At 39.4% G+C, this 144179-nt stretch overlaps 2 protein-coding genes across 2 annotated transcripts; both read left to right on the plus strand.

The window, feature by feature from the left end:
- Window positions 1–6731: 6731 nt before the first annotated feature.
- On the plus strand, window positions 6732–78747 carry ACTN2 (actinin alpha 2). Its single transcript, XM_075748760.1, is given in 22 exon segments — window positions 6732–7173; window positions 31596–31710; window positions 32980–33099; window positions 39200–39286; window positions 40261–40348; window positions 42442–42520; window positions 45939–46020; window positions 49285–49370; window positions 50850–50942; window positions 51976–52034; window positions 52036–52204; window positions 53360–53507; window positions 57557–57707; window positions 63360–63468; window positions 64303–64443; window positions 64829–65011; window positions 66158–66292; window positions 66782–66961; window positions 67328–67474; window positions 74919–74984; window positions 75877–76035; window positions 77400–78747. Coding segments are annotated over 22 exon segments (2682 nt in total). The 5' UTR covers window positions 6732–7047; the 3' UTR covers window positions 77559–78747.
- Window positions 78748–91155: 12408 nt separating this feature from the next.
- On the plus strand, window positions 91156–142724 carry MTR (5-methyltetrahydrofolate-homocysteine methyltransferase). Its single transcript, XM_075748764.1, has 33 exons — window positions 91156–91322; window positions 97558–97772; window positions 100370–100459; window positions 101279–101348; window positions 102501–102593; window positions 102686–102792; window positions 104088–104147; window positions 105917–106011; window positions 109947–110047; window positions 110398–110459; window positions 111283–111350; window positions 112421–112497; window positions 113622–113734; window positions 115173–115313; window positions 115958–116143; window positions 116728–116907; window positions 117884–118000; window positions 118100–118240; window positions 120289–120378; window positions 120861–121013; window positions 121577–121684; window positions 125331–125431; window positions 127411–127478; window positions 128350–128470; window positions 131670–131751; window positions 132536–132634; window positions 133840–133915; window positions 135097–135252; window positions 135976–136172; window positions 138695–138895; window positions 140130–140322; window positions 141136–141248; window positions 141379–142724. The coding sequence occupies exons 1-33, from the start codon at window positions 91286–91288 to the stop codon at window positions 141463–141465; spliced, it is 3798 nt and encodes a 1265-aa protein (XP_075604879.1). The 5' UTR covers window positions 91156–91285; the 3' UTR covers window positions 141466–142724.
- The last annotated feature ends 1455 nt before the right edge of the window (window positions 142725–144179 follow it).

The raw sequence follows: 144179 nt of genomic DNA on the forward strand, positions 1-144179 counted from the left end.
CAGTGTCTGATATCCAGTGCCCATATCCTGTGCCCATAATCTCTACCTCATACCTCAGTGATTTAAAACCTGCCAGGTCTCATCTGTGCCCCTTAGATAATTATTGTCTGGAAACTCTGACTTAGTTGATGGTGTTTGTTTCTAGATAAATAAAGGCATGTTGTCTGTGCATTCCTTATCTCACACACACACATCTCTTTTGCTTTTTCTCAGTGTGACCAAAACTATCGCTAAATAATATTGTGCTTTTTTGGACAAATATTCTCTGGTAAATCAGTTATGGGTCACAGGCTGGCTCACTAAGGGATTTTTTTAACTGGTAGTATTCATGAAGTATAAGTTGTATAGTCACTTGCAGGCTTTCGCATTGCCCTAGTTGCACAGTTTCTTCCTTGCTTAGTATCTTTGTGTTTTAAGGCTAAGCCAACGTAAAACAGGAACACAGCCAGGATTTTGAGAACACGTGATGGTGTGAAGGTTTCTTCGGAAGGTTTGTAATAGGCCATGCCATACCCCTAGTCCTGCCTCTTGCACTCTCATCACTGAACCATTTTTAAAATCCTGAATCTGTCTCACCATTTTTTCCGATCTTATGCCAGCACTATTTGTAGTTTCCCCACCTGTTACCGTGTGTATTATGTTGTAACTGTCTGCATATTGCTCTACAGCTTCAGGCTGCTAACAGACTGACTGCAAGGTTGTGTATAAATTGCCATATAGATTTCCCAGTTTTTCCTTTGATGTCACGTTTCTAATCTCCAAAGCATCTATTGAAGCTTCTGATATTATTTAGTTCTTGATCTAATCTGTCTTTATGAGTTGCATCTACCCAGATAAGAACCATTAAATAAAAGAGGCACCCTCAGGAGGCTAGCTCAAGGGATAAGAGAGTTCAGGTATTGTGGTTTCTTCTGAAATATTTAATAGAAATATGTCAGAATGTGAGGTCTGAGAGCTTTTCTCATTCATGTAAGTTATGAGCTTGCGTAGTGCTGGCTGGCGGTTGCCATCACTCGCGGGTTTGCCCTCTGCTGCATTACATCTTTCAGCACTCACATTGCAGTTTGTGATTGTTATTATGTATTACAGTACTGCCTAGTGATACTGTGGCAGAGACCAGATGTTGAATGTTTCCTACTAATATCTGCCTTGAAGTGTCTCTGAGAACCAGGACCATCTGCTGTGCAGGCTGCAAGTGTGGCCCTGCAAACAGTAGGGACATCCTCTCCGGAGTATAAGGGACCCTGAATGCCTGAGCAAGACTGACATACTAGAATAATGCTAGGCATTTTTGGGTGCAGGCTATACACAAACCTGAGAGACAGGTTCACCTGGAGTTGAAGGGTGTACAGTAGGTAAAGCACACTGTAATCATAATTGTTCTGTAGGCTCATCAGGACTTTTAGGTGGACAAGGCCTTTACTTCAGAGAATTTGTGTTCTAGGTTGAAATTAAGGATCAAAGGAAGCATTGCTGACACTATTTTAGAGACAGGAGAGTGCAGCACAACAGGCTTGTTTCTTTCAGTGAGAATAGTCTAATGGGCCAACACTTAGCTTTTTTGGAAAATTTTATCTGAATTGACTAGGTCAAGGTCACACAGGGCATCTTAAGTTGGTGTTTCAGCCCCGTGATTTTCCTTCCACACAAAGGGTCGGCAAAAGCCAGTGATCTCAGTGCAGTCAGCATTTTCTCCATACTCCTGAAGCCCAAGCTATGCTTTGGTAGTATTTGCCTGTCCTATAAATGTTCCTTGCTACGCTTCATCCATGGCTGAATTTCAGGGACAGAGTAAGCTGCTTCTATATATAGCTGATGAAACACTTTAGGATCTTCTGACAATGTCAGTTGTTACTATGAAGCCAGCCATGCATTTTTTCAGCTCTTTCTCCATTTTGACTTCCAAACCTGTCATTTGAAATAGTATACCTTAAAAAAATAAATTATTACAATGTATACTTAGCTTCTGTGTAGTTAATATCACGATGCTTGAGTAGGATGGGGATTTTTCAGTGTCAAAGTTTGTGCCTCTTGGTGCTAGGTGTGGGAGGGCTAATATGCTCAGTGTCCATGGTGCTTTTCCTTAGCTCAGACAAAATCAGAATTTTGGTTCCCACATGTATCCTTCTCTGCTCTCTTTTTGCCTTCCTTCTGTATGTGTTCATTTTGGGAATATGAAGCAAGATTAAGGTTTATTCATATTATCTTTACATATTGAATTTAATCACTTGTTTTTCCTTAACTTAGAAAATAGTATGTTTCTTACATTGAAGAAGGTGGGTTGTGTTTATTGTATTGGGAAAAAAAGGGTTATTTCTCCCTAACTCTAATAAAAACCAAATAAATTTGATAACACACCCCACCTTTCTGCTTAGCTTTGTTCAGGAAATTTATGCATCATTTTTAACAGAATCCAACGTTTTGGTGCAATCTAAATTATCAATGTCTTCTTTAAATAATTCAAATTTTTGTTGGTTAAGCTTTAAACCAGTGGATATTTGCTACAAGCAAAAGTTCATTTTAAGCAACAGATGTGACATATTGTGAAAGTAAAAGGGCTTTGTGATCCCTCTTTTAAGATTCTGTTAACAGTTTACACAAGAGAACAATCATTTTGAATTTATTTTCTTTTATCTTTCATTGACTTCTTTCTTGAGAAACCGTCCTACTGTTCTTTTTCACAAAGAAACAGGCTATACCTATGGAAAGATAATTGCTTAAAGACTCACTGACTTATTGAGCTCCTGTAAGGTTCTTGATCTTCCTGTGGCCTTTCTGAGACCATTTTGGCAGATGTGAACTATTGTGTTCCTACAGAGAAATGTTACAGCTGAAAACTAATGGCAATCATTTTCACATCAGTTGATTGTTTCACATGCAGTTACTTAAGTAGAGAAATCTGGCTAATTTCTTATTCTAAATCTCACTAAGTTCAAATAGATGAATAATGTGGGGAAACATTGTTGCAGTGTTCAGCATTTTTGAAGTTGTATTAAAAAGTTGGGGGTTTATTCTCATTCTAAGATTTTGTGAGGGAAGAATAAGAAGCAGGTTGAAGGGAATGAAACTCTGATGAACAGTGAAAATATGGAGGAGTGAGTTCTTGAGAGAATGATATGATGGCTTTTGGGGAGCCAATGGATGTTAAATATAAACTGTGTGAAACAATTTCCATTTCATTAAAAAATGATAAAGGTTGACACGGGAGGTGAAAACTGTGCTTCCTTTAGTTAGAAAAGCCCTTTGATTCTCAAGGAGCTTAATGCAAATCGTGCCAGGAGGCTTTTGCATAGGTGGTACTAGATTCAAAGATCCTTCATAAGTTGGAACTGTGATAAGAAATACTGAGTGAGTTCACCCACAGACCTGCTGCTCCTCTTAGGAAAGTTCTGACCTTCTTGATGCTCCTCATACATAGGAACTTATATCTTGTTGCCACAGTGTTCCCCTGAGGTAAAGGTATTCTTCTAGCATTTATTCTTACTAGCATTTATGTTAGCATGTACTACAACTGCACACCTTTTGCCAAACAAAAGGTAAAAATAGTTGACAATTCAGCTCTGCCATCTCCATTTCTGATCTCCCTGTGCCACCTTATATCTTCTAATCTGTTTGGCAATCATGAGTATTCTTTTTGTCTCATCACATTATAAGCAATCTGTGTCATTTCTATCTCAGATATACCTGCTCGCTGTTAGGTATCTTGCCATTCCCTATCTATGTGGTTCACTGTGTTTCTTCCTGTTTCTCTACTTGGGACTTTTGTCCTTTCTTTCCTGCTCAGCTTGCTTATTTCTGTTTTGATTTGATTTTCTTTCTCCTTAGGCACGCATAGTTTGTAGCTGTGCAACTCTGCCAGCTTTAGTGGGGATCGTCCTAACTTACCTCTGATGTGGGAATAAGCTGATTGAAGCACACTGCTTTATTCATACTACTCTTCTGGGCACAGCTTTCTTTTTCTCTAGGTGAGCTGGAAGAGGCAGCTCCCTTTCCACTTCAAGTTTGGCATCAGAGTTCCATTTTGGCTCTCTTTCCACTATGGACCTCCATTCATATGCTTCTTGTTACCATCTGCACAGTTCGTTTATAAAATTAAATTAAAGTAGTAAACAAAATACCAGATACTCCTCCTAAAGCTCCATCTATAAATATCTCCCCTGCCTACTCATGCTGTCTGATTAAGGAGCAGTAAGCAGTTATTTAGAGAACCTAAAACAGGTCAGATTCCATCAAGATAGGCAGGGTTTTTTTAAAATTAGGACGGCACCTGTTTCATAGGTAAAAAGCCCAACTCTCAAAATGCACACTGACAAAGTTGAAGCCCCCTATTTTGACTTTTTCAGAATTAAAAAATTAGGTTTTTCATTCTGAAATATTTTTCTTATCCAAAATGAACTAACATAACCTACCCAAGGTAGATTTTGAAATACTTACCCCTTATAGAAAAATGTGGGTTTCATATTTGGAACTAACTTGTATTTTTTTTAATCTCTTAGTCTAGCTAAGAGATGCTATGGTTCTAGCTGTTGGTTCCTGGCAACAATAGTGACATTTTTATTTGTTTTGTTATGAAAGTACTAAGTTTACCTGTGTTCCAAGGAAACATGAAAAAATGAACAGTACCTTTGCAGCAGTGGCTAGCTATGTTTTGGGCAAATACAATTATTTCATGAAAAAAAATTAATAACCTTCTTGCAGACTTCTAGAAAATCTGGGTAGATTTCCTTTTGATTTCCAGAAGTCTAGGCATGGATCTGACTCCAGTCTTAATCCACAGTGTGATCGGATTCTCTTTGTCATCATAATGCCTCAGTTTTTATTTCATGACACAGGCACTCCGGCACATGTTGTGGGTTGAGGGCCAACAAATAAAATGTGGCTTTCAACTAGTCCCTCCCTTGATGAAGCCATCAGTACCTGTAAGGCTCGCCTATACTGTGCAGTGGGAGTGGTGCGGGACCATCTCACTTCATCCACGTAGATCCCCAGACAAGGTAGTGCCAAGGAAAGGCATGAAGCTGGTTGCAATGGCTCACCTCTAGTGAGGTAGCGCGTAAAAGGTCACAGGTCTCGTCAGTGTAGGAGAGCTCTTGGCACAGGAGACAGCTCTGTCTCAGAGCATTTACAGCTTTACGTGTATACTTCTGGGACTTTTCTGACTTCTTCCTGCTTTTCCTCTAGAATCTTCTCCTATGCTGTGTATAGTGAATGAGAAGAAATGGTTTACTGACTTCAAAGGCTTAAATAGTCATTTAGGTGATTGAAATTGAACATGTATCACAAACCACAGATGACTACCCAGCTATAAAAATAAACCACACAAATTACACCAGCATACACATAATGTGTACGTACATTAAATATTTTGGTTTGTAATTGCTATTTGATGTTGTCTGAGAGTATCCTAAGAGAATGCTCATCTGCACTTGAACAAAAATGTCTAGGAATAGCGTTCGTTAACATTTGCTTCATTATATAGCTGGAAATGTAGCAACCTTGAGAATATTTGCATTGAGCAATTGAAAAGCATGTGCTTATGACTCTGCTGCTTAGATTTGGAATTTGATTCTTAGACTTTATTTTGGAAGTTCAGCTTGCTTTGATTGCATGAAATGTGTTGTTATCCTCTTCTGAATTCCAGTTTACAACCTTAGTGCTGCATTTATGAAGTTTTTCTGAGCTGATGGGTAGGTATTAGCTGTGCATGTATGCATGTTCTTCTAAATTGTGTAGGCTTATGGGATAGAAGGCGACTTGACAGAAAGCGTAGCTTTAGTTAGCATTATGAAGTGGAGGACATATGCTGTCTAGCTGTTAATTATTCTGGTTATTCGATCACATTGGCTGAGACCTATGATTGCCTTTACTGAACATTGTTCTCCTTTATGTCTGACTGTTTTTTTGGTAAGTAAAGTGCAAATTGTATCTAGTGGGGACCCTGCTGGAGATGATGGGTGCTGGATGATGATAGGGTGCTGGATGATGCTTGGATGATGATAGGTGCTGGCATTAATGACAGGCTACATGAAGAACATAGTAAACTTGCTAATTCCCAGAAGAAACATTGTTGCCAGGGCAACAGAAATGATATGACACAGGAGATACAGGACATGCTTGCCAAGATGCTTGATCTCAGTGCTGATTTTACTGTGTGGAAAGCACGGGTAAATGGTTCCTGTCACACATTTATAAAGTTATTGGTGCCTGCTTTTGGGACGTACTGAGAATGTTTCCTGGACGAAAAAGATATATGTTGCTTTTCTAGGTTGTGCTTCCATGCTTTCTGATTTAACTCCAGACCTGATCTCCACTGCAAATTGTTTCATCTCTTGGCAGATTTCAGACTAATGATAAACAACATCAAACTCCATCAGCAAATCATAGATAGGTCTTGAGAAGTAGAAATACATGTTAGTAAAAAACCCAAACAAGACAGGTATTTTATCGAATTGGAAAGAGGAGCAGGCAGTGGTTTGGCCAGAGTGGTTACCGGAGGCGAGTTTGCCCGGTCAGCCTTCCCCTCAGCAGACAGTCTCGCTGCCCTGTACAGAAGCAGCGCAGCGGCGGGCGCGGTGCTCCTGTCCCGCTCTGCCCCGCCCGCGGGGGTGACAGCACCGGCCCGACTGAGAGCTCCTCGTCGCCTGCGGCCGCCGCCGGGAACGGGGCTGGAGCCGCCGCCGCGCCACGTGACAGACCGGCGGGGATAATAAGCCGCAGCAATGAGCCGCCCTGGGCTTCTTCGGAGGGTCAGCCGCAGGGACCTGCAGCAGCAGCAGCAGCAGCAGAGAGAGAAAGGGAAGGAGGGCAGGAGAGAGGGAGAGAGGAAAGGAAAGGAAGGTCACCACAGGTCAGCACCTACCTGACAGTTTCAGCCTCTGCCCTCGGCAAGAATCATCAATATTCACTCCCTGTCACCTTGCAAAAAAGAGAAAAAAGAAAGAAAAAATACACTGCTACCTACAACTCATCAGCAAGTAAACTAAGCTTAAAAAACCATATATTTAAAGTCACAGCAGCTGAAGCTGACCCTCAGGTAGCGTGAACAGCATGAACCAGATAGAAACAAACATGCAGTATACCTACAACTATGAAGAAGATGAGTACATGACCCAAGAAGAAGAATGGGACAGGGACCTGCTCCTGGACCCAGCATGGGAGAAACAGCAAAGGAAGGTCAGGAAATAAAGTAATGTGTGTCTGTATATGTGCTTCTGTGTGTAATGGTGTCCTGTCTTTGCAGTGCTGCATCTGGAATTCCCAGGGCTATGCAGTAAGGGGTTCTAATTTTGTAAGAGAATATATTTTGCATCATATGAAGCATATGTATATAAAATATATATTAACTGTGCCATATTTTGAAGATAAAGCATTCACTTTTTGACTCTTAAGTGAAACCTATATAATAGGAAACTAATTTATGATAGGAGTTTGTGGTTGGTTTTTTTTTAAATATTGCACTGGAAATACTCTGTCCGTACCTCTATATTTATATATTAGTAGTTGATAAAGATTGCAGTAATTTTTAGCTTCAATTCCTGGGTCTTCCTTTCGGAAAGCAGACTCTGAATTGATATTTGTGCCTGATTGCTTTTCAAAAACAATAAATTACAATTATGAACAGGGAGATGAATGAGATTGTTCAAATTGGTGTGCAAAAAAGTTTGCAATATTTCTGAGAACAGACTTTGCAATTGTGATTTTGCAAGTCAGCTCTTATTAGAATTTACTCTTAATTCTGACTGAATGATCTGACAAGGAAAATATTGCTTAGAAATATATCCAGGCTAGATTTGGAAAACTATATTTCATGATTAAGTTCCTACATGCCAACTCACTGTCTGGGGAAAAAAAAAAAAAAAAACAGGTCTGTAAACTCCTTGGAATATATCATTGTAGAGGAAATGCTTCTTGCCTTTTTAGGTGTAAGAAAGCTATTATGCTAGCAAGTACTGTCCATGCTCTTTTTCTGAACATAGGCAGAGATTATAATCCTATCAGCAGTCTTGTCAGTGGTTTGTTACTTTAGTAATATTTGCAATATCTAATTTCAGAACACTGAGTTTTAAGCAGCATATGGAAAAGAGAGAGATGAAATATTGTAAAGGATTTGTTACTTCCTAATGTAAAAGGTGATGTTGAAGTCATAGCTGACAGATCTGGCATTAAAAGGTTATCTGCTGGTTACAAGAATGAAAAAAAAAAAAAAAAAGAGGGCAGAGAGAGAGAGAGAAACAGCACTCTAGACAATAAGGTTGAATATGCTTTTTGCTATAGGTGAGCAGTTCACTTCAAGAACTTAAGCAGAAGTTGCCAACTTATATCTGGCCCACAGTTACTGTCACAGATTCTATAAAAGCTATACTATAAGAGTATAGCTATAAAAGTAAGAACTGTTAGAATTGTTGGGGCCAATGGGTTTGCTTTTCCATTAAAATTGGTAAAGCAAGTATTTTTCTCTCAGTTTTTACTTGTAGCCTTCCTCCTTCTGTGACATTTAGCTGGTTTTATTAATTCCTCTATATTCACACCTGTTCCGATCCTGCTGTACGAGTAAAGTGGGAGAAGTTCTGGGCTAGGTTGAAGTTCACTTTTCTTGATCTACCAGCTGCTGCAACTCCTAACCAATTATTAAGCTGTACTCATCAACACTGACATTTGTTTTAATTTGACGCTCTTTAGATGGTGAACTATTCTTTTATGTTTTATATTGAGAATGTAAATTATCTTAGTGCTTTAGTGGTTTGAAAATGCTCAGCCATAACAGGTTGTGGTTCCATCTGATTAGGATTCAATTGTCCGGCATTTCAGAGAATGCTGTGTTCAAAATATAGAAATAATAGATAGGTTACTGGTTAGTCAGCACTCTAATGCAATTTTCCTACAATGCAGATAAATCATAAAAAATAAAGAGAATTTGAATTCTGTAGGCATTCTTATGTTTGCATTAAATCTGTTGACCTCTACAGAAGAGCAGGGAGTAGTTAGTATAAGACCCAATAGAAATTTTTTTGTTTCTGTTCCTCCAAACAGACAGCATTTCAGCAGAAAGTCAGGTTTTCACATTGATAAATTAAAGCAGACTATGCTTTACTTCCATAGAGTAGAAAGATTGTGGCTTTGCTACTTTATGTTGCCAGTTCCCAGGGCTTATTTTTAATATTAGTGATACTACATTTAAACAAAATTTAGGAGAGGGGTCCTCATTCTTTGTCTTGGAAAGGGATCTGAATTTATTATTCATGTCATTTATTATGAAAAAGAAGTACTGTCATGATAATGGGCCTGATAAACTTCATAAAATTTCAAGGCTTCTATATTTTTCTGATTGGTGCTAAGTCAGTTGCAGAAAGTGCTTTCTTTATTTCTGTATTTATTAGGAGCAGATTGCAGATACTTGGGTGCAGATCTTTGTTCAAACTGGTAATATAATATTGAAAAGTGATCTCAGTGGAGCCCTGGCAGTTGGCAGCATATATTTTCTATTAGACAGTCTTGGAACAAACCAAAAATAAATGCCATTGTTTCTATTGTGGGCTGCCCTCTCCAGACTTGCCATTTCAGTGATATGCCTGGTATGAGATCTGTCAACAGATGCTGGTAACACATGATGACGTCCATAGGATTACAATGGATGTGACGCCTAATTATAACCATGGTTCATAGAGTATTATGGTCTGCTGTAATCCAGGTTCCTTGGTGGCTGCAGATGTCAGAATAAATATGAAGTACACTATAGGAAAAGAGGCTGAGTTGTAGCTTACCTCTTTCTCTCTGAATGTGAACACCAATTTAAATGCTTTGATTAGGGTAACATTTAGCCTGTGTCAAATCAAGAAAATACAGCAATTTGACCATTTGCTGTATTAGACACTATTGGTAAAAAACTTAAACAGGATCATATGACTAGAAATTTAAGGCAGCAACTTTAAAGAAAGACTAAATAACAGAAAAAATTGTATTTTGGATGGACATTCTGTCTTCAGTAGGAACTGATTATAGAGCTACCACCCTGGTGTCTTTTGAACATGTAGGTGGGAACCATGAGATTGGAATCTTCAGAAATCTGCTGTTTGACCCAATACGCTTCCACTGGCCACATGCATTTAAACAGTGGTTGAAAGATCTATGAAACTAGCCCCTTGTTTCTTCAGTACCACATGGAAATCAAAAAGTATTGGCAATCAAAAAGTCTAGCCAGAGGGGATAGGATTCTCTTCTTCACTCTGCTTTGTAACCTTAGGCAAGGTCAGCTCACCTCAGACCTCGGTTTTCCCACTCCTGAAGAGGACAGCAGTGATATTTGTAACAACTGATAGAGGTGGTTGGTTCTATGGTATGACAGACTAGTGATTAGCTGTTTTTCAGTCCTTACCCTGCTGGACTGGAGTGGAAGGAAAAATCACAAACAAACTCCACAAACGTTTTAGTTTTCACTAGCCTGTTTCTCAATATAACTAGAAGGAATGTAGGAAAATGTGGTGTCCCTTAGCTTAGGAAACCAAGCTCAACAATGCTACTCAAAATGCAAACATATTGTTTGCAACATGTTTGAACTGCCAATACTACTTACTAAGCTGTGTGTTAAACAGTGCTCTTCCTTATTTGTAACTTTTGCTATAAATACTTTATTATAGGAGGGTGCTTTTTTAAACTTTGACATGAAATGTGGTTTGTTAGTTTTTCAAGGAAGTCTTAAGCCCTCAAGATAAAGATCTGAAGGTTGTGAAACAGTTGTGATCCCTTCTTCAGGACAGTTGTATTGTAAAGCATTAAACTGGCTCCACATATTTCATATGTGTCTTCTCCAGTCATTCAGACATGTCTCTGACACTGTTGCACTAACACATGTAAGGAAAGAACTGGAAACATACTCCTTGCCTTACTGATATTATTATAGATGAATGATCTTATTCTAGCTTGCTCTATGGCCCAGATGCCACTGCTTTGGTAATGCAGAAGGGGTTTAATGTAGGTGTCAATGCAATTTCTGACCATTTTGATGGTTTTTTTACACTGGTATAGAATAAAGAAGAAGACTTGGAATACTTATTTACCTTGATATTGCACTCTTTGTGAATGCAAATCTTCTTGACACTGAATGCTGTGCATGAGTGAGGAGTTTGGGAAAGGTTCTTTAGGAGAGAAGCTGTGTCTTTCCAGTCTTCAGCAGAACATATCTGATTACATTTTCAGTGTGACCTGTAAGGATTTGTCTGCATTACCTCCTTTGGTTGGTAATACAACTCCTGTTGTCCTTGCAAACAAACAAACAAACAAAAAAAGCATTTGGAAGCCACATGTATGGCAAATTATTTGGAAGAAACTACCAGGACTATGAATTATGAACAACATCCCTCTTCTTCTAGTGTTGCTGCAACTTCAGTAAGTTCAGCAGATTTGAGAGGTTCATTGCAGCCTGAAAGAGAAATTGACCTTGGGTTCAGTCTGGCTTCAGTGTCTATAAATAGAGTTACAGTCAGTGTCCTGAATTCACTCTGAAGTTTGTGTGGTCTTCTATGGATGGAATCTAAACTGATTTCTTATCAGAAGCCTCTTCCTGGAATAAGTCTACTGGTGAGTGAGAAGACAGATGAAGTAGTGGAAGGAAACAGCTTCATTCTTCAGCCAGGAAGAGAAGGAGAGAAATAACCAAGCCTGAATGAATGAAAAAGAAAAGTAAAGCAAGAAAAGGTCAGGAGAGGCTGAGTGCCACCAGCAAAATTCAGTACTGTAGAACCACTCCTCATGGACTTACAGGCTCCAGATTGAAAACGTTGTCCTGGAGAATATAGCAATATCTACAGCGTGTACAGGGCATTCCAGCCTAGATCTTTCCCTTTTACTGAGATTATCTGGAGATAGTCAAAGTTGAGGTTTTGGGTGCGGTGCATTTCTTTTTGGAGGGGGGAAGGTTGGTTGATTTTTTTTTAATTTTTTTTTTAAGACCGTGCAAAATTCTTTCCTTGAATAATCAACCTTGGGGTTAAGCTCCCACAGAGAAACCACCCGTCTCTTGAGAGTTTTCAATGATATGACACTTTTTACCTATGTGGAATACCAGTGGGATTGTTGAGAAGACACAGAGATTCCCCTCTGCAAGTGAGCAACAAGAACAGGGTCTGGATGAGAACCAGCAATCAATGTAGGAGGGGTGAGAGAGGCAAAAGGTACAGTCCTTTCTAAGAGAGTATCAGCCTTCTCATTACTTATTCCTAGTACTTACCTGTTAATAGTTGGATATTTCTTATAAAGATGGGAGTCCTGGGTTGCGTAGCATTAGGACTAATTTCAGGAGGGGATTTAATTTGTTAGGAGGAAAATCCTCCAGGGTTGGAAGCAGAATGATAGTGAAAAAATCATGTGCTATACTGAGTCCTACACTGCAATTCTCTGCTTCCCTTACCTTTTATGTACAGAATTAGGATGATGTAGTTGTCTTGGGAATTCTGTAGGTTGAAATGCAGGAATTTCTATTACTACTAGTAACTAATAGTTAGAAAAGCAAACAATTTCACCTTTTTAGACTTTTTTTTTTTCCTAGTATTTAGCCAGTACTGTGGCTGTCTTCTATAGAAGATCAATGTCTTGCCAAATGATATATGCCACTAGAGATGCAGAGTGCACTTATGGTAACATGAAGTTTCAGAACTCCAAGGCCAAATGCTTCTCCTCCAGGTACATCAAGAATTTTCTTTTCAAACAGTGGATGTCAAAACCACTAGTACTAAGGACACACACACACAAAACATCTGTCATTTCCTTTTAAATCCTGAGTGCTTTTTAAGTGACCTTCTCAGTGGTAAATGGCCCCATATAGGGTCTGACTTAGAACTTGGTTGCCAGTGGACGGGCTTTTTTTTTTCTGCCACAGCATGTCTTGATTTTTCAGCATATACTATAACTGTCCTAAATATTGGACACTGATGCAACAAAAGGACACGGAGTTGCTGTTTCTCTAGTCCTGTGAAGAGTTGCCATGAGAGTAGAGGGACTCTGTAGAAATATGGGATGTGTTTATGGCTTGTTCTGTACGATTGGCCTCTTAGAGATTAGTGCTTGTTAAAATAGTAACATGTTAAATTCCTCTTGCTGATGTTACTTGCATGGAATGGTGCTTGAGAGGAGCCTGCTGAAAGGATAGTGGAACGATCATATTTTGTCAGTGTGCTTCATATTCTGTCTTGGAAACTGTCAGTAAGGTGTGCAACTAAAGAGGGCCCTGAATACTGTGGTGCTGGTATATGAAGAAAAATTCAAAGAAAGCTATTATGAAATTCACTTAACTAGAAATGTTTATGCAGGTAGTTTTTTCGAATGGGAAGGTTTTATTTATCAATACTAAGTGTGAGAAATCAATATATTACTCAATATTATATTTTCTATTTAAACTCAATGTTGATGCATTCCAGGCTCTGTATGCTTTTGTTAGTGTTGTCAAATTGATAATTCCTACAGTCCCAATTCAGCTGTTAATTGCCATTCACAAACATCTGCCAGCAACAGAACTGTATGGTTATGAAAAGAAATTGTAAGAACCATTTTTTAATGGGAAGCAAAGGCTACCTCCTTCCTGTACTCACAGATACACACCACAGCCTCCCTTGAAATTTGTATAGTAAAATGTCTGCAGATACACTGATCCAATTAGTAAGACAATAAGGACTAGAAGAAAGTATGGATCTAAGTGGGTTTCCATAAGCTGCAACCAAGGTGCTTAAGAGCTAGAGGAAAACTGTGTGTTAAGCAGTGGACTTTGCTATAATCTCTTGGGGGTGGGCAGTCTGCATCTTGCTGTGGATCTGTGTTTGGGTCACAGGAGAGGTGAAGAGAGGCATGGGAAGTGTTTGCTTGGAAGAGCATTGAGGGTCTTCAGCCCTGAGACTGCAGTAAATAGGGAATCCATGCTCATACAATTTGTAGTCTTGTGCAAGAAAAATCAGGACTCAGGTATATTCTATAAACTAATGAATCCCAGTATGAAAATATCATGATTACATCACCAATTTCCAAATCAGACTAAGACAGCTCTGCAAGCTGAATTTTGACTGCTTTTTGCTAATGAGGTAACACAGTTCAAAATCTTCCACCAAAACCCTTCCATCCTCTTACAAATAAGACAAAAGGCGTTTCATCGTTATGATGTAAAAATTGGATACCAAACGCCTAACATAAGTTTAATCATGGTTGCATAAATTCTGGTCCATTTAATGATGTTTAGTTTAGTAATTTCTGTATTGCACTGTACAGTTCTCCTGAATTAATTTCAGTGAGACTGAGCATTAGGATTTTCTTTCATTGTGAATGGTGATATTGGTAGTATTTTAGGCATTGTACCACAGAGCCTACTTACAGAAGAATGCATTGGATTTGTATCTGGAATGCAGGTGGACATGATGCAGGAAGAAGCATGTCAGTGAAATAGAATTACATGAGAATTTGTGCTGCTTAGCTTTGTCCCAAGTCAAAAGACATCCTTCCTGCATATTATTTTATATCCTTGCAAGCTAACAAATATAAAAGTGCTTACACAGTTGGCAAAGTTGAGTTGCTTTGGATGACTTTACTGCCAAGCATAATTTCTTCTCAGCCCTAATTGTTGGGATAAACAATGTGTAACTGATGTGGTATTCCTCTGCTGCAAGCAGTCAAAAGTTGCTGACTCTGATTGAATATGTCTTCTATGGCTATGCATTCTTTACTCTCAGTTGATACCAGAAGGAGAATGTATTCACATCAAGCACTCCATTTCCTCCTAAATTAAATTTCATTCCTAGTAGCTTGGGGTGATTTTCAAGTCTTCAATGTTTGAAGAACATCATTTCATGAAATGCTATGATAAGGGTGTGTGACATTTGTTCTTATAATAAAACTGGATTTGTTGGTTTTAATTACGCCACATGTTGAGAGACTTGATGCATGAAGCTGATCATAACTATACAGGTGCTATACAATGCTCTTTTTCTACATGATAAAAGTGGGCATGTATTTAAAGGTAGAAGTTACCTCCTTCCACATCATTTAACCAGAAAACACAATGTTATGATCACCTTCTGTGACTGTTTCTGTACATATTCTGTAGTAGCTCTTCCTTCTGGCAGTACAAGTAACTTCAATACAGATCAAGAAAGCATGGTCCTAGTAATCCTCAAACTACGGGTGTGAAAGGATACAGGACAGGTGTTAGTACTCTGCAGGAACAGAGCATCTGTAGATAAAGAGGTAGAAGACTTTGAAATGCAGTGTTCTCCTTTTAGGAACGTGTCCCACTTGAAATGGTAGCTTGTAGAAGTACATTTGCCTGTCCAGAGGGAAGCAGAAGCTGACAGTTGTCTGAGTAATGTTTAGTTAGTTTCTATATTTGGACCTTAAATTTGCATGTGTGCACACAGGTGAGAAAATTAGTCCTGATTTTATGTTCTAAGTGCAAGAATAGACACTGCTGCTCCTATGTCTGGTACCAGTTTTCCCTGCTTTTGCGTTATAAGGACACATCATTTTGTCCACGTCTTCATCTCCAAAATAGTGGAGATGTGGTGGCTTTACAGATGAAAGTACTGTTTACTGTACTTGGTATGAGTAAGGTTTCTCCATTTACTTGAAATGCTTCCTCCCTACTGCTCTTAACTGTAAGAATCTCTTCAACTTGAAATCTGATGCTTGTTCTTATTTTTCTTCAAAAACCTGTAAGCAAAATCAGTCCAGCCTTCCATTACTTTGATAACTAGCAGAACCTAATTTAGAGCACACGTCTTCTATTCTGAACTGCCCCCTAGAAAAGCTTTGCTCACCCCCACTACCATAGCAGGAATCTGCAGAAAGTGACTACCCTAGACTAAAATTAGCATCTGTGATTATTCCTTAAGCGTCCAAGGAAACACTCATATTTTTTATAGGTGTTGAACACCCAGGCATTTCCACTGACGTCAGCAGGAACTTCTGTCTATTTTGCACCTCTGAAAATCAGCATGCTATTTTGGCACTCTCAGAAAGGCTTGACCATCTAGCATTGAGTGATTTTTTTTTTTTTTTTTTAAACTCTGTTTTATGTTTAATCTTGGCACTAGTGTAGCTTTTCACTGCTGAAAGACTTAAGATGTTGCACTCTCTAATATGAAGAAAATTGGTACCCAGACACACTAAATACAAATTAAAAATATACATAAATGATTGTGTAGCTCTGGGGTATTATTTCACCTAGAGGAGTTTCTTTATCATCTATCTGGAATTAATAGTAAAAGACAAACAAAACAAAACACCATACATGAGGCTGAAGTTTGCTTGCTTTACTTTTGCTGTGGCTTTCATTTCCATGACTGAGTACAGGTGCCAACATGGCTCCTGTTAAGAATAGATATGCTATAAACAAAGAACTGTGTGTTTAATTGACAAAGAAGTGTGCTTATCATAAACACTGTACTGTCCAAAACACAAATGTTTATGCTTTCAGCAGTTACAGCCATGACTGTTTGTTATTTACCCATCTATTCTTAGCTAAGTGCTTGAGAACTGATTACTTAGTTAAATTTGATATTCATAGATAATCAAACCATCCAAAGATCCTGCATGATGTTTTGCTTTTTATTCTGTTTTTTAAGAAAAGCTCAATAACTTAGGAAATTGAGTCTCACTAAAAATTCTTTAGGAATTCTGAAATTTTTCTGAAAGTCTGCTGGCTTACAGGATATTTTAAATGTTTTAGAAAATGTTACTTTATAGCGAATGCCTTCTAAAAAACATTAGAGCTTAAAAAAAATCAGCCAAATATGTTTAACTTGTATATTTAACAGCAGAAGTTACTAAATTCTTTTAAAAACAGATTCTTAAATAAGTCTGAAAAAACAACTTGACATTTTTTTATTTAATCATCTGTTACGATAGTAAAGAAATTAACATGGACAGATTATATGCTTTGTGTACTGAGAAATACTGGATTGAGTAACCTGGCATGTGTGACAGAGGAGCTTTTTGTTGCATAATTGGGAATTAATGCATGAGGTTTTCCTTTCTCTATAAGAACCTCAACTGAAACCTTATTTTAGATTACAAGTAGATTTGGTAATCTTCAAACATACTACATAACAGAGGGCAAGGATGACATTTACTGTGTAATATCTTTGGGGTCTGACCATTGACATACTTTTCCCATCATTTATTAGTGTCAGGGGCTTAAAAATGTGTGTGTTTGGATTGAAAAAGCTTTCAAAATCTGTTTTAGCTTTGTCAGTCAGAAAACATGCTTTTCTGATTATGGAAGTGTTTTAAAGAATGTTGATAAATTGGATGGGAATATACTTTTATCCCACTCTGACTGTATTGATCAATTTACAATGGATTTCCTTACTCACCTGGCAATGTAGTATATAATTACTGGATAAAGATAACATGGTAAAGAAAATCAACAGAGAAAGCAAGGGAAAGACATTTGGAAATCCAGTCGACCAAATCCTGGATTAGCCTACTTTAATTAATCCTTCTATTTCCAGAGGGCATACCTTTAGTTCCTTCCATACTATAATGTGTGAATGTTACTTTCATCTCATCCTACATACTATTTGGTCATTTAAATATGTATCTGCTGAAACAAAAATGTTAGCTAGCGCTATCTGTGATAGTTCAGGAGCTCTTGGGAAACTAGGGGGAGCACTGTAGGGCACAGCTGGTGGAAGAAGGGCGTGAGACTGGAAAGCAGAAGAGGAGATATGATCTCATTATAAGAAGGTTCATTTGGCACTGATAGGGTAGTGGTAATGCATGTTTGTTGCTTAATATACTTGAGAGAAAACTTCAGGCAGTATAAAGGGCACAGACTTCATCTTTAAAGCACACCTGTAGATTTGTCCTTTGCAGATCCACCACAGTATTTGAGACCCTTTTTGGATTTCCTGTAGTTTGTTTTTAAGTCTCCACAGGGAGAGGCAAATATAGCAGAGATTATGCTTTTGTTCTGTAGTAGCAAAGAAGTCAGTTGGAAAAAAACATACAGGGAGAGAAAAAACAGAAAAATGGCTAATCTCAAACCTTTTATCATTGCTGTAACGGTACCTCCCAAACCTGTTGGCATTTTTACTGTGCGTCCTTTTCTGAAGATGCCTTCTAGTTTGTTGAGACTCCTGTGAAGTAGAAATGCCTAGCATGGAAGGTGGTGCTCCAGAATTAACTCCTTCTGAGCCATGTAGAAATGAGTGAATTTCTTTTAACCCTATAATAGTTCAACTTTTCATTGGATATGTTGGTCCTTGGCATACTAAATTACCTTTTTTCTATCCTTATGTTTCTTAGTTTTTTCAATAGTTAGATCCGAAAGTGCACCTACATATAGCTCTTTGTCTAACTAGTGCTTACAGTGAGACGTCCCAAATATCACTTTGCTCAAAGTTGATCAGAAAGCACCAGAATGCAAATATCTCACTGTTTTGTTATTTGAGTATGCCTTCAAAACTATCAGTAGTCTTGATTTTGGTCACTGTATCTAAAAACTTGTAGAGAGCAAGAGAGAGAAGGTGCATGATAGACATTTGGAAGCGTGCATCAGTACATTGGAGTTTCTAACAAAACCTACACACTTCATTATGCTCTGCAAGCTCTCTGCTTAGGTCCCTAGTGTCCTACCTGATTGATTGGGGAGAGGTATCACTTTATGAGATATGAATATGTATTTCTACATAAAGGCAAAGATGCAGTGCATCTTATTGCATGGGTGATAGAGTCCATTAAAGCTTTTATAAAAATGTGTACAGCATTTCTTTGCTGCACTCAACTTTGACCAGCGTAGTGGCAAATCTATTTTAATGCTTTGACAACTGGGCATGAGCTGATTTATTTGTATGTATGGGCTGTAAAGTTTTGTGGTGTAAAGTGGTGAGGAATGCTGTGTAAGATATTAGTTGCTATAGCCATACTACTTCAGGTTGCAATGTCAGAATTATTTGGTTTTGTAGTGTAAATTCAAGCTCTGAAAAGTGCAGTGTATTGGAACAGAGAATATTTGGTTAGCATGCTCTAAAGTTAGGTTACCCTATCAGAGGAAAATACTGTTGTGCCATGCAAATAGTTGGCAGTCCTCAGAGGTTCAGTCTGGATGCTGTACGCTCCCAGTCATGCTATGTAGGAGTACTGTGTCTCTATCAAAAAGGCACAGGTCCCTGTGGGGGACGCTTGTCTATTTCTGCAGATTTCAAAAGGAGACATTTTCAATGGCAAAATTTAGCAGTGTTCAATGTAAAAAAAATAAAAATCTCCTATGATCTGTTAATTGTTAAATTACTAAATGCTAGAAACAATATGGCCTATTGAAAGAGATCAGCATGTTCATAAACTTTTCCTTCAAGGGAAATACAAAATCAACATCTGAAAAAGAAAACACAAGCCATTGACCTAAAACAGATTATTCAAAACTTTGCATTTGTTTTGTTCTATTAGTCCCTTTGTTGTTTTTGTTTTGTTTTTAAAGCTTTACTCCCATTTAACTGTGTTCTAAATATCCTTGATTCACAGATACTTTTTTCACCAATGTTTGTTTCCTGAGGCTTGTGAAGTAAAAATTCTCTCACTTGCATCAGCATTTTAAATTTGCAAAAACGTATATGAAACTGTAAAATACTGCATAATCACTCAATTTTAGAGATGAACGGAGCCCTCCTAATTCTGCATTTAGAACTCTTAGTCTGTAGGGCATATTTACATTTCATCTCTACTGTGGGTTAAAGATTTTGGGAAGATATGTACAAAGATTTGACTACTGGAAAAAAGTGCAAAAAGCTGTGGAAGAGTAAGGACTCAAACGTTGAGTCTTTACTCACTGTCTGTCTTTTCACTCTCATTAGAGAAAGCAATTTAATATGGGGGCTATTATAATTCAGAAATTTGTTAGTAATTTGAGAACTTCATGTTTACTTCACAGATTATACCACTTACCATTCTGTAGTATAATACAGTGCTAATCTTGCACCTTGAGCATTTTAATATATCGAATAATGGTATGTAATCCAAAAAATTCAGAGGTATTCCTTCTGTTATGACAAGGTTTTAACATACATGTTGCTTTACATAAAAGGCAAAGAGAGTAGAATCATCAGAAAGGTAGTGTATAACTGTAAATGATGTCATGCATATTGTTGTTGAAGTAGGAGAGAAGATGGCAAGGTAAGATCATTGCAACCAGCAAGGGATTGCTCCCCATTACTCCCATCTAGCTAGAATGAATTATACAGGACTGCTGTAAGACAACCAGACATTGCCATTTGGACAAGGAGTTCTGAAAGAGTATTGCCTGGATGCTGTTTGTGACCATCTTTTTTCAAGAATTTGTGAAAATAATGTGAATGAACAAACTATACTGCAAAAACAGTCATTCACATCCAAGAGAAAGCTGACTTGCAAAATCCTGACCTTTGTCACCACTTAGCAAGGTGGTGACAATATTAATAAAAGTCTCAGTATTGCAAAGTCTTCTGAGTGGAATACTGTAATGGCTTCTCCACCCCAACTCATGATGAAAGATAACCTTGTGCTGAAGATGGACTTTTAATTTATTGGTTGGGAATGTGTGGCTGGGGGGGAAGCTTTCACTTTTAGGTCAGTGTTTTGAACCCAGGCCAGGTGAATAAGTGACAAGGTTGCTAACACATGCAGGCTGTTTGGTAATGTCTATGAGGTGAGTTGTACTCCCAGTTTAGCTCTTGGGGGGACAGGTGTCCCCATCATTTAAACCACCAGAAATGGCAGCTTCATTGGAGGTGCCCAAAACTGACCTTATCAGTGAGAGGCTGGGACAGTGACTTTTCATCCTAGAGGTGAAAGTTAAAACAATTTCTGTATGTGAAAATGTTTTCTCGGATTGCATCTGTGGGGTTATTCACAGTCATTGCTATTCTTAACAGTTCCCTGAGTGACTTCTTTCTCCATACCTAAGTGGCTGGCACATTTTGTAATTCACTAAGAGTTTAAGGAGGGAAGGATAACTAGCATGCAACTAGATTTACAGTAGTAGCTAACTGGTTTATGCTAAACAGCTAGCTTAGATTTTTTAAAATGTAGAATTAACTTTGGATGACTGAGAACAGATGCTGAAGATGTTGTTAATTGTTATGTGTTGCTTTCCATCTGTTGACAGTAGGTTCTGTTTCTGATTAATTTTACAGTTCTTTATTTACAAGATATTTATAATTTTGTTAGCTTGCTAATCTTTCTTGCTACTATTTCTTTATTGGGCTTTTTTTTCAGGGTAGTGTTTGAGGACCTCAAAAGCAACAATGGATTTCTCCCCATGATAGTGCTGTGGGATATGGAGGGTTTATTTTTCTCATTATCCTTGAATGCAGAAGTGGGACACTTAAAAGTAGTCAGCTATGGCTAACATCTGCTGCCATTGTTGTTAATGGGCTTATAATCCCATATGAGGAATCATGGATCATAAAATAATCAGCATTTAGGGCAATAAAAACCTTTTTAAAATTCCTATCTTAAATGACTTAAAGACTGTCACAAAGTTGGGGAGAAAACACAAGTGTCAGGATTTCTTCTCTAGGATTATAATATAGACCTTGGGAAATGTACGTACCCATAGAACAGATCATTGAATCCACTTTCATTTTAATTTGGTTTATGTTTAACTTTCTGTGAATGCTCTTCTGCCTATTGACTTTGAATCTTCTTTCCCTCTATCCTGTTACATTTCTTAAGCTTTGTTTCTTTGTTATTCTCTGTCTTCCCCTTCTACTTTCTTTTTCTCCAATATACCTGACAAATATCCTGCAATACTGTAGTTATTTTTGCTAAGGGAAATTAGGGGTTCATATGAAAGTAGGAGAGGGAAATGTTATTCCCAGATCCTCTTCAGTGCTGCAGCCCTGCCAGTAGTTCTCCGTCCTGTGTTTTTGCAGTTATTATTACTGGAGGAGGGCAGTACTTCAGACTTCTTGCTAATCTGCATCCAGCTTTCTTCAAGTCATTTCACTGATTTGTCAGGATTAGTTTGAATTGTAGATGTCATGAAACGTGCTCACAGACACATCATTTTGCTGTCATTTTCAAATGTTATAAGCATATACTCTTCTGTCATCCAAATAAGTAAAGTGTAGTGTAGGAAATGGTTCAGGGCAGATTCCTACAGAAGCATACTTAATAAAGCCCCTTCCACTTCATAGTGAGCCATTACTCACCATTAGTAGCAATAAACTCTCTGACTTGCTAAACGCTCTTTTTTTCTCATATGTTTTTGTGTTTAGTTTTCCTCTTAGATAAATAGCGCTCTGATGTTGCAACCAGCTTAGGTACATGACATAAAAGAAATCTGCTTCTGTAGAGTCCTGGTAGGGAACCTTTAAAATACTCTAACTTAGCTAGAGGAACTAGAATGAATGGCTAGAGTTTAGATAGGCAAAATCATGAGGGGAGGACATGCATGTACCTAAATGCAGGGTTAGAAACAAGTTTTTACTTGCTTGTCCTTAGAAATTTAATTTTTTAAATATAAGATTGGATTCTGCAGAAGTTGATGCTAACTGTCTAGAGAAGTTTCCCACTTCTGCATAGCTAAAATATGCCAAACCTTTTATCACCTATAAGACTGTGTTTCTCCCTTTATTATTAAATTTACCACATGTGGTTGCTCTGGTCTGCTTAGTGATAGGAATGTGTTAAAAGAAATTCAGAATTAAAAGAACACACCAGAAGTAGATAGCAGGTATTTTTTTTTCCTGACAGTTCCTTTGTCTTTCTAATTCCTTCACTTTAATAAATTGAGTAGGTTGCAGTTATATTGTAAAGATAAGAATAGGTAAAGATTTCTTGAAGTTTTTATAATACAAGGTAAAACCATACCCATGCTTTCATGAAGTATTTTCATTGGATTCTTGCCTCTTTTATTTCTGCATTTGTTTTCTGAGCAGGGTTCTCTTATGTGAGTGATTCTTGAAATTCCAAAAATGAAACGTAGATTTAGACAAGAATTGTCCTACAGATCCTGAACACTTTTTTAGTTTCAGATGGGATTTTAAACATTGCATGTGCTCCTACTTCTAAAATACCAATGTTTCTGATTGGCAATACACTCAAAATAGGCAGAATTATTTTAAACTGATAAAAATACGCAAGCGGACAACCTGATGGCACTGCATGTATTTTGAGAAGTCACACATTTGGATCATACAGATGCCTGCTGCTGTAAAACTTTCATACATGGGTAAGTGTCATCAACAGTAATGAAAAAGGAAGGAGCTTCCGTCAGGGAATAGAGCTGTTGTAGCATTTAGATGTTAGAAATAAATTCTTTACTGTGAGGGTGGTGAGGTACTGGAACAGGTTGCCCAGAGAGGGTGTGGATGCCCCATCCCTGGAAGTGTTTTAAGACCATGTTGGATGCGGCTTTGGGCATCATGGTCTAGTGGAGGGTGTCCCTGCCCATGGCAGGGGGGTTGGAACTAGAGGATCTTTGAGGTCCCTTCCAACCCAAACCATTCTGTGATTCTATGATTGTACAGATGGTCCATCAAAGTCCTGAGTTGTCTGAGGACTTACCTAAATTTTCATCCTTGAGACTGATGCTTCTCTCTCACATGTAAAGATGGGCTTATGTGCCTGAAAAACTTCTGTCTTTTCGAGCTGTCTCAGGCAATCCAATAAAGCTATTATCTGCCTGTTCCTAATAAACTTTGCAATATTTTAACTGTTTTAGCTGCTCCAAAGAACTTGTGAAACCTCTTATCTTCCTTCCTTTCCTTCCTGTTCTTCCCTTAAGAAAAAAAGGCTGATGTGAGGACAGCACATACAGTGATCCATACTGAATTTCCCATATATCTTTGCTGCCTCCTGAGTTTTCTTCCATTTTAGACCAATGGGACAACATAACCTTTCTTTGTTGTCTCCTCTGAAAGAAAGAACTAATGTCACTCACTTTGTAAAGAGTTTCACTAATCTTCTTGACATTTCTCAGGGTTCAGCCTTGCCAAATTATTCTTGAAGGGATATTTACATGCTCCATTTTTTTTTTTTTGTTAATAGTGAGCACTGTAAAGCAGACGTGCAATCATTCAGCGCTGGGAAGGGGCTGCATGTGTTACAGGAAACTCTAGACTCACATAGGATTAGGCCACCTGCTTTGTAAGGACTGAGGTCTCCCCAGGCTTTTCCATGCAAGCAAAATGCAGAATGCTAGCAAGACATGTGCAATGTCCTGTGTGATGAATGCATCCCTTTGATGATGTCTGCTGTGAATGATAAAATTAAGGAACTGGGGTGAAGTTCCCTCAGTTACTAGAGTGGGTCTGCTGACAGTGCAGAGTATGCTAGCATATCATCTCTGACACCATCTGTTCAGCCGTATGGATGGAGGTGCTGGAGCAGGGAGGGCTTTCCCCAACTTTGGATTTGGGGACCTTGTAATGGAGCTTCTGCTAAGCTCCTCAGTGAGACAGTTCTATGCTATCCTTTCTGTTGTTCCCAGGAATTTGGCTTTGACGTACTGCCTATGATTTGATGCTTTCCCTTTAATGGCCTTTTGGAACACACTAAATGTTTCACTTACCTTAGCCTTCATGGCATCCTTCACTATGCTTTCACTGTGCTTCATTTGAGTCGTTGCTGTGCTCTGGTGTGTTTAGTGTTAAAATCCCACTTTGCCTACCAAGTGTTATAGCGTGATCGAGTTGTACTGGTGAACTGTCTCTCCTGTTATAGTTACTCTATAGTAACTCTATATAGTTACTCTATTTTACTAACAGGTACCAATGCATTTAGGCTTCCAATGCAAGCAGAAATAAGAGCAAGGGGGCACTTTTAATTCAAACCAACAAGTAAGATGTAAGATTTTCTTTATTTCCAATTCATAAGAATATACTCATACACCTAATATACTAAAAGTACAACTGATCTAGATGTTCTAGGAACATCTAAAAGATCCCATGTGTAGTCATTGGTTCACATCAAGATAGTTTATAATGGCTGTGCAATTTTCTGCTGTTTTGCACCTTCATGCCCCTTCTTTTGGGAGCAGAATTAAACAGTTGAGAGAACAAGGGCCAACACAGACTGTATCCCAACCCCAGAGAAAAGCCCTGATCCTGCAGTCATTAGAACAGTCTGTGGACACAGGAGCTAGGAGATCACGTTGCAGGTTCACAACTTATATTTTAAAACATGGATAACAGACAGATGGGAAATTCTTTAAGGGGAAACCTCAGTCTGGCCTACTGGGAATGTTCTGGCAGAGCTCCTTCTGTAACACCCTTGCCATGCGCTCAGAGCCCAGTAATGTTCCATATAACTACAGAGTGAATCACTGCATCCCATTTAGCCTACAAGTAATGAAGAACCTCAGCTAGCACAAGCAGAGAGGAAAAATACTTTAGGAGAAGGGCTATAAAGCAGAGTTTTAAGAGTTTTAACCCTATTGGACTGAGATAATTAAGGATAACATGTATATAAACAAATATTATGAATGTTTATATTTGAAGTTAATTTTCTTCAGGTGTGTTCTGCTCTGGGTATTAGAATTTAAGATCCACTTAAATTGAGTTGTACTTCTGCTTTACTTAACAGACACAGAAAGTATTGAGTTTCCTATTAATGCAATATTTTTCATAATTTTCATAGGTTAAAATTGGATTTTGTCTATATTTTCTTCTGTAAATGTTATCGAAAGAAGGCTAGAAACACAGAAACCAAATGACTCGTGGGCCAGTAGCCTTTCTGGTGGGGGGATAGATAAGTAGACACATACTTTTTAAAATCAATATTAGTTTTTAAGGTTGTAAATATTACAGCAGACGGAAATTGATGTGAGTTGGAGAGAGCGACAGGCAGCATTAACTAAATAGAACACGGGTCTCCAATTCTTTATTGGGCTGGATACACTTCTCAATTTCAGTTCTGAATGCAAGTGAATAAATCTTCCTGAATTTGTGGAGTGTATCATAGAATCATAGAATGGTTTGGGTTGGGAGCGACCTTAAAGATCCTCTAGTTCCAACCCCCCTGCTGTGGGCAGGGACACCCTCCACTAGACCACGTTGCCCAAAGCCTCATCCAGCCTGTTCTTAAACACTTCCAGGGATGGGGCATCCACAACCTCTCTGGGCAACCTGTGCCAATGCCTCACCACCCTCACAGAGAAGAATTTCTTTCTAACATCTAATCTAAATTGACCCTCCTTCAGCTTAAACCCATTACCCCTTGTCCTGTCACTACACTCCCTGATAAACAGTCCCTCACCATCTTTCCTGTAGGCCCCTTCAGGTACTGGAAGGCTGCAATTAGATCTCCCCAGAGCCTTCTCTTCTCCAGGCTGAACAATCCCAACTCTCTCAGCCTGTCCTCACAGGAGAGGAGCTCCAGCCCTCTGATCAGCTTCGTGGCCCTCCTCTGGACTCTCTCCAACATTTCCATGTCTCTCTTGTACTGGGGCCCCCAGAGCTGAATGCAGTACTCCAGGTGGGGTCTCACAAGAGCGGAGTAGAGGGGCAGGATCACCTCCCTCAACCTGCTGGTCACACCTCTTTTGATGCAGCCCAGGACACGGTTGGCTTTCTGGGCTGCAAGCACACACTGCCGGCTCATGTTGAGCTTCTTATCAATCAATACCCCCAAGTCCTTCTCCTCGGGGCTGCTTTCAATCCATTCCTCGCCCAGCCTGTATCTGTTCTTGGGATTGTTCTGACCCATGTGCAGGACCTTGCACTTGGCCTTGTTGAACTTCATGCAGTTCGCACAGGCCCACCTCTCCGGCCTGTCAACCTCTCCCCGTACACGTCCCCATGCAAGTTATGCTGCCGTTTTGGCGATGTACATTTTGCACTCGCTGTCAGTGCCAAACTAGAAATTTACACTGTATCTTCAACAGGTGCAAGAAGTTGTCTTGTGACCCACCGAGAGTAACAGTATTGGAGAGGGTGGTAACTGGTGCTTTCTAAATTCTCTTTATCCCTATTATCACACTTACATATAAAACTTGTTATTATAGCATCTTTCTTGTTTTCTGGCTTTGAAGCACTATCAAAAGTAAGTTATCATTTCACCCACATAAAAAGCACATGTGGACTTTCTCAGGAGCATAGGACAATTCAGCTCTCAGAGATGTCACTTTTTCCATCAAAACATGTCCTTCATTGTGCATGTGTAAAAATATTTGCACTACAGAGCCGGCATACCCTATTATTTTTTGGCATTAGCTGCAGTTGATCGATAGTTAATTAGGGAGATCTTCTTTTTCTGCCCCTTGATTGCAATTCTACTTTTCAAGGGCTTGTAAAATTAAGTGGCCTGTATAAATTACCAGGTAAGGTGTTTTTTTTTTTTTTTCTCAGGTACAGACTTTGTTATCACAGATCTATGAATCCAAATTATGGAGAATATGCTATTGGCAGTCTTTACAGTGACGCTAAGTGGGCATAGAACATGAACTGCACTCCCTTTTCTAGAGTTAGCTTTTCCAAAATAGACCTGTGACAGCAGTCGACAATTAATAGTGCATTAAGAGACCATTTACCTGTGGGACTGCAAATTGTTTGGCTTCTTGCCCTGCATCCGCTCTTCTGTGGTGTCTCATCTAAGAATATCAGCAAAGTTTCTTTTGTAGTAATAATGTTGGAAAGGAGAATTTTTTTTTTTTTTTTTAATTTGTAGAGCCACCTATGGTAAATAAATTCTAAAAAGAAATGTCTAGCTTTCTAGGCACTTATTTGTTATCCCTCCTGGTATTCAGCTTGGTGCCTTCAGTCCTGCCTTGTTTCTCTGGGCAATCTGATACTCTGAAATGTGCTGTACGGCTCAGCAGAAAAAGGAATTTGCTTTGTCTAAGTCATTTAATAGCTTTTAAATCCCAGTGGATTACAAATTTGCAGGGTACTATATGCTGGCTGTATCTTGATCTCCAGGACTTAAAAGTGCTTTGAATTGTTTCTTAATAACTATGAATAGAACTGTTAGTTAAAGTCAAAGCAGTGAGAACAAGTGGTATTAAAATAAGAATAGAAGGACGGGGGTTAAATAAAATGTGGATTGTGGAAACTGTTAAAATTTGCAAATGAAGTTTTGCAGTAGCTTTAATACAGTCACTTATGAATTGCATCACTGAAACATAGTAAATACTTCCTTAAGTAGCATCCCTGTAACCATGTTTAGTCCTAGGAAAATAAACCAGTTTGGAAGGCGCCAAGCTACGAAGTCATGTGCCAAAAGTCTGCTGTAATGTACAGCAGCGACACTTTCCATGAGGCGCAAGACAACTGTCATAAGGGGATAGCACCATTTCATGACCTGATGCACTGGTAAAACAGAAAGCTATGAGAAACTAGTTTGGACAGAAGAACTAAATCTTTTATTCTAGATGCAGAGAATAATCTAAACTATCTACAGACAGTCTAAATAAAGAATCCATGCACAGTAGAGTGCTTCTGCATAACTTAATTCATCTCATGAATGGAGGCTCTGTAGGTAATTGCAAGTTTATCCTTCAGAATGTTGGATGACAAATGTCAATGGCAAACCCTAATACTGCTGGAAACATTCTTATAACCTACAGATATAAAAAGGCAGCCCATAAAACAAGTGACTGTCATCAATTTATTTACTGAAAACAGCCTGACTGAGCAGTAGTTGCATTTTTTCCTTGTTTATATCATAGCAACATTGTCTGCTTAGTGTCTTCATAAAATGAGCAAGATTGAGAGAAAACAAGGTGTGCAGATCAGGAGGAAAAAAATGTTATATGGTGATTAGAGGACAGCGCTGAGGGTTGGAACATCTAGTATATGTTTTCAATTTTTCTGCCAAGATTCAGTGATCTTCTGTGCCTCAGTTTGTCTCTCAGCAAATTCAGTGCCGTAAAAATGTCTATTTCCAAGAGAAACTATTTAAATTACTTGAAAACTTTGGGATCTTTGGATAAAACCTGTCTATGTTTTGTGTCTATCCGTGTGGCATCCAGTAAGTTGAATCAGCTGTTGTAGAGGTGAAGTAGAGGACCACAGTGAGATTAGAGAAGGACAAGATTCTAATTTGCTTTTTTATGTATATATGTATCTATATGCATATATGAGCTAAGAAGTGCCAGGTTCCATTTCTTCTTAAGCAACTAAGTGAGAAGTAGCTTTCTTCACAGTAGGAATCAGATTTGTGTTTTAAAACTGCTCGACTGGTGGGGTCATTGCCATTAAACTCTTAATTAAATGAAAAATGGGAAAAACTCATTTACTTGAGTGGTATAAGGTCAGAACATTCATGATAAATGTCTAAAAGAAGAGGTGGAAATGGCTGAGGTTTTTCTCCAAATTCCTCTTTGAGTTTAGAATGGTGTGCTTGGAACAGTTCTACAAACTGCAATTGCATCTGCAGATAAGCACATGTCCATCATTTAAGCTTAATTCCTGAAAAGCTCATTCATTTACTGATTCAGCTTTCTAATATTTATTGCCAAATTGGCATGCAAGGTTCATGTGCGTTTACCCTTGAGTGCTTTCAGCTGTTTTTTCTATATTACCGTAATTTTGTTCCTTCCAAGGATGCTTGCTATAATTTTTAGTATTTGCAAATGACTTAATGTGGTGCTAAGCCTTTTTAGATACGTATCACTAGAACAAGATACTGCTTGAGGCAGACAAATTAGTCTTATAAACTAGATCCTAGCCCTATAATGATCCAAACCAAATACCATCCTAAGACTCCATCATGTTGAGCCCTGAGGGTTAAGGTGCCTAATCTCTGTGCTGTGATGCTTGACACACTCCATGTCTCCCATGAGCTCAGTAAAGCTGGTTACCTTAAAATCAGGAAAGTTTTACCTCCTTGAATGACTGCTTTTCAAGCTAACATCCCTTTATTAAAATAGATGAATTTGCAGAGATGCTTCAGCTGCAGTCATGTTTATCTCCATCTGCACACAGAACAACTTTCTTATGCCTTTACCTGCAACTCGTCCTCTGCAGGTCGACAGGACCCCTGCCCAGAACCACTTCCAATACTGTCTTCTCTCTGCTCCTTTCTCTGGGCATCTAGAATGAGGGATTTCACTGCACAGCATCCCCATGTCCATAGCTCTTCTCTTTTTTCCCCTTTCAATTGGAAAGGAGAAGTTAGTAAAATTAAAGTTTTGCAAGCTGCTCCTTGTCACTGTGGGAGCTCTGAGAAAAGAGCCCAGCAAGCTGCACATAAATTCTTCACAAAAATTGAGTGAAACCCAACAACAATCAAAATGTTATTCTTTAACAGAAAGTTGCATTTTTAAGAATAGACTATTTTTGAAAATTCAATCCATATCTTCTTAAAGTACAAAAATCTATCCAGAATTTACAAGATTTAGTTGGAGGGAAAGTTTTTGCCTTCATCTACTGGCCTTTCTCATTCCGTTTCTGAGAGATCAGAAATTAAATAATCTAAAAAAACAGGCAAGAAAAAAAAAGGCCAAAGGAAATTTCATATTGACAATGGGGATTTAGGATATATTTGATTTTTTTAAACTATTTACATTAAATGTTTTTAAAACCGTGGTAATTTGAAATAGCAAAAGAAGAGGAATTTCAAATATCTGACAATTTTAAGTAGCTGAAGTCTAACTTACCAAAATGTTTGGCGTTGTTTTACATACCTAGAGATAAAATACCTGGTGAAATACCTAGTAAATACACTACTAAATTTTATAGTAGCTTTTGATTTCATTCATACAAAAGGTAATGTGTGTATGACCTCTGTAGATCAATGGAGTTTGTTCTGCTTTTCGTCTCTGCAAGTAAGAGCAGACTTGGTTATTTTCTATGGAGAGAGAAATGCGTATGGTTGCTTTTATGACTGTTTTTGCCCTGCAAACTTAAGTACCTGCATTTGTGTTTCACGAAGTTGTGGTACTTTCCTGAAAATTATATAATACAGTTTAAAAATAAAACCCTTGGCAAGGCAGACCATATATGCAGGGTCTGCATGTGAAACTTCAGCCCTTGAATTATTGTAAACTTTCAAAATCCATTCTAATTGTCCATGTTTTCAAAAGACATTCTGCTTCTTAGTGTAGTTACAAGGAGGAGCAGATGCAATTTTGCTGGTATCCTTGCTTTATGAAGTCTCTGTTCAGTTACTTGATCCTGAAGAGCGGTCTCACAACTTCCTGCCTGTGAGAAATACATGTTACTTGTCCCTGGCATGGATAATCTGTATAAGTACTGTTTATCGTGGCGTGAATTCAGGTAGTAGAAGTTTTTATGTCTGTGCTTGCTGTTGCCTACATTTTACACACAGCTTCCTTTATACTATAACAATCTTTTTTTTTCAGGAAGAATGTGTAACAGATAAGTCCCAACATAAAATTATGTGCTTATAAAATATTAAGTGTAGTAATAACTATTAGACAAATTTTGCCTTTACATGTAGATCTTCTTTGGATAGCATTTACAAGCAGAATCTAGCACAATATTGCTTCTAATCAAGCAATTCTTTCTGCCTTCATGAACATTTGAATTCGTCGATGTGGATAAAATGAATGGAGTTGGACATCCAAATTTCTAAGGCCTTAGTGAAAATCTCAGATGCAGTGTTTAGTCAGATGGCTTATCAGATGTTTTGGAAAATGCCTTGTTGATAAGTTGTTTGGGTTTTTTTAATTACTATTACAGACTTTTACAGCCTGGTGCAATTCCCACCTCAGGAAAGCAGGCACACAGATTGAGAATATTGAAGAGGACTTCAGAAATGGCCTCAAACTGATGCTCCTCTTGGAAGTTATCTCAGGTTGGTCAAAATAAAGTTTGTTTTGTATTTACAGCAAGCTAATGGAAACACTCTTAAAAGAAAAAAAATTGTTAACAATTCAAAACAGTGAACACAAACTCTAAGAAGCCTGAAAAGTTAGAGATGAAACACACTGTAAAACAAAAGAGGGGGAAAAAAGCTCTGGTTTTGCCTTATTTCCAAAGTCTTCTGGTTTGTGCTTCTGTTCCAGGACATCACAGTGTATTAGGGTATCACTGACATCACAGTGTTGTTGGACAAACCACAAACATTGAGGACCTGGTCTTAGCCCCTAACAATTAAAAAGCCTTTACAATTAGGTTACAAATTCATCTTATTCCACTTTTAGTATAGAAGTTTTGCTTTGCTATTAATGAGTTAATTGGATGGACCAATGCTTTCAAAAGTGAGTTCCTACAGTAAAATGAGATCAATATTTAGTCACAAGTAAAAGGTCTAATTTTTCGGAAGAGTGGAACATCCAAGAACTCCTTTTGACTAAGTGATGTAAACTCACTATGTCACCTATTTTATGTATTATTCAGAGGGGCAGTCCCCAAGGTACACTCAGAATGCCCCTGAATGGGAAGGGAATACCTCGAGTTACAGACACGTGATAAAGATGAAAAAGGGCAAGAAGTTTTTTAAGACATCCTTATGGAAAAGGCAGTTTACATTTTTGCTGGAGATTTCAGCGAAGAAAGAAGATCTTTGCATGATCACTCTTTGTGAAATGGTCATATTTTCAGAAATTCTTCTTCATGAACATTTGAAAAGATAAGTTCATTCAAACATATCAGCCTATGCTCTGAAATTAGCTGCTGTGCTGTACTGGATGAAGTTGTTAAAAGCCATTGTTCATGGTCAGATTTGGAAGGATGCTATGGCTGGATAGAGTCAGGCAGGAAAGGGTGATGAGCTCTGAGAACATCCTGCTGTCTTAATATTCAGCTACTCTAATGCAGACAGTAGCAATGAACCAGAAGTCGAGTAAGCAGGAAGCACTCACATATCTTCCAGATGTTTAGGGCAAACATAAAATTTTTACTCTCATTTTTGGATCAGAAAGATCTAAGTCACATGTTTCAACATTTGAATTTTTGGGGTTTTGTTCAAAGCCATTTGACGTTCTTTCAGATAAATGCCTGTTAAAATAACTGCTAACTTTTAGGCAGTGTTCAGGGCACATTCACTCTTGAGTTCTAATTGCTTGGGTGTCTGTAGCCAGGAGTATGTAACAATAAACACATAAAATTTTTTATTCTGCAGGGGAAAGACTACCGAAACCAGACAGAGGGAAGATGCGCTTCCATAAAATCGCTAATGTCAACAAAGCTCTGGATTATATTGCCAGCAAAGGAGTGAAACTTGTGTCAATTGGTGCAGAAGGTATGTGACAGAGCTTGACAAAGGACTTTACTTGGATCCTAGGCATTCACATTGCAAAGTCTCATAGAAACCCTTGGCCAAATTGCGCTGGCTGTTCTCTGTATATGGGTACCTCAAAAATGCCTTAATATTGATTGCTGACCTATATCTGTGCAAGGACAAGAGGTGGAAATTTGTGGACACCTGGAGAGGGATAGGATTATAAATGGGCTCTAAGATTAGTTAATCTTCAAGGTTAAATTAAATTGCCTGTGTTTCAGTGTGTGTTCAGATAATGATTTCTTCTTTTGGAGCATTACATTTTTCCTATACATTATTACAAATAAGGAACTCCTTTAGAGATCAGGTTGGATTCTAGGGTGTCCTTTATCAATCTGGGATCTTTTTTTTATCTTTAGGAGATATTATTCAGACAAGACAAAGGCTGACATCACTACCAGGTGGCTGGGACCTAGTCCCATTTTGTTATGAGACTGACTGTACATGGCAGCTGTGTTTCTAAAATTCAGATGTAGAGTTAAAGGAGTGATCAGAAGAAATTATGGTAGCTGGGGAGAGGCTGAACATAGGAAGAAAGTGGGGCAGGATGTTGTTTACTGAAGTTATTACTTTGTTATTGTTCTGTTCTTCAGGTATTTAAAAACATGCAGTTGGCTAGCTAAATGCTGGTAGATGTAAACTCTGAGCAACAGAAGGCACGCTCTCACTACAAGTGAACCTATGCCTCCTATGAGATTCAAATGATTGTTTAAAAAGGACAAAGGTCTGTCTAGAACTAGCTTCTCCATGGAGATACTTGCATAATGCTTTGCATAGCTATTACCATACAAAAGAGTGATGTGGCTAGCATGATACCCAACTACTTTTGATTCCATAGCCTCAATGACGTGCTTCCCATTCTTGGGGTAGCCTCTAACATGTCCTCAGAGCAAAACTCTGGCTGTAACCTCAGTATCATAGTGAGAAGCGCTAGCTATATTCTATTCACATTGCTAGGCCTTTTTAGATTGATTTATGAGCCTTCTCTTCCTGTCTTCTGATTTCTCAAGGCTTATATATGTACTTATTCTGCCTTCCAAACCTTGATCTCAGGGACCCCACTGTAATTGTGGCTGGAGCAGGAAGCTTCATTAGGTGAGACAGGGGCATCTGTAGAAGTAATGGAGAGATCTATCAGCATTCAGTGATTCCATAATGGTTTGAGCTAGCCTGCTTGGTTCCTCAAGTATTGTTCACCGAATATGTTCAGTTTCTAGATCTAGAACTCCAAAATCCCAAGAAATGGGTGTCCTCTGGGCAGAGCATTTTTTTGAACTCCCCTTCATTCATTTGAGACTGAACTGGGTGGGCCATCTGAGTCCAAATCTATAGCATCTATCTCTAGGCACATAACAGACTTTTTTTTGGGAATGTATCATCAGTGGGGAGAGATGGGCAATTCCCAAAGGCATGTCATATCTCAGAAGAGCAATACTGCATTTCAGAGGTGCCTGGCTCCCTCTGTCAGTTGTACAGGCAGTCAGGGGCAGCTGGGCCCTTTGCTCAATTAAGTGAAGTGGGATGGAAAAATGTGCCACTACCCTAAACCTCTGCAGTTAAGGTTATTCTGAGAGCGACATGGCATTGAATGGACAGCAGAGGGTACTGATGAGACAATTTATGTGTGGAAATGAAAATTAAGACTACAGAAGCCCGTTTGATAGCTGGTGCAGAAATATTGAGACTATGGAGTGTGGAGCAAATGCATGGTCGTTTCTGTCATGTCATGCTGGGACTCCAAGGCTTCCTGACAGAAAACAAGAGTGTAGCAAAAGGAGTATCTTGTGGGACAGAGTGGTTGTTATCTCTGATTACAGTTTGTGATCACAGTTTGTCCAATGTGCTAATGTTCTCACACCTAGGTTCTTCAAGCAAGGCTGGGGTATTTAAACTGAGATACATCAGCTCATATCTGCTCCAGGAGCAGGCCAGCCCTCTTCACTCCCATCTGCCTCATTTTGCCCTGGTTATTGCTGCTCATTACTGTCAGGGTACTCAGACTAGGGAGCAGTGCTTGAGTACTTTCTATACTAAGGCAAAGCATCTGGGATAGCTCAGAGCAGCCATTAAAACCATTTAAACTCACCTTGCTGTTCTCTTTGGCAGCCACTGGCATGAGCTTAGACGCTCTGTGATAATAGGTAATTCCCTCTGGGAGGGAGGCAGGAGCAAGAGGCAGTAACCTCTTCCAGCTTCTCAGCCAGTTGCTGCAAGATGATGTCTGTCCACGCACTCTATATTTCTTCTTGCATGTAACAGCAGGCAATAGTTAGTAAGCCAGGAGATTAAGGTGATGCTCTTTGCTGTGCTGTAGGCTTTTATTGCCTGTTTCTGGAATTCTCGAGCTGTAAAATGAGGAGATTAGAAGCAAAAAATAATTCATTAGCATTAAAGAAAACATTTTAAATTCTTGGATGGAAGCACAAGAGAAAAATCCACTGCTGCTGTCATAACTTACATGCAGAGAGGAACCTGTCATTGTAAGACATTGCACTATGTCAAGTATGGCTACTAACACACATTAGATTACATCCACGTGGGCAGGAGCAGATAGATTGTGTGCCTTCCACTCCTACTCTAAACAGGCTGAACACAAAGCCGGCTCTGGTCCAGACATGCTTAGTGCCCTGTTAAGTTTACTGCATCCCCTCTACTAAATTTGTTATCTAAGGCACAGTGCCGTGCTGATGCAGTAATGCAGTATCACTGAGTATAGTTTCACAGTGTGGGACCTCTGGCATCAGTATGTGTTTAAAGAGTCTCTGTGCCCCCTTGTCCTGCATACTTGCTCCCACACTTCACAGTCCTACCCTATCATTTGGACTGACAACTGTTTCTGTAGCTATGCTGGAGACTGGATCAGCAATCTGAGCTGGTTTTAAAACACACTTTGCCTCTTTTTTTTTTCTTTTGTTGCATTTTTCAGCATTGTTGACTGGGCAGTTATTTTAGTATGAAGATGGAGTGAATGCCAGCAAGGAGGCAGAGCACAGGCTCCTTAAGCTTGTATTGTTATCAAAGTCCTTAACCCCTTAACTCACTGCCCCTATGTGTGAGCATGAGGCATATGGGCTTGTCTGCAACCATCTGTTTTGGCATTCTCTGAGTTACATGGATGCTTAGAATACTTTTTAATTTCCAAAGCACAAAAGTTTTGTATCTAAATCTGCTGAGGATCATGTTTTATTATCTGATATGCTGAGTGGTAAAGAGCACGTAGGCCCAGGGGACCAACTGGCATTTGTAATGGGGCCTCAAAACAAAGATTAAACTGTGATTCCTGTGGGACATCAATACAAAGTTCAATTTAGTGTTTTTGAGGGGCCAGGGATATTCTTTAAAGCCATCATTACTGTTCTGAGGCTGACTTCCTTGGGCTGTCTGTGGAGTGTGTAGAGAGAGGTGATCACCTTTAATTGTGATGCTGAGCAGGAGCCCAGTTTAGCTACTCTGATCTGTCTTGTGGAAGACTCTTTCTGTCCATTGGTGATGAAATGAGACCAGTCAAGAAGCTTAAAGCAAGAGCTGTGAAAGTAGTCCTTATGAGCCATTCACAGTCCAAGAGTTAGAAGTTTTCCCTTAAGTTTTAAAAAAGTGCAATAACTCCACTTGCAAGGTAATTGCATCCTGAATGAAATGAACTGAGATGTGGAGAAGCACAAAAGATAACTATCCTGTTAATAGGAAACACTTCTGTATTGCTTTTCTGGAGAGCGGGAGAAATATTAAAGACCAAATGATCTGTGAATCTGCCACAAGAAGGTTAGAATAGAAAAAAATAAAATAAATAAAGCCAAAGGAGAATAAGCACCTTTGGGAACTTGCCACACTGCTTTGCTTAGCTTTTTCCCTAGGCCGATTTTGTTGTTTCCCCTTCCCTTTCCCTTCTTTCCTTTCCTGTCCTCATAGGTTAGCAAGACCTTTTTCCCCAGAAAGCTGTAGCGTATGTGAGATGTAGGGACTACATCCCTCCCAAAGCAAACATTGGCCTGTAGAGAAAAATCATAGGAATGAATCAGTATTTTTTTGTCACTGATACTTTTCAACTTTTAGCAACTTAATTTTCCTTTTGCTTAGATATTTTTCTTTGTCTTATATACATGTCTTTTTTGTAATTTATGTTAGCAGTAGATAATGAGAAACCAAAGCTGGAAAATTGCTTGAAAATTCTCCTGAGGGGCACAACATAGAAAATTCCCTCTCTTGCTCTTTCATTCTGTCTTTGTGTACATACGGATATGCAAATCAAAACAACGATGTAGTGATTATGCAAATCCATGAATTGATTGCTTCACAATCAGCAATGCCTCCTGAGTATTTAAATTCATTTATTTTACATTTGAAGAAATTCTTCCATACTGTATATGCATATCAGACATGTGATCAAAATACAGTGATATATGTGACTGAGTAGAGGGGGAGAAGGAAGAAGTAGCTACGTGCCCTAATTGCCATTTGGTCTTTTTTGGCTGAGTTTAGTTTTGAGATTTGAAGAGTTTTGAGGTCTTTCAGGGCCAATAAGATAGTAATAATGCATGGAAGGCAGGCAAAGTGAGATAATAATTTGGGAAAATTAGTGTAAAACTGAAAGGAGAAAGCAGAAAAGTAGTCATTCATATATAAACTTGGATTATCATACTAGAAAAGTAAGTATAGACTAGTGATGGGCGACATATCTCCTACCACATTTGTTAATTCCATAGGTTCAAATGACAGCTTGTGTCACATACTACTGCAATTTAACATGTATCTCAAGTCTCAGAGCTAGCAGCTGCTTTGTTCTGTAAAAGTTGCCCCTGGATTCAGGCAACTTCTAAGCAGCAGAGCGACTGCATTTTCTGCTGGCACCTCTGTTGGCGTTTGACATTAAATTGAGGAAATTCCTCCAGCTGCATATTCCTCCTGCTCCTTCCCCAGAACACCAGTGGGCCCCGAGGCAGCCATGGCTGCTCCACTTTTTGAAGAAGGCTGGAGGTGACTTTCAAGCAGGGGAGCAGCTGGTGCCTTCCCTGCTTCACTGCTCTGGTGGTGTGAGGTGACTGGAAAGGCAGTTCACATCCCCATCTCTCATTGTCTCACCTCCTCCCCTTCCAGTGCTAGACCCTCCTTGTAGTCTCACTATGTTCTTCTGAGTCTCTCACTATAGCTTTCAGATTGATTTAACATTATCACCACACTTAAGTGATCTGACAGTACATTTTTGGTCGTGAGAAATTCAAGCGGTATCACTGTTTGTATTATAATGTAGGAGCACTGGATTCTGACTTGGTTTGGGGAAGGGCCTGCCATGTATGTGTGAGAAGGGTTGGAGAAAGCATCTTTCTAGTGCCCTGTGTTATAGGTAGACTCAAGCAGTCTTGAAACAAATTGAAACCCCAGAGGTAAAAAAAATCCTGTTTTATATTAAAGATACACAAATGTGCATAGGCATCAGAACTGTAAGACATTACAGCTTTGTGGCCATGTTTCTGAACTGTTTGACAGGAAGCTATGTAGCTTAGTCTCAGGAGGTGCTGTGTCTCTTGAGCTGTTCTTCATATCTAGTCTGTCTTGGCAGTATAGGTAAAATTCTCAAAAAGGTCTAAATAGTATAGGGGGATTTCTGAGTACCACTTTATTAAAAAATAATACTGTTTATGTCCTGTAGTTTCTTAAAATTTGGAGTAAGACCATATTTTTTTCTGTTCCTTTGTATTTGAAAACAGTAGGGCTGATATTGTTCAAACTTTAAGTAAGTATTTCCCCTTTGGCTCTCTCTAAAAAAAAAGTCAGCCTAAAAGGTAAAGATTTGAGACAGTTACAACTACCTGGAGAGGAGTCTTTTAGAATGGAAGGGCTGAAGCGATCTTCAACGCAGTAATCCTCAGTCCTACTGCCAGGGTAGCACAAGCATGAGTTTGTTGAAAAATGAACCCAGATGAACTCTGTGTAGATAAAGAGTTATGGTAGAAATATAAAAAAAAATTAAATACAATATAGCATTTACAGAAATACATGATTAAAATAAGAGAAAAAGGAAAATACATTCTAAATACTACTACTATCTCTTTTTTCACCTTAGAAATTGTTGATGGCAATGTGAAAATGACGCTGGGTATGATCTGGACTATCATCCTTCGTTTTGCTATTCAGGATATTTCAGTGGAAGGTAATACTAATACAACTATATTAAATAACTAGGAAATTTTTATATGAATTGTGCACAAGTGAAATGAGTGTTTTAAAAATGAATTATTTTTTCACAGAAAATGATACTGCAAGTTTCCTACATGGTGAAAATTGATTTCTGGAGGGAAAAAGTAATTACTCTCCTTATCCTGAAAGGGACCTCAAGCCAGCTTTCTAAATGCAGAAGTTCTGGTTGTGTGTCTCAGTTATAGAGATAGAAACATGCCTGTGTTTCTGAGCTTCAGTGGCCTGAAACTGTGCTGTACCCTGTATGGTGGTCCTGTTTCCAACATACTTTTTCAGTCTTCACTGTTTCTCACATTTTTTTGCAAATATTATCTGGTTATATCCCTCTTCTTTCTGTCACTTTTTTCCCCACACTGCTTCAGGGTTTTTTTCCTTAACTTTCACTTGGTAACTGGCTCCAAAAAGTGTGTCGTAGTTACAATACTCTTTAAATCAAGTCTATGCTGTGAAAAGTCTAGAATTCTAGAAACTAATCTCAATTTCCAACAAAAGTAGTCAATTCAAGCTCCGTATGCTGTCCTGTCTATAATTTGTGGGCCATTAAATGTCGACCTAATGGTCTATTCAAGCATATTTTGTGTAGGCACCAACACAGTCTTTTATGTCTAGTTCTATTATATTTGTATTGGGTATTGTTCTCCAAACATACATTCTGCTGTCCAACCAATATAATTTCTTAAACTTCTAATATACCAGAATTATTGTGCAGACTGAGACTCTAGTCTGAGTTGTTTCAGTTGAGCTGACCTCTGTGTCCTAAAGGAACCCTATTAGTCCATTTGTATGGGTATCTTTTAGGATTAAATATTGGCTTATGTCAACCAGTTTCAGGTGGCTGACCACATTTAAGATGATAAGAAATGAGTTAGTTACTTTTAAGCACTTTTTACATTTTTCCGTTTTTTTACTCCCTGGTGTCTTTTACAGAGACCTCTGCCAAAGAAGGGCTGCTGCTGTGGTGTCAAAGAAAAACTGCTCCTTACAGAAATGTGAACATTCAGAACTTCCATCTTAGGTAAACTTCCATTATTTCAAGGGGTAGAAACAGTCTAAAATATTTTAGGTCAACTTTTTCCCACAGTTGTGTAGGTATGTATTTGACAGGAGAATTTCACTCTTCACTGTTAATTAGACTTTTTTCAAATTCTCATACTTTATCTTCAGAATCTTATTTTGGTTAGCATTTGGCATTATTTACCATGGCTTCCATCATTACTATTTAAAAGAAAAAAAATCCCTACTGTATACAAAATGATGTAGAATAATACTGCATATTACATTATTAGAGATCCTTGGTATATGGGAATCTGAGTACTGCAGCATAGTGACCTGGGAAATGACTGCTTTCATATGAGAGCCACTATAGGTATAGACTGTTCTGGCAAAAATACCAATGTGTTGAGCATGCAAATATCTCATTATGATGAATCAGTCTTTATTATTTTGTAACGTAACTATAAATAAGGAACTAAAAATGCACTCAGTACACAAAGCCAGCACTTTAAACATGTTTGTTTTCAGAATCAGGATTATTACCTAAGTTGGAAAATTTAGTGAAGCTCCGTCCTTGTGGTTCTGTGTTTTCATTAAGGGCTAGAAAGGGAGTTCCGGGCTGTATGCAGCTGCCTGGTTTTGGGATCTCACTGGGCTAGTTCCTGTAGCTCTGCTGGTGACCCACCTCATTAAACTACATGACTTGCCATTTGCACTGCTTAACTATGTGATCTTGCCTTCCATGAAACCCTTTATAGTACTTACAACAAGAGCTCTGTATTATAGTGTTTCGGTGTTTCAAATTCATTCTTAATGTGCAGTACTTAAAGCACAGGTGGTGCTGGAGAAGATACAGTTCACGCATGCATCCGCAGATAAAAAGAATTTGTTTAATTTACAGTCCCTGTATTGCCTTTAAGAGATCTGAAATTTATTATGAGTTATTTTCCTTGCAAATAGAGAGTTATATTTCAGGAGAGCTTTATATGGATGCAGGGTATACTCTAAATTACATTATCAGAATCTTAGTGTTTATAAATATATATGCTAGTCTGATTCATGGTATCGGGAAAACATCTCAAATGGAAGTACCTTGATTAGTGTTTGGGTTGAGCAGCTCTTACAAAACTACTTTTCCATGGGATATCCAGACCATATTAGTCTCTACCTTTTGGAAAAAAGCTTTTTGTTCTTTTGGTGCTCATTTTGGTTCAGTTTTACCTTCTTGTTGATTTTATATTATACAGTGTATGTATAGTCTGCTTAATTGTATGACATCTTTATTGGAGATGGTTCTGTTATTTGAAGGATCTACCCAGACATCTCAGTGACAGGGATTCTAACAGTCTTAACATATTTAGTATCACACAATTATTGCACAGGATAAGACCTCAAACCCACAGTCCCAGTGATTGCATAAAGTGTTTACATAAAGTACCTTTCAGAATAATTGCTTCTGGCTGAAAGGAACCTCTCATAATCTTTCCAAATAGATGTTATTTGTAGCTCCGTTCATTGTCTATTTTTCCCTTGAAAGGTAGTGGCCCTGATGTCACACTGAAGTGTCAGAGCTCAGATTGAAGCTGTCATATGTGTGAAGTGTTTAAAATTAAACTAAGCTGATTTATGACTTCATACTTCTATGAGCATAACATGGTTGTGCCATTAAAATTGTCTGAAATAACTGACACAGAAAAAGCCAATTGCTTCAGCACATTCAAGTAATTGCAGGTTTGGTCTCCTTTTATTTTTTTGCAAACCTGCTGTAAGCGTAGTAGGAGATTATGCACTTTCATTGATGACTGTGTACTCTGAGCTATCCTGGAACACTGCACAAATTAAGCAATTGAAATCAGGGACTGTTGCACATAATGATGTACACTGCCTAGAAAGTATTATAGAGTCCTTAAGTGTACAGACTGTAGAATAAGATACGTACTATAGGAAAAAGAGTGCAGTAGCAGAAAATCTCAGAGGGATGAGATTTGCCAGAACATAAGTGTCAGGATTTGACAGGAGAGTTCCTGCTTGATTTTAAGCCTTGAGCAAGGATCGAACTGTAAAATGCCATGACTTTATTAACCATTTTTTTCCATTCTATTTTTTGTTGTAAAGCTGGAAAGATGGCCTTGGATTATGTGCACTTATCCACAGACACCGACCTGATCTTATTGACTACTCCAAGCTAAATAAGGTCATCAGTCTGGGTGATACGGCATGCTGTCCTGCAGTGATTTGGCTCACTTCTGGTTTGCTTAGCATGTTTTCTAAAACACAAGCTGAGGAGTGCATACTAATTCTGACTGGCTTTCTAAGCTCCCTCCAAAAAAACCCAGTGACACAGAGGAGAGGACCCCATGACTGTCCTGTGTCCTTTCCTTCCCATTACAATGACCAGCATTTAATTGCAAATAATCTGGTCCTCAGCTGCTAGGCAGTTGATGAAGTCTTTTACGCTGCCCAATATGAACTCTCCATTCACCACTGATAGCATTGTACAGTCCATCCTGTCTTGTATCTGGTGTAAATTACTGTAGGTTGCAGAGCAGTAAACAGTGACATGATGATTAATCCTAAGATTCCTTAGAATAAGCACGACCCTTGGTAATCAGGAGTACACAATAAGTTACTAGTCTAACATAGAAAATATTCACCAATTCTTAGATTATACTTCCACCTACACTTCCAGACAAGTGGAAACCAAACTGGTATCATAAGTTCCTTAGGTAGTACGTCACGGAGATTACAAAACTATTTTATTACATTGTGCTACTTATGGCAAAATGCAGATTTTCTAAAAGATAGGATCCACTTTGATTTGAGAGGTAAGAATAAGGAGCAAGTAATAATGTCAGAATTTCTGGGTACCATTACCAAAGAAAAAAACTCTAGAAAGAAAGTGGGATGTTGTTGTTTCACATTAGCTCTCAATACATATATACCATCTTCTGCTCTCTGGAGTGAATGCATCTTGAGGTCTCACGTAAACACCAGTAAAACAGAAAACTTAGTCATGGTTTTAATTTGTTGAATGTGATTTTTCATTGATGAGAGAGACTGGTAACTCATAGACTATATTTTCCATTCCATGCCCTTCCATTACAAATTTATTTTACTAGTGGAATCAACTGTTATCAGAAAGTCTTTGATGAGGGAAAAGATGAATGAATGAAATGAAGTTACTTGAAAACTTAGTCTACGTTATATATATGCTAAAATTCATGCTGGGGTCCCAAAGGTGTGCAATGATGAAAATTAAATTAACTTATTCCTAAACACATAAGATTTTAATTTAGGCAGTTGTTAAGACAACTGCAGATCTGAACCAAAGGGCAAAATATTAGCCATCAACACCAGTTTGTTCTCTAATTCTATATACAATCTTTCCTATGGATAAACAGATTCATGGAATGACTAAGCTACCTGTCTCTGTGTACATGTGCTTAAGCATGGCACAAACAGAAGTGAGTTTGAGTTTGTGCTTTGAAAACTGGTACGCAGTACTAAAAAACTTCACAGTATAACCATCCTATATATGAGTGCTGAGAAAAGGGAATAGAAGATAAGCAGATCTGCTTCAGCATTACTATTTCCCTCTTAGAGGTTTCCAAAATAAGAACAGGTCGGGTTTCAAACTGAGGCTGAGCTGTGGCACGTAAAGCACATGCAGAAAAATCCTAAAATAGATCTTGCTTTTCTGACCTGGCTGCATTTGATTGACTGCTCATTTTGGTTACATTAACAGCTGTCTCGGTGTCTTGTTTCTTGGTTTCTTATCTCCTGCATGCTGTCCTTTCTTTTTCTCACCGATGTGTTTTGTGTGAACTTGTAGCTGGAAAGATGGCCTTGCTTTCAACGCTCTTATCCATAGACACAGGCCTGACCTTCTTGACTATGACAAGTTAGATGAGGTATTTCTTTAGCTATTGCAGAGATTTTTAGTTACTATGGCTTGTAGATTTGTTTAAAAGGATGGGTGATGGAGATCTCCAATTATTCAGAAGTTGCTGTGATTTCAAACTAATCTTTTACCAGTGGAGCACTTTTTACTCATGGACTTAGTACCAAGCACGTAAATAGGAGATGCTCATCACCCATCCATAAGTAAAGTGTTTTAACTTAATCAATAGGTCTCACTTAGATGTAGTGTATTTTTGTCCCATTTAATTTTGGTAAGCATTTTTGTATACACATCTAGCAAATGTTGTATTACACATGGTGTTTTGTGTAATAGCAAAAATAAGTTAATGTGTTTTAAATAGTGTCCACATTTTAAGGTCCTCTTAATGTCAGTGCTGCACAAAACTGCTAAATGATGATAGAGTGAGAACTTATGGTTAGAGACACTTGTATTGTGTTATACCCAAATTGTTAGGTTTCAAAATGTAAAGTCTTCTTCATAACACATTTTATTGAACATGTAGTTTTTAAAGGAAGGGCTATCTAGTATGAGTTGTTTATAGAAAGAAGTGTTGTGGCCGTTACTACTTATTATACTTGGCATATGTGTGTGCATGAGGAATGGACTTCTGTGAAACTTAAATAATTGCTGTGATTCCATAGTAAGCAATCTTACTAAGTTCATTTCTAAGTAACAGGAAGCATGCTTCAGACTAGATCCCTTTATAGGAAGTGTTTGTATTCAAATGGAAGCCCTGGAAATTCCCTACAGAAAACCTGTTAACATTTTTTAAGTGCCCTCCGGCATCTCTAACTTTCCTCTTTTGTATCCTATTTTTCCAACCTCTCTCTGTAGACAGTGGTATAGTTCACACTGGGTGTGATCATTTAGCAGTTTGTGAATATGTGAAAATAATAATAGCATTAATGACATGAACTGCCATTTCACGTAGGGTGTTTTCACTCCAAGCTGATACAGGAAGACTGCCTTAAGAGGAGCCCTAATCTGACACACTCTTCTGTTGTCAGCCATAGATGTCTGTACTGCAAGACGTGAAATGTGTGCTGTTTATCTGAACTGTGCTCACTGCTTCCTTTCTCTTTCCTTCAACAACCAAAATCAAAATATCAAAACCAGAGGAAGTTCTTGAATTTCTGCAGCTCTAAAATTCACTTTATAGAGGCGTTACAGATTTCTCTGTCCAAGCCAGAACTGGGAAGTTTTGCTCCTTCTAGAGGACTGTTCTTCTGTCTGTGCTTGCTTCTTCTCAAGCATGTACTGACCAACAGGGAACTCAGTAGAATTCTTATCACTGAAATATAATGTATAGTAGGAATGAAACATGCAGGACTAACTTTGTGATGAACTGTCTAGTATAGCCTACTGGACCAGTGGCCTTGACTGAATATATTACTGCTGTATTTCATTCAGGATTAGCTCAGAATTATGAGTTTATACTGCATACGTTATCTATGTTCCCCTCCAGAACATATTTGTAGTAGAGTCCTAGTGGTACCTAATAGCTTATTAATGTTTTCTTTTGAAAGTATAGCAGTAGATAGACCAAGAGTTCATATACCAATACTCTGCTTTTTGAAGAACAATAGTTTACAGTTTAGAAAAATAGAATAAGTTTTAGTGTACCTACTGTAGTCTTGCTTCAAGGAAAAACTTCTATCTTTGACTAGTTGTATTTTTTTCTTTAATGCAGGATGACCCCATAGGAAATATCAACCTTGCCATGGAAATTGCTGAAAAGCATTTGGATATCCCTAAGATGTTGGATGCAGAAGGTGAGAGTTATAGCTTACTGAAGTTTGTGTTGCAAGCAGGAGACAGTGAAACTTCTTTTGTTTTGTACCTACCAAATTTTCAATGTTCCTTCCACGTGAACCATAATGGAGCAACCTATTTTATTTTCAAACAATGTTTTCCTTCTTATTCTACATGTATTGGATAATTTCACTTACTTTTTTGCTTTATTCCTTATTGTTTTTTATTTTTTGTATTTATTATAGTACTTTGGACCCTAACCTCAGCACATGGCCCCACTGTGATAACTGAGGTAAAATGCAGGATCAAAAGATAATCCTTGCCTTTAAGAAACTGAAATCTAAGTCTAATAAAGGGAAATAAAACTGTGAGCAGCTTAAAGCATATTCAATTTTTTTAAACGTTGAAGTGAAAGGGCCAGAAATAGAAATACAGAACTTTAAAAATATACTAACAACATGCCTCCTGTAAAAGAGGGCTAGGTTGAGGGAAGCATTTTTTTGGTTTATTTTAGTTGTAAACCTTTTGCAGTGATAGTTTTAATGAATAGTTTCATGTATGGTTTCTCCAATAATCTTTAGAGTTTGTTGACAAATAACGAGGAACTATATACTAAAGTTTCCTGAGTTTCATCAAGATAATCAAACTTTTCTACTCCAGGCAAAAAATGGTGCCAAAATACTGGGATTTGCCTACACTAGTTCAAAGCATTCTTCTCCAGTATGCAGACTCTACTCCGGTGGCTTGTCAGTAGAGCAGTGATAACACGGGAATTAGCCAGAGGACTCAAACTCACTGTGTCTGCTCCCCTTGAAGTCTTTGGTAGAAAAGTTAGGCCAATACAAGATGATTTGGAAAATTCAGGTTGTAACCTCTTCATTGAACAGGTTTCTTGGTTTTACCTTCATGCTTCAAAACTAATTGTTTTCATTTTTGAATTGCAATTCCCCTTTCAAGTACCGTTTAATTATTTTACTCTGAAATACTGTGCAAGCAATAAACAGAAGTGCTACATCCTTACCATTGAACAGATCCTATTATCGTTCTCCTTTCCTCATTTTTTCTCTTCACATACAATGTAAGAAATCTTTTTTTTTTTTCCTCCCCAGATTTTCTGCACATTCTAGCCTTTATCATACTATTCCCCTTCTTGGCAGGGGAGGGGGAAATGAAATCATGCTGCTTCTATCACCCTCTAAGTATTCACCATCACTTTTTACTCTCTTCACTTCCACTGTGTTCTCAGTGGAAACTTAGCAAGTTTGGTTCACAACTATGTGATATAGATGCAAAATCAGTAAATACATTGGCCCTGAACTTAGAAATCTCACTGTTAATATTAGAAATTGTCACCTCATTCTTGGGTCTTTTCATACCAGTATCTTCCCACACCTTACATTGGCAGGAATCCTTGCAGCTTGCACTAGCATCATTCATCACTCAGCCATAATCGGTGTAAACCCACCTTTTTCTGCCATTCTCTGTTAAAAGGTCCATTTTTACCAATGTACCCATACCTTGATTGCACCCTTTCTATACTTTTACTCTTTCCTGCTGTAATAGGGACAAAGCTATCAGCCAGCCAAGCCAAACTCTTCTGTGATTTATGCTGTTAACTAAAAAGACAGACTGGCACAGGGATTGCAAAACTGTTACTATTCAAGCTTTTCTTAGCACAAAATGTATTTCTGGCCTGCAGGAGTTCTACTGGTTTCCAATGTGTGTCAATACTCTGTCAGTCATGGAGATCCTGTGCTAATATACACTGTATGCACTCCTATTTTGTGACTGTCGGTGGCCGTGTTTAGCTCTGTAGTACTTCTAGTGATTTATATGAAGTTGCTTTGGAGCGACAGTGAAGCTGAACCTGGTAGATCTGCCAGCCATGCCATCTGCTTGGAAGTTTCCACAAACCAGAAGGTAGCACTACCCTTCTGTACAGTCTCAGCCTTCAGATGTTTTGCCATTTCAGGGACAGTTGTATTTTTTCCATTTACTGATTCCTAAAGCTTAGGTAGCTTTGCACTGATATCAGTAAACAGATGCAATCTGAATAATGGTACATTTATTTTGAATCCTTACAACACTGAGGTGACATCATCAGCATAATCTGATGGAAATACCTTGTGAGAATTTCTGAGCAGTTAACCCTCTTCTCTCTACACAGATGTAGTAAACACTGCCAGACCTGATGAAAGAGCCATTATGACTTATGTTTCCTGTTACTACCATGCATTTGCTGGTGCTCAGAAGGTGAGATTGTAGAAGATGGATCAGATCTCATCCTTCACCTTCTGTCTTGTTTCTTTCAGCAGTTTTTCCTCTTCTGATCTTTTCCTCACTAGTTACTAGGACAGCGTCTTAGAGCTGAGCTCATTTCCTGTTGCCTGATATTCTCTGTGAACCACTGTCTTGGTAGAGCCAGTAGCAGTCTATCCATTTGTTCCATAGAAACAAACCTTCCTGTCTCATCTTTCTGTTCATTTACTAATAATATCCAGTAGGTTTTTGACAGCTGATTACTGAATGGGATAGAGGATGTTATTCTCTTTAATTGAACTTGTGTGCATTCATTTGAAGCACCTTTAAAAATGCAAGATGAAAATAAGCTTATAGTGAAAAAACAATTTCGATAGCAGAATGCCTTATTTTTTCTCCCTGCTGGATATTGTTCCTGCTGCAGATGTCAAAATCATCATAACAGATGCTCAGAAAATAAACCCTTCTCTTATGCTTTCAGGATTGTTTTTAAAATGTTAAATGCTTAATGGTAAGTACAAACAGCAACATAAGACGTTGCTACTTTGCAAAATATACACAGAAACATGCACAGACATCTCAGAAGAGCTCTGGAATCATGACCTAATGAAAAGGAAAATTTTAAAAAGCAAGGCAGTTCAGAGTTGGACGTACTTCAGGTATAAGTAATATAAAGAACACTGATATATAATGCTAAGGTTCTAATTAATCCACATGCAACTTCCAGAGAACATCTCCCCAAATCAAATGTAGTGTGTCTTTCCTGTGTCTTAGTCATATTCCCCCAAATTCCACCTCTTTGTAAGAGCTTATATTGAATTTCTAGTGTATGTTTTATTCTCTCAGCACCCATCAATCTAACACTAAATTTATTACAGCTTTGTAGAGATTCTAGAGTACAGAGCTATGGACAAGAAAACAATCAGAATGACACTATGTTGTGCTTTTATTTATTCATCCTGTTTTGTACTCCTCGATTCTTTTTTTTTTTGTTTTGTTTTCATTTCTTCCCCCCCCCCGCCTAGATATTGTGAACACTCCTAAACCCGATGAGAGAGCTATCATGACGTATGTGTCCTGCTTCTACCATGCTTTTGCTGGAGCAGAGCAGGTATTAATCAACTGTCCCTTCAGGTTGCTGTGTTTTTGATTGGTTGTTTCACATTTCCACTAGTTTATTAAAAAAACCAACTAATTTAGTACTTTGTGGTTTTAATTAACAATTGCAAGTATTACTTGAGCACTAATACTTTTTTTTAACCAACACTTGAATCTATTTTAGTTAAATGTTGTGTAGCAAGTTGAACTTCTTTAATTCCAATGGACATTCCTGTTTCTAATTTTGGGTCTTTATTTGGTGATTAAAAAGACTGTTTCAGAAAAACTGTATTTGAAGATACTGTGAAATGGAGTTGTTGTTTGTTGTTACATCAACATCTTCTGCATTTGCTACAGAAAAGAATGTTTGACTTTTAGAGATTGAGACTATTCTAGACTTGCTCATACTGACTAGTAATTTAGGGCTAGATTTTCAAAGATGCCTAAAGATGCAGAAAGGCACAGAAGACATCCAACACCGTATTTGTGCCTGGTTGCCACTGAAGCCAACGGAATTAGTTGTGGATCAAAGTTCTATTATGAGAGGCAAGAACATCAGCGGCAGATCTGTCATACAGGATGGGATTCTCACTTACAGTTGTGGCATTTCCCACTGTTCTGCTTCATACATTTCTAGCCTACAAATGGACATAACCCAACTTACATGAAAAAAATAATAAAGAACCCTTAAAGTAGTTGATAGTTGTCCTTCATCCTCAGGATTTAATTTCCCTTCCTGTCTGGCAGGCCTCCTACTCCTTATCAGAACACAGCTGTTGCACCCTCTTGCTTCTGGGTATGAAGAGTTTGCTATTCATGCAAAGGGAGCATTCCACATACTCTGTGTCTACACAGATATTTATGTGATTAGATATACTCCAGACTCACATTTGTATGAAAGTATAGCTCTGTTATGTCAAACTATTAATGTAAATTTTAAATATAGCAGAGCTACACAGTGCCTTCACAAATGAATTTGGCAGGAGGCATGAGAAGATTTGCTGTCAGTGGTTGAGCTGCATATATTGTCAAAGGTATATGTACATATGATGTGCAGATATAGAGTGGTCTGGGACTCCTGAATCATATGGGGTGTCTTTCCAGTGTGGCTAACAAATGTAATACTTGTTTGGTGTGATTTAAAAAAATTAACCTAATAGGATAACTTTAACAATGACCTGAGTTGTCTTTGAAAATAAAAGATTTATTAGACAACTATAATGGCAGTGTGAAATTCCCCCTTGTATAATAAGGCTTCATTGTACAACAAGGTGACTTCTGTACTGATCTGTGCCTTATTGAGGCCATTGCAATCTGTGACTGCAGAAGAAGGGTAAATATATATGGAAGTAACCTAGGACCACAAATCAACAACTATAAAACAATGTGATTTTTATTTGCAGCAGCCACATTCTCTCTCTTTGTCCAAGGCTTGTACCTTTTCTCAGAATGCATTTATGAATATGTCTTGTTTATTTGCTGTGTTTTACAGGCTGAGACTGCAGCTAACCGGATCTGTAAGGTGCTTGCTGTGAATCAGGAAAATGAGAGGTTGATGGAAGAGTATGAGAGACTAGCAAGTGAGGTAAAGACAGCTGTATTTGTAGCATGGTGACAATTATGTTCATGAAGTACTGAAAGCTGAAAGATTCATGCCCGGTCTGCAAGATAGCAAAGTGAAGACACTATGAGGGTAAATCTCGCTTGTGGTAGGGTACAAAGCTCAGTTTCCCAAGACAACAAGATTCATGTGACTCCTTTGCCACAGACTTCCTGTGTGACCTCCAGCAAGTCACTCAGTCTTATTAATATGCCAAAAAGGGTGTTCTGAGGACTGTCATCGGTCTGCCCCAAGGCCAGGCGTACTGTCTCTGTAATCTCCAAAGATCGCCATCCTTGACCACATGAGGAACTTGCAGGATCCTGTCACTCCAAGCAAGCCTGTTGGCTTTGTGTACCACACCTGGACAGGCTTTCTCAGGGTGTTCACAATACACCTGTGAACACAGGCAGCAAGCGAATGAAGAAGAGGGCACATTGTGCTCCTCCTGTGCTTTCTTGGTAAATGGCAAATTTGTTGAGTCAGGACTACAGATGTGTAGTGCACAAGTGAGAGCTCCCTTGTCTTTGGTGCATAACCTGCAAAAACATACTGAGATCATAGACACAAAACCAGTAGTGCTGCATTGGCACTGATGGACTTCTGAGTGAAGATTTTTATATTACCTGAGTTACTTGGCTGGTGTCTGTCTTCATCTCACAACTATACTTGAAACATCAAGACCAATACTTTTGAAAGTGTCAAGTGATTTTGGGTAACTCAGGTTTTGAGTAATTAGCTAGAGACACCTTATATGTATGTTCACCTTTCTGAACATCAGGGTATTTCTAGAAATACCTAGAATATCTGGGTAAATTAGTAAAAAAAGTATTGTTCAGCTTTGAAAATCTTGTGCTTACTTGCAATTAAGGCACTGATACCAACTGAAGTCAATAATAATAAAATGGAGCAAACTTGATTAGGATTTGTGCATTCAATATAATCTTTTTTTTTTTTTTTTTTTTTTTGGATTGCTTTCCCATTGCCCTCATTTCAATTGTTTGTGTTGGTTTGAAAGCTTTTAGAATGGATTCGCCGGACAATTCCTTGGCTGGAAAACAGGACCCCAGAAAAACAATGCAGCCATGCAGAAGAAATTAGAGGATTTCCGGGACTACCGCCGCAAACACAAACCTCCCAAAGTCCAAGAGAAATGTCAACTGGAGATCAATTTCAACACCCTGCAGACAAAACTCAGAATCAGCAATCGGCCAGCTTTCATGCCATCAGAGGGAAAAATGGTTTCAGTAAGTAAAGGAGGCATGAATAATCTGTTCTCCTTTTTATCAAGGTTCTCACAAAAATTTCAGTGATGTGAAGGATTAAAATGCCATTTTAAGTCATCCTCAGACACTTCAGTTTGTTGCACTTTACAAATATCAAACAACTCTTTGTACATGATCCCTTTCACACTGGAATCTTGCTTTCTCTTAATCATGCTCCTGCCTCTTTGAAGGCTTTTCCCAAAAGCAAATTGTCTTGAGACGCAAGACGATACAGAGCTTCCTTTGGGAGTGTTATCAATACTTCTCTATCAGTGAGGCCAAATATTATTTATTTAAGCAAAACTCACAGTTATTTCACTGACATTTTGGTCATCAGACTTACAGAAACAGACATCGCTCAATGTGTATTTCTGCTTTTTTCTACTTTTTAAAATTAAATTTTGTTTTTCCTTATGCCTGTGAAGATAAGAATATTCAGTACCAAGAATTCTTATCTGCTGATAAGTATTGTGAGTTGACTGTGTGTCAAAATGTTTCCTGTGGAATATAGCAAATCTGTTTCTGTACTCTGTTCTATCATTGTGTTTTGGTTGCTCAGATTTGATAAATAGACGATTGCATTATGTGAAAAGGGTCATTGTCCACTCCCCATACGCAGAAAATAAGGGGCCTGTCACTTCAGTTTCTGACTCATGCCTTTGAGTTTCCAAACTTTGTGCACCACAGAAAGTGAAATGAGTTTGTATTCCAGATAAAATAAGCACCAAATCCTCTTAACACTAATAATTTTGCTATTGTCAACTTCCGAGACAAAGCACTTTTATTTTGATAAAAGAGGTATGTTATAACAGAACATGCATGCACATTGTGAAATGGGAGGTAAAAACAATATATTGTGAAGACACTGAACATATAGCTATGCTTGGAAGCAATTTGTATAGAGGTTCCTTTCATGAACCCACCTGAACAGGGCACACTATTAGGAGCAGATGTCCGGACTACAAGACTTCTTGAGCTGCTTGACAACATTTTCTATGGTTCTGTGATTTTACAGAACCTGGACATAAAAAGTTCTCTTTTTTGGAGCAGAATTGTGAATGAATCAGAAATCTGCAAATTTGGATAAAAAGAGATTAGAGTTTCATCCCCTCTCTCTCCCATGTATTCTCTTCACAGGATATTGCCGGTGCTTGGCAGAGACTTGAACAAGCTGAGAAAGGCTATGAAGAATGGCTCCTGAATGAAATACGAAGACTGGAAAGACTTGAACACTTGGCTGAGAAATTCAGGCAGAAGGCTTCCACTCATGAACAGTGGGCATATGGTGAGCAGAAATGGTTTTTAACATTTTTAATATTTTAATGTTCAAGGTTGTTCTGTCAGTGCTGAATATTTGCCAGCCAGAAACTCACTTATAAGTAGTTTGGACAGTTTTAGAAACCTAAAATAACAACATAAAATTGCAGGTTTTGTTGACTATAGTAATGATCCTTACTTGTAGGCATGTGTCTAATGAAATGTAACTGTAAAAATCACACTCTTGAGGTAGTGAATCAAACATAATGAGAATATTCAGCATTTGAATAGAGGCCATTACTGCTGATGCATTCCTATGTGCACCAGCAATCCAACCAGGAATGAGTGACACCACTGGTTAAGTGTGAAATTATTAACAGACTTATCCTGAGTTGATTATCATTTGGTCATCATGATGTTTTGAATAGTCCACGTAAACTACATGATAACAGACTCATTTCAGCTTTGCTCCATACCCCAGATTACACCCCATTTGTAGTTCTGTTTTTGAATGGTAACCTAACCTTACATGTACTTGTAACAGCTATAGGACCATACACTGGCATACAGTTTTGTTGGGGACCATTAAACATAGATCTGCTCTATCACCCTATTGTTTGCCCTTACAGCAGTCTTCCTGCTTCTGCTATGCTTCTGGCTTTTTCCAGTTAGAATCTTTTCACACTGTGACAGTAAACCAGAGTCCACCCCATAACACAGTTGCTGGAAGCATACAAGGCTGTAAATGGCTGCCAGGCAGAAACTAGAAGGGAAACAGGGACAGGTGACACTACAGTTGGGGGTCTGCTACAGGCCACCAGACCAGGAAGACCGAGTGGGTGAGGCCCTCTATAGACAGATAGGCGTAGCCTCGTGTTCACAAGCCCTGGTCCTCATGGGGGACATCAGCCACCCCGATATCTGTTGGAGGGACAACACAGTAGGGCATAAGCAATCCAGGAGGTTCCTGGAATGTATTGATGATAACCTCCTTCTCCAAGTGATAGAGGAGCCAATGAGGAGAGGTGCCATGCTGGACCTTGTTCTTATCAACAAGGAAGGGCTGGTGGGGAATGCAAAGCTCAAGGGCAGCCTTGTCTGCAGTGACCACGAAATGGTGCAGTTCGGGATCCTTAGGGCAGCGAGGAGGGAGAACAGCAAGCTCACTACCGTGGACTTCAGCAGAGCAGACTTTGGCCTCTTCAAGGACCTGCTTGGTAGTGTACCATGGGACAAAGCCCTGGAGGGAAGAGGGGCCCAAGACAGCTGCTTAGTATTCAAGGATCACCTCCAAGCTCAGGAATGATGCATCCCAACAAAGAGGAAGTCAGGCAAAAACACCAGGAGGCCTGCATGGATGAACAAGGAGCTGCTGGGCAATCTCAAACACAAAAAGGAAGCCTACAGAGGGTGGAAGCAAAGGCAGGTAGCCTGGGAGGAATACAGAGAAACTGTCCGAGCAGCCAGGGATCAGGTTAGGAAAGCTAAAGTCCTGATAGAATAAAATCTGGCCAGGGACATCAAGGGCAACAAGAAAAGTTTCTATAGGTACATCAGCAATAAAAGGAAGACTAGGGAAAATGTGGGCCCTCTCCAGAATATGGAGAAGGCTGACAAACTTAATGACTCCTTTGCCTCGGTCTTGATTGGCAAGTGCTCTAGCCACACCACCCAGGTCACAGAAAGCAAAGGCAGGGACTGGGACAACGAAGAACTGCCCACTGTAGGAGAAGACCATGTAAGACCATGGGACCTGATGAGATGCATCCGCGGGTCCTGAGGGAACTGGTGGATGAAGTTGCTAAAACACTATCCATCCCACTTGAGAAGACCTGGCAGTCCAGTGAAGTTCCCACTGACTGGAAAAGGGGAAACATAACCCCCATTTTTAAAAAGGGAAAAAAGGAAGACCTGGGGAACTACAATCTCACCTCTCTGCCCAGCAAGATCATGGAGCAGATCCTCCTGGAAATTATGCTCAGGCACATAGAAAATAAGGAGGTGGTTGGTGACAGCCAGTATGGCTTCACTAAGGGCAAATTGTGCTGACAAATTTGGTGGCCTTCTACGACAGGGTTACAGCGTTGGTGGATAAGGGAAGTGCAACTGATGTCATCTACCAGGACTTGTCCAAAGCACTTGACACTGTCCCACATGACATCCTTGTCTCTAAATTGGAGAGGTATGGATTTGATGGATGGACCACTCAGTGGATAAGGAATTGGCTGGATGGTCACACTCAAAGAGTTGCAGTCAACGGCTCAATGTCCAAGTGGAGACCAGTGACGAGTGGTGTTCCTCAGGGGTCAATATTGAGACCGGCACTGTTCAACATCTTTGTCAGTGACATGGACATTGGGATCGAGTGCACCCTCAGCAAGTTTGCCAATGACACAAAGTGGGAGGGAAGGGATGCCATCCAGAAGGACCTTGATAGGCTGGAGAGGTGAGCCCATGCAAACCTCATGAAGTTCAACAAGGCCAAGTGCAAGGTCCTGCACATGGGTCAGAACAATCCCAAGAACAGATACAGGCTGAGTGGAGAATGGATTGAAAGCAGCCCCGAGGAGAAGGACTTGGGGGTGTTGATTGATGAGAAGCTCAACATGAGCCGGCAGTGTGCGCTTGCAGCCCAGAAAGCCAACTGTGTCCTGGGCTGCATCAAAAGAGGTGTGACCAGCAGGTTGAGGGAGGTGATCCTGCCCCTCTACTCCGCTCTTGTGAGACCCCACCTGGAGTACTGCATCCAGCTCTGGGGGCCCCAGTACAAGAGAGACATGGAAATGTTGGAGAGAGTCCAGAGGAGGGCCACGAAGCTGATCAGAGGGCTGGAGCTCCTCTCCTGTGAGGACAGGCTGAGAGAGTTGGGATTGTTCAGCCTGGAGAAGAGAAGGCTCTGGGGAGATCTAATTGCAGCCTTCCAGTACCTGAAGGGGCCTACAGGAAAGATGGTGAGGGACTGTTTATCAGGGAGTGTAGTGACAGGACAAGGGGTAATGGCTTTAAGCTGAAGGAGGGTCAATTTAGATTAGATGTTAGAAAGAAATTCTTCCCTGTGAGGGTGGTGAGGCACTGGCACAGGTTGCCCAGAGAGGTTGTGGATGCCCCATCCCTGGAAGTGTTTAAGACCAGGTTGGATGGGGCTTTGGGCAACGTGGTCTAGTGGAGGGTGTCCCTGCCCACAGCAGGGGGGTTGAAACTAGATGATTTTTGAGGTCCCTTCCAACCCAAACCATTCTGCAATTCTATTAAACTGCAGTGTTTATCAGCCCTGAGAGCCTATTTTCTGAGCATAAACTACTCATGGTGACATGTTATGGCTGTTATGCAGGGAAAACTTCATGTAAACTGGTACATAGCAAGTGAAACAATAGTCCCTTCTGGCTCTAGAATTCACAGAGCTTGTGTAATGCTATGTGGTGAGCTGCAGTTGTAGGGGCTGTCTGTATAGATTTAGTTGTCCAGCACAGAAACTACTGAGGAGTAATATTTCAGTTTCTGATTTCCTCCTTGTTTCTCTAGCCTTTTGTAAATAGGTTGGCATTTTCCACTTAAAATTCAGTGTTTGATACAAAAGGCAGCCACACGTCTCAATTATTTTTTGGGTGGTTGGTTGTTTTTTTTTTTTTTTTTTGGAAGTGGTGAAATGAACAATGAATTGAAGGCAGAACATGGAAGAGATTAAGAGATCATTAGTAAGACTGAAGCTGCATGCAGCAGTGTGATTTCTGGTTTCCTAAGTCTACTCTACAAAAGATTTATCACAATAGTTTAGAGCCCCATTTTTTGCCAATATACCATTTTTATGCCAGTTTCTCAAGCAATGTGATACTTGCTATTTTAGACCAGTATAGACAGCCTATGCAAAAATCAAGGAATTACTGAGAGATCTTTAAAAATTTGTATTTCTGGTTAGTATTGTTGGGCTGACAGTTTGCTACTGATTTCAGTGGGAGTGAGACTTCATCTCATACATGTGATTTTCACCATGCCTCTGTTTAAAAATTGACTAAATTTGCAATTGTTCTAACCAATGAATTAGTAAAAAATAACTAATATTTTTATTTCCTCTTTCAGGCAAAGAACAGATCTTACTTCAGAAGGATTATGAATCTGCTTCTCTGACAGAAGTCCGCGCCATGTTAAGGAAACATGAAGCTTTTGAGAGCGATTTGGCTGCTCACCAGGACAGGGTGGAACAGATCGCTGCCATTGCCCAGGAGCTGAAGTATGTTCCATTTAAAGGCTTGCAGCTGCTGACATTTAACTTTGCGATAAACTCTTTCCAATGAATTTGATAGTGTCATAGGTACCAACGTAAGAATTCCAGAGATAACTTCGTAAGTATATTATCTGAGCTGGTCACTGAGACCTTTCCCTCATCTCCCCCTTACCCAAATATAGATATTCAACTGACCAAAATTATTTGAAAACAAACATTTTAAAATCAACTTAACAGTAATCTTTTACCATTAGCTCTACTGATGAGTCCATTGTGTGTTGATGGGAATCCTGGAGGTTTTAATTTCTCAGTTCATATGGTCTGCTGAGAGGTACTGGCGATGAGTCGTTTAACTTAGAAGACAATTTCACTTACACAAATTACAGATCAAGCATCTTCACTTTAAAATCAAATATTTTCGCACAAGGATATTGGTCCTTTCAGAAGGCTTTACATCCCTGAATTGTCTCTATAGTAGTGGGTAATGCACTGACTTCTCTGAAGATTTAATTGTCTGTAGTATTCTTATTTTCACAATCTCTTCGTATTGTATTTGGAAGTGCCATTGTCTCCATTTTACAGAGAGGGCAGTGGAGCATACGGAAACTAAATAACTTGCTCAGGGTCACATGAGCCATCAAGCACACAAGCTGTCCTGTAGGGGAGAAGGAGTTTTTACCCACAGTTCCATCAACTTAGCCACAGGACCAACACTTGCTCATTCAGCATACTATGCTCAGAGGAAACACAACCAAGGCTGAGAACAATTCTACAACACATTTAGGCTACATCTGTATTGTTGACATCAGCTACATAGGTCAGGGATGTGAAAAGTCAAAGCCTCTGACTGACAGCCACCCTTACAGCAGCAGAAGTCCTGAGTGCTGATGCAGTTACTCTGGCTAAACTCTTTAGTGGTGCAGCTCACTCTTGTTTGTGGCAAGGTTGTTAATTCACCTATGTGAAGTACAGTTTTATCAGCAAAGCTCTGCCCACACTGACAGGACTGTAGTGTTACATACTGATGTCCTTATTCTGGTAAAGTCATCTTGGTGTGTACACCAAGCTAGGCACATTGAATTTTATAATCTTATGCAATTAATTGCAGTGGTTTTGTACTGTAAATCAGTGGCACTACTCCTGATCTTAGCATTTTGGCACATACTGAAATTCATTGCTCACCCGCAGTATAAATCTGTAAAGTCAACAGGAACAAATGTTCGGTAGTGGTCGGAACAGGAGCCAAGATCAAAATTTTCAGATTCCTGCCCTTGGCTTCAGCTCTCCAACTTTCAGTTTCTCACCTGCTTGAACAAGCAACACAGTTACTACTCAAAAATCAAGTATTAAAAACATGGCCTCTTTTTACTTTGTGAAGGACCATGACTCATAACCAGCTCCACATTCATTAACAAGTCAAAAATCAAGAGACTTTTTTAAAAATGTAGTTCATACCTGATAGCAGCAACACCTAGAGTAATTGTATAATTCAAATGGATTTAGAAGAAAAATCCTATTTTTCAAGATTATTTAAAGGAGGAAAAGTAAAGCACAGTGGTCTGAAAAACACAGAGAATGGAGATTTCATGGAGTACGTGAGGTTATGAAACATTCTGGCACACCTTGATCTCTGTTGTGGAGTTATTTATTCCTCTTTATACTAAAGAAAGTTTCTGAAACACCTAATCATTGTTAATTCAGCTTCAGCTTTACAAGTGATGAGAAACTTTGGGAATGCAGTATACATAGCACAGCATCTGCTTACCAGCATTTTGAACCCTGTGTCCTTTACCTCTGGTGAGGCCAGTGAACACCGTATCCTGTCTATTTTAGGATCGTCTCTTAGTTGTTTCAGTAATTTGCTGTGTGAAGTTAAACAAGTTATTTGTGGCTCGGGCTGCAAAGGTGCTGAAAACCCATTGCCTTTAGATATGCTCTGCTTTGACTTCTCTGCTTCTTTATACAATGGAGCTATCAGTGCCTGATTTTTCATGGAGACTCAGTAGCTTAGTTAGGCTTAATGCTCTTGGAGAACACTGAATGAAAGATCATAAAGGTCAAGTTTTATTATTAGCTACAAGCAAACGGGCAGCTTCTATTTAAATATTGATTTTAATTATTTATAAATAATTCCTAACACAATGAAATTATGTAGGAAAACACTAATTTCTTTCTCCATCCATATTTTTAAAGAAGGATTGACTAATGTCTGAATGCTAAGAAATGTGCAATTGTCATCTGATACAAAGCCTATTGAAGTCAATGTGTGTATTTTTTATTTTTTTTGGTCATTGGATCAGGCCCTTACAGAAATCGTCATCATCTGTGTCTAAATTACAAGTCAGTACACCTCCACATTTTGTTTTAGTCAATCTCTTGGCTGCCTAATACTGCTATTTCAAAGGAGAACAATTGCTGTGTGACCTTCAACTCTACCAGTTACAGTTTCCTGTCTATTTTCTGCTGCAGCAGCTCAGTCTACTGTTGCTTAAGGTTAAAGTTGCTACAAGGTTGTTGACTGGTGCTGTTTAGATAAAGGATTTGTGCGTGTGGGCAAGCAAGTGATTCCAGCCAGGATGCTGCAGTAAGACTGTTGTGTTCCAGTCTGTATAGACTTAGGTATTCCTTGGCAAGGAGGCCTGATGAAGCTTGGATAGAGCTATATACAAAGCTAGAAAAAGTCAGGCATTTCTAAAATGGGATTTGCCATTTATGACATAGCAAATGTTAAATAGAATTTGAGTGAGCTGTACTATGAAATTCCATATTCATTTATGATCTTGTGTGCTCATTTTAATGTTTTCAGTCATCAAGATAAATTTTTGGAATGTATTTTCTTGCATATCCATCACTTCTAGTATAGCAACTTATTTTCAGTCAAGACGACCACTGTCTGTAACACTGATTTGGAGACTCTTTTTGCTTCTGGAAACCTGGGCTCAAATTGTGCTTACTTGCATGACTAACATGAGCCTGGTTCTGAAGCAGGGCTAAACCATGTTGCTCAGCAGGTTATTTTTGTGACACTATCACTGTTCCTAAAGTGAGCTCATGCTCAGTGCTTCTCTGGAGCAGGACAAAATTTGACTAAATTTTTAATTCTTTACAGATAAGATTGAACTACTTGTAAGATCAATAGAAATAGCTTAATGATCTTTAAATTCCAAAGGCTGTATATTTCAAATAACCAAACGAATAGAAATGACTGTTCTCTTAGAAATCTGTAACACATGTGCAGCAGTATTATTTTGTGTGCATGACAGCAAAACTTCTTTTTACAAAACGTGAAATCTAAATCGACTCTCTTCACAGCTTCAATGTTGAGAGAGATACAAAAATTAATAGCACAACGAATGCAAACCTGTGTTCTATTTCCAACTAAATAATCTCCCATGAGTTGTTATTTCTTTCTCTGCTCCTGCTTTGAGCAGAAAAATGTTCTTTGACACATATAATACACTTATGTGAAGTAAACTACTGCAGGCCCAGGAAGGCAGTGGAGCTACACTGTTTAATGCCACTTGGTAATCTAACTTATGATTTTTGACCCATGGGTGCCCTTTTAAAAAGTTGTTTTGATAATATTATTCTCCTACCCATTTGTCCACAGCACATATACCTGGAAGAGATTAGGATAGCAGAGATCTTATGGGGAATGACGGCACCTCCCTGGCAGAGCTGGTGGAGGAATGTTGCACATTACCTTCCAGGACTTTGACCAGAGCTGGTACAATCAGTCCCCCACTTTCAGGAAAGGACACCTGCCCTTATCCTAATCAACAAAAGGAGATAAGTGATCCATTGAAGCAAAAAAAAAATAAATTTGCAGTACTCTCAGGGATGTGACCTGGAGTATCTGGAAAAATACCCTGTCCATATTCTAGTGTGTTAGATTTGGTATGTGAAAAGAGACTAGAACACAAATCTCTACATCCCACCACTTAGTGAGCTCACAGCTCACACAGGAACATCATTTAATAATCTCAATATGCTATAATGAAAAAAACCTTCCAGCCAAAAACTCGTAACAGCAAAATATATCTCAGCCTGTTTCATCCAAAACTCCATGCTTCTGACTTAAAATTTCTTAACAGATAGATGGCTTTTGTTGCATCCCTTGAAGGCTAACAAAAAGGCTTGCTCCAAAGGTTTTTTTGTTGCAAGTTTTCAAGTTAAGGAGCCCTTCTATAGTATGACTTTCTGGCAGCTTCCTCCTTACATGTAACAGTTCTACTTTCACAATTTTGGGTTGGTTTTATGATTTTAAAAATTGTTATGGCATTTTATTTTTACTTGTTTTACCATTCTTCACTTTCAACAGTCTATTGATTGCAGCACATCTGAAACCTCTTTTAAACAGAATGAGTCTCATACTTCTCAACTTTATGCCGAACCAGATGCTCTGACTGAGCTTAGAGGAGGAAGCACAAACACTGGCCTGCAGTGTAGCTTCCCAGAGGAAAGCTACCTCTGTTCTCATTCTGTCCTCTGTGATTCTCGAAGTTACTGGCAGAGTGATCCATACATTCCTCTTGCCAATTGCCTAGAGAAGAATGCTCAAAAGAAGGGAACAAATTCTATCTGCATTTAATGTCTTTTTTGAACTGTAAGGTAAATCTTAGCTTCATATTGCCATGCTGTCACATAATCACAGTCTCTGCAATGTTTAGTACTGGGCAAAGTGTCCTCAAGGAGCAGCCAAGAGCTAAATTCAGTGGATGATGATACACCAATAAAAGTGAGCTTCCAAACTGCCAAACACATGTATTTTATTATGGTCATGATGGCTGCAGCAGAACCAAGGAGATTATCTGCCACTGAGATCAAAAATTCAATTTGAGATAGGCTCAGTGCAGAATCTCAGGACAGAACCTTAAAAAGTTATTCCAGTCTTAGACAGAATAGTAAGTTGCTTTCTGTGAGGATAATATAAGCCTATTAAGCAGGTGAAAAAGCAATGCTAGCTGCTACATCCTTTGTGGGTGCACTGATTCATGTTGGTGGCATACATGGATCTGGAGATCCCTGTTCTTGGAACCTGCCAGTTCTAGGGTGTAGGCTGTGTGAGGAGTTCCTGGAGAAGAAGATGAAAATTGTTCTCTGTGCCCCAGATCTGGGCAGCCCCTATTAGTATTGCCAGGCCTGTGAGAGAGAAATTATGCTTTGAATGCAACCTGAGGTCTGTTTCTCAGTTAAAGAATTTCAGAGCATATGAGGCTGGAAAGGATCATTGGATAATGTAAAATTAAATGTATATTTCAGGGCAATTAATTTAAAAACTGTTCCAATCTTCAGAAACGTGATAAAGCTCTAGGGTGAAGAATTCTGGTCTTCAGGAGATCAAATTGCTTGTGCCACAGGAATAGCTGAGACAAAGATGGTTAGACACCTTAATTGTCTTTAATACCTGGATGTCACAGATGGATACTTGATTTTTCTCACAACAGAGGAGGTTGATCCTGTTCCTGTGCTGTGCTTCTTGAAATGCTAAATGTCTAGATCACACACGTCTATACTGCAACACTTGCTTACCTGGAGGAGAAATATTGCGAAAAAGAGGGGAAGAATTAGTGAGAGCCAGTCAAAGAGTGTGGACGATGCAACTGCTCCCGTCTTTCAGAAAGTCACATAGATTTTTTTGTCTTTACTCTTTCTTAGTGAACTGGACTACCATGATGCTGCAAGTGTCAATGATAGATGCCAAAAGATATGTGACCAATGGGACAGCCTGGGAACACTTACTCAGAAAAGGAGAGAGGCACTGGAGGTAAACCATATAACAACGATGAGTAGCCCAGCTGAGGCAGGGAGAGGGGAATGAACCATTTGTTTCAGATCTGGAAACAGTGCCATTGAGCATCCACTTTGGAATCCAAACGGCAATAACCCCTTTCCTCAGATCTCCATTTCATTTTGGTGTGGTTTCATTTGCAAACAGATTGAATTGCTCAGAGCAGACTTGACAGTACTTAGCTGCCAAGGACTGTTCTAAAACAGCAACAAATGGCATGCAGTTTATAGCACCTCTCTTTGGGATTTGATGTCCAGCAAGGATAATAAAAGCCATTAGATGCTTACCTCCTCATGCTTGTCTGAGCTTAATCAGGTGAGGTACAGGGTAATGGCCAGCACTGGGGTAATTTTTTGGTAGTGAGTATTCCAAAGCACTGAGGTTCTTTCCAAAACTTTGTTCCTTAAGAAAAGAGGAAGTCACCCACACGTATGCCGAGGTGGAAAATATGTCTAACTCTTCCTTTTTATACTTACAAGAAATTACTAAAGCAAGATTAGCAGATATTAATTGATTTGCAGATAGATCACAGTAACAAAAATACTTAAAATATCAGTAGTGAAAAAGTAATTTCACCTGTTATCCTTCAAAGGCATACACCCTTTTTAACATGTTGGATATGAGAGTATCTTTATTGCAATTAGTCCTGTTGCCTTGAGTGAGAACCCTTAAAGCAGATGGTGAAATTAGTCAACAATACACTCACTGCTTTTGAAAAGATGAGGCAAGACTTTGTGCATTTGTGGCTATGTGCATGGAGTTTGATCTTGCCCTAGTAACAAATGAATGTACCTTTCCCAACCTGTACAGAGGACGGAGAAATTGCTCGAAACAATTGATCAGCTTCACCTGGAGTTTGCCAAAAGAGCTGCTCCTTTCAACAACTGGATGGAAGGTGCTATGGAAGACCTACAGGACATGTTTATTGTTCATAGCATAGAGGAAATTCAGGTAAATGATTGTTTTTTGGCTTCCAGTTATAGGGAGAACAAGAAAGGAAGCTTTTCCTTCTTGGAGAGTAGAACATGTGTAAGAAAAAAAACCTCATATCTGTCTTGTAATTTTCTTTGTGGTAGCCAATGTTTGCTCTGTTATAAATAGGGTTCTTCGTTGGAATGAAAGCATATTCCAGAGATCATGGAAGAAATGATAGTCCTGATAAAGTCAGTGAGGGCTATTTAATGAATGTATTACGTATTATTTCCTGTATGTACAGACACATGTAGACAGGGTGCTTGAGAAGCTGAGAAGAGCTGTGCTTATTTACAGCAGATCTTTGAGATGTTGCAAGAAACATTAAAGTTTTCATACTTTCCCTCTCTGTTTCTGATTTTAGAGTTTAATCTCTGCACACGATCAATTCAAGGCTACTTTGCCAGAGGCAGATGGTGAAAGACAGGCCATACTGTCAATCCAGAACGAAGTTGAAAAAGTTATACAGAGTTACAGCATGAGAATAAGTGCAAGCAATCCTTACAGCACCGTCACCGTGGAAGAGATTCGTAGCAAGTGGGAAAAGGTAATGTATGCTAAATACGTAAAGGACATCATTGTAACATAGTATTCTACTTTAGGAATACTGAGAATATTCAGAGACCTTTACAATAAATCTGTAAGTTATTCTAGATCATCAGATACCAGAATGAACTTCCTACAGTATGTTATGCTCTCACTTAGGTTTGCTTGGCTCGCTTCACAATATCCCTTGCTCCCATCACTCAATATTACCTATGTCCTTTTTGGCAGGGAAAGAGAAGCATGTGTTGGGGCTCATGCAGAGCTGGTGGCTGACCAGCAGATGGGCCAGTCAAAGAACAGAAAATTATTGTATTCTTTCTCTCAATATAAACAGTAGTTAGTGCATCTCTTCTACCCAGCTGCTGCTTTTCACAAATGTGAAAAATTAGCATCTTTGGGACCATTAATGTTCTGTCCAATTAGACTGAAATTGGCAATTACCTTAAAAAATTACTGGGGAGATATTAAAGAGAGGCTCCTAGAGCAATCACATAAGCTTTATTTCATTAGGAACCAAGACAGATAATATGCCAAAGGTAAATGATTGTGTAGAATGTATGAATTTACCAAATACATAAACTTACACGAACAAGAACACACCTTCAATGGGTTACAAAAACCAAGCAAAAAGGACTAAATTAAGAATCTCCCAGGGCAATCCAAAAGAGTAAGCCAAAAAAAACTTTTGCAATGTATTAGAGACCTTCAGATTGACACGATGGACAGAATGTGTCTCATGTTAGCCTATAGTAATGGCGGTGCTCAAATAAAATGGTTTGCACTGACTATTCTTAGAACAATTACTTAGAGGTTGAAAAATCACCTGTGTTAGAAAAGGAAAACAAAGGGACTGCTCCAATAGCAGTTCAAGCTAATTAATTCTCTTGAACTTGAATCCAGCCAGAGGTGAGAATTTCTTCTCTCTCCATGTCAGTCTCTCTGGTCAGACTGCCCAAGACCATATTAGCAATTTCTTATGTTAGCACAGAATTGGTAAATACAATAGTGATTGTGTTTCTGGCTTGTCCTTCTGATATCAACCTTCAGACCGGTAAGAAGAATTAGTAACTGTAGACTTATTTGTTCCATTTGTTTTTAAACTATTCAGTTATGCCTACTCACACTTAGTGCTTTCTCGCTGTAACAGGTGAAGCAGCTGGTGCCTCAGAGGGATCAATCCTTGCAGGAGGAACTAGCCCGCCAGCATGCCAACGAGCGCTTGCGTCGCCAGTTTGCTGCTCAGGCCAACGTCATTGGGCCATGGATCCAGACCAAGATGGAGGTGAGTGTCAGACCCTCACGCAGAAGCTGATGAACAAAGTGGTTTATAATTTTTTATCTCTGCTTTATATACAGGACAACAGCAATCTCAATGATAGTTCACCAGCTGTTTGATCCTGAAGTATTTAGCACGTGTTAAGATTATTTTTAAAACATTGGAAGCTTGAACAAGTGGTACCTCGATGGTGAGCAGGAGATGTAGCTTTGAAAAAACCCAATCACTAAACAATTACAATTTAGCTTCTGCTTTCTGTGAAGGAAAGATACCAGGATCACTGGGGTCTCAATACTAATTCCAGAAATCAATGTGCCACGTTTCTTTTGAAAAATGTTTTCTAGAGTAAAATTTCTCATCTCCACTGTATGAAGGTTTTATTACTATTGCTTTTTAGTATGAAAATATTACATATTTATGTGACTGTTGGTCAAATTAGCAAATCTGAAGCCTAAATTTTAAGGAGCGGGGGGGTGTCTTTGTTTCTTTCAACAGGAAATTGCCCGCAGCTCTATTGAAATGACAGGGCCTTTGGAGGACCAGATGAATCAGCTGAAGCAATATGAGCACAATATCATTAATTATAAACACAACATTGACAAACTGGAAGGAGATCATCAGCTTATACAAGAAGCCCTGGTGTTTGACAACAAGCACACCAACTATACTATGGAGGTAGCCGTTCACTCCCTTTCGTACTTGTTAGTTTATTCCTCCCTCTTCTGCCATATAACTACATTCCTTGATCTGAAGAGACTGCAACAGAGGATGGAATTTGGCAGACTTTCTAATAATCTCATAAGACTTGTTTTATTTCCACTTATTTTTACTTTTAGTGAAGAAGTACCCATTTAGAAACAAGTTCTGTATTTTTCTGAAAGCCGTTTTTATTTTTAATGATCCTTGGTCATAATATAGAGTTAGTGGTATGGAAAAGGTATCACATAAATATTGGGAGCTGATTTTTGGCTTACAGTACTTTTTATACTCTTAGAAGAATATATTTGATTCTTTAATAAATCAGTATTTTCTCTCTCATAGCACATCCGTGTTGGATGGGAGCTCTTACTTACCACTATTGCTCGAACTATCAACGAGGTTGAGACTCAGATCCTCACAAGAGATGCCAAGGGTATCACCCAGGAACAAATGAATGACTTCAGAGCATCATTCAATCATTTTGACAGGGTACAGTACTCTTGCTTTTTCTCAACTAGTCATATTTATTGTTTCACAAAGCAAGTTTCTTGTCATTCCAAATGTAAGCCTTTTAAAAAACTGCAAATGCAGTAGCAACAGGCTGTTTGTAAAACAGAAAAAAAGATCAGCTAATAAAGAATTTACAGCCTTATGAAATAATAGCATTGTACAGATACGTTAGAGATTAATTTTTACATTAAAGATTAGTTTTTACTCTTTAAGTGTAATGCAAAATTATAGTTCTGCTAATATAGTTCAGGCAGAACTGAATAAATCTCTGTGTTTTGGAAAATAATGTGCCCCTTTCTTTTAAGACAGTGTAGCATGTTCTGTGTATTTGCCGGCAGCTTCCATCTTATTAAATTTAGCTGTAATCTGGATTACAGGTTTTTTTTTTCTTTGCATCACAACTTGTCCCCCTAGAAGTAGATTTGTAGGGAATATAGTCGGGGCACTGATAGCTGTCAAGGAAAATCCTTTATTTTTCTGGCTGTATGTGGGAAATAAGAGGCTGGTTTTTTCAGTTATCTAATACAAAAGTAGGAATGAAAACACTATTGTGAAGAAACTTAACTCCCTCTTTCTGTGAGTTACGTGGTATTCATGGATAGAGGGTTAAAAAGATAGCTATTAATAGAAGCAATAATAAAATACATGCAGACAGGGATCTGACATTCCCAGCTGGAGAACAGTCTGTACGTGAGTCAGCTCTGCTGGCTCTGTGCTCATATGAGCACACCTTCAAAACCAAGTTCACATTTCAAATACTGAAAAAAGATTGCCATAATGCAGGACCAGGCGGTTGTCTTTTTCCCAGTAGAGGTTCCTGTAGTTAGCAGACTGTCCTTAACCCCTGACTTATATTCTGTTGTCACATGAGTTGGCTCCTTCAAATCATTTCAGGCTATAGCAAAATGCCACTTCCTTTTCACTGACATTCCTGTTTGTCCAGCTCTACTCAAAATGGTTTACCCATACCTGGACTTATACTTGATGTGCATTGGCTGTGGACAGTCACAGTTTGTTAAACATTCTTTAGAATATCCTTCTTTGTTTAGAAAGAAAAGCAGAATTGCCAAACCTCTGCTTTCTGAAGAACCACACAAGCATAGGAAAGGTTAGCTACACAGGAACCAGGAACAGATTTTATGGAAAATGTTAATGTGATTCTAGTGCAGCATAATTCCTTTTTGTATTTTCTAAGGAAGCGGAAGATAACATCACAGAAGCAGAGATAAATTTTCTGGGGTGGAAGGAAGTAGCACACTAAATGGCTTTCCCAATGCACTGGAGCAGATAACTGAGCAATTAGAGCTATTAAAAGCAGACAGAGTACCAGGCCTGGATAAATTACACGCCAGTATTTGAGAGACCCTGTTAAGGGAAACCAGGGACTTTGCACAAAGTTTGACAGCTCCCTAAAGATAAGAAAGCAAGGTGACTGAATCCTAGTATATCTTGTGCTAGATGGCCATTCCTAGCATCCCTGTATCTTTGTAGTTCATAGATGAGTTCTCTGCCATGCTTGTGGCAAGGCTGGTTTGGTGGCTGGGGAGGTATTATGGGCATCTCTGGGTGCCTCAGAAGGTCTTGAAGGGAGGAGCTAAATCCTACACCAACCAGCCCTGTTGGTATGGATCTTTAGGCTTTGCAGATATAGTAAGACTTAGAGATGCCAAAGGATACAATAGAGCAAGGCCTTAGGAAAGGTTGTATGGCCTGGAAGAGGGCGCTCGTGTCACACAGCTGTAGGCAGGTTGGAGACGGGCTATGACAATAATGTGCAACACAGAAGTGCTTCCCAGCTCCTAGATCCTTGCCTATCCCTGGCTGTCTCCTTTCTTCAGGCTATAGTGGGTCATGGCTTCAGGCAGCATCCCTTCTGCCCTTGCTTCTGTTGCAGGAAGCCCGAGTAACTGGGTCAAGAAGCAGAAGTAGTTCTGGAGAATTGGAGCTTCACCAGTTTCTATGGCCTCAACAACCTGGGCCTGGACTGCAAGTTTAGCTGCAGACCTTACCTTCCCCCATGACAGACATAATCCGAAGGCCTTAAAAAAGAGGCCTGGAAGGATGACGTTAAGGGAAGGACCATTTTGCATATGCCCCCGTTAATTAGACTCCTTCCCTTAGCATCAGACATGGGAAATTGGTCTAGGAGGACTTTTGCACTGACACAGTGCAACAATTATGTTCTTAGTAGCATGATGCAAGTTAAAGAAAGGAAGAAGGTAATATCTAAAACCACTCAGCCATCAAGCCAGGCTTTCTGCAGGTTACAGATAATAGAAATGCTGATAAAAAAGAAGCTTATACTGATCAAATTATACTGTAATTTAATGTGCAGATGCAACTCAATCTACACAGGCTACAAGGAGACACTGAACAAACATGTTTGAGAGAGGCAGGCTTGGTTTTCATTTTTGTATCTTTCCTATGTGCTTGCACACTCAAATATTTAGTGTTGGTGAATAAAGAAAAGCCAGGGTGCTTCAGAGTTACTTCAGGGTACACAAAGTAATGAAGACTCTAAACTTGGAATTTAGATAGAGAAGGCAGTAATGGATTCTTTTATGGTCTTGATTACCTTAAGTAGAAATGAAGATGAAACTGGGTCATCTGAATGTATGCACTAACATGAAAAATACTGGCTTGTCCATGTCAGATGGAATTAGCAGTGTATGTAATAGTTTTGTTGTGCTTAGCATTTCTGAATGCCTGAAATAGTTTAAAAAATACACTGAGAGAATTGGACTGCTATTCACAATGATGAATAGCCAGAAAAGACCCCCAAAATTAATACTGTCCCTCATGAGTAGGCTTTAAATACCTGAGCACAACAGAAACATTTATGCATGCTATAGCTCTGTGGCACTTTTCCAATTTAAGACATATCTTAATGTTTGACTCTTAGTGTGTGTTGAGGATGTCAGCAAAGTACTAATATGCAGAGTGGCTCCCTTCCCCATTTTAAAGAATGTATTTTGGTACACATGAACCTAACAACTTTTTATAGAGTGCTTCTAGAAACAACTTCCTTTGCTTATAAATCTGAGGAAGGAACCCCTGTTGTCCTCTCCAGGAAGAATATAAAAAAAAAAAAAATCTTACAGTTCATAATCTATTATGGAGCTTAATTCTGCAGTTGTTAATCCTTTGAAAGAGAGCTAAATAACTGTGTGAATTGTTTTAAATAGCTTCTACATCTTGAATATTTGAAAGAAAACTATTTGGCATTTTACAAGGGGTTTTTTTGGGGTGCTGCATGCCGCTGATTTTCAAATTGCAGTGAGTAAGTGGGCACCATGCATATAAGAATTACAAGGGCAGGAAGAGTTGTGTTTCCTTCAGTGCATCCACCGCAGAGATGCGCTAGCACAGGAAGAGTTACAAGTCATACTTGTTAAAGGCAAGTGGTAAATACGTTATCTTCCTTGGGCGGCCCTTTAGGCTCTTGGGTTTCCAACAGGCATGGGCACATGCTGCTACCCCAGAGGTTATTCCTGAGGATGCTGCTGCTTCCCCACTGCTCCTTGCTGGGGGCTGTGCCTGAAGGCACAGTCTAGTTGTAGTATAAATACACATCTTTAGCAGCACTGGTACATTTCCTTCCTTAATGTGACTGCATAGAGAAAAAAAAAGAGAAAGTGGGACATAATGTCTGAATCACAGAAGCAGTTTAGAAGCATTCAGAATGGTGCATAGCTGAATTATGGTTTGCAGACAAATTGGGACACCAGCACAGATATGTTGTCAGTCACTGGTTTTGAAGTCTTTTTATGCAAGAATTCCTTTTTCAGATTCAGTATATTTAGTAAATTCTAAATAAGATTGCAAAGTATGTGATAAAATATCTGCAGCTGCTCTGCATGTAATATTCTAATGGCTGATAACATATTCTGCTATTGATTTTTTTACAGATTTTAAGTAGGAGCTCTGCACACAGAACAATAGCATCATGCCACCCTATATTTTACTAACAGAAAAACAACAGCTCCCTATTAAAAGAACCACATGATCAGGCTTATGCAGGTCAATTAGCATTCAGGAAACTGAAGGACATATTTAAGAATGGATTACTTTGACTCAGAAGCTCATTTCTTTTATAAGGCCACATATAAATCACCAAAGGGAAGGAAAAGATTTCTTGGGAACTAATGATGAAACATGGAGGGGGATTTCAGTGTTTTACTTTGTATTGGCAGAAAAAGATAAACAAGGCAAAGTTATTTATACGCTTTGAAAAACTAATTTCAGTGCCTAATGTTGGTCTGCAAATGATAAAAATAAATACAAAGAACTATTTCACAATGAGAAAGCCCTTGCATGGGTTTGTTTTATGCATTAATTGCGAAATACAATTGTATCCCATGAAACTCTGCTATACGGCAAAGGCAAAGATGCCTTTTTAGGCCATGTATGATGCAGATTTAAAAAATTCACTACGAGAATGTTGTGCCACGTGCTATAGCAGGTTCTCACTACTTGGAGTGAGAACTACTCACTGGGGAGTCCCACTTACCAGATGACAGCTGTGAGCTCCAGCACAACCATTGCACCCCTCTCCTGAACAAAACGGTTTCTAGGTAGATGTGCTGGCCTCACTTACTCCCATCTGCCCTTTGCTACCTGTTGCACGACTACTGCTGTCACTTGTGCCTGGTTAGGGAGCTCATGCACATACTGACCACCCGCTCCCCTGGTGTAGTCAAGTAGCTAATAGTCATCTGCCAACTCCTGGGAGAGGAGGGGAAGGGATAGGATTTGGCTCCTAGCTCCCATTTTTATATCATTTTCTTTGCAGTCACGCAGTAATATCTTTGGCTCTAGCAATAAGGTAAAATGAGCTGACTTCACCCCTGGTGTGACCTGCCATAGTCTGTCTCCAGGATGGTTTTTCAGTGTTTCAAGCCAGCCTAGATGAACACTTTCAGAATGATTAAATAAACCATTTTTGAATGCTTTATAGCAAGAATTATTCTATAAAATAGAAATATTAAAGAAAAAAAACTTCACTGTGATTATGGCTTTTAACTAAATGCTGCTCTAGATGTGCAGCTTTGCTTTATCTCTCGTCATTGACTTCCTATTGTTATTTTTCATCTTCCCTTTATGGAGCCAGTGGAGGTCGATGCAGAAGGAGTCAATATAATAACAGCATGATACGTCAAAAATGCATAGCGTTATGAACTTAATAAAGCACCACTTTATCCTATTAGTATATTAAACATACCCAGTGCATTTGTTAAAACTCCTATAATTTTAGTTATGCATAAGTATATAGAAAATTTGAAAAATAAATAATTCATCTGGGAGGCAAATATATAGCAGACAGAAAACCTTGGATCTTCTCCAAACTGTCAGTCTTTAAAATCAATAAGGGTAATAATTTTTCATCTTAGAACATGTCTTTAATTATATTTGTGTTAACTCTGATAGGACACATTTTGTATGAACAGGAGGAAAAAGCTGAGCTGGTCTCTTTTTAAGAAGTTAGTGTGAATTTCGTGACCTGCAAAATGGAAAAAAAAATTGGTTCAAAACAATGATCCAGTTTGATGTGGTGTTACTAGCAGCCATTTAACCTGGAATTCAATGGTACTTTTTAAAAGTCAGTTTTCAAAGCAAAACCTTACTGTATAGATTATTAAATAAGACAGATAACTGAAAATAAGTTATGTCAGTTATAAATTCATTTTGGATCTAGAGAGGAAATCAATTGTTTTGTACGTCTACGCTCTTTTGAGATATGCATATTCAGTTGTTAAGTAATATTACCAGATCAAGAGTGAAGTAACAGTAATTGAGCAGGGAAAAATGTTTTGCCCAGGTTCAGTGATCTTTTTACTGCATCTCACATACACTGTGTGACAATAGAAAATGAAGGAAGCAAATGGCAGCTCAATAGAGTAAAGCCTGCTTTATCAGCAAAAATGTTAAAAAGCACCTGTAGAGAAAGCACAGTTTTAACTCTGTAGTTGAAGTAAGAACCTTCTTCCACTAAGAAAAAACCTGGAGCATGAAACTGCAAAAGTTGTACACTTCTTAGGTAATTCATTGCAATATGTTGACATTACATTTCCATGAACTTCTGTAAAAATGTGGTTATTAATACAAGAGTAGAATGTTCTTTACTAACCAACTAACCTGACCTGTGATTTTTCTTTCTTTCCTTTCACCTTCCCAAATGCATGACCTGTGGTGGGATGCTAGGATGAATCTGACAATCTACATTCCGATGAATTTAAAGCCTGCCTCATCAGTCTAGGACAGGTTGGAAATGACCTGCAGGTAGAGGAAACTGATATTGATCTGGTTTCAGATAGGCCAATATAATAACAGCCAAAGAGATTGTGGGTTTAAACTCCAATGTATTGGTCAGAATGCTTTGAAAAGATCCTGCTTCTGGGAAGACAACTGGATTAGATGGACTGTCAGCATCACTTGGAGCCATATTTTTCTATGCATTTCTCAAAGATTTTTCAGGTTGTTTCTTTTACTTAGCTTGAGATATTTTATTTGGACTCTACTAGATAACCATGGGGAGCTCCTATGCTTCTTGTAGTCAGACTTTTGTGAATTTTCCTTTCCCTGGACTCAATACAAGCTCTCTGCTGCTCTCTCCTGATTGAGGATGACACAATTCTCTCCAAACCCCTACACTATATCACAACACAGAGGAAACATTTCCCTTCTTACTATCATGCCATTTAATGTTTACTCAGCTTTGAGTCAGGAATGCCACAGATAAGTTACTGCCTGGAAAATGAGAAACCTCCTCTTATACATGGTCCTCAGCTGACCTCCTGACTCTTGCAAGTCTCATCCTTTAAGTCAGCATGCACGTCTCTCTGCTGTAGGCCAGGTCTTGATAGCCTGCAGTCAGAAGGAAAATCCCTGTACTTATTTCCCATATGTCAGCAGGCAGCTCTCATGGTGTACCTACCTTAGCCTTGGAGTGGAGTATTGAAATAGTGATACGCTATTTTCAGACTGTTTTTAACTATACTTTTAGTCACTACGGCATCCCATGCAGAACCTTTCAAAGACATTTTGTATCAGGGAGGCAGCTTGAGCATCTCCTGAGTTTGTCTAGTTTAGTAACAAACTTTTCTCCTTGCCCTTCTCTTTGTCTTCTCTGGTTGTTCTCTGTGTTCTTTTCTCATTCACCTTCTCTTCTCCCCTCTCTCCCCTGACCTTTCCTGATGTTACTTTTTGTGGTGAAAATGTCTGTTTCCTGTGTGTAATATGTTAGTTACTTCTTCCTCCTCTAAAACTGATGATGATTCTGGTGACCTGCTTGGGCAATATCAATGAATACTGTTTGTACGCTGGATCCAATATGCCAATGGTCTAAACTCGTCATATCTCTGGAAATTACCCTGGATTCTTCAAAACTTCCCTTCTATATTGCTTACGTGGTTTTGATCAATAGAGGAAGAATGGATTGATGGACCACGACGATTTCAGAGCTTGCTTAATTTCAATGGGTTATGATTTGGTATGAATTTTAAGAAACAGTGGCAACTGATTCTGCTTACAGCTTATAACATTAACCACAGCAACCCTAAAGCTTATTTAAATTGGCAGAATACTGATAATATAATTTACACTAGAAATACTAGTTTTTTTCTTTGCTTTTCTCTATTTTCAAATGGTTAAAAGTAAAACTAGACACTTTGAAGTCACATTCTATGGTCCGCTGCATTGCTCTTTCAATTAAAGAAACTTTAAAAGTTGAAATTAACAGTTATGAAATTAATTCTTTTTCTTTCTCCTTTTTTATCTGCATGAGGAAGAATGAGTTTGATGCTGCTTAATTCTCATAAATTAGCTTTGGGGGTTGCATTTTCTTTCCTTCGCTTATTTATTCTAAAAAGTTCCCCCCAAATTCTCTCTTTTTAGTGGAAAAAAGGATTAGCCTTAGTTGAATTGTCCTATATTTAGCATGACATTTTCAGAATTGTTTCCCTTACTTCTTAATTCAGTGGGTCTGCAGGTACACTGCTTCTTGGGCTATCGTTTCACCTCCCTGTGTGATACCTAAATTACAATGGTTTTAGGATGGGGTGGAAAATGAAGTATTAAGTTAAAACAAGTTCAACGTGCATTGAGGGAGGGTGGGAGGGGGGAGGAATTGCAGAAAGTTACTTGAAAGATACATACAGTGTATTTAGGACAAAGAATACATTTTTCAAAAGCACCATGCCCTTTTTACAAAAGAGGGGTGGGCATTTAAAATCCCAGATTTCATTGACTGACATTTATGTTGCTAAGTCAGGGAGATGCTTTAAAGACTTCAACCACTGGTCCTTACTGGTTCATGGGAGACCCAGGCTGTTGGGGATTGATACTACAGTGACCGTTTTTTTGTGTTTTGGATTCTGTGAAAGGGTGAAGCTGAGTTTGCCCGAATCATGTCTCTGGTTGACCCCAATGGGCAAGGAACTGTCACTTTCCAGTCCTTCATTGACTTCATGACCAGAGAAACAGCAGACACAGACACGGCTGAGCAAGTGATAGCTTCCTTCAGAATCCTGGCTTCAGATAAGGTCAGTCATTGCGCTGCTGGCTGTAAGGCTTCAATAGCTCTCCTACTTAGCCGCCCTTTGCTGGAAGTCTTATACAAGCCTTTTAGTAATAGCATAGCTTTGTTTTCAGTTTGTAAGACTTCAGAGAAAGCACTGGCCTTTTCTTCTTGTTTGGAACCAAGACTCTTAGCTGAAATGGGTGCAGAATTCAAGGTTTGGTCTGTATACCCTCATATCACAAAGAGCCAACATACAATTAGACATCTTAGACAAGACTTAGACACTTTGCCTGTATAATGGATATATTGTACATCAGGTTATTTCCACACAACAGCCTTAATTAGGGGGGAACTCATTCTACCTTTCATACTGTTGTCTGGATGTTTCAATGCAGAGTTTGGCCCTGTGGAACATAGCCTGGGGCAGTTGCACAAGAGCACACTTAATTGTGAGCCACGTTGTGACCTGACAGCTCATTCAACAGGGCGATGCAATGTGGTGTACCCCTGTCCTAGGAGAAACAGGAGGAGGAGGCCTCCTCTAGTTACCGGGTACGAGGAGGAAGCTCCTGAATTTGGCATACTTTCCTCCCCACAGCCAGATCCACTGGCGAGCGAGTAGTGTATGAAGACAAAAGGGAGACTAATGGCAGCACAAGAGCATCTGGAGGAGTCAGGGCCATAAACAGTGCTGCCAGGAAACCGATCCTGTGCTATGGAGAAAGGAGAGATCACAGCAGTACAGGTCTATTTGCCTGAGCTCGCTCTATTGATTTTCTCATTCTGGCTGTTTGTATTGATTTTGTGATCTCATTTACTGTGGACCACATTGTGAATTCCAGACATGTAGGAATTCATGTGGAAGATGAAAGCCAAGGTCTCAGGAAAAAAAAAATTTCCATTATGTTGCTATTTTAAATAATGTCAAGTCTGTTAACAGAGGATGTCCTTCATACCATAAATGCACACCGTTCAGAGCAGTAATGCATCTTCCATTACAAATATATTAGGGCCTTGAAACTAACAGGATCTAACTGTTAATGCGTCTGTCCTGTCAGTGCAGAAGGGTCAGTAGTGCACTTTAGAGGTACTGACTAGCTAGCCATGGATGAGCTGTACCACGAGCAGTCTGCCCGTGGCTGCACAATGCTCGGTCGCTAACATACACAGTCACATAGCCCGAGACTGGATTTTGACCTAATCACTTTGTTGGTAGGATTGTCCCTTTCAACTCATCATTAGGGATGGAATTTACTGAGGAAAATATTTGGTCTCAGGAAAATAGGCAGGATGACTGAGTTTATTATTCACAGCTACAGAAAACAAATATATTTTGTGTCTTTGAAGAATGCATACTGAATTTGTCAATCCTTTCCCCCCTCCCAGCCTTATATCCTGGCAGATGAGTTACGTCGAGAGCTGCCTCCTGAGCAGGCTCAGTACTGCATCAAGAGAATGCCTCCGTACACTGGCCCAGGTTCTGTTCCTGGGGCTCTGGATTACACCTCCTTTTCGTCAGCACTGTATGGAGAGAGTGACCTCTGATTCTGTAATTGGCCATATTCATGGTAGACACTAAAAATACCCACCTTATTGCCCAGATTGCTTCTCAAAAGCTTTGACAAGCTGATTTAAAAATGAGTTTTACAAATACAGTAGGTACCGTCAGTGTAAAGTGCTAGTAACTAAAGTAACTAGTGTATATTAAAGTGTGCGGCACGCTAGATTTCTGCATTGTTGGTTTTAGGTTGTCTGTCCTATACAATGCTAGAAAATGTATTAAAAAAAAATCGCAAGGTATTAACTTTGGAACTATCCATTCAGAAAATAGAATGTAAAACCTAAGAACATTGAAACTCACAAAATATTTCTCCATTATCAAAATGTTTCAATGCCATATGCGCTTCTTTTACAATATTCATAAAACTATGTTAGAAGTCATGCTTTTTTCTTTCATAGAGTAATATTCTTTTTCTCTAATGATTTCTGATTTTGTATGCTTCTACTGGTAGAATTTAATAAAATATTGAAATGCAATTTTTCAGGGAAGAAATATATCAACCAAGTAAACTACTTAATTACAACAATAATTCAGAATGCTATGCTTTTGTCGCTTAAAGATGGTTTTATCTTATCAGAAAGAGTTGTAATATAGGGGGGAAAGGCTGAAAAGCAGATTAAATTGCAGGTTTAGAGTTCTGTAAGCAGTACTTTTAGGCCTTTAACTTCTACAGCTGAGGGAGTACAACTTTTATAATCAGAAGTAATAAGGAAGCTAATTTCATGTGAGCTGTTTTGTTTTGAAACCCTCATTCTTGTCTGTGTTGGACAGTCTTTGTTTCTCAGTATAAGGAAGCCAGTCCCTTGTTGTATTAGCGGGCAACATTCATCTCTATCCTGCATCATGCAAAATCCCATCTGAGCAAATGTAGTGCGGTTGTCCTGCAGCTTTAACTGTTTAGTGCTCAAATTAGAGTTTGTCTTGACTTCTGCTGGATCGCAGGCAGTTCTATCTGTATTATGCTCCTGTGCGCTAGTTGTTTACTGTTTTTTTTTTTCCATCTTGAGAAATGATAGAGAAGTAAAAGCAGTAACTTTTTTACTTGAATCCTACCGACACTGAGGAAATGCAATGTAATCAAAGCCATTTACAAATGGTGAAGTGAGCTGTGCAGCCCAGTGCTATTAAAGCAATGATGTGCCTATTAAATAAAGTCTGCTTTTCAAAACCTTATGAGACTCTGTCATTGGCAATCATCTCCTGGTTCCCTCTAAGAACTGGAAATACTTCAGAACATTAAAGGAGGTTTCAGTCTGCTAAAAGTTCAAAAAAGTATGTATGTTATGCATTTCTATACGCTGTGTTTGCATGAACGACAGTTGCTACGTGCTGGAGGGACAGGTATGGCTTCATGAAGTGAGATGGAGCTCAGAACGAGTGGGACAGAGTTTCCATTTAACTCACCTGAGATGTCCATAGCTTGTTAGACTCCTAGCTTAGATTGATTTCAACGAGACTTAGGCAGTCATGCTTTTGAAGGTTTTGGCCTTAACTTTTCTGCATCTCTCATTTTCCTCATATGCGAAGAAGCAGATGTTAAGTATGCAACGATGCTTTCACCTTGGCCTTTGCTTTGAAATCTATGAATGGGAAGCATTAAAATTCTGTGTGTGATTTCAGTCGTAAAGCAGGCATCCTGCAGGTAAGATGCATGTGGTGAGAGCAATTTCAAAACAATCCCAGAGGAGATATAGGCAATGACCAAATACCTCTCCCTCCTCCACCTTGTGTACAAAGGCCAGCAGAGGACTTAGAGAAATACCAGGGCTAGAATCGCATCTCCTACAGTGCATGTGCAGCCTTGCACACAGCCAGAAGCTGCTACTGCCGCTGCTGAGCTGACATGGTGCAGTGCCATCTCTTTTGCTGGTGGCAGTGCCCGTACAAACTAAGTCGGGAAGCTCTGCTGTAAAGCAATGGCATTTCCAGCTAAATGACTGCTGGGCAGGCTGAATCCTATTAAAAAATAAATCTGTCTATCTCTCATTGTCATGGCTTAATGCAACTGGAAGAATAAAACATTGAGCTTCCAAACATGGTAGAAAAGCAAAATCTCAGTGCTACAGGCAGGATTATGCTAAAAATTGACACAGAGACAGTTTCTATCTGATACCTCTATTGGGTGTCATTTGTGTTCTCTACCTGCTAATTTTTATATTGTGATATTCTTCCTATTTTTGATAGCATGGAAGAGACTTCTAAACTCCTTCTTTCGCTAAATGTTCTGTTGATTAAAGCATGTGAGAGATAACATTATCAGCAGCAAGAAAAAAAGACTTTTGCAAAGGAATTTTTTCATTCCTGTATCAGGTTTCTAATTTCTAAAGTAGAATGAACAGAACCAGAGGCAGAGAGCTGCAGGGAACAATTACCCATCCGTACTTGCCTAAAAATGTTATACCATATTTATTACTTTAATAAGTCTTTCATGTAAAAAAAAAAAGATGTACCATAAAGTTATTTCTCCCAGTATCAATTATTTTTAGGGTAACTTGATTATTTAACCCTGGAGAAGGTAAAATTCAAGGTTCTTTAAAATATTCTGTGGTCAAATTCCAGGGCTATGGGTTTAACAGAAATTTCCTTTTCCTCTAAGGCTCCATTTCTAGTAGGTGGCATTTGTATTTTTCTGTAGAATCACCCAGTTCACACTAGGAATCGAAGCAGTTGCATTTTCTGTCTATGCAATTCTGGCAGCAAACTAGCTTTACTATAAAAAAAGGGCAGTAACTGAGCCCAAGGTAATGAATGTACCAATCACATGGGCCAAAGCAAGGTTCAACAGGTGAAGGTACAGCCTTATTTCAATGATCATGTGAAGGAAGGTTATAGAATCAATTAAAATTCAAGAAAGTCAGTAAGGTTTTAAGTTGCTTTAATGACTGTAATACAGACATGTTCTGTGACTTTATATGGATACAATTCTCTGAGTAACTTCCTGCCAAGATCATCTTGATTTTGTAGTAATCATTTTCAGTCAGTGATGTTCAGAAAGGTGCTGATGCAGGTAGAAAACAGTGCTGTCAGCTCTGTGCTACCTTCATACCTCCTTTGTTCATGTATAGTTTCCAGTACTTCTTTTCTTACCTACTGGCCACAAAAGGCTTGGATCAGAGCTGCTCCTAGTGGCTTGTTTTCATCAGAACAACCTGTTCAGTTTGCCCACTTCTTGGAGGAGACCATGCTCTTTTATTCAGGTTATTCCTGGTGTTATCCCAGACACACGTGGTCTCAAGGAAGCAGGAAAATAGTTCCTGTTCACAGCTGGATTTGGCCAGAAAGCAGTTTCCTTTTTTTTTACTGAAATGGCTTGTGGTTGAGAGTAATTCTGTAAGGAAGTAATTGTTTGATCATCACTAGTATATGAACAGGCCCTTAGCAGCATGCTTCCAGCATTGGTAATGGTGTCAGTATTTTTTGTGGGCTTCTACAAACAGTCCCAGTAATATTTAGATGAGAAAATAATATTTAGGTAAGCGGTGACACTTCTTTGAAGAACATTCAACACTTATTTTTGCCAAATCCAAGTCCTTAGTCCTTGTCTTCTTCAGTGGGGCTGTGTCTCTTGGTGTCATATGGAGTTCTAGACTTTTACGAGAGGAACGATCCTGAGGTCATTCTTCAAAAGAAGTAAGGGGCAAAGTCAGTGAAAGTCTGATACACACAAAAAAAGCAGGGAATAATCTGTATGAAAATTACTTATAAAGAAGGATCAGCTCAGTCAAACAAGAAGGCATGTGCACCATCTCCACATCTTGAGCACAAATTAAAAATTATTAGATCTGGCTCTCCGCTTGCATTACACTAGAAAATGACATTAAAGCAGTTGTAAGTTCAGCACAGTGAAAGTTCAGCACAATATGCCTGTGCTTTGGATTCCTGACTAACTTATTTCTTACTAGGGAAAACTGCTCAGCCGTCTTTGAATTATTGTATTATGTCAGGATTTATGTCTGAAAAATCTTCCCTACTTCTGGAGACAGAGCACTAGAGGAGGTGGTGCTGTGGTGGCGGGAACATTTCAGTGCATTACACAAAAAGCACCCCAAAGGCTCTTTTCAGAATCAGAAAAACGTTCCCCGAGATGCCAGAAATGCTCAAATATGCAATACCTACCATAATTATACAGTATGAGCATTGCTAACGTTGCTTTAACCTCACTGATTGCTAAGGTATTTCTCTCTTGGTAAATATTAACCAGGTTTCAGAATAACTGAAATACCTGTTCATTCCCCCTGCCCCAGTTCCCCAAGTTTTATCATTGGCAACCTGTGCACTTCTTTGCTTGTGCATCATTCCACCTTCTGCTTCTGTTCAGAGGGCATTTTATCTGAGGAGCCACTTCAACAGCGTAAAGTCTGCGCTACAGAGAGCAGTTGGTATGTTCTGGTGAGATTCTACTTGTTTCAGACCAAATATTTTTATATAGGAAACTTGACTGTTCTAAGTTGCATTTTATTTTATATTAGTCTCTTTTTAAAATGTGTGATTCCTTTCTAATTTTAAGCCAAGGTATGGGCTGCAACCACAAAGGACAAGTCTATCTCCACTTTTGCCATGATCCCGTTTATTTAGAAGTAGAAGAGTTCCCCGGTCTGGTTACCATGCTGGCTGGGAATACATGTCCAGGCTGCTAAGAACAGTAGATGATCCCCTGCAGCAGCAGCCTGTATTTAAGTTACCTTAAAGTGATTGTGTAACTGTGGAATTAGGGACCCAGCCAGGCACTTTCACTAGAAGGCCTTCATTATTCCCAATGAAAGAATGCTTATGTGTAGACAGCAAACCTTAAGCCCGTAGTAGGAATACCACTCATTTCCCTCATAAGGTAAGAGAGGTACATTAACAACAAGCCCAGTCTTTTCCGAATGTGAGCTTGACTAGGATTTCATATTCTAAGCTGCAAAAGAAATTCCTCTGCCATTGTGGTAGGTTTTGGGAAATCTTACTAGCATTTGTAATACTACTTCACACAAATTTGATTACCAGCATATTGCTTTAATTACATGGAAACCAAATATATTGGATGAGTGTCCTGAGGGGATAAATGTCCTGAGGGTATTTTAACACGCATCCATCCCTCATCTACTTGCTCTTGGGTGTTCTGGTTCAAAACCTGGCTGCTTTATATGGCCCCAATTCATGGAAACTTTCTTCCCTTGAAGATACTTGTTCATGCTTTAAGTGAAAAATGCCTCGAGCGCTGTCCTCAGGAGGAGTGGTTGTCATACGTGCTCTCCTGAGCTACAGCCTTCCAGCTGCGTAATGGCTACCTGTGTCTGAAGCTCAGGTATCGCGGAGCTCGAGTGGCAGACCACAAACACAGAGTGTCCTCTGGCAGGTTTTAGCTAGTCTGCTGTCAAGAGTGAAGGAAAAGAAATGTTTGCATAAGTTGACAGCAAGTCATGCTTTGATTGGGACTGAACTGTCAATGTAGGCACACCAAATTAATATTAAAAACCCCCACCACAAAAAAGCATAGAATGGCTGTATCAAACACCTTGTTCAGACATGTGTCCTGGCTCTGACATTTACCAATAGCAGGCACAATGGGCAAGTGTAAAAGTGAGGCAGCGTGTGGCCCAGAAGAACCTCCGAGCTGCCAGTGATCTATGGTTGAAGAACTGGCGAAACACTTCGCACGGATGCCAAAAGTTCAGTCTGTTTTGCTGCAAAAGCAGTATCTTTTGAGAGCTCTTTTTGTATTGCTCTCAGTAGGACCTACTGTTCCTATAAATTCTCCAGCAGGCTGTTGGATATACTTGAAAAAAAGGTTTACTCTCTGTGCTTTTATCTTTTTCAAACTGTTCGGCAAAGTCTTTTTTGTTTCCCTTATTATCTGTTTACACTTAACCTGCCAGAATTTATAATCCTATTTTCCTCACATGGACTTGATGCCAGCTTTCTGGAGGATGCTTGCAAAATGCCAGCAATCCAGAAGAGAGGAAGTCCTACCTCCCGTGAGATAAAAAAAAACCCCAAACCCCAAAGAGTTTTAACAAACTCTTTAGCAAACCTGATTATTTAAATGAAAATCAGACACCAGGTCATGTTTGGTGGATGCCCGGGTGAGCATGGTGAATGTGTATGACAGACACGATGCTGTCGGACACTATATCCCTGAGGTCCTATCTACTGACATTGTGATTAAGCCAAAGACACAGAATTTAATATTGTGCAGCGTACTGAATAACAGTCTTGCTGTTATTCGTGCATCGTCTAGGGACAACACTCCATGACAGTTCTAAATTTTAGCTTTGTTATTTGCTAACGGAAGGTGACAAAGCCTGATTTGCCACAGCAAGCTGGCAAGCAGCCGTACTGTTCAGCAAATGCTTCTGCCACTTGGAAATAACTCTGTCATTATCTGAAGTGACTTGTGGAAGAAGGGGCTGAAACATTAATATTTTGATATGTAAATAAAAATGTACAAGTATCATTACATTCTTTAGCCATTGTATTACTTTTTTTTTGAATATATATATATCTGAATATACTTGCATATGCACTTGTAAGAAGGTGAAATTACGCTTGTGGCAAAAAGACAAATGTAAACTTTATAAAAAAAATAAGACAACACATTTTATAACACTTTCCATTCTTCTCCTTAAAAATCAATACATTTCTATCAGCCGCCTAAATTTAAGAAGACTGGCCCCAATAGTCCTCCAAATTAAATGTTTTGATTATGCTTGTGCAAAACCCTTCCTTCCATAAAAAATGAGTAACTGGCTTTTTCATTTTATTTCAGCATGAAAACCCGAAAACATTGTTTTATGATTGACCCCAGCTGACTGCCCTGCCACCCTCCCTCTTTTGGGAGCTTGGGCAGATTTTTTGTAAGCCTCATTGTTTCTTCAAGGCAGGCCAAGGACCCAGATGGCCCAGTTGCCTTTATTAGCAGAAAAAAGGAATAGCTATAGTGGAATAAATCTTCTGCCAAAGTCCTTTTGGAGTGGCTCCTTATGGCAACACGTAGGCTCAGTCATTACCCCTTGTCATAATGGTGGCATTTAGCATCACTCTGCAGACAGGGTTGTCTTTAGCCATGGCCATTCATTTGCCTTTTCTAAGGAGGCATCTCCCTTCCTGTGAGCATTAGGGTCTCTTCTCAGATTACTTTCCCTTCTCACCCAGTCACCCAGCCTCTTTCTGCCACTGCCCTTTTCCTACTTCTAACAGCTGTCCTTTAGAGCCTAAATGCTCCTGACCGGAGATGTTAAGTTAAATCCACTTTAATGATCGCAAGGCTCATTTGAATTGGATTTTGAAGGGAGATACTTTATTTCTACTTGATCAGAATGCAGTTATTCTTGATTTGTACTAAGGCAATAAATAAACTATTATTCAGTTTGTTTTTATTTAATGTCTATAGCTGTACCTGCTACTCCTGGAGTACTTATTAGACCCTTCAATTGACAGGAATGAAAGCATGCCTCTCCAGCCACCAGCTGTGTGTGTATGGGAAGACATTTGTGTACCACATGGAAAATGAAGATATAAACCACAGATTATTCCACCAGCACTTTCTGGCATCAAAATCCAGGTGCTTGCAGTGAGTCTAGCTCTACACAGCAAAGAGGGGAGAGGAGAGTTAAGCCTGATTAACCTACCCCTAACTTGTACCCTCCTCATACCCTCCTGGTGGCTTTGCCAGCTCCCAGTGTACCTGCCCTGCATGCACGTAGAAGTTCAAATAGGAGACAAGAAAAGGGGAGGGTTATAAAGAGTGTTTTCATGTGCCAGAATACACAAGGAGACTCGGATCTACTTTCTCTTGCAGCCCTCTAATGATACCTACAAGCTCAAGTCATGGACAGAGACTCTATTAGGTGAGGGGCTGCACAGTGCATAAAGACTGCTTCTGATCTAAGGAACAGCTGGGAAATGTACACGGAAAATGCTGATGGGATGTAGCAATGCTAATAGAGACTTCTGAGGACTTGTCAGCAGATCTTAGATTGCTTAATATGTTTTAGGCTTTGCAAGTGGTAAGGCACAAAAGTAAGTCTTTTTGTTTGACAAGACAAAAAGAGATGTCAAGAAAAAGAAAATCAAAGGTAATTATTGTAGACCATAGGCTACAGAAGAGACCTTTCACTTCCATGTTGAAAAGCCAAAGAATAAGACCTGACTGGTGTAAGTAACCACAGGGTGGAAATATTAGGCCTTTAGGGTGACAAAGTACACTCTGTGCATGTTTGGTTTAATGTAAATTTATATTACTGATAACTAAGGAAGGGCTCTGCCCTAGAGCAGCGTTGCCTGTCAGTGTCTCTTGTTCATGCTGTCGCTACTGCTTGCAGGTGTGAGAGGCTGCTTCTTCCTCAAAATTTAATTTCTGAAGCTTGGGCAAGATTTAAAACTGATACCACCTGTGAGTATTTCCTCATATGTTAAGATACACAAGACTTTCAGCATTAAGGTTCTTTTCTGAAAGTTTATATTGTTATATCACTTGCATATTTCTTTCATTTAATATTTTGATTTGAAAACAATTTTCTTTATTCACAGTAAATATTTCCAGCAAAAGTAGTTCTCCAGAAGGGTTCATCTTTCTGGAACTGATTCCTTAAACTTGTTTTCTAGCTCATGTCTGGGACTCAAATCCTTGCCCCCTGTCTCCTTGCTCCTGACCTCATCGGCTTCCTGTTCCTCCCTCTGTTTTTGCTTTCCTACCTAGAATGAATTGAAGACATGAGAAGGGACAGCATTGCTCAAACCACTCTGAAGAAAGAGAAGATTGTGACTGCCTGTAGAAAGGGTAGAGAAAATGTCACTGCTATGTCTATGATCATCAGCAGTTTTCACAAAGGGTTGAAACCCAGTGGGTTAGACTTTAAAACAAATTGAATGAACCCTGCAGTTTCAAAGTCTTTTTAAAGGAAAGAGAATTGCCTATAAAACATGCTTTTCTAACAGATAGTTGATAACATACAGGATTGTTTCTATGTGTAAGTCAAGCAGGGCACTGGTCTTTCAAGGTATTTTACACAGAAGGATTCCCTCTGCCCTTGCAAAAAATCTTAAAAGGTTTGCTGTTCAGTGAAAGAAAGCTGTATTAATAGAGGCTACTCCCTCCCTGGAATGGCGTCATGACTGGCAGCCGGGAGCACTGCTGGAAGCCCCCCCCAGTGCCACTCACATGTCCTGTGACCTGCACATGCCCCTTTTCTCTGCCCCGTTGTGCTTCGTCTGCACTACCGGGATGCAGATGGCTGCATTACTTGGCTATGACTGTAATTCTCATGTTGTCCACCTTTCCAAGTTGGCCAAACCTTTCTACAATCCTCCTTATTAGACACATTTTCATAGATGTCAAGCTGTGTTGGACACAAACTAATGTGCTTGCCAGGTGGACTGTGATCCCATATAGACAGCAAAAAGTATGCCTAGGGCTTGTGCTCTGATAGTCCCCCTCAACTTCTTGTGCCTGTATCTTTGAGCTAGTCTATCCACTGGTAAGGCTCTAAGCGCACCAGCAGGCTCCAACTGCCCTCAACAGCTACAGAAGAGATCTCCACCCCTGCACCTCCCACCCATTAGCCACAGAGATGTATTTAACTAAGGCCCTCATCCTCGCTCCTTGACTGAGCTATGTTGTATGTACACTATGTCTTGCCTAGTCTATCAGACTTCCTGCCTTGACATTGGTGCTGTCTCATGGCTATGGATTGTCTAGCGATCTCACGTCTCCGCTATGGCTATGGATTGTCTAGTGATCACTGGACTGGTAGCATCGCTGGACCTTGTTTGGGGACTGCAGGACTGCCTCCTTGCCTGTGAGGTCACTGTTACTGCTCCTGCCTGCCTTTCTGTCACCCTCAGGCCTGCTCTGTCACCAGGACCTGCCAGTTCTCCTTCACAGAGCGAGCCCTGCAGCCTCGGCTGATCTTTGAGGCACTGTCTGTTGGAGAATTTCATAAATGGCTTGCTCTAGCCCCTCAGCCTGTGGGTATCTGGTGACACGGGCAAGAAGCTCTGCCAGGAAGGAAGAGAACAGGAATTACCTTCAGAAACCTGTTTCCATCATCAGTCCGGACTGATCCAGAGCAGCTGTTGTCCTGCCCTGGGCAGGGGCAGTGCAGCTCAGACATCACCAGGCCATGCTAATGGGGAGAAAGAAGCTGAGAATCTCCTGCACATCCATGGCAAAAGGCTTTCTAACTCTCCCAGCTCAATGTTGAGCAGGTTTTCCTCAGTGCACACATTTAGCTGTATGTGACCTGGCCCATTTGCCCCATTTCCCACGCTGTCACGGGGCAGCTGGCAAGCCTGAAGTGCTGCTTCCTCTCTTCTATGGGTTTCATGTGGATGCCTGAAAGGTGCATAATGAAGCTTTTAAAAATGCTGCAAAATTTCATAATCATATGAAGCCTGTAATAAATTGAAAGCAGTTGACACAGTTTGCCTTGCGCAGCAGTATGGATAAGTCTGCGTTTCAGCCCTTCTAGGCATTTATATACTTTTTGATCAATACAGATTCTCTACAGAGATGCAAAAGGTTATATTCAGTTCACTTTAGTCTGTTTGTTTTCACTGTGATGGAGACACAAGTAGTGAAGTCCAAAATCTGTTCTATGGTAGTGGAATAAATTTGTTGATATTCCTCCAAGCTGCATATGTTCAATAGGCTATTTTGGCATTCAGAGTGCACTTAGAATGGATCTTGAAACAATTGGCTTTCTTTTGGTTTCTGGTAATATTTTGATCCTGGAATAGAAATGTTAACATCATCATTTGACTTAAATGGAACAAATAATTTGTATTTGGATCACAAAACCTCACCCTCCTAAGTTTTGGGGCTAGAAAATTAATTATTAAATAGAAATGCTAATTCTTAAGCATGAGGAAATTCTGAAAATAAAAAACAAGTAGTGTAACTTAGCTGAAATAGGGCAAGAAACCAGCTGCAGCAAAATAGCACAAGTGTGTACAGAACAGAGTGCCAAGAGCTGTGCTCTGAAATCAGATTAATCTGTTTTCTCTTTCAGATTTCTGCATGGTGCTGTGAATGCTTCACTCGGATATAATCCTCTGAAATACGACTGTTCTTTAGTAACATAAATAATCTCGCTGTTCTTGTTTAAATAAGGATTACTTATATGAATAGCCTACTGGGAACTGCATCCTCAGGAATACAGACAGACACTCCTCTTCCCTTCACCCTCCAGAGTCTGTCTTGCCTGGGTTGTGCTCATTTAGTTGTCTGTACAACTCCAGTTTCCAAAGCTGCCCTCCCTTCCTGCTGCTGCTCCTATATCAGTTCTGGAGACCATTCAGCTGCAGATGAATTGGATCACAGACCTATTCCCACTGAAAATTGACCTTTAAAGAAGAATTGTGTTCGAGGGTTAGCACCTGCACAAGGAAAGACATGGAAATATGAGGATGGCGCAGGGTGGAATTTGGGACTGACTCTTCACAGCACCGCACAGTCAAACTGGCTCAAACTGGTTGTGAAACTGCAGAGTAAATGGGAGATGTGAAATGATCCTTTTCAAAAAGCACCTTCAAATTTTCAGCTTTTTTTTTTTTTTTCCACTGACCTACTTTGCAGCAGTTATACAAACAACTGCATCAGCACACGCAAGGACGTGCTGAGCTGTGGTACAAAGATCTGTCGCCACAAAGCAACTGTGGAGACAGTGAGCTTTTTAACCTGAATTGCTGCTAGAGAAAATGTTGATAGTGTTATGTGGCATGACAAAAAGGTTGGAAGTTGTCCAAAAGTCAAGCAAGGAAATACATACCCTAAAATCTCTTAGTGAACTGTTCTCAAAGCATTGCCCATCTCTATAATGTATGCAAATTATCTGTAAAAGGAATAAAATTAAGCACTCTCCAGGAGTACCTGACTTTTGTTTCTGTTCAGTGTATTCCACTTCTATTGTTAGGCTTTTAAAGTTTATGGGTTTCCAGACCATTGCATCATACACTGAAATTCTGGGACACAGTTTTGCAGTGAGAGCTCGGGCTGACCACTGCAATGGTTTGCTGAGAGGCAAGGTCCGCTCTCCAGCGATGTCTCCTGGAGCATGACCTCTGCAACTGAAGTTGGACTACTCTCTGGTTGATTTGTAAGGTGCCTGTATTTCTTCTGAAGCTGAATTAGATATACATATTGTTTAAACATAAAGCTACATTTTTATATGTGCTTGCGTCACCATTGACCGAAGTGACAATTGATTATAAAAGTTCCTAGACTGCATTTGACTCAACGGGTTTGTAACCAACTATTTTTGTATCTCAAAAGAAAATTCAAGAGTAAACATTAAACCTCCAGGAATCATCTACACTAATGGCTTTTGACTCATTTTGAGCCTCCTGAATTTTTTCCAGGGAAAAAGCAGAAGCCATTATTAAGTACGGAACATGGAGCAACCCATACTCTTAGCTGATGAAAGGCTTTACTGTTGCCGCACAGAGCTGAGGCCCAGGCACCTGAAGGAGGGAAGCAAACTCAGTTCATTCCTGTTAGAACCAGCAGCCTCTGCATCTTCACCTGCAGTTCTTGCTTTGCTTGCTTGACTTAATGAAGCAGCCAAGGAAAACAGGAAAAGCTGGTCAATAACCCATTTTACACACTTCCTTCTTATCACTGAACTAGTTTAAATGACAATGCTGCTCCTGCGTATTGCTGTCATTTGAATTACTAACACTGTAGATGAGAGCAGCGGTTATTCCCTTGAGCTATTCCGACTCATGGCAAGCAAGCGTTTGCTACAGGCAGTGTAATGCTTGCCAGGCTGCTCTGCAGCTGTAAGGGACAGGTAAGTATTGCTTTCTTTTAAAATACGAGTCCTCAGATAAGTTGAAAGGATGTATCATCAGAAGTGAAACTCCTGTGTCAAAGTAAAGCACAATTTATTTGTTTTGTTCGACTGTCACGCAAACTGTGCTTTAATTTGCTCGATTCCTTTTGTATAAACTTGTTTCCGGGTTTTCATGCCAGTAACACGCATCCATACATCACTGGCAAGTCTGATTTCGTTTATCTAAGGTGTATTTGCATTTGTTTCCTCTCAACACTAAATCTTTAATTGCAATACAAGTGTTGGCATTTGAAAGACTTACTTTTCCCCTCATCTTCCCACAGTGAGGGACAACTCATTTTGTTTAGCCCTGCCTGGCGGCAAAAGTATAGCCCAGTAACCACAGGGGCATCTAAAGCCATCAGCATTTAAAGCCAGGACAGTTCCGAGACCAGGCTTTCCTTGCTCCATCCAAGCTTAAGAGCTGCCATCCTCAGGCCGCGAAAGGAAAGCAAGCCAGCTCCTCGGGGCAGCTGTCAGCCTGCTGCTGCGGCTGCCCGTCCACTGCCAACAGCTTCAGCGGGCGCTGCCGCGCTCCAGCCGCGGGCTCCCGGGCAGCGGCCGGCCAGGCCGACGACGAGCCTAACGGAGCGCTGATGGCCGCTGAGGGGCAGCTCCCCCAGCCCGCCGCTTCCGCCTGAGGCAGAGCCTCTGCCTGTGTCAGAGGAGGGGGGGACACACCTCTCCCGCCTGCCCGGCGGCCCCGCGCCAACGGCAGTAACGGCCGCCCCACGCGCGGGCAGCCCGCGCTTCCTGCCCGTGGTCTGGGCGGAGCTCGCGCGTCAGGGGGGTGACGCGGCGACCCTGCCGCTCGTGCTCCTGTCGCGGGTTGCGCGCGAGCGCCCTCGCCCTCGTCCCCGCGGCGCGGCGCGCGGCGGCGGTGACGTCTCGGCAGCATGGCGCCCACGGGGCCGGCGCGCGCCGACCCGCCGGGTAACAGGCGCGAGCGCGTGCGCGCAGCGGGGACGGGGCGCGGGGGAAGTGGCGGCGCCCCTCCCCACCAGGCAGCGGCGGGCCGGGGGCCGCCACGTGCCCCTGTTGTGGCAGCGGGGCGGGGCCTTTCCGCCCACGGGCGGGGGGACGTGGGGAGCCGCTTCCCCACTCGCAGGAGCGGCGGGGGCTCGGGGCGGCGGGTTCGATTTCCTCTCGGCTTCGGGTGTTTGCCCGCGGCTCGACACCGGCGCAGTCGCCCCTGGGGCGGTGCTGGCGGGGGGGTGTCAGTTGGTAGCGGTTAACTTTCGTAAAAGGCGCGTTTGGCGGCGCGGCCCGTTTAACTGCACGCCACGCCGCGCCGCCCCGAACGTGGGGTGTGGATGGCGGTAGTGGGTAAGGGCGCTTGTTGCGGGAGCCCCGGCCGCTCTAGCGCCGAGCAGCTCCCCTGCGGTAGGCTTCGCCTTACCCAGAAGGGGTCCGAGCGTGCCGGGACATCCGCACCGCCCTATCGGACACAATTAAGCTGGAAAGATTAAAAACAAACAACTGCGTGAGAGCCTGCGGCTTGATGGTAGGGACTGGGTCTGCTCCAGGTGCTCTGGGGCTCTAAGCCCAAAATGCCATTTTGTGGGTTAAACAGAAGTTGTTGGAGAAGTGAGCTACTAATTGACATTGTATTTTTAAACGGACAGGTCTGTCAGTGGCTGCTTTCAGTGATGCTGCTACCTGCAGAGATCCCAAGCACTTTCCTTTTTAATATTTCTGAGGGAGTGCCTGCTGCTGAGCTGGTATTTCAGCCCAGGCTTGCATCCCTCGGCTTGTTAAACAGGCCTGCAGTCCTCCTCGCTGCAGAGCTGTGTGCAGCACTGACCCCACAGTCCGCTCTCGTGGTCTGAGGTTTTTCCAGGTTTCTCTGGCAAAGATGATGTTGACCTGCCCTGCCCTTTCTCCTGTGCCATGTGGGGTGAAGCCAGGGCTAGCGACTGCCCTGCTGCTGTGGGACTGAATGGGTTTGGCTGAAATGGGAGATGTGGGAGGGTGTTCCAGCAGCAGCTTGAGAAGCAGTGGCAGTTGGAGAAAAGTTCTGCTTAGATGGAAGCAAAAATTTTGTGCCAGGAGTGTTTGTGGAGCCCCACTGAACAGGCAGAAGGCAGTAGATGATGGTGTGTATGTCTGGCAGTGATGCAAAGGACCTGCATTCGGGAGCAGGCTGTCGAGAAGCTGAGCAAAGTGCTTCTCCTCAGCCTTTTCAGTGGCAGGGCATGCCACAAAGCAAGACTGTGCTGGTCTGGAGGCTGGTTTGTGTCCCCGTGGTTCCTGCCTGTAATGAATATCTATTAATCTGTTGTGAACAGATTAATGTCAGGAGAAGGACAGTTGTGGTTATAACACAGGAAGCTTTCTGAGCCTGGGACTTGTGTTTTTAGCTAGGGATGGTAGGCACAGCTTACAGGATCCCTTTGTTATTCTGAGACTTCAGTGACTTTTGTGGTTGTCATTTGTCTTTCAAGCTAACTTTGTAAATGCATCAGCTACACAGGTGTCTGTTATGGAAGATCTGACTGGTTCTTAAGACAAGTGCTGACACGGAAAATGTCAGCAAGATGCATGCAGGTACCCAAGGTGAAGTGGTAAGATCCAATGCTTCCCTCTTTGGATAGGCAGGGTAACAAATAACTTAGCAATAGGGTGCTGCTGCCCACTGTTGAAGAGGACCTGTCTGCCATCTGTTGCTACAGTTCGTGAAACTCTTCATGTTGCCAGAGGGCATCCAGTTGAAGAAGATTTAATTAAGCAGCAAGTAATGCTAAGGTTGTCATGAGCTATCTGTGGCAGGCTGTTGCAAGAGCATCCTTTCTAGCTACTACTGTTGCAATGTCTGTGTGCTGCACAATAATTTTTTGAATGATGGAAACCTTGTGCTTGGAGCTGGTGCGGGGCAATGCTGGTTTGCTGGATTGGGATGTGCAAATGTGGAGTGGCCCTGTTGCCTGTAGGACAGGACCTGGTCAACCTAGGAAATAGGGGGTACTGTAAGTGCCTCTAACTCCTTGTAGTTCTTCGCTTTGTGTCCTTTCACATTAACGTGATGAAAAAGCTATACTTTCTCTGTCACAGCTGGGTTGATTCTTTATTAAAAGCTTTAGAAGCAACTTGTAATCCTTTATTCCTTTCCAAGTACTTGTATACCAGGCGATTTTATACTAAGAATGAATTTTTAATAGGAGTGCATAAATAATAAAAACCACCTTTTGAAAATCATTGCAGACATCAGAAAAATGTGGGTTTTAAGCAAGTTGCAAGGTTTGAAGTCCTGTTTCTTGTGGAGAACTTGCCTTTATCCCTTCAATTCTGCACATACGGCCTGTATGTTGGTTGGGATAAGGAGATGAAGGAATATCATCCTGCCATATCCCCTGAGCTCTTTAGTTGCCACATCGTGAAAATGGAAGGTTACTATTGGGCAAAGTTTATAATTGTTAGTGGTAGGATGACTGTAGGCATGAGCAGTGGTAGCAGAGGGACACCTTGTGTGCTATGCGCACTTGGAAACATCTACAAGGGGTAAAAGTTGTAGCTAATACAATTTCTCCTTGCCAGACTAGTAATTCCCTTGCTCAAGTGATCTCTCACCTTGGGGAAGTGAAGTAAGGTATGAGGGCTTTTTATTCTGTGTTCCATATCCCATTGACTTTCAAGCCAATGCTGTTGAGTCACTTTTATTCTGTCTTGGTATGGTCTGCTAAACTAGTTCCAGCCCTAGAACGCTGTGTGGTAATGTGCTTTATATTTTAAGCTTCAGTAGAGTGTAAAATCAAGGTAATTGGTCCTGGGTCCTGTTACCGCTGCTGGTTTGCTACTGTGGTGGGCTGACATTGGCTGAAGGCCAGATGCCCACCAAGCTGCTCTATCATTCCTCAGCAGGACAGGGGCGGGGGGAAGGAGAAAATAAGATGGAGAAAAACTCATGGGTCAAGAGAAAGGCAGTTTAATTAAGCAAAAGGCTGTGTGCAGAAGCAAAGGAAAATAAAAGATTTATTCTCTACTTCCCATCAGCAGGTGATGTCCATCCACTTCCCAGGAAGCAGGGCTTTGGTACGTATAGTGGTTGGTCTGGAAGACAAACGTAAATAGCGAGTGCTGCCCCCTTCCTCCTTCTCTCTCTTAGCTTTTATTGCTGAGCAGATGTCATACGGTATGGAATATCCCTTTGGTCAGTTTGGGCCAGCTGTCCTGGCTGTGTCCCCTCCCAAGATCTCGCCCACCCCCAGCCTCCTGGTGAGGGGGATGCTGGAGGGACAGCCGTGGTGCTGTGCCAGCGCTGCTCAGCAGTAGCCAAAGCACCGGTGTGTTATCGGCACCTCTCTGGCTACCAGTACCCAGCACAGCACTGTGAGGGCTGCTGTGGGGAAAATTAACTCCAGCTCAGCCAGACCCAATACAACTACTATTTCTGTTATAGCTATAGAGGCAGTTTTTCTCCTGGACACTTCTGAATGGAAGAGGGAATCCATTTCCCAAAGCTCACTAGTGATCTTTATAAAACAAATTTTTAATCAACTTTGGCTGAGTGGAGGCAGGAGCAGATTTTGTAAACAACAACAAAAGGCTGACCTAATTTTTCCCTGCTTAGAAATGTCTCCAAACATTTTTTCATTTATTCTGTAACAAACTCTTGCACCCTGTCTTTGCTGGAGAGGGGAATTATGTGAGTTGAATGCTGAATTAAGATGATGGTACTTGTTTAGCAGAGCTGACTCCCAGCCTCCTCCCTTCTTTTCTCCCAAGGGCAGAGTTCAGCACTTTCTAGCATGGCTTTATGAATCAATCCTCTCTGATTTGTGGGGTCTTTTTGGACCTGTCTGCAGACTTTGTTTCCAACTTGAAAATTGCATTGTCAGTGTACCAGAGCACAGCTTCAAGTAGCGCAGGCTCCTGATGGAAGAAGAATCAAGTATTATCCATAGCAAGGACAGCTAAATTGGGTTTTGGTGGGCTTGGAGCTATGCCATCTGTTTGTAAAACGTAGAGTCTGTGTACCTCTGGGACTAACAGCCACCTTCGTGATTCCCACCCTGTTTCCTGCAGCTTTTTCAGGTGCTGCTGAAGAAACACAGATTTGGAAAGCTTCTTCAGGGTAAGGCTCTCGCAGAGCTGGGAGCTGAGATGAGGCAGAAGTCTGTGCTCCTATGAGCAGAAAACTGTACACTGAAGCAGTATCTGTTCAGCAAGGTACCTGTAGAGAAAGCAAAACAGTAGTGAGGTGCAGAATTTAAAATCAAACATGACTGTAAATCTTTGCTTCCCAGTGTGTATGATAAGATAGTTGGGAAGCACGTAGGTAAAAGGAACAGAAGCCTGTAGAAAGGAGGACTGGTTCTGGGAGGGCTGTGATGGCCTGGCTCAGCTGTCTGGGCTGCAGCTCTTGATGTCAAGGAGTGGACTTAGGAGGCTACATTAAAGCAAAAGCAAGCTCTAATGTATATGTCTCATTGGCTTGTAGCTCTTGCAAAGCATAAGTCATGCTCCATGGAAGTCTGCGTTGCATGCATGCTTTCAGATAAAATTTTTTGGGTCTTGCTTCTGAAAGCCTTTAGCTCAAGGACTGATTTTATTTTTATGAATAATTTGATGGTTTAACGTGAGTAGGTTTAAGCTCTTGTATAAGAACCTGCTGAGCCTGCCTGTGTGGTGTTAAAACTTGCAGCTTGAAATGAGGGTGGCTTCCTTTTTTGTATTTTAATCTCCCTTCAAATGCTTCATACTCATTATAGAGCAAATTTTATTTGGCTTCTCTTCTTGCTGAGACTACATCTGATTTAGAGCTGTTTTTCCAGAGTGCTGGTATAAATGTAACCTTGTAATACTTAACTCTTGGCCTCATCTTCTCTCCAGCATATTCTTTTTTAACAGTACTGACGACAAAACAGAAGTTGCATTGCAAGAATGCAGAAGGAAAAAAGTCAAATCAGTTAGCAGTTGCCAGTGATTTTTAAGTATTACTGTGTGTAAGTTGTAATGAGATGTAAGGATATTTTTGTGCTTCAGAAATAATTTGCTTTTACAAGTGTTTTGATGATAGTGCATAATCAAAATGCAAACCAAATGTTTACTCAAAGTGAGTAAGCCCAAGCTGAATGGAGGAGAGCAATGAAGACACTTCTTTCATCTACATGGTTGTGAATGATAATTGGGGTCCCACTCTTGTAAATTGGGTTTTTGTTAAAGAGGCTGTTTGATTACTTTGCTATATGCATGTGTGTCTTCATTCTGAAATGATTCTGCTTATGTTCTGAAGAGGAAAAGTAGGATTACTTTTGTTGGGGTTTTTGGGGTTTGGAGGTGTTTGTTTTGCTTTTTTTATTATTTCAGATTAGAGTTTCGTCTCTGTGTAGTGTTTGGGATGGGCTTTGTTTGGCATCTTAAAACATTGCAATACTGCATCTTCATTCCTAATGATAGCTCTGAAATTTCTACGGTTTTCTATTTCAATCATTGTTAGACTTACCCTGTCCAATATCTTATAATTAGGATGAGACCCACCTGATTTGTTTTCTTCTGACATTTTTGTGGAGCAGAAGATGATCTTGCTGTGTTTGTGCAAAAGAAAGTAAAATCTGGCTATTATCTGTCAGTGTATCTTGGCATTTGCTCACTGACAGAAGTGCAAAATTGTTATTTACTACTCTAATCCTAGGAAGAGGTGAATTTGGGACTCAGTTGAAGAATTGGTTTTGGTTGCTCAGTTTATTTCTCTTTCTCTATCCTTACAGTATAGGCAATTAAAGTAGCGTTTGTTTTTTTTTTAAATTAAGTTTATTGGTTTCTGCTTTGCACTCGTGTACCACTTATAGTACGGTGTCTGGTACAAAGATGCTGTGTTGGAAATAGCACACTTTTCAGTGCTGGAGACTAGTTTATGTAGAGAGTTTGATATATATGCCTTTGTGAACTTTTGATACTTTTTTTTTTCTGCAGCTGACTGTGTGCAGGTAACTTGCAGGTAACTGTACTTAGGTGAAGGACCAATTGAGTCTAATCCTATTTAGGTAGATGCAGCTGTTACGTGACATCAGGTGATTTGAGTTGTAGGTGAAATAAACAAATTACTGTTTGATTTCAGTAGAGGATTAGTTATTTTATACTGTTTCTTAAATGGGAAGAGCTCAGGTTGTACAAGTGTATAGATAAGGAATTTCAAAGCTGCTTAAATATTGGATTTATTTTCTTACAGCGGATCCACAGAAGAACATGGGAGATGAAATTGAATTGGTTCTGCAGGAGCGGATAATGGTTTTGGATGGAGGCATGGGTACCATGATCCAGCAACATGCCCTGTCAGAAGAGGATTTCCGAGGACATGAATTTAAAGATCATTCCAGGCCTTTGAAAGGAAATAATGACCTTCTCAGTATAACTCAACCTGATATAATCTGTGACATACACAAGGTAGGTGGTTCTGATTTCTGTCTCTTGACAGGAGAAGGAAGGAGAATTTGGCCTCTGCGCTCCTCTTTCCATGCCACAGGCTACTGGCTCTTCTTTGTCTTTTGGGGATAGGGAAGAGAGTGCTAGGTAACCATGTGAAAAAGAATGAGCAGATTTGACTGTTCTGGTTGTGTGAGCACAGCATTCGTGTCTTGGTTCCTGATGTCACCCAAGCAGTGTTGGTTTTAAATCCCTTTTTGACTTATGTCCCTGATGTATTTCTACTAATTGTAGATTCTGATTTTTTTTTTCTCTTTTCCTCCTCAACCAGCACTTGAAATGCATCTAAGTAGGACATATCTGAATTCTAGATGCATGTTTCTATAATTGTATATTAAAGAGCTGTTAAATGTGGCAGCCTGAAGCAGGCCTCTCCATGGTTAATGAGTATATGGGCTTCCTAATGATTATATGTGCTTCAATATTCTCGGTTTTTCCCTAGGATGTTAATGTGTAGCCCAGAGAATAAAACAGTCTAGGGTTGATCATTAGGAATTTGCAAACAGATTTTATTATTTTCCTATATTCAATTAGAATTCATAAACCAACTTCCTAAGTCTTTTATCTCTTGAGTTGCAGTTATTTGTAGGTCTTACTGTAATAATTGGAATGCTTGAATAGCATTGCAACTAGTTGATATTCACTTGAAGCCTCACATCTGTATTTCATTGGTTAGAATCATAATTGGCTTACATTTGTTAAACTTGGTATTTAATCTGTATTTTTATATTTACATTCTAACTGTCATTCTTTGGATTTTAAAAATGATGAGTTGAAAAGAATCTGAGTCTTTGACCTGTAAAAATTTCAGGAGGAAATATTTGTAGATTGAGTTCAGTCCTTTGACTGTCAACTGAGCTGTAGTGGTCATGAACCTGGTAATTTATAATAGCTTGTGGTTCCAATCAGGTAAGCTTGTTTAACAGTTGAATTTTGCAGGTTTAGCAGAGCAATAGTGATGCGATTAGAGAATGAATGCATTGAGTCAAGCCCTGTAGCCTGCTATTGTCCCTCCAATGGCCAGTTGTCAGTGCTTTAGGAAGAGTGTAAGGAAAGAACAAGTCTGTGCTGGTCCCCATGCTTGCAGCAAATTTTGGGTCAGGCGCTTTCTGAGCCATGGGTGGTGACTTCATATTTTATAGCTACCAGTGGTTATTTCTTCTGAGAATTGGACAGAACTTGAAATAATAGATGAAAATATTTCTACGAAGTAACTATAATCCCACTATACATATGGTTGTTGGTTTTGTGATTTGTTGGGGTTTTGTTTGTTTGTTTGTTTTGTTTTTTTTAAAATGGTCCAGTGAGTGGGATCTCACAGATATCAGTAACTTGAAAAGTAAATGTTAGCTGTACCTTGTCTGGCAACAGAAGATTCAGTGGTAAGAAATGTGATGTATTTTCAAAGGCAAAAATGGTCTTGCTTTGAATGTATTATTTCCTTTTATGGTGGTAGACAGTAAAGTAGAAGGACTTTTGCTAAAGTGAGAGATCTGAACTAAACAAAAGCTAGTACAAAGCTGTACACATTTAACATCTTTCTTCAGTCTAGATGATTTTCCAAAACTTCATTACTTGGTTATTAGTGTACATGTAAGAACTTGTATATTTCCATATAGCTATTTGTAGGTATTTCCATATGTATCCAGGAGGAGTTGAGAGAAAGCATATTAGTTTGCAGCAAAACATGCTTTAAAGCAAATTTAATTCTTTTCTGCTTTGTTTGGATCAAGACTTTATTTGCTCTGTTGAACCCCCTGATCTTGTCTGCTCCTTGTAGGGGAATCTGAGTGGTTTATTTTTAATGGCCACATCAGTATTTTTGACTTACTAGCACTTCAAATGTCTTAATTTCTGTGAATATGCAGGGGTCACCTAAGCGTTAACCTGATCAAAAAGAGGTGTTAGGGAGGGAGGAGGGCAACTGATAGAGGTTATAAAAATGCAGATGAGAATCTGTAAAAATATTTCAGTTTGCATTGATTTCAGTTTACTTCAGGGGGAATTAGACAACCAAAATGGAGCAGAAGGCTTAATTGTTTTGTGAATCTAGGCTGTTAGTTAAACTTTAAATGTGATCTGAACAAAACATAATTCTCCTAAGCTTGTATTCTGTCCCAGTATGCTCTTGTGCTGTACAGCTCCTTTCAGAATGTTTAAATTTGCTAATCCTCTGTTGCTGTTTAACTGGTGCCTTTTCTGAGTCTGCCCACAGCAGCCCTTGCTTGCTGATGGCAGTTGGACTATGTCCAACCATGTCCCTGTGCAAAAATCTAGAATATGTTCCAGATGCTGGACTCAGTGGCGGAGGTGACTATAAATGTCACCTGCTATTAGAAAGTGTGGCTGACTCTCAAACTGTGTAAAATTGGTTATATGGAACACTTCTATTGCTTCAGCCTTGTGCCTTTGAGTAAGGCCTTCAAAGTTTGATCTGCTTCGAATTAGGAGACGATTTGTGACTTTTTGTCAACTGAACGAGACAAAGTAATTGGGTCGCTTTCATGCCATATCACCATTCTGGAAGTTTTGGAGTTTTTTTCTTTCATGTCTTACAGGAATACTTGCTGTCAGGTGCTGACATCATTGAAACTAACACTTTCAGCAGCACCCGAGTTGCACAAGCTGACTATGGCCTTGAGCATTTGGTAAGAATGCTAAACTATTTACACATTAAAATATTAATCAAGATTTTTGTCTTGACAGCCAAGATTGGCTTAGTCCCAGAGTCTGTTGGTGTTGTGTTTATTGACTGCATGCTGCCTCTTGAGCCATGTGATGGAGTTGTAGCTCATTTCCTCTGCTGTGGACAATTGTACTTGTTGTGTGTGACAGTCGTATTGTGCCTCTTGTTGATGAAGGCACAGGCAATAATAATTTGTCCTGGATTTTCCTTGAGTATTCACAGAATGTCTCAGTTCTGTGAACAGGGATGTTTTGCTTCAGTCCTTCCAACTTACCAAATGCCACAATGGAACTGCTTTTTTCTAGGATGTAATTTATGTGTGGTTTGTGCTGGTGTATGTAGAAGACCTTTCAAGCATGCATTTGTCATACGTATTCTGTGTTATGTATTGTTTTGAGAAATATGAAATAAAATACTTGGAAATATGCTATTTGAGTAAAAAGTTAATTTAGAAGTAGGTTAATTTGGTCTTCAAAGTCCTGTTCTTCAGCTTCTGTTAACTTCAGCAGGATTTAATCAGTACCTTACAGAATGAAATTTTATGATTAGCAGCTGTAGGCTGCGGTGTATGTGGGATGAGACCTGCCGTGTAACTCTGTTGCTGAGGTGTATAGAGCTGTCCCTTTTGAGGTTTTGTAACAGTGCTTGTATGTATTTGTATGGCTTAGGGAGACTTCAGAGTGTGCCGCGAGCTACTGAATGGAAGTGTTGTGTGCCTTTGAGGATGAGTTATGATGTACTGAATTAAAGGTTATTCAGTAATTCTCTGTAATTGTTCTAGGCATATCGGTTAAACAGAGTCTCTGCACAGGTAGCCAGAAAAGCAGCAGATGATGTTACAGCTCAGACCGGTAAGCAATATTTATTTTAATTTCTTATTCAGTTGTGGTTTTGACTCTCTTGCTACAGTCTTTGAAATGTTGCTAACTAGAGGATAGCTTGATGGTTTACATCACAGGGACTTCACTTGCGGACGTGCACACTGTAGCAATTTCACATCTCTATTCATATCTCACTAATTTCAACATGTTTGCAGGATCTGGTCCTTAGTGCATTCTGCAGGATGGCTGTCCCATGCCTGCCTATATTAGACTGTGTGTGAGTCACATCTTTCAGATATGTTTTAGAGAAAACAAATTCAGCATGGTTTGTTACTTAGGTTTGTATGGAACATGTCTTTGTACTACAGAATTGGGATAGCTGATTGTAGGTAAATGTGGATTGCCAGTTACTCCAAGCGTAAGTCTCTTGCTTTGACGTTACTCGGCAGCTACTGGAATGTGCTTAGTATGTGACCGTCATCTGTAAATGTGCAGTCTTTTATCTTCTAGGCTTTACGTGAGAGGGTTATAGCTCGCTCACACTGCTGTGGACAATACTGCCTTTCAAAGACAAGTAACTTCCTCTTGTTTTCTGGCATCATACTATATTTCAAGCTAATAGTGCTGCTGTCCAGATAATACCTTACTGATGTGATTCATAGTATGCAATAAAAATGTAAGAGTTGAAATACCCTTTAAAAAAAAGTGGTGTGGTTTGGTTGGTTGGTTGAGGTTTTTTTATGAATACAGGCCAGAATATTCAAATCAGGTTATCTAGTGAAAAATGTCAGGACCGTTCTGTGCTGTGCATTTGAAGTAATTGAATGAAGCTTCCTGTGTCAGAAACAAATGATACTTCGAAGAAAAATTGACCCAATTGCCCTTTTTGTAGATGTTTTTCTATCTATCTCGTGTGTATACACTGAACGTCTTGTTGGATGGATTAAAACAAAATAAGTCAGCTGTGCTGGGTAATCTGGTGCTGATCAAACTCTTGATTTAAGACAGGAGTTTCCTGTTTTATGGTTTTTCATCCCTGAATGATACGCATGTCTTGGTGTCCTTGGAGGTATTTTGTGTTGATGTGGCTGTCATAGTAAAACCAGAGGTAAATTGTTTTTTGGTTGTGTTGTTTAGGGTTTTTCTTGTTATTCTTGTGTTCTTTTCTGTGTCTTGGTTTAGGAATTAGGAGATATGTTGCTGGAGCCATGGGTCCAACAAACAGGACACTCTCTGTGTCACCATCTGTGGAGAGACCAGATTACAGGAACATAAGTAAGTATTTATAACCATCAAGTGATTTAACTTAGGTGACGGTCTTGAAAGCGATACCTCCAGATGAAATTAACACCATTCTTGTGTTACAGCTTTTGATGAACTGGTTGAAGCCTATAAGGAACAAGCCAAAGGACTTTTGGATGGAGGAGTTGATATCTTGTTAGTGGAAACCATATTTGATACAGCCAATGCCAAGGTGAGACTCTTGGAAAAAAATACTGAGTAATATAAGTATTTGGTGTACTACCTAAGGAAATCTAACATAGCACTTGTAAGAGCTATCAGCTACTGCTTACTAAATACGTGAAAAGACTCTTCAATTGATAGCAAACAGGTAGAATGTAAGGAGATATAGTTTTTAATCAGCCTTTTCCAGAGTTTTTCCTTTGTCTTTTTATATGTGCTGTTAGTATCTTTCTGGCTGTCTGTGCCGGCTGTCTGTGCCAGCTGTCTGCTTATTCCCAGAAGCTCTGCTGTATTGCAAAACATCTCCAAATGCATGTGATTGTATTTTTCACTGTAAGCATGTCTGTCCAAAGGATGCTTGTGATGCACACTGGAGAGGGAATGTCCAGTGTATCTGATTGTAGATGTGGGAAGGCTTGTGAGACAGTCCTGTTAAAATGTGGGTTTCTTGGGGACTCTGACATTCTGCCATCAGCTTGAAAAAAGAAGAATTGGGAGTAGAGGATTAGAAGGGTAAAATAAGAGGAGTAAAATGTTGAAGTATACCACAATTCATGTGCCTTTGACACCTCCTTCTTTATCTAATAATTGCTCAGAGCAGGTGGTGGAGTTGTTAGGATGCTTAAAACTGTCTTGCAATTTTACGTGGAAAAGTCTGGCTGGATATGCAACACAGCATTTCTTTAGGCTTTTGCCAGAGGCTAATTAACGTGTGCAGTGACGTGACTTGCCCTTTGCAGATTTGACCAGGCATCATGGAGGTTTGGCTGGGACTCTATAGGCTTAACATAGGGCTGAGCTCATGTTCGCATGCAACTTCCTTACCCTAAGGAGGCAGGAAATTTTCAGGATCTTCCAAGGGGTTACAGCAGTCCTACTGTTAAAGTTTGTGGTGGTTAGAATCCTTTGCAAGCTGCGTGTCTAAACGGGTTCAAGGGCAGTGAATGTGTACTGAGAATAGTACCTACAAGTGTGTTTGGTGTGGGGGTTGTGCTGCAGATGTGAGGGAGAAGTACATGCCGATGTGATTTGGGTTTCAGAGTAGTCTTGGTCTTACTTGGTTACTCCATGGTACTTCCTTTATACTTGTTACCAAAATGTGTTTTGGAACATCTGGAAGGTGTTAAGAGTAAAACCTCTTGAATGTAGTAAGTTCTTGCAGGCCATATGAGGTAGCAAGTTGCATAAACAGCCATTAAAAAATATTTAAAAAAAAAAAAAAGCAAACCCACACAAACAAAAAATCCAACACTCTGAAGAACTCCTGAAACACCCATTAATATTTTGCAATTTACTCTTCTGTAGGCAGCTCTTTTTGCACTCCAGCTGTTGTTTAAGGAAGAGTATGCTCCCCGACCCATATTTGTAAGTATATATTATTTATTTAATATTTTACATATAGTTAAGGTTGATTTGTGAATTAGCTGAGATGGCAGTTTTTTTAAATGATCTGCAGTTTGTATCTGTTCATACCTTTCTCTTGAATGTGGTTACTCTTTCCTTGAACCTATGTTCAAACTTATGTGGGACCTAGGCATCCACAAAATAATCTGTCAGTAACTTTTGCATCTTATGAATGTGTTGGTTTGAAAGCTTGCTTACTTTCGGACATTCCACCTGGTAACTTCTTTTGTGTCTTGCCATTTGTCTTTTGAAAGTGACAGTGAGCAGCTGTTCCACATTCCCTTTGCTGCATAGTCATGGCATTTATAGTCCTCTGTGAGAACCTCCTTTAGTCATCTTTTTTCTTCCTGAAGGGTCCTTGTCTATTCAGCTGCTCCATACCGTTCATTCATTATTCTTGTCACCTTTTTATTTTCCACTTCCTCGAGTCGGAGGGGAATTGGAATAGCATACAGCAGTCAAAGTGCAGACATTAGGGATTTGTATGATATCCTAGTGATGTTTTCTGCCTTGTCCATTTCTTTCTTTGTAGTTCCTGACATTTTACTGCTAGTGAGCTTTGAAATTGCATTTACAAAACTTTCTTTTGTTTCTCATATTAGTTTCTTGAGCAGTAAAGACTACTTTGGAGATGTCATTATGTAGAATTTTTCCTGTGTTCACAACTTTGTACTTGATCAGCAATGAGTTTCCACATTTTTATCATTCAAGCCAGTTAGCATTGAGAGTTTTCTGACTACACAGAGCTGACTTTTTGTCTTCATTGTCCTGGACAGAGTGGTCAGTGAGCTTGGCTGCCTCCTTCTCTGCTCTCTTTACGGTTCAGATATGTTGAGAAGTACAGCCCTCAGTACAGCTCTCTCTAGGATTACACTGGTCACCTCCCTTGCCTGAGTGGTTTGGAGGAAAGTAGTGTTAATATTAAAGCATGATTTGGAATAAATAACGGATTTACCTTTGCACAGAGGTTTCGAAACTCATTGCATCTTCTGGAAAAAAGATTTGTAGACTTGGGAATGCTTTCCTGGCTCATTCAAATGCCTCCTGAATTCTCAACTTCGTAGTCATTAGTTGGGGTCAAGACACTATTTATTATTTGCACATCTCTCCCTGTATAGTACTAAAGAGGTACGATTATACAGGTTAAGACTTCTATCTTGACTATGAAGTTGCAACATCTGATGTTCTCTTGTGGCCAAAGGAGTAACTTGGTTCTAAGGCCAGCCCCTGCCTTCCCCCACCTCCTGCCCCCAAACAACCTAATAGTAGTCCTGAGACCTGAAATAACATAAAGGGGGAGGTAGGGAGAAGGAGGAGGAAAGGAGAGGAGCTGTGACTGCTGATAGCTGCCTGAACAGGTGACCACTGCAGATTGGTTTAGAGGCCATCATCAGAATGATACCATGGTACTAATGCTACCTTGTTGCTGAATGGTTCATAGTAGTTTTCTCTCATATTTCTCCCCCCCCCCCCCCTTTTTTCTTTTTCTCCTCCTGAGGGGCGGGGGGGAAGAGAGAGAAAGAAAACTGGTCAAAGGTTTGCCTTTTCCCTAGTTAAATATTTAAATGTTTATAGGGAGGAAAGGGTTTAATTTTTCTGGTTTGGTTGTGCCTCATCACTTTGGGTGGAGTGCAGGTCCCTCTGCTTTGACTTTTAGCAGTTCAGCCATTTAAATTCTTGTTTTTATTGTTAATTTAATTCTTCTTTCCCTGTGTTCAATTGATATTCAGGTTTCTGGGACCATTGTGGATAAAAGTGGGCGTACCCTCTCAGGCCAGACAGGAGAGGCATTTGTCATTAGTGTTTCCCACAGTAAGCCACTTTGGTAAGGAAATGTATCTTTCTCTTAGTAAGTTATCTGTAGATTGTGATTCTTTTCTATTTTAACTCCTTGCTTGAAGCTATACTAACTGATCATATTTAATCATATGTATTGCTAACGTGTTCTATAATCATTCCCTCAGCAGAAATTATGTTTCCAAAGAATGCTGAATTTTTAAAACATTGCTCTAAATAATGGAAGGTTTTGTGTTTGCAACAGTCAATGAAATCACAATTAGGTCCAAGCATTAAAAAAAAAAATCCTGAAACTGTAGTTTGCCATCTCCTACTGTCTCAGATTGTGCAAGGAGCTAATTCCTGATATAAGCAGGGCTGACATCTCGTTCTTAGAGGGAAGCAGTGCCAGCTCAGAATGTTTCAGGGTGACTTGAATGAGCAAATCATAAGATTTAATGCCAGTGTTCTTTTTACCAAACTGTGACAAAAATGTATATATTCCCTGAGTGTTTTTCTCAAGAATGTGCATTGCTGTTTTGAGAGCTCCTGATGCCTCCATTTCCTTGCATTCTTTTCTGTTCAGGCAGAAAATTTGAAGTAAGTATGAGATTAAGATCTGGGGAAATGCATAATATAGCAGATTTTGGTCATTGTGAGAGGTTTTGCATGTTAATTTGAATACTGTTCTCTGTTCCTCTCTTCTGTGTTTCTATGCTCTACTCTACCTCATCCTTGCCTCCTCTTCCCTCTTTACCATTTCTTCTCTCAGGTTGGTTCTTCACACAAATACGTACACCGGAAATAGATTTTTTTTTTTCTTCCTCCTAGAATATTCTAACTGAAAACATTTAATTCACTGTTAGCAGTGCATGCCATGTGCATTGTGATGAGCCATTGTTTGTTTTTACAACAAAATTCCAGCTAAAACACGTAATCTGTCATCTCAGTGATACAAAAGCAGAAGACTGCATTCACAGCTTTCCTGACTGCCCTTGAGGCTCCACTTTCCCAGAGCAGACGGTGCTCCAGAAGTAACATATGGAGCCTCTTGGAACAGGGTGGTAGCTGACTCCTTCTCTCAGCATCACAACCTAGTGATCCATATTTGGCATGAGTCTGTCTCAGATAATCTTGCTTATAAGTCTCTGGCTTCTGAAGAGGAGAGAAGGGCACTGGAGCAGAAATCAAGAATTTATTAAACCATATTTCATAAAAGCTATCTTAGGGGTCTGAATGCTTAGGGCCTGCTTCTCATTTATGCAAAGGCTGCTATACTGCACTGTGGCAGAAGGGTTTTAGTTGCGGGAGCAGATTGCAGTTAGTGTTGTTTCCGTTGCCAAATTGGTAACGAGTGGCATTAGGGTTGTGAAAAAGCTGATTAATAGTAGTATCCTAGGGATCATGTTGTATGTGCTCACGTGTTTCCATTTGGGTTTTCTATGTCCTGTTTAGGGTGATGTGTTGTACTTAAGTCAGTTTGGTTTGGAGTGCCCCCCCAAAAAAAGTGCACGCTTTGTGTCTGGTTGATATAGATAATAGCTAAGAAACTCATGAACTGTGCTTAGTAAGTGCTGAAAGACGTGTGGCAAGCTGCTTGCTATGAAGGGTGCTTGTGTGTGGCATAAGTTCCCTCTGTGTTATTTCAGATCCTGTGATTGTTTCTACTGTGGTAGCATTAAGACGACATCCACCAAGTTTAGGGCCCTAATGTGTTTTTTGTGGTTCCTTAGGTTTCACAGGAGCTGATGCGTGACTGCTGTGAAGAAATGAGCAAGGGAGGGAGGTGATGTTTAAGATGAGGGTGTGATGGTTATTACACTAGGGTAGCAGGGATAGCATACCAGAAATCTGGTTCAAGGCTGCTGGCTTTTAAGGCATGGTTAATTGTTTGCTTTTCTCAAATGTTTTCTTTCATGATGCTGTTGAGCGCTATGGGGTGATGATACTGGCCACAGAAGCTATTTTTTTGTTTCTGAATAAATGTGCATGTCTGTGCTTAGTTTGATGTGGCAGTTTTGAAACAGGTAATGCCTGGATGGTGGTGTGCTCATCGGTATACTTGTCAGCAACCCCTGTGGTGGGTAATCATTCAGGCAATCTGGAGGGCCAGTACCCAGTAAGTCAAGTGAGAGCATCAAGAAGTGCTTGTTTGCTGAGTATGCTAGCTGCTTTTACAGTACTTCTGTGGTAAGGTAAAGAGAGTGACAGGTGAGTTTGTACTCAGAACCAGACACAGGTGAATATTAAATGTGGAAGGGAGAGATGAAGCTGCCTAATACAGGAGAGAGCTTAAAAAGAGGGTGTGGGGAGTGTGAGCTGGAAGTATGTAAATGGAATGACTTGAAATACATTGCATTCATCTGCATTTGATAAGGACAATCTTGTTAACTATTCTCACCTTGCTTTCCTTCGAAAATCCTGAGGGAGGAGCCCCCACTTTGAAATAAATTCCAGAACCTCATTGCTCTAATTAATTATGCATTCCCTGTGCATGCTGTTTGTATCCAGAGGATCTGTATGAAGGATTTAAATGTGTGTAAACACTGAATGGGTAAATGAGAATAAAAGGGTTTTTTAAAGTTTTTCTGTTTAAATAGAATGGCCTGTATAAGATGCATTAGAAAAAACACTTAGAAGGTAGAGTTGGCTGTTTGAAAAAACAAACATCTGTGCTCTTCCACCCCTCCCAAAAACCAACAAAACAAAAAGCCAAACCAAACCCACCCCTAAGCTATTGGAAGAAGGGATTTGTGTATTGTTTCGTCTTAGTATGTGACTGTGTGATATTCAAGGCCCTGGTTTGGGATGTTGCTGTGAGCCCCTCAGATTTCAAAGATTTGTCATTCTGTCCTACAAGTGAACCTGGCTGCAAGCACTTGGTGCTAATACTTGTGCAGTTACCAAGCCCCTGCCTACTCCTTGGAAACAGGAGAAAAGTTAAAAAAAAAAACCAAAAACATTTTGTGCTCCCAGTCCTGTGCAGGGCTTTATTGCTTTTGACCTCTGGGAAACTAAGTGAGCATGTGTGCGCTTTATTAACTTAGCTATCTCTGAGGCAGCCTCTGTGGCTCAGTTAGTTGGGAGATGGGGCTGTTACCCATTTCTGTTTAAGTGGGTTAGCTTGTATCCTCTCTGAGACCGTTACTCCAGGAAAGGAGAAATCTTTTTTACATCTTCCTCTTCCAGCAGCACTGTGAGCACCTTATGAGTTTTGCAGAGCTCATAAGATGGTTTCTAGAATGGTGCAGAGTGATCAGGAAACATAATGTAAAAGATCTCTCACGTACTTTCTGAAAGAGATATTTCCCTTTTTAATATCAGTCTAGACATTTTGAGTGCAAGTCACGTTTATGTATCTGTCATTGAATGAAAGAAAACATGATTGTACGTCATATACTGGTAAAATTGTTTGAGAACCTTGTTCATGCTGTCTTGGTTACTAATAGGTAGCAGATTCAGTTGCCCAAGCTTAGGGCTGCCCTGAGGCATCTTGGGGGAGGCACTTGGTTTCTTCCAAGGTTGACATAATTTATGTATAATTTTAAAAGAAAACGATGATTTAGCAGCTTGAAGCAGGTCTTGCTTTTTCAACCTTTTTTCATACTTCTTCCTGTAGCACAAATCTCCTTTCTGGTCTGTCATTCTCATTCCACTTGTTCTCTCTCTCACCTAGAAAATACAGAGCCGTCATGTTGCTGCAGTTGCTGTCAAAATGCTGCCACTTTCCTCCAGGATTTTGAAATGAAATCTTGATTTACTGTTCCCAGTTCAATTCAGTCCAGCCCCTTCCCCCTTGCGTTTTTCTGCCACCTTTTGCACAGTCTTGCTGTATTGATGCTGATGATTAAAGAAATTGGAGATCAGGTTGGTTATGTTGTAGAGGACTGCAGGACTTAGCAATTGCCAGCACTAACATTTGTCTGTTTTGTGTGTAAAAGGTGTTTTTTACCTCAAAATAATATTTGAAAATTTATTTTCCAGTATTGGCTTAAATTGTGCTTTAGGGGCCGTTGAAATGCGACCATTCATTGAAACAATTGGAAAATGTACAACAGCCTACATCATCTGTTACCCCAACGCAGGTGTGTTGGTGCACATATTCCTGTGCTTACAGGGAGATGAAATGTCACTAAACCATTCCATCTTGTTAGCAATGATAGAGTTCAATTAGCTTGAAAAGGTGATTGTTTTTACTGTTAGAAAGAGGTTAAGAATATTTTAAACTGCTGAAAGTAACTGTTGTTAGTTCTGTGACAGTGAACCCAGAATGCTCTCTTGCATAATTAATAATCTATTGAGTAATGATTGCAAGGGTGATGAGTATTTTAGTCCTCATACAAGTGTAGCTACTTTAAGTATGTCTTTTATGGAATTTAATTCTGTTCTTGTGGGCTTTAAACAAATTGTAATACTAGAAAAATTACGTTTCAAGGTCTTCCCAATACTTTTGGTGGTTATGATGAAACTCCAGAAGTGACTGCCAAGCATATAAAGGTACGAAATGTTTCTTGTGAGTGAGTCATATTTGACATACTAGTAGACTAGAATTCTTTGCTTGTATTTTATGTGTATTTGCTACAGTATTGTGGTTTGTTGGTTTTGTTGTTTTCAAGTCCCGTCCCCTCGATAGCTCTACATGTAATTTGGATTATAGGTAATTTGCTGAATGATAGTGATTTGAGATACCGGGTTAGGAAAAACTACTTGGGAAGCTCTGAGAACCTTAATTACTTTCATGAACCTTTCTTGCAGTAACATCTGTGGATGTTACTCATTTGCTCTCCTGTGTCCTTCCTTTTACATTTGGGAGTTCAGAAAGCTGAGTGGTTTTTCTGAACTTGGCAGAATTTTACATTGTTGTGTGTATAAGAACCGCTGATGGTGGTGGTGTTCCAGTGCAGGATGTCCTTCTATGTGGCACTTGATCTGCGCAAGACAGAACTGTGTGGCTGAAGCTGCAATGTGTCAGCAAGAATGCAGTATCTGCTGCACGTTAATTCCATTTTATAATACAGTATGACTAGTTTTTGATACTCATCCAAATTTTCAGCTGGGGTTTCAGTATAAAATAGGCCAGTTTCAAATGTAGTTTCTTAAAATTAGGTGTTGAAATTGCTGGTTAGCCTTGGGAATCCACATCTCAAAACAAATCCTAAAGAGAAGAAATAGTACTGATTAATTTTTTTTTTTCTTGTGATCCCCCTGAATTGCTTAACATATGGAGAAAAAAATATATAAATGTATATCTAAAAAAATATATGTATAAAAGATACCTTTATTAACTTGAAACAAAATTCTTTTTCCCTCCCTTTTACAGAATTTTGCTTTGGATGGTTTGGTCAACATAGTTGGAGGTTGCTGTGGTACTACACCAGCACATATCAGGTACCTCATGAGCTACAACTTTAGGTGCACTGGGAAGTAAATTAAGTGCAGCTTCTGTGAAGCAATATTCCATGGCTTGTCTTAGAGTTTCCTGAAAAGATGGATCACTTGAATGCCAATAGCAGCAATATATGGAGTAGAAATAACCTGGTTTTCATAGCTGTATGTATTGTGAAGAATGAGTAGAGGCATGGTTCAAACAAGGGTTACACCTCTGCTGTTTTGTCATCTAAAATTGCTGTGGAAGTATTCCTCCCTCTTTGCTGTTGGATAGAATAGACTTCCCATCTCTGCTCCCGTATGCTGTACGGTCTTTCTCTTTCTGGCACCCTTAGCCACAAGGGGAAACTTAAAGTTTCCTTTGATGGTAGAAGGAAGGTAGGTGTGGGGAAGAAATGTCTGAACAGGAGATCTGGGAGTGCTGTACAGCTGGTGCTAGTCCTGGCCAGTCAGAAGGAGCATTTCATCTCTTTCTCACGTCCCTTTTTCACCTGGGCTTGAAAGGGCAGGGGCTTTTGTGATTCATTTTACAAACTGGGAAGAGGTGGTATGTGAACATGTAGAGGACACCATGTGTCATTCCTGATTGGCGCGAAGAGAAAGTGAATGTCAACACCACAAGTCATTCCGGCATCTGAGAAATGTGACTCAGCACAGAACAATGTTGGTCCCTTGTTTGTTTGTTTGTTTTTGGTTTTGGGGGTTTGTTTGTGTTGGGTTTTTTTTTCCCTGCAATCATCAACAATTGCTCAGCAAGTCATGAATATGGTAAGAAACAGTGTGGTTGAGGACTGGTTCTGGTATCCATCATGTATCCCATTGGCATAGTATCTCACATTCTATATTTGATAAATCCTCAGCTTTGTACATTCCCTGCAAATAGCTATGATAGGATCTTCTGGGAGTATGTTTTTGCCTTGGGCCACGCAAAGTGAAACTAGCTAATTAGTCTTGTCTGCTACAGGGCTAAATTGGAGACGTAGGTATATGTCTAGTATATTCTGTTTGAATCTTGTCTGGAGTGGTTTAATTTTAATGAAAAAATTTACTTTCTTCTTTCTGTAATTCAGGAAAATTGCTGAAGCTGTGAAATTCTGTAAGCCTCGTGTTCCACCTTCTCTCTCTGAAGGATACATGCTGCTGTCAGGTAAAACAGAGTGTAACAGTTTGAGCTTTATAGCTCATGCAACCTTCCTTTATAAACTTGTTTGCCATTTTCTGCTACGCAGAATGGCACTGTGAGTTTGTGGTTCTGCCTGAATCCAGCAAGCTTATGGATGCATAACCAGATCTAAATCTTACTGCTTTGGCCAAAGGATTAATGGAACATCTTATTACAATCTTGTAGAATATAACCAAGCTAGCATATTTTACTCTGCAAGTCTCAGGCACTTTGTAATGGTGAGTGAGTATCTTGGTCCTCACTTTGCAACAGGGTAGGGTCAAGCACAGAGAGATCAGGTAATTTGACTACAGTTGATGGCAGAGCTGGGATGAGATCCTTGTTCACCTGCTGTGAGAGCACTGCCATATGTGGTCTCAGATGTCAATGCACTTGTACTGGGACAGTGTTCCAGCAATACATCTGGGTCTAGAATGTCTTTTGTTTTAGCAAAGTCTAGATTTGTAGGTTCCTCAGCCAGGCCTTCTTTTAAGCCTTTGGGCCATGTATCCAAGTAATATAGTACCTTCTCTTTGGTCTGGTGTTTTAATCTCAAAGTTGAATCAAGTTAGCATAAATTAAACAAATCATGGTTGGCCTGTGGTTTCATGCATTAGCTTATTCTGTTCTGCCATAAGGTTTGTTTGCCTCTAGTTGCCTGCTACCCAAGGGTCCCACTTGGCTTGTTTCTCTGAACTGGGGTCTTTGTCAGTCAATTCAGTGGGCTGCTTCTCTGGTGGTGGTAGGGTCATGAGGTAACGTAGTTGGAAGTTGCGAAAAGGTGTGTATGTGCATACACATAGATGTCCAAAGAATCATAGCTGTGTGTCATTTTATATTGGGCAAATTGGCTGTTATTTTTTGTGGGTCAGGTAAATTATTGACTGTCATTGAGGAAGGATAGAAAACTTTGGCATGTGTGTTGGAAGTTGTTTCATTGCATTTCTTTGCTAGTTACTCATTAGATTTGTGCACATCCTGATGTGCTGAGAAATCATTATTATTAGAGAGATGCTTCTATTTCACAGTTTAGAAAAGGGATTTTTATCTTTATTACACAGTTTTTTCTTTTCTGTTTTTACAAATATGTGCAAAAATATCTTTTTAAGGTCTGGAACCATTCAGGATTGGGCCGTACACCAACTTCGTTAATATTGGCGAACGCTGTAATGTTGCAGGATCACGGAAGTTTGCTAAACTCATCATGGCAGGCAACTATGAAGTATATGTTGTAACAATAATCTTTATAGCTGATGCTCTGATTTTTCATTGCTCCATTCATTGCGCTGTTATTAGTTGTTTGTTTTGCTGGCACAAAACACCAGCTACAAGAGTAAGAAAACAGAATTTACTTTCTCACTGTCCTTTGTTTATGTACTTACCAGCTGCTAATAAATCTGTGAGAAGGGTTTTACAAGGCTGGGGTTTTTTTTTGGTTTGGGTTGGGTTTTTTTGACAAGTGTTAGAGGAAACGTAACTTTCTGTTTTGAATTAAGTTACACAGCTGATGATGGTTTAGATGTCCTGGTCTGTGCTGTATCTAGGGATGGATTTACAGAGGAGGGAGGAAGGAAAGGGGATGTAATCCCTCCCTTCCAACATGTGGGGTACATCTGACTTGGGATGCCACTTGGGTGGCACTGTGCAGGCCTCAATCTCTTTCTCTACCTTTTCCAATCCTGGTCAGCATTGTGGTTGCATCTAATCTTTATATACTTTCGTCACTGGCTTGCTCCAGCATGCTATGTGTGAGTTGCTACAGAAAAAGGTGCTTAGAAGGTAATTGCTTTCTTGAAACAGCTGCAGGACAGAAATGAAAAGGCTGGAGGGCTGATTCCTTACTTGTGTAAATTGTTACTGTAACATTCAAACAAATAGAAAGGTGACATTTCTTAAGAGCTGAGACTCTGCCCCAGAGTATGCTCTGCTGTTCTAGTTGATGCAATCAAGACTAAAGCCTTAGATTGTTTTTTAGGAAGTCTGACTTTTAAGCTCTTAGAAGTAATGAATCAGGTTAGACCTATTAAATAAAGAGAGCTTTAAACACAGGTTGTTAGGGACTGTGAGCAACTAAAAACCTTTTTCTTTTTTGTCTCCTCAGTCTGCAGAGTGACAAAAAAGAGAAAGCAAACAGACACGGGAGTTCAGATAATTATGTGGGCCGGAGGGAAAGCCTTAGTATTTCCTTCTTAGCAGTTGGTGATTATTCTGCAGCTGGAAAAAATGTGGAACAACCAACCTCCAAAAATCAAGTACCCTGTGTTATAAAGCAGCAGAGCTTGTGATGCAAGACCCTTCTTTCATACCATCACAGAGACTGTTTTCCTGTAATCTTGTGCAGTCAGAAGTCCTTGTTACCATGCAAATCTTAAATCATTCAATTAAGCATATGACCAACTGTCTCAAATCAGTGACACTACCAGCACATTAGGTCTCTAGTGTCATGTTTTTATGAACAAATTAGTTATCAGTTGTGCCATACTAACAACTTTTGTATGTTGTTGTACATCACAGACCGTTTCCTTAATCTCTTATGAGATGTCTTATAAATTTTTAAATTTCTGGCTGCATGCTTATTTTGGAGAAGTAAAATGTTATCCTGAGAACGACTAGGCTTTTTTCTACTGACTGTTGTTTTGGGTTTTTACTTTCTTCTTTAGGAAGCCCTGAGTGTAGCCAAATTGCAAGTTGAAATGGGAGCCCAGGTTCTTGACATCAATATGGATGATGGGATGCTGGATGGCCCTGCTGCAATGACCAGATTTTGTAACTTGATTTCTTCAGAACCTGATATTGCAAAGGTTGTAATTGAATCATTCCAAAGCACAATAAAGAACATTTTATCGAGTTGGAAATAGCCTTTCAGAAAATTTTGATATTGATTGATTTAGTAACTAGTTTAGGTGCTTAATTAGCAGATGTAGGTGTTCCACAAGAGGAAAAGGTACTGTAATAGGAAAGCCTTTGGGGGAGACAAAGGTTTTAACATTCTCTATCTGATTTCAGCTAAATATATGCTATATGTTAGAAAAGCAGAATGCAGGTTTCTTTTGCAGTATTTATGAGCCATTATCTATATATTGGCAGTGCCTAATGGTATTGCTTTCCACAAAACTTAAAATTGCTATGGTTATGGGACGGTTTACTTCTGCAATGTACATTCTTTAAAAATGAGTATCTAATTCAGAAACACAAGACAATACAGGGGGAAGTAGAGGTCTCTATATGATATGTGATGGAGTTGCCATAGAAGCTCTTGAGTTAAATTTGTTCTGAGTTTTGCATTTAAAGCAAAGTGAATCTACAAATACCATCTGGAAACTTTTTATTCATAAATGCTGATTAATGTTGTGTGCGTTTTTGTGTCCAAATGGGCAAACAGCATGTGGAATTCTAAGTCACAACTTGTATGTATTCCCCTGGCTTACTTCTCTGTTATTTACAGGTGCCGTTATGCATTGACTCCTCAAATTTTTCAGTGATTGAAGCAGGTTTGAAATGTTGCCAAGGGAAATGCATTGTGAACAGCATCAGTCTGAAGGAAGGCGAGGAAGACTTTTTGGAGAAAGCAAGGAAAATTAAGTTGTACGGAGCAGCTGTGGTTGTCATGGCTTTTGATGAAGTGGGGCAGGTGAGTACCACTTTAAAGGAGAGGTATCTTTCTTCTAGAGCGCAAGGCTTTCTTACTCTTGTGCAAGACAAAATTGTTTTGTTTCACTGCCACAAGTGATTTAAAGAGGTCTGTATAGTCTTAGCTATAGTTTTGACCCCGATATGTAAGCATTTCTTATGCTGCTCACGTTTGAGGAATCCAAGTACTGCTCTAAGTGTAGCTCTGCTAGCACAAGAGCGTCTTTCTTGCTATTCAGCCATGCTGAACTCTTCCTTCGTAGAATTTTTTAGTTCAGAAACTGAGTTTTGCATGAGAGTGGAATCTTTGTGAATTAATTTAGCTATGTCAAAAAACACATATTAAACTTTTCGTAGGATGATGACATCTTGAGGAAAAAAATTGTTTTTAATGAGTTAAATCAAAACTCTAGGTACAGGTGTGGTGATATTTTTAATACAAAATTCTTTTATATAGAATTCTTTTCCAATATTTGTGATGTTCCAATTCTCAGTCTTGAGTCACTGGAACCATAAATGATTTCTGGGGAGTTTATTTTTTGTGTTGGCTGTAAGCTTCATGTCAGAATTCTTTTTCTCCACTAGGCAACAGAGACAGAAACCAAGATTGCAATCTGTTCCAGAGCTTATCACCTCCTCGTGGAAAAAGTGCACTTCAATCCAAATGATATAATATTCGACCCTAATATTTTGACCATAGGAACTGGAATGGAAGAACATAACCTGTATGCCATGAATTTTATCAATGCCACTAAAATCATAAAAGTGAGTTGTAAGCTTATTTTAACTTGAAGTATTTTGCTGAGACCACTGCAAAACAGAAAAACACCCCCCCACCCCCAAACAACAACAAAAAACCCCCACTGCTGCAAAATGATACACGTTTTATATTAGCAAGGGAGGCTATTCCTCTGAAGTGCAGCCGTTCTTCAATATTGTTGTATTTCCAGTAGAAGAACTTCAAATAGTTCTATAAATATATTTCAATCCATTAGCTCTACTGTAAATATACTATATTAATTAAATGAGGTAACAATCACATTCATGTTCTAGCTAAAGGGATTTCTTTGAAGGTATGTGAAAGTTGCCTTTTTAAATTAATAAAATTTTTGTTACTGTAGAAGGGATTTGTGCAATAACCTGACTCTTTATTTAGCCAAAATGTCTGTAAGCAAGTACAGCAGTGAAGAGCATCACCTGAATATAGCCAAGGAAGCTGCACTCTTGCATTTCACAAGGCAATTTGGTTGGTCTGGAGATGCTCTGTCAGTAGCAGTCTGGGGCTTGAACACCCCACAGGGCTTCTGGAAGGGAGGCTGCACTTGAGAAGGTAGCTACTAAGCAACAGCCTGCTCCTGAGATAGGTGAGCAGGTTGGCTGCTCCCATTTCCAGAGGAGTGGGGGATGGCAGAACCATAAGTAGGTCTGCATGGAAAAAATCTGGAATGCTGCTGTGGGAGGACTGTTATGTTTAGAATAGCACCTATGACTATGGAAACCATGGTAGTTGCTTGCTCATAACTAGGCTGGATCTTTCCTTTTACTTGTATAGTTTTCTACAGAAATTTGAATTGTTTTTTATGAATTTGAGTAACTAGAAGGATCTGTAACAGGGAAGAGAAAAAGGGAGTATGGCCAATACATCGCAGCTCAGGGGCCAACTGTTTTATGGACTGAATGTTTTGCTTAGGTTTCCTTTTTGGAAACCACTTTTCTAAGAATCTATGTGTAATTCCTGCAGGAAACACTGCCGGGAGCCAGGATAAGTGGAGGTCTTTCCAATCTGTCTTTCTCCTTTCGAGGAATGGATGCCATTCGAGAAGCAATGCATGGAGTGTTCCTTTATCACGCAATTAAAGTATGATGTGCTTTTGGCTTCCATATGTTTGCACTTGGCAGATGTGCAGAGCTATGTCTGACAGCCCTGACTGGGGGATTCTGTATGGGTTTTTTTCAGTATGGCATGGACATGGGAATTGTGAATGCTGGGAATCTGCCAGTGTATGATGATATCCACAAGGAACTGCTACAGCTGTGTGAGAATCTAATCTGGAACAAAGATCCTGATGCGACAGAGAAACTTTTGCATTATGCTCAGGTAACTTCCAATTTTAAGCTTTGAGTAGTAGTTAGCTTAGCACCTGGTCTTTAACACCTCCCTGCTGATGATAGGTAGAACAGCCTATAAACTGCACGTGGCAATCTAACAGTGGGTGTTAGAAGTTACAAATGATGCTACAAGTGGCTCAGTTGTTAATATAGAATAAAATGTGAACTCTGTGATAAATTGAGCCTTTACAATTTCATACATGCTTTGAAAGATCCTGTGCTAGAGTTTTTCATATGCTTCAGGAGACCAAGCTGCATAGGTGTTCTTTTTTTTTTAAAAAAAAAAAAAAGCAATAAGAAGCAAAAAACCTCAACCAACTACCCCCAAACAAAAAAACAACCAAAAACTGGAAAAGGCCAACCAACAAAAGCAAATATTGGTGCTGGAGCTTAATTGATAAGCACACTCTGGGAGACAAAGAGTAAACCTGTCTCTCTGGTGGTAATGGTTTGCTTGGACTATATGTAAAAGGTGAACTAGTTGTTTGCGGTCCCTGGCTGTGCTGTAGGCTTCCAGTTCACATAACTCATGTTGAGTGAGGATCAGCTATTTAGTGCTTTTGAGATGCTGAAATGATGGTGGTGATAAAAGACAAAGATTACACACCTGAAGGTCTCCAGATTATCAGCCATAAGATGACTGGTGAAATCCTGTTCTGAACCAAACATACAGCAAAAATCTCTTCGGGTTAGATAGCTTTTAGATTTAAGTGCAAGAGAAGGTTTGCCTGCCCATTTTGTAGCTCCTGGAGGTATTATTTCTGTGCACAGCTTAGTTTGGTTTGTAGTTTCCCCTATGGTGGTGTGTGCTTTTTAGAAGCAATGGCAACGTTGAAAACCAGTACAGGAAGACTCTCCCTATCCCTTGGGCTTAGGCAATTTTAGATGGTGCTCTGAGCAATTCACCTGAGAGCGACCTTATCTGTGTAAGCAGAGTTTTACCATTAGGGTGTTCAGACTTGCATAAAGAGGAAGAAAAAAAAGAAGGGGAATTAGAAAGGCAGTGTTTCTGCAGAAGGCAGGATGTAAATTTAAATGGAGCATGAAAAGTAGAAATGGAAATGGATGATTACTCCTCCTAGGTCTAGAAGTTTGGGAATCCATTGTTGGAATGTCTGCTCTTATTCATGGTGGTAGTTTTATTGTAGGAGTAAAATAGTTCCCAACTGCAAAAGAGAGAGACACTCTTGATTCAAAACATTGTATAAACATGACTGAAAACTTGTTCTGGTTTCTGTTCCCGTGAGTGAGATGTTGTTTCCATGACTTTTCCCATTACTCTGTCTTTAAAAACTTGCTGATGAGCACTGAAAAATATAGGAGGTTCAGAAGGACTGAAAGATGTCAGATTATGTTGAATAACCAAGGGAGGAAAAGAAATTACTTACCTGAAGTGTTGTGGTTGAAATAATGGATAGGGTGCTTTTCCACAAGCCTTCCTGGGATGGGTGCTTACAAGCTTTCTTGCATCGTGAAGCCCTTTTGGCCTTTGCTATGAATGCAAAGTGAGGCAAAGAGAATTTGCGAGGATTTGGGACAGTCTATGTGCATGAGAAACAGTAGTTCTGTAGGCCGCCTGATTGAAAACACAGCTGTGATATGGAATAACATAACCTATTACAGCAGAAACTGAATTAGTGCTAAATTAATTAGAATTTTAAAATTAAGTGTAATGTGTGGGCCAGGAATCAATTTAAATTATGTTCCCCGAAGCAACTCTCTTAGGATTAGTCATTTCATCATTTTAAGAGCATGAAAGTTATTAAACTGCCCTCTTTTTTTCTTTTTTTTTCCTTTTTTCTTCGTTTTGTTTACATCTTCATTGAGGTATATACTCTTTGGCGTGTAGACCCCCTAAGTGTCTGTAGTACATCACAGGTGTTTGCAATATCATTTGCATGTATATAAAAACCCTTTTGAATAATCTAAAATTATTTTATGGGTCAGTACTTGAAATTATCCTCACTTTTTGAAAAGTAAAGTCTGTAGCTATACTTTTTACGCTTGCAAGCTCCTATGGTTGTCTTTCCTTTTCAGAATCATGCCCAGGGAGGAAAAAAAGTTGTACAGACTGATGAGTGGCGGAAAAGTTCTGTGGAGGAAAGGCTGGAATATGCTCTCATAAAGGTGAATCTGTGCAGAAAACTATCCTACCCATCAGCTCTGAGACACATGATCTCAGCTAGGGTTTAAGGGATACTTTTGGCTTTAAACATTCTTCAACTGCCATTCTTCTAAAAGCTATTAAATAATAATGAATAATCTATTTAATTAACTTCAATAACAGAGAAAATTGTGGTGATTTATCTTTAAACTTCACAGGCTGAAGTCTTTGACCCTTACTATTTTATCTGCTGGTGTTGGTAGAAACATATTACTTTTACTTTGCAACATGCTGCTTATACTTTCAGGTTTTGGGTTTTTTTTCTGTCCTTTAACATGGCTTGTTTCTTAAGAAAACCTATTTTAAATACACATTTGAGGTATTCTTGAAGACTAGCAGTATCTAAAGCATGTTTGTTCTTTCATTGTGATTGTTTGGGGGGAGAAGGCAACTAAATAAAAATTGTATTTCTAGCAAGATAAAAGCTTCTCAATTTTTTTCTCAGGGCATTGAGAAGTATGTCACTGCAGATACAGAAGAAGCAAGATTAAATCAGGAAAAATATCCTAGACCTCTAAATGTAATTGAAGGGCCTTTGATGAATGGCATGAAAATTGTTGGTGATCTTTTTGGTGCTGGAAAGATGTTTCTGCCTCAGGTAATGAGAAAAGGATTTCATATATTTTCCTATTTTGCAAAAACTAACATTGTAAAAAGTAGCCAAAACATTCTATGCTGGCCTTTTTTCAGATGTAGCACGTGAATTGTGAAAATTCGGGTACTGCTAAGAAGCAGCCATATTTTTTCTTTACTTTGGAACTTTACTTTCTTTGTGTAGTTTTACATGTTTGTTTCCTTTCTTCCTGAGTGTTTTTACGTTATTTGAAATGCAATTTTAAGTCTGAGCCTGTTTGAGAGAAAAAAGATCCGAATTACAATTTTTCTGTTTTGCACCTTCCAAGTCTGGGCCCGTTTGTTGTTTCCAGTTCTGTTGTGAGTGGTCCGAGAGGTTGCACTGTGAAAGCAAGTGTCATGTGTAGACCCCTAGCCCGGAAGGCCAGCAGCCTGCTACCACAGGATGCTCTGCAAAGCTGGAATCTGGGTTTGCCAATGAAGTTTTGTTTCTTTGAATAGGTATAAAAGAAAACTAAGATAAATCTGATGCTATTCCTATACCTGATCTTTACTGTTTGTTTTTTCACCCTCTGTTTATCTATGCAGGTGATAAAGTCTGCTCGAGTTATGAAGAAAGCAGTTGGTCACCTTATTCCCTATATGGAAAAAGAAAGAGAGGAAAGGAGAGCCAAACAAGGCAGCGTAGAGGAAGAGGCAAGACACAGTTCTTTGTGCCGTAACTCTTTCATAGCATGCCATGACAAAAATTGAAATTATTTTGTGCTAGTGACGTTTATTCAACTTTCATGCTGGAGAGTTGATGCAGTCATATGAAAACTGACAATCAACTGGCATAATTTGAAGTAGGTCTGAAATTCATAAAGTGTGGATTTTGTGGAACTCTGCTTGGTGTGTGCCTAAGCTGTTGTCACAATTTTCCTGAAGGATGCCATAAGCTTTTGTAGGCCCTTTATACCAGTGTTACTTATTTCTTGTGTTGTTATAGGCATTTAATTATAGTGTTATTTATTTATGGTACTTCTAACTTTATGGCAAATTTTGCTGTTTGCTTCTACTACTTCTGTCCTCAGTAAACTCTAGAACTCCCTTTTGCATGTTCAAAGCCTGTTACCATCTTTCTCTTTATTTAACTCCTCCCTGCCCTCTCGTCCTGACCATTCTCCCAGCTAAACAAACTAAATTCTTCCATCCTTTTTCTTCATAGATCATGACTTCAAGACCTCTTGTTATGGTAGAATGATATACTTGCTGCGTGTGTAGCCATGACCAAGTTGCAGGGGACAAGTGTTTATGAAAATGGGGTCTGAATATGTGTTTTTCGACCAGTTTGTGAACTTTTTATGTAATAAATAAAGTATGTATAACTGAAAATATGCAATGATTTTCAGATCCTTGTGGGCCTTGCCTATATAGCATTTCCTGTTTTACAACCAACACTTAGTGATGCCTGAGAATAGTTTTATCAACTACCTGTGCACATACTTGAAGTAATTTCTTCCAAATTTGGTTAATGGAATATGTGATAGGAGCATTGGAAAATGAAGATATAGGAGATCCTTTGGTTCTCCGTGCTGACAAGATTCTATTCAGTAGAAAAGAGAGTTCAGATGAATTGGACAAAGTCTCCTTTTAAATATTCATGTCTGCTGTTTCCTACTGTATTTATAATGTGAGAGGTGCTTATGGTTTTGGTTGTTAAATTTTTTTTTCTCTTGTCTTTGTCTGACTATGAAATTCAGGTTTGATGTACATTTACTTTTCCTTAGTCCTGTGGAACCTTACCTTGTCTTCATGAGTTCTCAGAGACAATAGCTATTATCAGAATCTGGTGTTTAACACACACAAAAGGCAGAATTTCTCTAAACTCTGATATTTGAGTGTTTCCTTTGGTCCCTTCTGTGGATTTTTGTATGGTTCCTAATTCTTCCCTTGAAATCTTCTTACACCATTTGCTGTGAATCTGTTGTCCAGCATAAATGTAATGAATGCAGCAAATAATTTAGAAAGAAAAATGACCTGATAATCAAACCTGTCTAATCTTAATGGAAGAAGGAGAATGCCTAGTCCCTTATCCCATGCTCTTTCTGGATGTGAAGGTGTCTTCTCTCCAGTATCTCAAGTAGATCTAGTCTCTGGCTGTCATGAGTCACCTTTCTATGTGTCATCGCTCTCCTGCTCATGCTGTTCTCTTTTAATTTAGATGACAATGACGGTATTTGGCACCTTCTGGTTTGTTCTGATACTGTTCAAAGTCAGTGAAAATCATTACCCAGTTGCTTCTATGAGCACCGGATTAGGATCTACTGTGAACCCTCTGGCACTTAATTCTCTGGCTAAAAAGAAATGAAGTGGAACGTGAGAGTTCTTAAGAATGTAGCAAGCACTCTGAGGAGATTATGAGATACTCTGTGTGGCTGAGGAGAGCAGGAAGGAAAAAGTAGGGCTTCTGTCCTCCTGCTTCCTCTACCTTGTGCTGGGCAAGGGATGTAGTGCCTTCCTCTTCAAAAAAATGTTGTCACTGTATAGAGAATTGGTGAGAAAGGAAAAAACAGCTGCATCTATTGCCAAAGTTAGATGTTGACTTGAAGGAAAATGATTTGCAGACTCTGGTAGCTGATGCATCTGATGTTACCCAGGCTACTGGAACCTCCAGGACAGTTTTAGTCACAGACTGCCAGGAAATGCAAAGCATTGATAGTTAACATTTGAGGATAAATAGCTGTGGCTATGGATCTCTGTCAAGATTTAAAAAAAAAAAAAAGCCTTTTGGATGTGTGCCCAGAACTTGAGGACCTCCTTGCTTGAGACAATTGAAATCACAGTGTGCTCTAAATAGGGTTTATTTAAAATGGTTGGCCCATGTTGTTTGCTGCCCAGCACAGATTTGCTCTCTTCTCATGTGCAAATCCAATTTTTTTTTTCTTGGATATTAAAATTAAATCATCAGTAGTTATTGGGTATGATACATGTGGGCAGCGCTTTTTGTTCTTCTCCCAGTCCTTGATTAATCTCTTTCCCCAGTTTTCTCTTACATTCTAGCAGTATATTTTCAGCTGCAAATTTTCTTACTGATGTACTGAGATGGCTGAGTTACAGACCTCCATTTTGCCTTCTTTGCTCCCTGGTCTTCTGTATAGCAGGAGCAGTGGAACTGGCTTTAATTGACTCTAAAAAGAGGCAAAATTATGTCTTTATTTTAGTAAACAGCAGCATTGGTGGGGATCCCAGGGGGTTTATTAAACAAATGTGTTAAGACCATGGGAAATGCTAGTATCAGTCTTGGTAATATATAAAGTTTTTTTTCCCCATAAAATTGTAACTACAGAAGGCTGTAGGCTCATGAAGTAGAGAGCTACTTGATACTGTCCAGAAATATAACATGCTTCATAGAAGGATATAATCCTCCAGTTCTTCCATCTGCAAAGGAGATGAGATACTAGCCACAAAAATATTTGTAGTTTCACATAGAATATGCTCAGGTTTCCACTTTATTTAAATTCTGTGCAATTTAAGTAGTCTGTTATTGGCATCTGATCCTGCACCAACTCAGACATGGCACTGCGGTAGCCTGGAACTGCTCCAAATGACAACAGTGATTATACAACTAAAAAAATCATGGCAAAGGCCTGTGTCCCAGTGGAGAGTTGCTATAGGAAGTTCCACTGTTGCCCTGCTGGTAGGGCCCCTTTGGCAGGGCTGAATGTGTCTAGCCTAGGACCAGTCTGTGACACTACAGTTTCCCTTCTTCAAGGAGATCCTTTTCCCAGCCTCTTTGTTCAGGTTGGGTAGTCTGAAGTAGCCTGATCACTGCACTGAAATGTCTCTCTCGCTGTTTGTGTTGCAGAAAAAAATTAGTCTCTTCTGCTTTTACTAATTCCTCTCATTCTTCTCAACATTGCATTGAAAGATTGTCCTTGACGCGCAAACAGGCATGTAATTATGAGTGTTCATACCGTTTTGTTCTAAATATTTAATCTATTTAAACTCTTTATTGGTGAGGTTTAGATTTGGAGCAGAGGTACCTTAGGTGTTCAGTTACTGCACTGCACAAAATGCTATCCAGATCTGAAATTTTGTATCTACTGTTTTGTTTTCTAAACAGATTTTTTTTAATAACATGCACACAATTTGCAAGACTAATTCTTGTGCAAGTTTTTATTACCTGGATCTTTTAAAATGGTTTTTAATACTGCATATATTACCTCTACTACACTTTGCAATTACTTGCACTACAGTAGGAGTCTCGATCATGGATTAGGATTGTGCTGTTGAAGGATCTGTGCAAACATACTGAGGCTTCAGAGTAATTTAACTCTTGTGTTATTTGTTCGACTTTCAGGATCCTTACCATGGTACAATAGTACTAGCAACTGTGAAAGGAGACGTGCATGATATCGGCAAGAACATTGTGGGAGTCGTTCTGGGCTGCAACAACTTCAGGTAAAGAGACTAACATTAGGTAGTTGGTCACACAGCTGTATAAGGCTAGCTAATTAATATATTAGGCTAGCTGCGGCTGTGGTGATAACAGGTAGGCATTTCTTGGGAACTGACTTCTGTTTTCCAGGTTGTGGTTGGGAACACGGATCGTACCAGCTATTACTGATAGGGAGGCAAGAGGGAGTATAGCCTCCTCCTTTAATACTTTTTTCCCTAATAAATTGGCATCTGAGGTGAATGCAGTTTAACATCAACTGAAATGTACATGAGAGCACCAATTTTTGTAATTTTTATATTTGTCAAACATAATAAGTATAATGTCTTAAACATAGAAGTATAATGTCTGGAGAAATCAGATACAACAGATGCAGTAGGCAAGACTATGTGTGGGTTGTGTGTTGTGCTGGGAAAAAGGAAGTCTCGTAAGATTCAAATGAACCTTTTAGTGTGTTTTTCAAGTTGTTAATTATGACGTTTTAAAAACTTGCTGGGGTATGTTTTTTTAAATAAGAGATCAGATTCTTGTCGTGTTTCTGAGCTTCAAAAGATAGCGCTTCAAGACAAGCCAGCTCTTTCCAGGCCTGTGCATATGCAGCAGAGTTGGCAACAGTGTTGGAATGAATGGTCACGTTTCCATCAGAGCCCTTTGTCAAATGTCGCACAAAGCAGATTCAGCTTTGTGCAACTGTCTTACTGCTCATTCTTTTAGTTTTGTTTTTGACTTGGGGCTGTAATTTGCTCTAAAAAGAGCCAAAATGATCTCTTTATTTTAAAACACAAGGGCTTGAAGCCAGTAGCAGTGCTGTGTATATACGGTATATTCTGTTTCATTATCTCTTAAAGTTCTGTCAATTGGTTTCAGGCTTTCTTGAGCTTTATTTAGACTTACTGAACTGAATCCATAGTGTTTTCTGTCACCATGAGTATGAGTGAGGCTGAATGAAGCTAGCAGGCTGGTGTGGCATGCTTGAAAAAAACCCAAAACTTTGGCAATCACTAGGGTTAATAGGAATAAAATGCTAGCAAGGGAAGTGCAGTGTCTCATTTCATAAAACGTATGCTATAATGAGACAAAAAAACCCCATAATGTGAATCATCTTATATGCCTGACATAAGATATGATGTCCACCAAACCTTTTCATGTTGTCCAAATAGCTTTGGAAATGCCACTGCTGTTGGTTAGCCCTGATAGGCAGCTAAGCACCACACAGCCATTCCCTCACTTCCACCCAGCCAACCTCAGTAGGATGGGGAAAGAAGAAAAGAGGAATAAAAGCAAGAAAAATTGTGGGTGGAGATAAAAAAATGTTTAATAAATGAAAGAGAAGTGGAAGAAGAGAGAAAGAAAAACAAGTGATGCAAAGGTACCTTCCATGCCTAGACTGATGCCTAGCCAGTTCCTGAGCAAAAGATGGCTAACTCCTGCTATACCCCTTCCTCTCCCTATTCATTGCTGAGCACGACATCATACGCCATGGAATATTTCTTTGGTTAGTTTGGGTCATCTGCCTGGTTGTGTCTACTCCCAAACTCTTGTGCACCCCCAATTTATTCCCTGAGGGGCTAGGGTGAAAAACAGAGCAGACCTTGATTCTGGACAAACACTGTTCATCAACAGTTGAAATATTAGTGTGTTATCAGCATTGTTTTGGTCACAGATCTAAAACATGGCAACATACCAGCTGCTATGGAGAAAATTAACTCTGTCTCAACCAGACTCAGTACAACCTCAAGCAATATTATTAAAAAAAAAAAAAAAAAAGCGCCTCTTATACTTGAATTTTCTTATCTACTGTATCATCTTGAACACTGATGTATTGAAAAATTTTGCCAGACCCAGAGGTATTTCCAACAGAGGTCTTGAGAAACAAAAATCTCAATTTTAACTTCAATTTTAGGTCATTTACAGTAAGAGCAATGTATTTGCCCTTTAGCAGAAATTTGACCTGTTTTTAAAAAAATCTCACTTCTTTTCACAGAGTTATTGATTTAGGTGTCATGACTCCATGTGATAAGATATTGAGAGCTGCTGTTGAGAACAAAGCAGGTATAGAGAGATTTCATTAGTACTCCTGAACTGTTTGATTTTAAACCCCACTCGCATTTTTTTTATTGCTACTCATTGCATTCCTATGCTGTCTATGATTTGGTCAGACTATCTTCAGATAAATCAACTTTTGCATTAAAAATAGTAATTATTTAGTATTTGGCACTTCGTGAAACTTAGCCCGAGGAACTGAAAACCTGTATCAAAAGGACAACTCCAAGAGATGTTTTAGTATTTGTTTTACAGATGGATAAATAGAGACTTGGAAAGGTTAAATAACTTTGTAGTGGGTCTTAAATCAGTAGAAGAACTTGGCATTCAGCCTGCCAGATCAGTGAGTGTGAAATCAGGAATGAATTGTTGTAATAAATAACGAACTTTCTGAAACAAGTTACAGTTGCTTTGAAACAGTCTATTGCATCTTGGAAAAGATGAATTGTGTGGAACATAGGTGGTGAAGTTCAAAAGTGTTTGCTGTTTCTAAGAGCAGGGCTTAAAATTATTTTGTCTTATTTCCCTCCTCAGTGCCAGCCACACTTATGAGGTTTGGAGCTTACTAATCAGAAGTACTGTATACTTATTGCTGAAACTAGAGTAGTAGGTGTTCAGCAGCTGTGAAGACTATTTGATTCCAAATCCCCAGTTTAGGATACTTCTCTCTTTCATTCTTAGAAAGCTTTCTCTTTCTGATTAGGTCAAACCTCGCTTCTAGACTAGCAACTACCCTGCTTTTTATGTCACTATTTTCTATCTATCTGATGCATGAAGCTGTCTGATATATGAAAGAAATGCTTTCTGTAATAATTTCTATGTCTTTTTAGAGTGCATTTGCTAAACCTTTTGTGTATATGTGTTTGTAAATTTGCAATAGATATAATTGGCCTATCTGGTCTCATCACCCCTTCTTTGGATGAAATGATTTTTGTCGCCAAGGAAATGGAGAGATTGGCAATAAAGATTCCTTTGCTGATTGGAGGAGCAACTACTTCTAAGTAAGATATCTCAGTTGGGAATGTGGGGAATGTGTATGAAAATAGTGTTAACCAGGGAAAAGAAATTTTGTAGCTGTTTCTCTCTCCTTTTTCCTCATTTCCCCCCAACACACATACTGGTATGTGTATACTTAAGACTGAATGTTATTTCTTATATCAGAAGTCCTAGAATATAGAGGTAAAATGTAATTGGGACACAACAAGTAATGGACATCTTAAACGTTTCATTTTTGTTATGTATTTTGCAAGTCCATATTTTGCAAGTCCATATATTGCAGGCTGATAGGGATAAATTCTGGCTGCTTGCCTTGAAGTAGTCACCATTTTGCTTTTGATAGACTGAGCTTTTCTGTTGAAATCTTGTTCTCTTAGATCCATTCAAATGAAATAATACAGCTGCTATGATGTCCTGAAGACCAGTGTTGACAGCTCACTGACACCTAGTATTAACATTACCACAGAGGTGTTTTAGGCATGTGTAATGGCCTTGGGTCACGCTTTGATAACTGGTTTATGTACAAATGTTTGAGTAGGTGACAGCTCAGAAGACTGCAGAGATCGTTTCTTGCAGAACTAGAAGCTGCTAGCAGCATTGCTTTCTTTATCAGAGCAGCACATATTCTAGCAGAACCATTAGCTCTATGTATTCTGTATTTTTAGCCTTAGCAAATCGTCCCATCATTTGACAGACAGTGAAGAGTAGGATCACTACCTGTCTTTATTGGTCCTGCAGTTATAATGCAAGGTTAAGTGTATCCTTTTTCTTCTTCTCCATATAAGTCTCTTTTCCTATGGCTTTGATACTGAGATCAAACTTGAAGGGTTTTTCTTAAAAAAACAAGAGAGGGGGGGAAAAAAAAAAAAGGCTTTGTTCTAAGCAGAGGTCTTAGGAGAGCCCTTTCTTCAGATCATTTTAATGTTTGTACACAGGGCATTGTGGCCTAATAATTGATGTCAAATAACTAGCATCAAACAATTTTGTAGAATTTATTTAGAAATGAATGTAGCCAACAGCAAGGCAGCACTAGTTTTATCCTTGAATATGGAAATTATTGAAGAATATATGTATAATTTTGTGTACATAAATAACAATTTTATTCATGTGAACTGTATGTAAATATATTCTTATGCATATGCCCAGACACGTACAATTTCTATAAAATAAGTAAACATATTCTTTATGAAAGACTGGATTGCTAATATATATTTAAATTTACTTCCACAATCTTAAGTTTAACCTCACATGTGCATTCTGGAAGGCTGTGCAGATGTCAGAGGTTGCTATTGAAAAAACATCTGCACTTTTTCTTTGTAATAAGTAGACATTTTTATCTGGAATAAGGAGGCCAAAACTACTTGGAAGGATGGAAAGTGAGGTTAATTTGCAAGAGAGACAAGCTGGATTTTGTCTACAGAATTTACATAATAGAGTTTCTTCATTACTTACAATAATGATGAAATTTGCATTCTTACTGTACTGCTTTACTAAAGTCAGATGCTGACAAATAATGGTGATAGTTTTGTTGTGGTAATGTTCATTTTTTAAAAATATAAAAAATAGTATGTATTAGTTGCTATGATGCCATTGTAGGACCATGCCCTGTTTGTTTCCTTTGTTCCTATCAAAATAGAAGATACAATATCTTTTTTTTAAAAAATAGCACTGCAAAGATCAAAAGCGTGTTGCCTAGAAGCAAATTAAGATGATCCTGGACCGTTGGTTACACAGCTGTGTTGCGCAGTCATCAGTAACCTCTTCACCTGAGGTTTCCCACAGTGGAGTTTCAGGCTCTAAATCCCATGGGATAGTTTATTTGAGTGGTATGGCACTTGTAACAGCTTGAGCTGGGTGCCTTTGCAGAGGGACCCTGAACAAAGAAATTCCTGAGCAATTATACCCTTACAGTCTAAGTTCCCCTCCCCTCATGCGACAGTTCAGACCAATAGTGATATTAGGGCCTATGGTCTTCACCTTCTTCACTGGGTCCTTCCTTTGTCTCTAGGTGGGCTGCTTCTTATCTCTAGGGTTGCCACTTCTGCTGATGGTTGTAAACCAGCTTTGGGGCCTTCTTTTACTTAACTAGGAAAAGGTTCAGCAAAAATTCAATATATCTAGGTGCAAGTTCATTGCTTTGGCCTACAGTTCTGGCAAATTTAGCCACTTACGCTAAGGTAGTTATGCCAATGCTTATGCTAAGCTTGACAACTAGCATTTCCCAACACCTCCATGGCCGAGTGCTCTAAATATTTGACAGAACTCGAAGAAAAAGGAGATCTTATCTTTGCTGTGGAAAATCACTTCCTGAGTTCTAATTTAATTTAAAAAATGGTGTTTGACCTCAGTGTTCAAGAGAGTAAACTGAGCTTTGGCCTGCAAGGTCTTCATTCCTGCACTTGCTCGCACAGTTTGCCAGGACTCTGAGCAGCAGGGGTAGCCAGCTGCACTTCACGTGATAGCTTTGGCCTCAGTTTAGGACTCCAAACTTCAATTTGATCAACACAGTACTGTAATATAGAAGTGATTCTTCATTATATGCTGAAGTATTTCCATGAGGACTGCAATGTGAGTAAATGCTAAATAGTTGGATGAATTTAGAGAGTTTTGTGTGAATGACTTAGCTGACCAAGCAGGTGCGAGTTTGTAATATTTATTGACCACTGGCAGAATTCCTTCCTCAGGTGAGTAGAGAGCTTGTGCCTCCAGTTTTGAAGTAGAGCATGGTAGAATTGGAATAATCATCACTGAAATATGTTAATGCTAATCCATAGACTCAGAAGTGAGCATGTGGGAGGGGAAAATATAAGACGAGCAAAAAAAATTAAGAGAAAATTGTTAGATTTCATAGGCTTAGTTTGGAACATTCTCAGTGAAATTTTCTGAGACTCAAACTAATAAGTTGCTGATTTTTAGTCAGCTGGTAAGACAGTGGGGGAATGTGAGTTGGCACATTATTTATGAAGCATTCTGATACTCTCTGAAGAAAAATGTTTATGTACCTATTACTAAAATCTGTGTTTAATCATCCATGCATAGCAGATGGATGAATTGCTTTCTTCTTTTGAAGTTCTGGTCTATGCATTAAGTCAGGATTTATTTCGCTGGGGGTTTTGTCTGGGAGTTTTGGGTTTGGTTTTTTTTTTCTTGTTGTTTTTAGTTTGTTTCAGTTGTGAAATGCTCACTCTTTCTTTTTCATTTAAGAACGCACACAGCTGTTAAAATTGCCCCACGATATAGTGCACCTGTAATTCATGTCCTGGATGCATCCAAGAGTGTTGTGGTTGTAAGTTCTAAATTACAGTTTCTCATCCATGCAAAAATATATGCCCTGTTTTTCTGTTGTGCCTCTCATCCTTTCCTCTAAGGCTTAATGCTATGGCAGAAAATTGAAGAGGCACAAAAGACACCAGTTTCTAGACTACTATTGCTTCACTTATTTTTTTGCTGCCATGTGGTTTTCTCATCTGAGTTGAATGATTGTCACTGGATACCTTTATTTAAATGCCCATTTCTCTAGTGAGAGTGACATGATTAATTCTGAATCCTTGACTGTAGTTTTGAGATGTTTTATAGTGAAGAGCGATAGAGTTAGATGTGATCTGCTAGTCTCTCTATTTTTGGATGTATTTCTGAAGTTAGTGATATGGCAACATTAGTACTATGAAACATCTGGCTAGAGTTTTCTGGGATGGATGATCTCTCTATCAGACAAATGGGTAGCCTTAACTGGCAATACCTGCTGGAAAGAAGTAGACCAAGCTGTGTGGTGTTTCTACAACTATTCAGTCCCTAAACTCTTGGAGTATTCTTCTCTCAGATCTTTCCAGAGCCAAACTTGGCTCTGCTAATATTACCTGTGTAGTAGGGCACTACTCTCACTTATAATCATAGTCTTAAATATGTTTTGAACTTAGCTTGCAAAGTAGTGATAATGCTTGGTTTAGTGTTGTCAAGTGTAATTGGAGACAAGAGTTTGAAAGACAGATAGCTTAGTCTGAAGTTCATACCCTGTCCTTACTATAGTACGTTACAGTATGTCATTAGTGCTTTCTCTTTACTTTTTTCAGTGCTCCCAGCTCTTAGACGAAAGTGTAAAGGATGATTTCTTTGAAGAAATATTAGAGGAATATGAAGAAATTAGACAAGAACATTATGAGTCTCTCAAGGTACAAATTTAATTGCTTTAGTTTCTTGTGTGAAGTGGTTAGTACTTGCCTCATTACTAACTCTTAGTTTCAGCTCCTTATGAAGACCTTCAGGTATATTTGTGCTGATTTAAAACATGCAGTAGAACTGATGGAAAACTTCCAGAAGTCCTTATGAAATCAAACTTTCTAACCTATAAGAGAAAATTCTGTATGAGTCTAACACATGCTCAACAAATTTTTGATTGTCCTCAATGGGCAATCAGTGGAATCTAGGACATCTCCATGGAGCTGGCAGCCATGTCAACTTAACCAACCTACAGGAGCCCAATGTTCTCCTGGAGCATTAGCTGGAAACAAGGAGCTATACTGGGGTAGTTAAAATGGCACTAGTTGCTTTTGCTGGTATTAAGCCACACTTGATTAGTATTTTCCAGATGTGTTCATATTGTTTAGGTTAGGGATCTGAGCAGTCTAAAAATAGAGACCTGACGATGCCATTTTAGGAAAGTGAAGAGAAGGAAGCGTTGAAATGTGGAGATGGACTGTGCAAATTAACAAGAAACAAATAGCGTAGGACTCCTCTGAGGCTGTCTTTGTAAATAAACAGAAGCAAGCTGAAAGTCATCTGGCTCTTACTTCATCTCTTGATAAAGAAAGATAAAGCTTGAGCCCTCCTGCTGAGGACATTTGGGTTGATGAAGTTTAAGACTGTCTTTACACAGGGAACCAGTCCACTAAGCTGAGATCAGTGAGTGCAACACACCCCTTTAAGCAGAGGTCAGCAGTGAATTCACAGGCCTTACTGAAGTTGCTGTAAATTTCCTGTGCTGTTCAGAAGAGCCAGTAATTTGCTCAGAGGCATGCTGCAGTCACTGGTGGTGGTGTCACTGCAGTCCTAAGCTTTTTGCAGGCAGTAGGAGAATATCTTGCTGTACCTATATCTTCATGCATTTTGAAGTAATAAAGGAACTTCTGGTGTAGTTCAGAGGACCTAGAAATCTCATAGGCCAGTTTCATTAGAAGTATAGAGGAAAAAATAACGGTATGGTTGTGATGTAATCTTACTATACACTTGTGAACTGGGAGTTGGTGGAACTGAAATTGTCTGTTACAAGATTTGTCCTGAAGACTATTTTGAGTAAAACTCTACCACCAAATCAATAGTTCAAGTTTGTCTGTCTGAAAGATGGCTGGCTTTATGCAATTAACCTTTATCCATCCAGGAAAGAAGATACTTGTCTCTACAGCAAGCTAGAAGAAAAGGTTTCCATAATGACTGGTTATCAGGCCACAAACCAGGTCAGTTTAAATGTTGTTGTTGCTGTGCAATTTTATTTTATGTATTTATTTAATATATATTTTTAATTAGGTTATGCTTCATTAAACTTCAGGGTATAGCAGTGTAACAACTTCAGTAAATTGATGTCCATCTGAGCAGAGATTGTTTTTGCATAAATTTGAGCATCCTGTTTCTGCTTTGTATTTTTCGCAATATATTTAAAAAACCTAATTAATAGTTAATAAAAAAATTGGGAAAAAATCCTAAAACAATGAGTTACCCATAACATCATATAATCAAAGGTAAGTCTAATGTTTGCTTTGCAAAATAATGTTGGACTGGCTCATTGTATTGCAAAGCTTACTGTGCCATATTTAGGGAAAACATGTTGTGATGTGGCATTTATATCAAATTCCTCCTTACTCTTTTTCCTGCCCTTGCCCCATCAGTTTCTGTACGAGTTTGTTTTGATTTTTTTTTAGAGACTAGCAGTATAAACAGCGTTCAATGAGAAGTTGCATCCTGCAGTGACAGTAACACTTCACTGCTTTCTGTCATTTCCTTTACAAGACTCAACAAGATGCTAATTTTCAATAGCTCATCTTAATAAAGGTTGTGTTATAAAGTATCGAACGGCACAGACAAAAGAAGTGCAAAGCTTGTGGCTACATCATAACATAGATCTATCTCACTTTTTCACTTGTGCACATGCATCTGAACAAGTGTGTGGTGGTTGCAAAAGTTTTTATAAATTACATATTATTTACAGAACTGTTCTGCAGTATCATAGCACATAATATGTCTGTGTATAGAAAGGGGGATTTATAAATAATGAAAGGTGTATGCCCATAAAATACGTTAAGTACTTAAAAGTTGTGTAGGGTTTTTTTAATCTTCTCTTTTGGCCAATGAAATAAGTTCAGCAGTCCAACAGCTTATAAGTGTTGATTTATATGAAAGAACAGAAGGCCTTAAATTTTCTATTTCAATTTTATATTCCTTTTATACTTTCTTTTTATCACATTATAACTGTAGAGTATGGTATGACTTGGGAATGATATGACAGTGAGAATTCTAAGGCAGTTACTTTGGAAGAGGTCATTTGCAGTGGTGGAGGCTGGTGAGCGTCAGTTATGCTGCACGTGCAAGAGCAATATTAAATTATTTTCATCATGTCAGATTCTACTTCTGATTCCTACAGTTAAACCAAAGTTCATCGGCACAAAAGTCTTTGAAGATTATGACCTGAAGAGGCTAGTAGAATACATTGACTGGAAGCCTTTCTTTGATGTCTGGCAACTTAGGGGAAAGTATCCCAACCGGGGTTTCCCTAAAGTCTTTAATGATAAAACTGTAGGTGAGTATTGAAATTGCATTTACTTCATGTAAATAATGTAAATGCCATGCTGCATTACAATTCTGAATATTTTAAATACGTAAGAATAGTGAAAATACATGGAAACGTAGTGTCACTGAAATAATTTGTTTAGTGGAAACCTAGTGTCACTTTGTTTAAAGCAACACTTAGTGAACCAGGTGTTGGTATGTGAGGCTGAAAAGTAAATGGGGAAAAGTGCTCAATCATCTTATTTAGAATTGACCTGCCAAAACCACTGCTGCCAGAAAATGGCAGCAGAGCACTTAATGTGTCTGTGTCGCCATTGTGGGTGAAGATGGCAAAAGGCCTCTGGCTCCTTTTGAAACTGTTCAATGGGCCTTGAAATACATGATGAAAATGTAAGGGTGACACTGAAATCAATATTCTGGATCTGCTGCGCTGTGGTAATGTAGGCGCACACACATGTTCTCTGTTGTTTATTTTATTCTGCATCCTGTGCCTCTACTAGAATGGTGCTGGCTGAAACTTTTTTTCCCTGCAAGATACATGTTGTTACAGCCATATAGACATAATCACGCTGCTAGCTCTCTGCTGTAGCTGACAGATTGTTGCAGTCATCAGAGAATTACGTGGAAAATAAATCAATCTTCAGCAATTCTTAAACCCATTTAGCCAGTTGTGAAAGGGTTCAGTTGTTTTGGTGGGGTTTTTTTGTTTGTTTTTTTTTTTTTTTTTAAATAGGTGAAGAAGCGAAGAGAGTTTATAATGATGCTCAAAATCTACTGGATATGTTGATTAATCAAAAGAAGTTACAAGCCAGAGGTGTGGTTGGGTTCTGGCCAGCTCAAAGCGTTGAAGACGATATCCATTTATATGCTGTAGAAGAGGCAGTGGGATCTTCGGAACCAATAGCAAAATTTTATGGCTTGAGGCAACAGGTAGAATGACAGAACGTTTGTTAAAGGTTTTGGGTTTTTTTTTTTTCTGAATTATAAGAATGTAATAGAAGTGCCCTGTTAAAATCTGTGCTGAAAATGGTGGTCGTAATCTGTCTGCAGCCGTTGTCCTGACATTTCTTTCAGTAATAACAGGATCTTGTCATTGATGACCCAGGCATTTGTAGTATTTTGCATTGTAGTAGTTGTACAAAATGCTGTGTAGATTTGACGTTGTCAGATATGAAGTGCATTTTCTGTCTTCATTTTAATATTTAAGACTCTGCTGTATAGATTCATCACATGAATTTAGCGCACATCCTGTACGCTAAATTAGAACCTAATGAACCTTAATTCTATATCCCTGGATTCTGTCTAAGATGAAAAATTCTACTTGAGTGTGTAAAAGTTTAAAAACAGTTAAAATTAAAATACCTGGAAAATAAAGCTCAATGGAGATAAGTGGTTTTGATAGTCTTAATTTTCATGTAAAAATCCCCATATGAAGAGGCAGTTTAGAATTAGTTAGTTGGCTGCTAATTCTGATTGAGAGAAGCATTATTTTAAGTATTCATGTTTGAATCACGCTTCCCTAGATTTGCATTTATTTTGATAGATTGAACGTTTTCAAGATATTCTGCCTTTCCTTCTTCCCTACCTTCTGACTCAGCTTCTATTCAGAGTCATCACACACAGCAGAAACAAATTTAACAAATACCGAAATTTCTGGGGCACGGTATTCTACGAGGACAGTCCTGTGCCTGTACTAAGGCACCGACTGTATTGCAGAACTGTACTAAGAAATACATGACATCAAGTTTATCTGTCCCAGTTTGCTGGAATAGATTATGTATTACATGGATCTAGTGTATCTTGACACTCATATAAATATATATATGAGAGAGATATATATATAAATGGCAGATGTTTATATAAACTGCTCTCACAAGCAATCAGGGAGGACTGTTCCAGGGCCTTACTACCTCATTAAACATTTTGGTATCCCATATAAATCAAGTTTATTACAGTTTCTTTTCCTGGCCTTTTCCCAGGGTTCTCCCAAGGACAATATCTGATTTGATGATATTCTTATTAATGGTTTCACTATTGGAATATTGTTATTTTCCTTAGTCTTTTTGTCTTTGTATATTCCATATTTATTCAGGCTTTTCTCAAAGGTTAAGGCCATGAAACTCCGTGCTACTGTTCTTCTGGACTTCACGTACTTTCACTGCATTTCTTTCAAGCTGGTGTGCATAGCAGAGGCTTTACCAGAGGAGAGTAGAACAGAATAATTATTTCCTGTTTCTTATATAGAATGTTCCTTTCAGTACAGAGTTCTCCCCATGATGTTGGCACTATTAAGGATGTGATGTAAATCTAAAAGTTGGAGATGCATTTAGAGTTTTCCTTAACTGTGTAATCATTACAAAAGAACCTTAAATTCAACATAGATTTAACCTGTGTGGAAAAAGGATATTCAGTTTTATGGTACTTTCTGTAACCTAGTAGCTTATAGAAACTAGGCAAGCAGTTGACCATTTCTCCTTGTTTTTCAAGGGGGTGGAGTGTGTGGTGTTTTGTTCAGTTTTTAAACTGCAGTTGGGAGCGGGTGGAAAGCATTCTTAAAGTACTGTCATAGAATAAGAAAACTTGGAGAGGAATTGTCAGCCAAGTGATAGCCATGAAATAACTTTTTTCTCTCTCTGTAAGTTGGGTAGATTTACAAGAGCTGTGCCATTTTTTAAATAGCAGTCATGTTCCCACAATGAACACGCTGATATGATCCACAACTGTAAAACTTTTTGCTAGGTGCTATGGCCGGCATTCAGTCACCTCTTTCTATTCCCTTTTTTTCCATTTTGGAAAAGGATCCACTGAGCAGGATATTTCCTATTTGTGTAAACCCACTCGAACCTTGCTTGGGATTCAACTTTTCAGTAGCGATAGATGCATTTTGTTTGTGTTTGCACATGGTTAGTGTAAGCCTGCATAGTTTGTAGCATAAGAAACTACGGTTGTTTATAAACTCTCACAGACATTCTAAAATGGGAGTTGCTGAAGAATTTTGCAGTTTGCATAACTGGGATGCAAACCATGAACCGTCAACCATCAGTTTTGGTAACAAAAGTGGAATCTGAGTGCTAGAGATGAAAAATTCCTCCTTTTACCCACTGGTTCGCACAAGAGTGTTCCTTCTTTTGCAATAATTTGTCTGCAGAATAAGCTGTTATATCTTGCTAGCTGTAAATAGAAGCAAAACATCTCTCTATATGCATCCAGTACAGCATCTCTCTCCTTTGACATTTTGTTCCTGAGTGATCCAAACACCCTCAGAGTAAGAGAGGGTTTTTTTCTTCTAATTTGAGTACAAGAAAGCCATCATGGCTCAAAGACTAGTTAGGTGTTTGCCAGAAATGCCTTAAGCCCTTTAGTGTTAATACTGGTCTTCAGATTAATAGTGCACTAACACTTAATACATTTTTAAAATGTTCTGATTTATTGCACTTTTTTTGTTACCTTAGGCTGAAAAGGACTCTGCCTGCACAGATCCATATTACTGCCTCTCTGACTTCATAGCACCACTGGATTCTGGCATTCGTGACTACTTAGGCCTGTTTGCTGTAGCCTGCTTTGGAGTAGATGAGTTATGCAATGAATTTAGGAAACAGGATGATGAATACAACATCATAATGGTAAAGGCTCTTGGTGATCGGTTGGCAGAGGTATGAGGTTTTATCACTTGTTTCCATGCAAATTTTCTGACTGTGTACTAGATTTGCTTGACAGGTTGCGGTTTCAAGTTTTAGCATAACCTTAGACTGTTGCCAGTAATGTATGCTCTGCATTAAATCAGAAAATGAACTGGCTTTACTAAAACTATCTTGAGAGGAGAGTCCTCTTCTGAGCCAGAGGGGACTCCGATGTCCATATCTTCCAGCTGCAAAAGCATCTCTGAGTTCTTGATGAAGGTTTTGATGATTGATAGAATTTCATAGTTTTGAAAACTACAAATGTTTAAAAAGATCTATCTTTAAATCTTTTATCTACACAAGAATGTGTTGGACCCAGGCGTGACCTACCGATTCTATTCTTGAATAGCAGCAGACGTGCCTTCTGCTGTAATGGTGACCATGCAGATGTATGCAGGGTACTAGTCTTTTGACTTCACGTGTCTTAGGCTTAGATAGACATGCTCTTAGAGCTCTAACTGAAGCAATTTAGAAAATGTCATCCCTTCCCTCCCACCCCTCTTTCCCCACCTGCCTACCCTCATGCTTACACCTAAGTAACCATGTTAAAACTTACAGCAACGTCAGCGCAATGCAAATGGGGTTAGCTCTAGTCGTGTATTTCAAGCTGTAAGAGTTCCAGAAATTATTAGATGCCATTTAAAGATACTTACTGAAGTGGAAATTTCTCCTGAAGGCAACCATTGCTGGCAAAATAGTGAGAGCTGTAAGAGCAGTTAAAAGCTGTTGCTCACTTTCAGCTAGAGGAAAGGTCCTGTCCTAAAAATTGCAGTGGCGCTTGCTTACATCTCACACTAGCATGGATGCAAGAACGATGTAGCCTTCCATAGCTAGACCTGGACGGTCAAGACCTAATGACTTCAGTGCTATAATGATGTATTGCTACCACAGGCTAATGAACCTCATCTTTTCTGGTTACTTGTCCACATCTTTACCTCTTTGAGTACATAGGATTTTAAAGCAGGACAACTGAAAAAAACACCATCTACCAATAAGAGACAAAACTAAAATACTTGAATTAGCAAAATAAATCTTGTATGTGAATTTTAATGCTACCAGATTTCTGACCTACGATAAGAGCCCCCTTAAAAATTAAAATGGGAACGGGGAGAAAGCCTCTATCATTGTTTGTCTTCATCAAATAGCTGTTGCATCAGTCTGCACAAATTAAAAAAAAACAATAAAAACCTTTGCATTCTATTCCAAGGCATTTGCTGAGGAGCTCCATGAAAGGGTTCGAAGGGAATTCTGGGCTTACTGTAGTACTGAGCAGCTAGATCTCTCTGACCTTCGCAGAATTAAATATCAGGGAATTCGCCCTGCCCCTGGATATCCAAGCCAGCCTGACCATACAGAAAAACTCACCATGTGGAAACTTGCAAACATTGAGGAAACAACAGGTACCTCTCTCTGCTTTACTATGTTTCTTAAACTGTTTTGATGCGAATGAAAGATTGAAATGTCAACAAAACAGCAAACTGGATGGTGCAGAGCTACGTTAAAAAAAACCACAAAACGCAAACAAAAGCCCCCTAACAACAACAAAAAAACAAACCTGAACTGAAGCCGTTCTGGGAATTGCTGTCTTCCTGGAATTGCTGTCTTTCCCTTTTCATTGCCATTTTTATTTTGCCTCATTCAAGAAAAAATTTGCAAAATACTGCCAGTGATTTTTGTGCAGGAGTTGTGTCCCTAATTAGTAGATTGCATGCAAACAGGATTCTGCTGCACAGAGAAAAATTCTAGCATCCTTATGGTTGCAAGAAGACATTCCAGGAAAAAAGCCAGTTCAGCAGTATATTTCCTGGTCCACAGAAACCTTGAGATAGTTACTATTAAAAAAAGGAATGGATTCCATTTGTTTTCCTCTGCTATTTCACATGTCAGACAATTCACTGCTACTACCACAATTCCAGAAATACCCTCCCATTATTCAGAACCTCTAGTTAGCCATTTCATTCACCAAAATATCTAAGTTTTTTCCTTCAAACTGTACAGTTACCCTATAGTAATACAGTAATGAAAGTCTGCAATATATTTAAAGCTATGTGTATTTTTTAATAGATAAGAAGCAGAAAATGGTTTTGGTTTTAGTTTATCTGAAAGCTTTTTGGGTTTTGAGTTTGCCTGAAGCTGCCCAGCAAAAAAAAAGGCTCTGACTTTATGCTTATCATTAATTCAGAGAGTAAGAAAATTTTCATTCTCTTTTGCAGGGATTGGTTTAACTGAATCACTAGCAATGATACCTGCTTCTGCAGTTTCTGGCCTCTACTTTTCCAGTCCCAAATCCAAATATTTTGCTGTTGGCAAGATCTGTAAAGATCAGGTAACTTGGACTGTCCATTGTGGTAATGTTACAGCATTCAAAAATACCTTATAAGCAGATGTTCCAAAATATGTAAACAGTAAAAGCTGGAGTGTCCAAATCTTCATCATGTTTTGTGGTCCCTTTGCAGGTTGAAGATTATGCACGGAGAAAAAATTTGTCTGTGGCAGAGGTAGAGAAATGGCTGGGACCCATTTTGGGATATGATACTGAATAACTGTGACACTTGTGGGTGAACATTTTCTTTTGATGGCCTATTTGCCAGAAGGAACAAGAAAATCCAATGAGAAAATCCTTCCCACTGAAAACAGCTTTCTTCCATCCATCCCAACAGCTTGTCTGATTGGTTTTAAATTTTGATCAAGGAACTTATACTTCAAATCTGCCCTGTGCTCTTGGCTTGGGACCGTGAATGCATTGTAGATTTCTTAGTCATAGCAACATGCTTTTATTTATTTCTTGCATAAATACTCTAGCTGAGCAGCTATATGCAGGGTTAGATGTGGAAGCTGCAAAGCCCTCCTGTCCTCAGGAAGGTTTTGAAATGAGGGGCAAGAATTTCTGTCTCATTGGCTGCGGATATACATAGAACAGAATTTGACTTCTGTTATTTTAATGTGTTTTGGCAAGTCCAGGTACAGAAATATGATGTGATTTTTCTGTAAGGTGAGCAAAGGTTTTACACTGATCAAGAACAACTGAAGTACAACAGATCTCCTTTTTTAAAACCTGTCTGTTCCATATTTAGGTCTTGTGATTGGGAACGTATGTTGTTCTCTCAGGTTTTAAAATTATTTTGTGATGATGAGTGTAGATAGGAGTATCAAAATAATACAATGTGCTGGAGCAATGTTAGAGATGCTGTATTATGACAGAACGTGAACTGGGATGACTGAGCCCATGCGGTTGTCCATCTCATGCTGCTTCTTCCTTTCTGCAAGCCACAATCTGTTTCTACTCTGTATAAGGGTAATGGCACTTCCTACCTTACAGCTGTGTTGTGAGGCTTAATTCGTATTTAAACAGTCTTTTGTATGTGAAAAGTATGAGAGAAGCATAATTGTTACTCCAGACAGAAAGTTTGGAGCTGACTTCAGTGTTTTACAAACTCTTTAAGCTTGCAGGTACCTGGATTTTAAAAGCAAATCGTAGCAATACTATCATAAGTAATGCAGTTAATACTGTAGGCTTGTTCTTCAGATTTAACACTGAGCTAATTGTTCATAGCTTTTAATAATCTTTGAAAAGTGCCTCAGGTATTATTTAAATGCTAATTTAGTCAAATATTATGACAGAAACCCCTCATTTTTCTGGTCTCTAATTGTAAAGAAAAGACCAATATTATAAAGAGAATGTTCTTTTAAATAGTTTATCTGTAATCTATTAATAGCTGTATAATTTTTGTAATGTCATCAACTGACTTGATGCTAAAAGAATAATCTTGTATCAACAGTTTAATAAAGGTTAAGCTGTCAATGGTGTTATCCTATTAGAATCCTTTAAATGGAAACAATAAAATGTGTCTGAACAGATAATGTCAAAATTAATATGCACATTGTTCCGGGAATCTGAAAGCATAAAGGCTGCTATGGGCTTTTTAAAGTAGTTGAGTAAGTGTGTTCTTAACCGAATGTTTTAGTATGTCTCATCCTTTAATGACTTACAAAAATAATTTCTACATGGATTTCCCCCGCCACACACGCAGGAAGGGACTTGAGGCATGTCCTTGTTGATCGGCTGATTCTTGTTGCTGGAATGGTTCCTCAGTAGAATGCTCTTTTTAGATTGCCAAAAACTGAGGTACTGGAGCAGGTTGCCCAGAGGGGTTGTGGATGCCCCATCCCTGGAAGTGTTTAAGACCAGGTTGGATGAGGCTTTGGGCAACCTGGTCTAGTGGAGGGTGTCCCTGCCCGCAGCAGGGGGATTGGAACTAGATGATCTTTAAGGTCTCTTCCAACCCAAACCATTCTATGGTTCTATGAAAACCAGTGAAAACATTCTTCATATAAAGGAAAATTTGTTCCTGAAATATGTAGCCTATAAAAATTGAAATCCTCTTTGCTTTCTTTTTGATACTTGCACATCTGCAAATCAATTTAATGCTTGGAATATCTCCCCTCCACCACTCTTCCATATTATTATTTGGAAGCAGAGTGCCATATTAGTCTGAAACTGTGACCGTGTAAATGAGGTCAAAGTTTGACTGGTACAGCTTGGTTCCTTTACGTATTTATTTCGCCGAAATCAACCACACAGTTCAACGCGTACAGCTTTGGCACAGTCAGACCACCAGAGCTGCATGGCAGTGGTGGTGTTACCTTGTGTACAAGCAAAGGGTTTCAAATGGTGTGCGATTACTTTATCCCTTCACACGTGACATCATACCCTAATAAAGATCTTCATCTTTGCCTGCAGAACTTGTCATGGTGAGAACCTGTTTGGAAGAATTAGTCATTGTTATCATGCAAATGTTTTTACCAAGTACAATTTCTTGAAGTTTGTTGGTTGACACTTTGAAAAAGACTTTGAATAAGCTTAATTCTTTCCAGAAGAAAGGTAAATGGTGAAGGAAAAGGCCCTTGTAGTTCTACCAGGTAAGGCTATTTCACTTCCATGAAACTGTATTGAAAAGCTGTGGTAGGAATATACCTCTCTGGAGCAATGACATGGAATGGATACTGTCCAGGAAAGACTGACAATGCATAAAAGATTTTTTCAATGCTTTTCTAACTGCTACTAACAAAAGGTACAAGATGATGAAAAATTAAGAATGCTTTGTAAACAATTCTAGTTTAATTCTTGTGAATAATTTACTTTAGATAGTGATTTTTTTTTTCCTTTTTTTTGTCTCCCTGTAAGTCAGGCCAGCAGCCCAGAGATCAAATTTTGAGGCATGTATCTTAATTAATGGGTGTCAATAGGTAATACTAT

This window comes from Balearica regulorum, chromosome 3 (assembly GCF_011004875.1).
Source record: "Balearica regulorum gibbericeps isolate bBalReg1 chromosome 3, bBalReg1.pri, whole genome shotgun sequence".
In the NCBI taxonomy this organism is placed as follows: Eukaryota; Metazoa; Chordata; class Aves; order Gruiformes; family Gruidae; genus Balearica; species Balearica regulorum.

Bases quoted from the DNA above. Each gene is read 5' to 3' on its own strand.
- MTR (XM_075748764.1), top strand. From the start codon at position 91,286: ATGGCGCCCACGGGGCCGGCGCGCGCCGACCCGCCGG. The intron at 118,241-120,288 runs GTAACTTCCAAT...TTTCCTTTTCAG, and splicing joins AACTTTTGCATTATGCTCAG to AATCATGCCCAGGGAGGAAA. The intron at 133,916-135,096 runs GTCAGTTTAAAT...TGATTCCTACAG, and splicing joins GTTATCAGGCCACAAACCAG to TTAAACCAAAGTTCATCGGC.